Raw genomic sequence first — 144179 nt, 5'->3', positions numbered from 1 at the left:
AGAGATGGGGTAGAGAGAGAGGGGAGAGAAGAGCGGAGAGAAGGGGAGAGGAGAGAGGGGTTAGAGGGGGAGAGTGTGGGAGAGAGGGGAGAGTCGGGGGGGGGGGAGAGAGAGAGGAGAGAGAGGAGGAGAGAGGGAGGCGGCCAGAGGTAGGAGGACAGAGGGAGAGCAACAGAGGGAGGGGATCAGAGAATCGACAGAGAGAGAGAGAGGGGAGACGGGGGAGGGGGAGAGTGGGGGAGTGAGAGGGGAGAGTCGGGGTGAAGAGTGAGAGGAGAGAGTGGGTGCCAGAGGGAGGGGGACAGAGAATCGAGGGAGAGAGAGGGGGAGAGAGAGGGGGAGAGAGAGGGTAAAGAGAGAGGAGGAAGAGAGAGTGGGGGAGAGTGTGGTGGAGGGAGAGGGTTAGGGAGGAAGGGAGTGAGAGAGAGTGGAAGAGAACTAGATGACAGAGTGGGGGAGATTTAGTGAAGAGAGAGAGGGGGGGAGAGAGAGAGTGAGGGGTAGGGGGTGCGAGAGAGTGATGCCAAGAGAGGCGCTGAGAGAGACGGTAGAGAGAAGGGGAGAGAGGAGGGGAGAGAGGAGGGGAGAGAGAGGGAAGAGAGAGAGGTGGTAGAGAGAGATAGAGAGGGGAAAGAGAGACAGGGAGGGGGAGAGAGGGGAGAGAGAGGGAGAGAGAAGGGGGTGAGAGAGGGAGGGAGTGAAAGAGGGAGGGAGAGTGAGGCGACAGAGTGAGGGGAGACAAAGGGGCAGAGAGAGGGGCGAGAGAGGGAGGGCGAAAGGTGGAAGGAGAGGAGGCAAGGGAGAAGGGGCAAGGGGAGTGATAGTGAGGAGGAGAGAGATGGTGAGAGAGAGGCAAGAGAGAGGGGGAGAGACAGGGTGGGGGAGAGGGGGGAGAGAGGGGAGAGAGGGGGCTGAAACGTGGTGAGAAAGTGGGGGAAGAGAGATGGGGAGAGTGTGGGGGAGAGCGTTGGGGTGAGTGGGGCGTGATAGAGAGAGGGAGAGAGAGAGGGGAGGGAGTGGGGGGAGAGAAGGGGAGAGAGGGGAAGGGGGAGAGAGGGGGAGAGAGGGCGGGAAAGGGGGCAGAGAGCGGGGGGGAGAAAGTGTGGGAAGAGAGATGGGGAGAGTGCGGGTGTGAGTGAGGGGGTGAGAGAGAGAGGGGAGGGAGACGGAAGGGGAGAGAGGGGGTAGAAAGGGGAGAGAGGGCGGGAGAGATGGGGCAGAAGCATGTTGAGAAAGTGGGGGAAGACAGATGGGGAGAGTGTGGAGGTGAGTGAGGGGGTGAGAGAGAGAGGGAGAGAGAGGGGAGGGAGTGGTGGGGAGAGAGAGGGGAGAGAGGGGTGAGGGAAGGGGAGAGAGAGGTGGAGAGATAGAGGGGGAGAGATAGAGGGGGAGAGACAGGGCGAGAGAGACAAAGAGAGGGTGAGAGAGAGGAGAGAGGGAGGTGAGAGAGCGGTGGTGAGAGAGCGGGGTGTGAGAGTGAGGGGGCAGAGAATGGGGGAGAGAGTGGGGGGCGAGAGAGGGGCAGAGAGTGGGAAAGAGCGAGGGGGGGAGAGGGGGGAGAGACGGGGAGAGATGGGGGAGAGAGGGGGCGAGAGAGCAGTGAGAGAGGGGCGCGAGAGAGCGGGAGAGGGGGCAGAGAGAGAGAGGGTGGAGAGAAGGGGGGGAAGAGAAAGCGGGAGAGTGAGAGGGAGAGAGAGGGGGAGAGAGAGGGGAGAGAGTTTGGTGAGAGAGGGGGGATGAGAGAGGGGGGGCAAGAGGGAGTAGAGAGGGGGAGAAAGAGGGGTCAGAGACAGAGAGTGTGGAGAGAAAGGGGGAAGAGAAAGCGGGAGAGTGAGAGGGAGAGGGGGGAGAGAGATAGAGGGGGAGAGAGAGGGTGAGAGAGAGCGGGAGAGAGAGGGGAGGGAGGTTGGTGAGAGAGTGGGGGTGCGAAAGCGGGGGTGAGAGAGCGGGGGGTGAGAATGAGGGGGAAGACAGTGAGAGAGAGAGAGGGGAAGAGAGTGGGGGAGAGAGAGGGAGAGTGAGGGGAGAGGGAGGGGAGAGAGAGAGGGGAGAGAGAGTGGGGAGAGACAGGGAGAGCGACAGGGAGGGGGAAGAGATGGAAGGAAAGAGGGGGAGGGAGATGAAGGGGGCGAGGGAGGGGGTTAGAGAGGGGACAGAAAGGGGATGAGAGAGGGGGGAGAGAGCACGGGGAGAGAGAAGGGAGAGAGATGGGGATAGTGGGGGCGCGAGAGGAGGCGAGAGATGCGGGCGAGAGGGGGCGAGAGGGGGTAAGAGAGGGCCGAGAGAGGGGGAGAGAGAGAGGGTGCGAGAGAGAGAGGGTATAGAGAGGGGGGAGAGAGAGAAGGGTGGAGAGAGATGGGGCGAGAGAGGGGACGAGAGACGGTGGTGAGTGAGTGGGGCGAGACGGGGGGGTGAGAAAGCGGGTGAGAGAGGGGGCGAGAGAAAGTGGCGAGTGAGGGGGGCGAGACTGGGGTGTGAGAAAGCGGGCAAGAGAGGGGGAGAGAGAGGGGGAGTAGAGAGAGCAGGGAGAGAGAGGGGAGAGAGGGGGAGAAAGAGGGTGGAGAGCGAGAGTGGGGAGAGAGAGGGGGAGAGAGAAAGTGACGGGTAGAGAGAGGGAGTGAGAGAGAGAGACGGGTAGAGAGAGAGGGTGAGAGCGCGGGGAGAGCGAGAGAGTGAGAGGGAATGAGAGGGGGAGGGACAGTGAGGTGAGAGAGGGAGGGGCATAGAGAGAGGGGGTCGAGAGAGGGGTGCGAGAGAGGGAGGGGTGAGAGAGGGAGGGGAGAGAGAGGGAGGGGAGAGAACGAGGGGTAGTGAGGGAAGGTGGAGAGAGTGGGTTGAGAGAGGGGGAGAGAGAGGAGAAAGAGGGAGAGAGAGGGAGTGGGAAGGGAGAGGGGGTGAGAAAGAGAGAGGGGGAGAGAGAGATGGGAGAGAGGGGAGAGAGAGGGGGAGAGAGAGAAGGGTGGAGAGAGATGGGGCGAGAGAGGGGGCGAGAGACGGTGGCGAGTGAGTGGGGCGAGACCGGGGGGTGAGAAAGCGGGTGAGAGAAGGGGCGAGAGAGGGTGGCGAGTGAGGGGGGCGAGACGGGGGTGTGAGAAAGCGGGTGAGAGAGGGGGAGAGAGAGGGGGAGTAGAGAGAGCAGGGAGAGAGGGGGGAGAGAGAGTGGGAGAGGGGGCAAAAAGAGAGAGTGTGGAGAGAAAGGCGGGAAGAGAGAGCGGGAGAGTGAGGGGGAGAGAGAGGGGGAGAGGTAGAGGGAGAGAGAGGGAGAGAGAGTGTGGTGGGGGGGAGAGAGGGGGACAGTGAGAGCGGACGAGAGAGTGAGGGTGAGAGTGGGGGTGTTAGATCGGTGGGTGAGAGACCGGGCGAGAGAGGGGGCGAGAGAGGGGCGCAAGAGAGTGGAGGAGAGAGAAGGGGCGAGATAGAGAGGGGGAGAGTGAGAGGGGGAGAGAGTGGGGGAGAGAGTGGGGAGAGACTGGAGGAGAGTGTGGGGGGAGAGAATGGGGGAGTGAGTGGGGGAGAGAGTGAGGGAGAGAGGGGCAGAGAGAGAGGGACGAGGGGGAGAGAGAGGGGCTGGAGAGTGGGGGAAGTGAGTGGGGGAAGTGAGTGTGGGGAGAGAGTGCGGAGAGGGGGTAGAGAGTGAGGGAGAGAGTGGGGGATAGAGTGGGGGAGAGTGATAGTCTGAGAGAGGGAGGGAGTGAGAGAGGCAGAGAGAGGGGAGAAGGTTCGGTGACAGATTGGGGAGAGAGTTAGTGAAGAGAGAGGGGGAGAGAGAGAGTGACGGGTAGAGAGAGGGAGTGAGAGAGAGACGGGTAGAGAGAGAGGGTGAGAGCGCGGGGAGAGCGAGGGAGTGAGAGGGAATGAGAGGGGGCAGGACAGTGAGGTGACTGAGTGAGGGGAGAGAGGGAGGTGCACAGAGAGAGGGGTCGAGAGAGGGATGCGAGAGAGGGAGGGGAGAGAGAGGGAGGGGAGAGAGAGGGAGGGGAGAGAACGAGGGGAAGTGAGGGAAGGTGGAGAGAGTGGGTTGAGAGAGGGGGAGAGAGAGAGGAGAAAGAGAGGGAGTGGGAAGGGAGAGGGGGTGAGAAAGAGAGAGGGGGAGAGAGATGGGCGAGAGAGGGGAGAGAGCGAGGGGGGAAGAGAAAGAGAGGGGAGAGAGAGAGGGGAGAGAGGGAAGAGAGGGGAGAGAGGGGGGAGAGAAAGAGGGGGAGAGAGAGAGGGGGGAGAGAGTGGGGCGAGGGATTGGGGCGAGAGAGGGGGAAAGCGAGGGGAGAGAGGGAGGGGGAGAGAGAGAGAGGGAGAGAGGGGGAGAGAGGGGGAGAGAGGGGGGCGAGGGGGAAGAGAGGGGGAAGAGGTGGCAAGAGGCGGGTGAGAGAGTTTGGAGAGAGGGGAAAGTCAGAGAGCGGGGGAGAGAGTGGGGGAGAGAGGGGGGGAGATGGAGAGAGAGGAGACGGAGAGAGGGAAGACGAAGAGAGGGGAGAGAGAAGATGGAGAGGGGAGAGATAGAGGGGAGAGAGACGAGAGAGGGAGCAAGGATAGAGAGACGTGGGTAGAGAAGTGGAGTAGTGAAAAGGATAAAAAGAGAGGGGGAGAGAGAGGGGGGCGAGAGAGAGGGCGAGAGAGGGGGACAGAGAGAGTGGGAGAGAGAGAAGGGGAGAGAGGGAGGGCTGAGAGAGTGGGGGAGAGTGAGTAAGGGAGAGAGAGGGGGAAGAGAGAGGGGAGAGAGGGGAGAGAGAGAGGGGGTGGGAGAGAGGGGGAGAGAGAGGGGGAGAGAGAGTGGGGACGAGGGAGGGGGCGAGAGCGGGGAGAGAGAGAGATGGGAGAGAGAGAAGCGGGGTAGAGACATTGGTTGGGGGAGAGAGAGATGTCGGCGAGAGAGAGAGATGGGGACGAGAGAGGTGAGTGAGAGAGAGTTGGGGGAAGAGAGATGGGGGAAAGAGAGAGAGGGGAAGAGAGAGAGGGGAAGAGAGAGAAGGGCAGAGAGAGGGAAGGCGAAAGAGTGAAGGGGGACAAGGGAGAGGGGTCAAGGGAGAGGGCGGAGACAGGAGGGGGAGAGAGAGGGGGAAAGAGAGGGGAGGGATGGGGGTGAGAGCAACGGGGATGGGGAGACGGAGGAGAGAGAGGGGAGGCAGACGAAGCGGGTGAGGGGGGGTTAGAGAGGGGAACAGAATTGGGGTGAGAGAGGGGGGAGAGAGCGTGGGAAGAGAGAGGGGAGAGAGATGGGGAGAGAGATGGGAGAGAGATGGGGAGAGTGAGATGGAGGGAGAGGAGAGATAGGGGCGCGAGAGGGGGCGAGAGAGGCGGGCGAGAGGGGGTGAGGGGGGAGAGAAAGAGGAGGAGAGAGAGAGGGCAAAAGAGGGGAGGAGGGCCAAAGGAGCGGGGTCAAGGGAGAGGGCGGAGAGAGGAGGGGGAGAGAGAGGGTGGAGAGAGAGGGGGAGAGAGAGCGTGGATAGAAAGAGCGGGGAGAGAGAGCGGGGATAGAGAGAGGGGGGAGAGAGGGGGAAATAGAGATGGGGAGAGAGAGTGGGAGAGAGGGATAACAGATTGACGGGAAAGAGAGAGGGGCAGAGAGAGAAGGGCAGAGAGAAGGAGGGTGAAAAAGGGGAGTAGGGCCAATGGAGAGGGGTCAAGGGAGAGGGGGAGAGTGAGGGGGAGAAAGAGGGGAGAGAGAGAGGGGGAGAGGGAGCGGGGGAGAGAGAGCGGGGAGAGAGAGAGGGGAGCGAGAGGGGGCAAGGTAGGGGGGAGAGAGAGAGAGGTGAGTGAAACGGGCAGAGAGGGAAAGAAAGAGAGGGGAAGGGAGAGGGGGAGAGTGAGCGGGAAAGCGAGGGGTGAGAGAGGGGACGAGAGAGGCGGACGAGCGAGAGGGGGATGAGCGAGAGGGGGAGACAGAGAGGGTGTGAGAGAGAGGGTGTGAGAGAGGGGGAGGGAGAGGGGGAGAGAGAGAGGTTGGGGGAGTGAGTGGGGGAGTGAGTGGGGGTATTGAGTGGGGGAGAGAGTGGGTGTAGAGTGTGTGGGGAGGGGGGAGAGAGGGGGTAAAGAGTGGGAGAGAGAGAGGGAGGGAGTGAGGGGGAGGGAGAGTGAGGGGATTGAAAGAGGGGACGATAGAGGGGGAGAGAGGGAGGTGAGAGAGGCTGGGGGACAAAGGGATGCGGAGAGAGTGGGGAGAGAAGGAGGGGGAGAGAAGGGGAGAGAGAGAGGGGAGAGGGAGGGGGAGAGACAGAGGGCAGAGAGAGAGTGGAGAGAGAGGGGGAGAGAGGGGGAGAGAGAGGGGGAAAGAGAGAGAAAGGTGAGAGAGTGAGGCAAGAGAGGGGCAAGAGATGGGGAAAGAGAGAGGGGGAGAGAGAGAGGGAGAGAGCGAGGGGGAGCGAGAGAGAGACGGTGAGGAGGGAGAGGCGGGGAGAGAGGGTGGGGGGAGAGGGGTGGGAGATAGGGGGAGGTGAAGACAGAGAGCGGGGGAGAGAGTGGGGAAGAGAGCGGGGAGACGGAGATAGAACAGACGGAGAGAGTTGAGAGGGAAGATGGAAAGGGGAGAGATAGAGGGGAGAGAGAGTGGAGAGAGAGAGGAGAGAGACGGGGGTAGAGAGACAGGGGATAGAGAGACGAGAGTATTGAGAAGGATAAAGAGAGAGGTTGGAGAGAGAAGGGGGCGAGAGAGGGGGCGAGAGAGGGGGAGAGAGTGAGGGCGAGAGAGGGAGGGGGAGAGAGAGAGGAGAGTGAGAGGGAGAGAGGGGAGAGAGGGGGAGAGAGGGAGAGAGATGGGAGGGGGAGAGAGAGTGGGAGAGAGAGAGGATAGAGAGGGGAGTGAGAGAGAGGTGGGGAGAGAGAGAGCTGAGGGAGATAGAGAGGTAAGTGAGAGAGAGGTGGGGGAGAGAGAGGTGGGGGAAAGAGAGAGAGGGGAAGAGAGAGTGAGGGAAGCGAGAGGGGAAGGAGAGGGGAAAAGATAAGGGGAGAGATAAGGGGAGAGATTGGGGAGAGATTGGGGAGAGATTGGGGAGAGATTGGGGGAGATAGCGGGAGAAATAGGGGAGAGAGAAGGGGAAAGAGAAGGGGAAAGAAAGGGGAGAGAAAAGGGTTAGAGAGAGATGGATTAGAGAGAGAGAACGGGAGAGAAAGGGGTCAAGTACAGGGGTTGAGAGAGGGGGTCGAGGGTGGGGGTCAAGAGAGGGGGTCGAGAGAGGGGGTCGAGTGAGGGGGGTCGGATGAGAGGGGTCGTGAGAGGGTGGTCGAGAGAGGGGAGTTGAGTGAGGGCTTTCGAAGGGAGTGGTCGTGAGAAGGGTGTCGAGAGAGGGGGTCCAGTGAGGGGGTCGAGAGTGGGGTCGAGAGAAGGGGGTTGAGAGAGGGGGATCGAGAGATGGGGTCGATTGAGGGGTTCTAGAGAGTGGGTCAAGAGGGGGGAAAGTGAGGGGAGGTGGAGAGAGAGGGGTGAGAGAGCGGGGTGAGAGAGCGGGGTGAGAGCGCGGGGTGAGAGAGCGGGGAGAGAGAGAGGGGGGAGAGAGAGGAGGGAGAGAGTGGGGAGAGAGAGAGTGGGGGAGAGAGGGGGCAGAGATGGGGGTGAAAATGAGAGAAAGTGGAGAGAGAGAGTGAGGGGTGAGAGATGGGGAGAGCGAGGTGCGAACAAGAGAGACGGGCGAGAAGGGGGTGAGCGAGAGAGAGAGAGGTGCAAGTGTGAGTGAGAAGTGAGGGGACGGAAATGAGAGAGAGTCTGAGAGATCAAGAGAGAGTGCGATGAGTGGACAAGGGAGAGAAAGTGAGAGAGAGAGAGAAAGATAGAAAGAGGGGGAGAGCGAGATATGGAGAGATACAGGGCGAGCTAGAGAGAGAGGGACATGAGTGGGAGGCACGCGGGGGGAGAGAGAGAGAGTCAGGTGAGAGAGAGGGATGAGGTGGAGAGTGAGTGAGATTGTGAGAGAGAGTGAGTGAGAGGAAGAGAGATAGAGAGAGAAGGTGAGAGAGGGGCTGAGAGAGAATGAGAGTGAGAGGGTGAGAGATAGAGAGTGAGGGAGTGAGGGTGTGACAGAGGGGATCGAGAAAAAGAGACAGAGTCAGAGAGAGACAGAGAGAGATGTCTCGGTGAGGACCAGTACAGCAGAGGTGAGAGCAGGACCCTCACAGGATGGTTGGAATGTAGCCTAGAATGTTGCTGTTCCCTGCCCAGCTCTGTATCTGTGTCCTGTCTTCCAGGTCTGTATACAGAAGGCCACTAACCCCTCCCTGTGCTGTTTACTGTGAGTGCTCTTACCGGCTGCAGGATTTACTGAAGGTTCCAGACCTCCCTCTCCATTTCTCTCTGACTGACCAACCGTCTTTGATGCGGTTTTGGACGAGACAGGAGTTAGGAATTCGGCTGAGACAGGGACATCCTGATTACCTGCAGGAGATAGAGAAACAGACAGTGGGAAATTAGACTGATGCAGTGAGGGTTACACATGGAGAATGGCACTGAATCCCACAGAGATCTGAAAATTCCCAGTCACCATCCCTGGCCTGTGCTGCTGCGTCTCTCTGGAGTGGAGAATTCTGTTGGCTCAGGATCTGGAGGAGCTGCAAGAGTGAGAGAAGTTGACAGAGGCAGCAATTAGACCCACACAGTGAGGGATACCACATGGAGAGAGACCGAGTGATATCACCAGAGTGCAGGACGGTATCAAGATCACACAATGGTCATGATGAAAGGGTTGTGATTCATGATGCACGGGGATCAGTACTCACTGACGGTTGAGCTATGAGTAGGACAGGTGATGGCCTCGTGCTATTCTCCCCTGACTGTTCATCCAGATGTTAACGCCGGTGTCCAGTATAACCCATCTAACTACCTAATATCCTTTCGGGAGGGAAATCTGTTATAGGCAGCGGGTCTGGCCTACACATAATACAGACCCAGAGCGATGGGGTTGACTCTAAACTGCTCTCTGTAATGATCCAGCAAGGCACTCAGCTCAAGGGCAGCTCGGGGTGGGCATGCGATGCTGCCCAGCCACAGACAGCAACATCCCATGAGTGAATTAGACATAACATTGCTGGGACCAGTGTCCTGGCTAATCAGGTCAGTAGGCTTATGGACAGGACTTTACACTGACAGAGAGGATGCAGGGCCAGGGTTCAGGTGAAAGGAGCTTTCCAACTCCAAACAGAAATGGCAATGTAGCTGAAGACAAGCAGAAAGGAACAGGGAGAGACAGAGTTTAACTGAAACTGTACATCAGTGAATTGGACTGTGACAAGAAATTGTGGAAAGAGTCAGTCGTAATGTTCTTTTTTTTGGACTGGCTAAAGTCTCTGCAAAAAGGTGGATGGACTGTGGTACGGAGATAAATGGGATTTAGTGGTGACATGGTGAACAAAAGGTGGAACATGAATATTCTGTTGTACACCTCCTTGAGGGGTCTCAGGGAGAGCAGGATGGGTAACCCTGACAGTAATGGGTAACAAAGGCAGTACAGAGAAAGCATCTGGCCCCAGATTATGCAGCTGAATCAGCCTGAATGCAGATTCTGGGTAACACATGACAAAAACACAAGCTGGAGAACAGTTTTGAGGCTGCCTAACAGCATTTCATTGCTCAACCCTGTTACACATTCCAATGAATTCCTGTGTAATGCGAAGGCGCTGTGACCATTTTGGGAGATTTCAGTCGTTGTATAATCTGGGACAGTCACATCGGCAAAAGTGATGTTCTCCGAACTCCTCTTTGAATGTTTGTGTCAGTGTTTCTTTAAATAACACGTTGTGCAAACGGCCAGGGAGGTGACTATCTCAGATCGACCGTTGGGTGATGACGCTGAGTGAAGGAGTAATGTCACACTAAGATATCCTCTGGGAAATTGCAGTATAGTGGAATTCAGTGAGATGCTGGATTTTTAAAGTGACCATAAAGCACACCCTACAATCACAACCAAAGCCATTTACATGTTTTTGAGAGGAGAACTGACCAAGGTAAACAGGGGAAACAGTGAAGTATATGGCTGGTAATGGACAGTGGAAAACATTTACAGTCATAGGGATGTACAGCACAGAAACAGACCCTTCGTTGTCCAACTCATCCACGCCACCCACATATCCTAACATAATCTCGTCACATTTGCCAGCACTTGGCCCGAATCCCTCTCAACCCTTCCTGTTCGTATACCCATCCAGATGCCTTTCAAATGCAGTTACTCTACCAGTCTCCACCACTTCATCTGGCAGTTCATTCCATACACGCATCACCCTCCACATCAAAATGTTGTCCCTTATGTTCCTTTTATATCTTTACCCTCTCACCCTCAACCTCGGCCCTCCAGTTCTGGACCACCCCACCCCAAGGACAAGACCTTGTCTGTTAAACCTAACCATGCCTCTCATGGATTTATAAACCTCCATATGGGTTACCCCTCAGCCTCAGACATTCCAGGGAAAACAGACCCAGCCCATTTAACCTCTCCCTTTAGCTCAAATCCTCCAATCCTGTCAGCATCTTTGTAAATCTTTTCTGAACCCTTTCAATTTACACAATATCCTTCCGATAGGGAGGAGACAAGAATTGCACGCAATATTCCAAAACTGGCTTATCCAATGTCCTGTTTTGCCACAACATGACCTCCCAACTCGTCTACTCAATGCCCTGATCAGTAAATGCAAGCATACCAAACACATTCTTCACTATCCTATCGACCCACAATTCTCCTTTCAAGGAACAATGAACCTGCTCTCCAAGGTCTCTTTGTTCAGAAACACTCCCTGGGACCTTAACATTAAGTGTATAAATCCTGTGAAGAGTTGCTTTGCCAAAATGCAGCACCACCCATTTATCTGAATGAAGCTCCATCTGCCACTCCTCAGCCCATTAGCCCATCAGTTCACCATCCCGTTGTAATGTGAAGTAACATTCTTCACTGTCCACTACACCTCCAATTTTGGTGTCATCTGCAAACTTACTAACTATACCTGCTATGTTCACATCCAAATCATTTATATAATTAATGGAAAGTAGTGGACCCAGCACCGATCCTTGTGGCACTTCACTGGTCACAGGTCTCCAGTCTGAAAAAACAGCCCTCCACAACCATCCTCTGTCGTCTACCTTCGTGCCAGTTCTGTATCCAAATTGCTGTTTTCCCTGTATTCCATGAGATCTATCCTTGCTGTCCAAGCTCCCATGTGGAAACTTTTCGAATACATTACTGAAGTCCATATCACTCACATCCACCGCTCTGTCCTCATCAATCCTTTTGTTACTTCTTCAAAAAACTCAATAACTTGAAACATGATTTCCCACGTACAAAGCAATGCTGACTATCCCCAATTAGACATTGCCTTTCTAAACACATGTAAGTCCTGTCCCTCATGTATCCGGCTTTCAACGTGCCCACGACTGACGTTAGGCAAACGAGTCTGTAGTTCCCTGGCTTATCCTGAACACCCGTCAGGATGAGAGTATACCTGATAAGATCTTGGGGATTTATCCGCCTTTAACCATTTCAAGACATCCAACACCTCCTCCTCTGTAATGTGGATATTTTGCAAGATGACATCCTCTATTTCCCAAAGATATTTCCCCAACCATCATTCTATTCTATATCTTCCTGGTCCTTCTCCACAGGAAATACTTGTCAGTATCTCCACCATCTCCTGCAGCTCCACGTGCAGGCTGTCTTGATCTTTGAGGGACCTTATTCTCTCCTCAGTGACCCTTTTGTCCTTTATGGAATTGTAAAAACATTTTGGATTCTCCTTAAACTTATTTGCCAAAGCAATCTCATGTCCCCTTTTGCCCTCCTGATTTCCCTCTATCCCTAAACAACACTGTAATCTCCCCCTCCGTGACTGATCCCTACACAACACTGCACTCAAGCCCCTCCCTGACTGATCCCTACCCAACACTGCACTCACCCCCTCCCTGACTGATCCCTAAACAACACTGAAATCACCCCCTCCCTGATTAATCTCTACCCAACACTGCAATCTCCCCCTCCATGACTGATCCCGACCCAACATTGCAACCTCCCACTCCCTGACTGATCCCGACACAACACTGCACTCACCGCCTCCCTGACTGATCCCTATCAAACACAGCAATCTCCCCCATCCCTGACTGATCCCTACCCAACACAGCAACCTCCCCCTCCTTGACTGATCCCTACCCAACACAGCAACCTCCCACTTCCTGACTGATCCCTACCCAACACTGCACTCACCCCCTCCCTGACTGATCCCTACACAATACTGCAATCTCCCACTCCCTGACTGATCCCTACCCAACACTGTAATCACAACCACCTTGATTGATCCCTACCCAACACCGCAATCTCCCCCACCCAGGCTGATCCCTACCCAACACTGCATTCTACCCCCTCCCTGACTGATCCCTAAACAACACTGCACTCACCCCCTCCCTGACAGATCCCTACACAACACTGCAATCACCCCCACCCTGACTGATCCCTACCCAACACTGCACTCTCCCCCTCCCTGACTGATCCCTACCCAACACTGCAATCTCCCCCTTCCCGACTAATCCCTACCCACTTACTCACCCCCTCCCTGACTGATCCCTACCCAACACTGCAATCCCCCCATCCCTGACTGATCCCTAACCAACACTGCAATCTCCCCATCCCTGACTAATCCCTACCCACCACTGTAATCTCCCTCTCCCTGACTGACCCCTACCCAACACTGGAACCTCTCCTCCCTGACTGATTCCTACCCAACACTGTAATCACATCCTCCTTGACTGATCCCTAGCCATCACTGCACTCACCCCCTCCCTGACTGATCCCTACCCAACACTGCAATTTCACCCTCCCTGACTGATTCCTACCCAACACTGTAATCACATCCTCCTTGACTGATCCCGAGCCAACACTGCACTCACCCGCTCCTTGAATGATCCCTACCCAACACCGCAACCTCCCCCTTCCTGACTGATCCCTACCCAACACTGCAATCACCCCCTCCCTGACTGTTCCCTACCCAACACTGCACTCACCCCCTCCCTGACAGATCCCTACCCAACACTGCAACCACCCCCTCCCTGACAGATCCCTACCCAACACTGCAATCACCCCCTCCCTGACTGATCCCTACACAACAATGCAATCTCCCCCTCCCTGACTGATCCCTACCCAACACTGCAATCTCCCCCTCCTGACTGATCCCTATCCAACAATGCAATCTCCCCCTTCCTGACTGATCCCTACTCAACACTGCACTCTCCCCCTCCCTGACTGATCTCTACACACACTGCACTCTCACCCTCCCTGACTGATCCCTACCCAACACTGCAATCTCCCCCTTCCTGACTAATCCCTACCCACTGTACTCACCCCCTCCCTGACTGATCCCTACCCAACACTGCAATCCCCCCCTCACTGACTGATCCCTAACCAACACTGCAATCTTCCCCTCCCTGACTAATCCTACCCAACACTGTAATCTCCCTCTCCCTGACTGACCCCTACGCAACACTGGAACCTCTCCTCCCTGACTAATCCCTACCCAACATTGCAATCACCCCACTCCCTGACTGATCCCTACACAACACTGCAAACTCCCCCTCCCTGACACATCCCTACCCAACTCTGCAATCTCTCCCTCCCTGACTGATCCCTCCCCAACACTGCAACCTCCCCATCCCTGATTAATCCCTATACAACACTGCAATCTCCCCCTCCCTGAATGATCCCTGCACAACACTGCAACCTCCCCCTCCCTGACTAATCCCTACATAACACTGTAATCTCCCCCTCTCTGACTGATTACTTCACATCACTGCAACCTCTTCCTCCCTGTCTGTTTCCTACCCAACACTGCAATCTCCCCCTTCCTTGGTGATACCTACACAACTCTGCACTCGCCACTAACCCCCCCCCCCTCCCTCCGCCGGAAGGTTAGATCGCATGGAATCCAGGGGGCATTGGCAAACTGGGTACACAATTGGCTTGATGGTAGGAAGCAGAGGGTAATAGTCAGACTGAAGGCCTGTGACTAGTGGTGTGCCTCAGCGGTCATAGAATCATAGAATCCCTCCTCTGTGGAAACAGGCCCTTCAGCCCAACACGTCTCCTTGCCTTCTGAAGATTATTCCACCCTCACCCATTCCCCTACCCTGTTACTCTACTTTTACCCCTGACTAACGCAACTTACTTACACATCCATGAACACTATAGGCAATTGAGCATGGCTAATTTACCTGACCTGCACATCTTTGGATTGTGGGAGGAAACCGGAGCACCCAGAGGAAACCCACGCAGACATGGGGAGATGGTACAAACTCAGTTGGTGTGGCATAGTGGCTCAGTGGATGGCACTGCTGCCTCACAGTGCCAGGGACCCGGGTTCGACCCCAGCCCCCGGTGACTGTCTGTGTGGAGTTTGCACATTCTCCCTGTGTCTGCGTGGGTTTCCTCTGGGTGCTCCGGTTTCCTCTCACAATCCAAAATTGTACAGGTCAGGTGAATCGGCCAGGCTAAATTGCCCATTGTGGTAGTTGCATTCGTCCAGGGTAAATATTGGGCAGGGAGAATAGCTCTGGGTGGGTTACTCTTCGGCAGGTCGGTGTGGATTTGTTGGGCCAAATGGCCTGTTTCCATACTGTAGGAAATCTAACCCTAACAGGATCTAACCCACACAGAGTATCATGTGAGGTTGGAATTGAACCCAGATCCACGGTGCTGTGAGGTAGCAGTGCTAACCACTGAGCCACTGTGCCACTGAGTTGGTCAGAGCTCGGCCCATTGCAGTTTGTTATCGATATCAATGATCTGGATGAGGATGTTTAAGGCATGATTAGAAAGTTTGCAGGTTACACTAAAATAAGTGAGGAAGGTTCTCAGCAATTGCAACAGGGCCTTGATCAGCTGGGGAATTGGGCTGAGAAATGGCAAATGGAGCTTAAAATAGACAAGGGCGAGATCGAGCATTTTGGAAAGTCACATCAAGACAGGGGTTTCATGCTGAATGGTAGGGCCTGAAGGAGTGTAGTGGGACAGAGGGACCTTGGATTCCAGGAGCACGGCTCTCTGAACTCAGGGAGATGGGGCAGTGAAGAAGGCTTTTTTCACACTGGGCACTTCATCAGTCAGAGCATGGAATATCGAAGTTGGGCAGTTCTGTTGCAGTTGGACAGGATTCAGTTTTGGCCACCTTGCTATCGGAAGGATGTTATTAAACTGGAAAGAGTGCAGACGAAATTTACAAGGATGTTGCCAGAACTCAACTAGACAGTTATAGAGAGATGTTGGACAAGCTAAGGCATTGCCTTTAGTGCGCAGGAGACTGAGGGGTGTCCTTATAGAGGTGTATAAGATCATGGGAGGCATGGGAATGCACTCAGTCTTTATCCAAGGCTTGGGACATCGAGGACGAAAGGGCATCAGTTTAAGGTGAAAGGGAAAAGATTAAAAGTGAACCCGAGGGACAACCCTTTTCTCCAGAGGGTGATACATATACGGAATGAACTACCAGTGGAAGTAGTCAAGGAGGATACATTTAATAACATTTAAAAGGCACTTGGACAAATACATGTAGAGGAACATATTGGAAGGATATAGGTCAAGTGCAGGGAAACGGGGTTAGTGTGGATGGGCCAGTTTGGGCAAAAGAGCCAGTCTCCATGCTGTAGAACTCTATGACTCTATGAGTATGCCCAGGTGTCCCACAATACAGAAGCAGCTAAAGCAACACGAACACGAGCCGGCACAAATGTGAAACAGTCCGGCAGAATTTGGCAGGAAGCCAGCCTGGCCGTGCAGCGAAGGATTCCTGGTACAGGAGCTGTTGTTAGAAGCCCATAGAGAGCTGGGGAAGGAAGCTGGAAAGTTCACGCCACTGCCGGTAGCCTGGAGGACCCCCGGCTGGGATAAGGCAGCTGGGATTCGGTCACCCCAGGGAAAGAGACAGGCTAGGTCTCCGACACAATGAGCAGGGCAGAACATTGCAGGAAAATCTCACCCACATGGGACTACTCCAGTTACAATTGGGAAGAGCCCAATCCAGTGAAAGGAGGTTCTCTGGGGATGGGGAGGCAGCCTCAGGTTGCATTGACAATCTGGAAGGACAGTGTGTATGAGCTCCAATCAGCTGCATGGGTCCTGTACACCTGCAACACGGAGCAACACACATCATGCCCAAGTAGGAGGTGCCAGGAGCAAATACAATGCCAAGGGAACCCGGGCTCCTGATAGAATGGATAATGTGTGCCTTTGGGTTCTACCTCCCCAGGGAGATAATTACAGGCCCCACACTGACGCATCCATACCCGCCCACAGATGGGAACTCCCACTGCCTTTCTTCCAGGTAACTGTACCTTTTGCCCCCAGCTCTGACCCACAGCCGAACTCAGAATCCATGAATACTGTGGTTACCCAGTGTCAAACAGCTGATGGTCTCACTCCGTACACAACAGCCAGTCCAGGCATCCAGCTGGTGGGCAGCACCAAAAAGATCCCATCTCTGACCCCAGATACATGTTTGGATGAGATTGACCGACAGTCTGTCACACACAGAGTGGACGCTGAGGAGCAAACCAAATTAATCACCATGTGCCTTAGTCCAGCAGGCCATTCAGCCCTCCCTGAGGGCCAACAGCTAGGGAGGGGCATCCATGATGAGATGAAGGCAGCGGTCCTCACTGCTCGAGGGCAGGATAATGCAGACCCTGCAGAGGCGCTGCATAACTGCAGAACAACAACCAGGGGAATGACCCTCGCCTCACCCCGTCAGCTTCATCTGGAAACTCTGGGTCCAATTTGTCTGGAATTTTGGGGCTATGACCTGCACCTCTCTTAGCGATGAGAAACTTGCCCCAACCCTTTGTCTCCCATGTATCAGAAAGAAGGAGGGACACCTGGGATTCAAACCCTCAGACGCCCCCTGGAATGAGGCTTGGGCCCTCTGCTAATTAATTGCTGAATAGGAAATAGATTTTAGGGATTTCCACATTGTGGTACAGAGGCTCAGGGATCAAAGGCGATTAGTGCGGTTTCATCAAATACGGGTGTATGGTAGTGAGCTGTTGAGCACCAGCCCAGACAAGGGGTCAGAGTTCAAACAGTGATATCCCAGGAAGCCAACCAAGGAGAATTCCTCAAGAACAAAATTAAAAACAGACTGAGACCAGGAGTGAAGGCTCCTCTCCCATCTTGTCCCACACACACCAGACTCTCGCAATGGACTAGTCACTATACCCACAGGCAATACCTTGTTCACTAACATTTATCACAAACTAATGCCAATCATAATGAATGCATCAGAGATACAGTAACCAGAGTCGTGTCCTTCCCCATTAAAATGATTATGTTGCCACCTGACCCACAGGATAAGGGGGTGAGGGACAGGGACATATGAGGGAAAGCCCACAACAGCAAATTGCAGATGAAAGAAAAGGGAATTCCATGATGATTTAGCCACAGTATACAAGTCCACTCCCAAGGCAGGAATGTTACCGGTCAGTATGCTGACGTGGCTAATTTGGAGAATAAACTCAGGATCCTGATCCAACAACGCTCTAATGAGCCTGAGAAAGACTGAATACAGAAAACCCAGAAAAGACCATGGGACAACTAGTGGAGAATTAGGCTACCCATCACTTAGTGACCAGACGGGAGGGTCGTGCCAACGCGATTAGCCAGATCACCAACGGCCCAAAAAGAGATGACGGCGAGCAGTAAAACCATCTTCGGTAACGTGATGGTGGTACAGCTGAGGGAGGAGCTCAGGCAGGCCAGCCAAGGGAAAGTCTCATCCCGGGTGAGCGACAAACAGCGTAAATATTTGTTCCAGGAGAACACCCACACCAACATCTCTCACTGTTAGTGACAGCAGCTCACCAAGGGCTGGGTTAATGACAGCTGTAAGGACACTCTCATTGGGACACTCGGTTTGGTGCGAGGTGTGGGATATAGGTAAAGTAGTGTTATTTCTGCAATTATAATTATCTATGCAAGATACATGCACTCACACCAGTGCATAATTATTTCAACCAAGAGCTGAGGAAAAAGAATAAAAACTGTGTGGAGGAAATATATAATTGTTTTTGTATTAACTAAAATGTGCATACACGAATGAAATGTGCCTGCTAACAAATGTAGATAAATAGATAAGGTGCTGTGAGGATGTAGATTAAGCCAAATATGCTTGTACAAGCAGTAGTTATAAGCATCCGTTTCCCACTTTTGCAAAAACACAAAAACAAACCCCAATTAAACGGTCATCAGGATCAATATGGTTGGGGAAAGGGAGGAACTGTCACAAGTGGGGAAAGTAGATAATAGTGAAGGAGGATATACCTAACAATGGGCCACAGCAGGATGTGATGAAATGGCCAAGTAAAACTTGTACTTTGTTATGCACAAGGCCGGATAAGACAAGAGATAAACAATAGTAATGGGCACCGGGTTTGGAGAAGTGAATCCTACATAAGGTATGTACTTGCCTCTGCGTGCCCTGTTCCAGGCACCATGCTTGCAAGCGTCTAATAAACATACTGATTGCTTCAGATCTTGTCTCGGACTGAAATTATTGAAGTGAGTGATCTTTGTTTCTCACACCAAGTGACAAAGTTAGGATAAAGTCCAAATTATGGGAGTTGTACAAAACTGGTATTTGTTTGGGTTACCATGAATCCATCCCATATACTGTGGAGATAGAGGGAACAGGGACCACTCCTAAGTAAATGTGAAGGAACAGGCCATACTATCACATGCTCAGAGCCTGTCATCCATGAATTTGGCTCCTCTCCCATCAAGCTGTGGCCCTAACTGCACTCACCTTGATATATCTTGGGGTATTGGTGGTTATGATTGCAGGTTGCAACAGATGGGTACCATCATTATGCATAATGCCTGGACATACTCACAGGGGCTATAAGGCTGATAGAATTCTCAGGGAATTCTACTCAGGAGAGAATTCCAGGATTTTGCGCCATCAGTTCTCATTCCCTTGTATTAATTCTGATCACTGTCTATGCATAACAATTCTGTACATATTATTGGAATGCTTTATTTTTTGTAGAAGCAGTTAGGAGAGCCACAGTCGCTCACTGGTTAGCACTGTTGTCTCACAGCGCCAGAGATCTGGGTTTGTTTCCACCCTCGAGCGACTGTCTCTGTGGAGTTTGCACGTTCTCCTCGCATCTGCATGGGTTTCCTCCCACAGTCCAAAGATGCGCGTGTTAGACAAATTGGCCATGTAAAATTGCCCATAATTTCTAGGGATATTCAGGCAAGTTGAATAGCCATGGGAAATGCAGGGTTTCAGGGATATCATGGGGTGGTGGAATCTGATTTGGATTCTCTTCAGAGGGTAATTGTGGACTCGATGGGCTGATGGGCCTGTTTCTGCTGTGTAGGGATTCTATGATTCATTTCTTTCATATCACTTATCAGCCATATGATGATAGGTTTGACCAATGTACGTAATGGCTTTCGCTCCGACAGCTGGCTACTCTGACAACAAGCATACCCAGCGTTTAAACTCAGGTTTGCAATTCATTGTATAACCTTCTTTCCATCTAAACGGATGAGTTGGGGGAAATGTCACAACCTCCTGGCTAAAACACAGATAGACAGCCAGGGTATATTGGCCAAGTTAATCTCCCAAATCACAAAACCCACACACCGGGTACAGTGCAAACACAGCAGCCAAGTGGTAATGTCATCAGCATAATGTAAAAGGCAACAGTTCTCCAGGACAGATATATCCCTAACAACTTCTCCACCAAACAAAGGAGGGCCCAGACAGGCAGGTACCGGGTCCTGCTACACAAAGAAACTGACAGTAACAAGCCATCCAAATGGTTGTAAATATCTCAAACTATTAGCCAATTCTCCTAATTGGCCAGAACTACAGAAAGTTCCGGAAAACCATCTAGAAATGAACATAGAAAGGGTTCACCTGCAGGCTGATGTCTTGAATCTTCTGGAGGCCATCTGAGGAGACCAGCATGGCAAGAGACAGACACACAGACAGACACAGACAGAGAGAAAGCAGCTTCGCAGACCCAAAGACAGTACCAGAACCAGAGTGCTAGAGATAGAAAGACAGTTTAAAGCAAACCCCAGAAACATGGGAGAGAGGGAGTGTGCAAAACCATTGAGAGAGAGATAGAGCTGGAAACAACTGGAATAATGTGTGTCACTCCTTCAGTCTGTCCATGCTTTAACTCCTGTTTGTCTCAGTTTGACCGTCCTTCTCTGCCTCTCTCTGTCCTTCTCTCTCTGCCTCTCTCGATCTCTCTCTCACTCACTGCCTTTTTCTCACTCTCCCTTTCCCTGTCTCTCTCTGCCCATCTTACTCTCGTCTCTGTCCCCACTCTCTCGATCTCTCTCTCTCTTTTTCTTGCCCTCCCTTTCTCTCTTTCCTATTTCAGACCTGAAAGTGCTCACCCAATTTTGAACTCCCTCAAAAATATTTTGCCCCCATTTTCACTCTCCTCCAAAATGTAACCCCTTTCCCAAATATCTTCCCTCCCGAGTAATTGCCTCACCACATGTGCCCAACTCAAATATTTTGCTGCCTCCAACATTGCTGTGAGCCCCACTCCCTGGGGCAGAGGGAAATGAATGGAAAAGTGTGGAGCTGGAAAAACCCAGCAGGTCAGGCCTGAACCATCGATTCCCCTTCCTGACCTGCTGTGCTTCCCCAGCTCCACACTTTGTGACTCTGACTCTCCAGCAACTGCAAACCTCACTTTCTCACACCGGTAAATGAGTCAGTGTTGACTGACTGGCCTGTGACTGTTTTAATGCAAAGCAAGATCCCAGTCCCAGAATTACAGAAGATTTGCATCACAGATGGAATCCTTTCTGCCCATTATGCCCCCTCCCCCATTAAATGATCCTGGACTTGTTCACGATCCTCAGGATTGGCCCCTGAATGGCCTCATTGACTATCCTTCGTGTGGAGACCTCTTTTCTGCCCTGTCTCAGACTTTACATCACATGCTATCCTGCCCCCATCTCTCTCTGACAACAGCCACTCCTTTTTCCACCAACCCTAAAACCCCACCAAACCGTCCCCCTGTCTCTGGCTGTACCACACCCTCCTTGTCCCCACTTTCCCCCTTCCCATGAAGACTCACAGACCCTGGGCTGGAGGATATAGTGCAGAGACTAACTCACCTTTTGACTGACTACTGTAATGCACAGAAAGATCCCACTCTGAAACCATCGGCAATCACACACATATACTTCTCCCTCCATATACATCCTTCTCTCTCTCTCCATCTCTCTCACTCTGTCCTTCTCTCACTCTCTCTGTTTCCCTAACTCTCACTGCCCATCTCTCTCTCCACACTTTCTCCATCTCCACTCTCTCCATGTCTCTCTCGCTTTTTGTCACTCTCCCTTTCTCTTTTTCTCTATTTCAGACTCACTCCATGTTCCTTACACTCACCCCCTCCCCACAGTTGGGGTAAATCCTGGAAGAGACCAGGCACAGAGGCAAACTCTTCCCATTGCCCCTTCCCCAGTCACTGGGACAGAGCAGAGGGGTCCAGGGAAAAAAGAGCAAGAGAAACTACAGGAGAAAGAGAGATGGACAGACAGAGAGAGGGAGGGAGAGGACAAGTGAAAGACAGGCAGGCAGAGAGAGGGTGAGAAAGTGAGAAGAACTGAGAGAGCAGGAGAGAGACAGAGAGAGAGGGAGAGAGTGAAAGCCCAGAAAGAGAAATACAATATCAGACAGATACAACATGAAAATTGGGGAGAAAGACAGGAAGAGAAGGTCAGACAGACAGTAATACAGAAATTCCAGGGAGTGATATAGGACAGACAGAGTGAGAGGAGTTGCAACAGCAGAGAGATAGAGCTGAGAGAGTTGGTTGATGGTCGGGGGTCGGGGTGGGGGGAGGTGGGTTTAGAGTTGCTCCGATGCAGCGAGAATGATATACAGGCAAGAATAGCAAGATCCCATAGAACTGAGAGATAGATGCAGAGAGAGATGAGCAAGGTGTTGGTTTTGTGAAAGATTGAATGATTAAGCATTCCTGAAAAACCTGATGAGGTGACAAAGGGGGAAAAGGGAATCTACCGGGAAATGGAAACAGGGCAGAGATGTGAAGGATATTGAGAGATAGGGATTGAAGGAAAGATGTGGGAGAGAGAGCTGGGAACACAGAAATAGACAGGAGAGCTGCAGTGAGAGAGGGAAGCAGTGAGATCGGTGGGATCAGATCCCTCTCTAGGATTTTGCTCATTTGTCTCTCCCCAATCCAGAGCTCGCCCCTTGTAGCAAAATTCCCACAGACAGCCTGAATCCCACAATTCCTGTGTGTGTGTATGTGTGTGTGTATGTGTCTCTCTGTATGTGTTTGTGTGTCTTGGTGTCTCTTTGTATGTGTGTGTGTGTGTGCGTTCGCTCTCTCTGATTCCAGCTCCTGTCTGATGATTACTCATAGCAGAATAATTTGATTTTCTGTCTCTGTGTTGTCCTGGTTTCAGCTCCCAAATCAAATGTTGAATCATCCATGAGCCTATTGAATACCAGAGCAGACTCGAGGGGCTGGATGTTTTTTTTTTTAGATTAGATTACTTACAGTGTGGAAACAAGCCCTTCGGCCAAACAAGTCCACAGCGACCCGCCGAAGTGTATACCACCCAGACCCATACTCCTACATTTACCCCTTCACCTAACACTACGGACAATTTAGCATGGTCAATTCACCTAACCTGCACATTTTTGGATTGTGGGAGGAAACCCACGCAGACACGGGGAGAATGTGCAAACTCCATACAGAGAGTCGCCTGAGGCGAGAATTGAACCCTGGTCTCTGGCGCTGTGAGGCAGCAGTGCTAACCACCATGCCACCGTGGCACAGTGGTTTCCTCCTGTTCCTATTTCAGATGGTCTAATGTTCTTAACGCTACCTCCCAGCTCTTGATTCACCCACTGGAGGTTATGACTACACAAGTGCTGCACTCTTCCATGAGTCTCGGAGGGAACCAGCCTGATTTGGATTGGAGTTGCAGCCTCTCAGTGAGAAGTGAAATCTCCTCCCGGTTCTCACTGTAAGGTGGAGCAGGCCAGTCTCGGGGAAGCAAACAGCAGGTCGGGTCTGCTCTGTCCTTCAGCTCCATTTCAGAAGGCCACGTGGGCGGGGCTTGTTTCCTTCATCAGCTTCCCGTGCTCTCCCTTCTGCGTTAGGGTGGGGGTCGAGTGGCGTTGCTCCTGGCTCCTATTGAGGTGCAGGCTGGCTATGATTTGGTTATACAGGGCACGTCCCTGGAGTGAGGTCCGTTAGCTCAGTTGGCTGGGCAGTTAGCTTACCACACTAGCTAGACTTACTCTGAAGGACTTTCCTTCCAAACCTCCCCCCTCAGCTGGGCCATGATGACCCTCTGATTAAATCCCCACCAGACATCGCTCTCTAATGAGGAGCTGTCCCATGCTCTGGTAAGACTATGGTGACATTACATTGTTTTGCAGCTGAAGCACTGTGTGCAGGACGAGTCACTGTACAGCAAGAGGGATGTTAGTGTGTGTGGAAGGTTACTGGATGAATCCCCATTGGAATGAATAGCACTCTCTTTCCCCCAGTTAAGTCACTTACAGCTTTTGTGTTTTTGGAGACACAAGGAGCAATTCACCTGAAACAGCAGCTGGGCACACAATAAGACTGGATAGTTTACACACACAGACACACACACTCTCTCTCTCTCTCTCTTTTTCTCTCTCTCTCTCTCTCTCTCTCAGACACTCACTCTCTCAAACACACACGCACTCACTCCCTCAAACACATACACACACTCTCTCACACAAACACACATTCCTCTCTCTCTCACACACGCACGCAAACACACTCAGACAGACACATATACAAACACATACTCTCTCACACACACATGCAGAAACACATAGATACACACACATGCACTCTCTCTCACACACGGACACACACTTGCTCTCTGTCTCTCTCTCTCTCACACGCATACAACCACAATTACTGTACAAACATGGAGGAAGGTTCGATGGTGAGATTATTTCTCCTCGGACTGAACCCTGATCTCGCATGATGACTGCTCGAGGGAGACAGACAGCAACTGCAAATGACTTGTTGGATCTTCCTGTGCACCACTTCTTGCATCGACAGCGCTGTTCTGTTTGGGTGCCTGCTTTTCTAAAGTGTCTCCAAGCAACAAGTGACCATAGATTGACAACAGTTTTCCTCCAATCCATGTTTAAGACACATGGTGATTCTATTTTTCACTGTTTGTTTAAAAAGATCTGAATCTTCTAAAATTGAAGTGTCCCCCATCCCAAATTACCACACCAGTGTGCCTTGCGGATCCTGAGGAAATGATCAGGGAAATGTTCTGTACCTTCCTACCGCCTGCACCTTGTACCGCCAGATAGTGCTCCCTCATACCTCAGAAAGCACCACTCTATTGTGTTTAACCCCAACGTCCCTCAGACAGTACCTCTACAAAACATCCACACCCTCAACACCTCAGAACACAGCCCAGCCAACCTCTCACACTGCATTCATCCACAAACCCCTTCAAACTGTAAGGACCCACGTCCACCACAGTCCAAAGTTGCAGCCCTGGTTCTCAGAACATTATTGGGTCCCTGGATTAATCGTAGAATTCTTACAGTGTAAAATCAAGCCATTCGGCCCATCAGGTCCGCACCGACCGTCTGAAAAGCATCCCACCTACACTCACACTCTCTATTCTATTCCTGTAATTCTGCATTTCCCATGCTCACCCACCTAACCTGCACATCTTTGGACTGTGGGAGGAAACCGGAGCACCCGGAGGAAACCCAGAGATACAGGGAGAATGTGTAAACACCACACAGACAGTGGCCGGGAGCTGGAATCAAAGTTGCATCCTTCGTGCTGTGAGGAAGCACTGATAATCACTTAGGCACCGTGCTGTCTTCGCTCCTTGGATATCATGTCATCTAACCTTTTACTAAGCAGTCTCCCATGTGAAACCTTCTCATCTATCTTCTCGGTCAACACATCAAAAACTCAATCAAGTTGGACAAACCATTTCCACAAGCCATGCTGACCATGCCTAATCAATTCTTGCTTTTCCAAATGCATGTACATTGTCTCTCAGAATGCCCTCCAACTGCTTATCCACCACTGCCATCAGGGTCACAGCTCCATAGTTCGATGGCTGTGCATTGCAGCCTTACTTCAATAATAACACATTATCAATCACCCTCCAGTCTTCAGGCACCTCAACCGTTGTCACTGATTGGTCCAACTGACAAGGCCATCTCCATCCTTCTGTAACCTTAGGCTATCCTCCTCAGTATTTCTCACCCCACCAATCTTCATATCATTCATGAACCCATTGATTAACCCTCGACCATTCAAATCTAAATCTTTTCTAACAGCCACATCAGCAAGACCCCAACAGTGAGACATGAACGGACAGGGATTTCTAACTGGGCCGTCACTGTCTGCTTCCTGCCACTCAGCATTCTGCGCCAAATTCCTTGGATCTTGAGTTTTTATGTTCACTATCAGTTTCCAGCATGAGTCCTGATAAAAGCTTTACTGACCTCCAAGCAGACGACAGAAAGTATTGCCCTTATTTACACACCTGGTCACATCCTTAAAAAGTGCAATCCCATTGGTCAGACCTGAGCTCCCCTGAACAAAACCATTCTGACTGTTCTTTATGAACTCCAGTTTCTTTAAATGCTGATTAATTCTATCTCCAAAAATTGCTTCCAACAGACGCCGCACCCACGGTATTAGCCTGACTGGCCTGTAGCTGCCTGGTATATCCCATGTACCTTCTTGAATAACAGTACCACATGGTCAGTCCGACGACACCTCTCCTGTGGCCAGAGGGGATTTGAAAATATTTGCAAGTGTACCTGCTATTTCCTCTATCACCTCATTCGTTAAACTGAGATATATTTCCACCATCTTTGGAGATTTACTGGGTTGTAAGAAGGCCAGTAAGAAGACCACTCAGAACCATCTCTGTCCATATATATGCTAATTCATTTAATTGTATCACAGAGCATCTCCACGATTTCATATCAACCCTGTCCCAATGATTACTGACATCATGCATCCATTCACTACAGCCTCTGGGTCCATGCACAAATTCTCACTGTGTTCCCCAACCTACTCTTACTCTCATTATCAATTCACCCTTAATGCCAGTGTAAAGTCCTTTCAGATTTTTATTTCCTCTCTTAACACTCCTCTCTCCCAGGCAATTAGCCTGTGATATGATTTGGCGGAGTGTGGGATGTCATTTTGAGTGTGGATTAGCATTGGGAAGCTCAGATTTAAGGAACACACGACTGTGCTGAGTGTGGGGCAGTGGTATTCACTTGGGATGAGCACACAGAAGCTGATGAATAAACCTCAGACACGCAGCATGAACATTTCCCTTTGAGCTGACAGGTCAGTCACGTGAAACGAAAATTCGATCCCTGGAAAAAGAGGGTGGAACCTCTTCAGGTTCAAGAACCAAATGAAGATGGCCTATTTGAATATGGAATCTGGACGTGGGAATCATTCTGAGCAGGGTAAGAAGGACGCAGAGGCAGAAATGTACTGAACAATTTCAGATATTCCTCTTAGACCACAAAACATGGGAGCAGAAATTAGGCTATTCAGCCTATCTGATCGTGTGGCACTCACTTAGTACTGACTCTCTTACAGTGCAGGTATCTCCCAGACTGACGCGCTGACAGTGCAGCACTCCCTCAGTACTGACCATCTGACAGTGTGGCACTCCATCAGTACTGACCCTCTGACCGTGCAGCGCTCCCTCAGCACTGCTCCTTTGACACTGCAGCACACCCTCAGAAATGATATTCTGACACAACAGCATTCCCTCAGTACTGACCCTCTCACTCTGCAGCACTCTGTTTGTATTGACATTTCTCCTGTGTGGCATTCCCTCGGTAGTGACCCTCCGATAACGCGACATTCCCTCAGTATTGACCCTCCGACAGAGCAGAACTCCTTCAGTACTGATACTCTGACAGAGCGGCACTGCATCATTCCTGCACTTCTGATAGTCCAGCAATGCCTCAGTACTGACTCTTTGGCAGTGTAGCAGTCCCTCAGTACTGACCTTCTGAAACTACACTCCCTCAGAACTGGCACACTGACCGTGTAGCGCTCCCTCAGTAATGACCTTTTGACAGTACATCACTCTCTCAGTACTGACCATCTGGCAATGCAGCAGTCGCTCAGTACTGACTGTCCGACACATAGTGTTGTGCTCCCTCAGTACTGACCCCCTCACAGCTTGGTGATCCCTCAGTACTAATCCCCTCGGAGTGTGGTACTCCCTCAGTTCTAACTCTTTCACTGTGCAGCGCTCCCTCAGTAGCAACCCTCTCACAGTGCGACACTCTGACAGCATGGCCATCCATTAGTACTGACCCTCAGAGAGTGCGCACTTCATCATTACTGACCCTCTCATTGCACAGCAATCCCTCCGTCCTGACTCTCTGACAATGCTGCAATCCCTCCGTCCTGACCCTCTGACAATGCTGCACTCCCTCCACACTGACCCTCTGACAATGCTGCACACCCTCCACACTGACCCTCTGTGAATGCTGCACTCCCTCCACACTGATCCTCTGAAAACACAGCACACCCTCCACACTGATCATCTGACAATACAACATTCCCTCCACACTGCTCCTCTGATAGTGATGCACTCCCTCAGTACTGACTCTCTGACAGTGTGACCCAATCTCAGGACACATCCTCTGACAGTACATCATTCCATCAGAACTGACCCTCTGACAGTGCAGCACTCCCTCAGTACTGACTCATTGACAATGTAGCACTCCCTCAGTACTGACCCATTGACTGTTTAGCACTCCCCTTAGCACTGACCCATTGACAGTGTAGCACTCCCTCAGTACTAACCGTCTGTCTCGTCCTGCATCTCTGACAGTCCAGCAGTGCCTCAGTACTGACCCTCTGACAGTGCAGAACTCCCTCAGTACTGACCCTCTTTTTTCTATTTCTTAGAGTCTTGTGGAAATTTGGGGAAATATGGGTTTTCAGATTCTGAGGAAGCATGAGAGAGACACACAAACCAAACCCTGTCTGAAACTCTCTGCAATAGACTATTTAGAGGCACAGAGTCACAGAGGTGCACAGCTTGGAAATGGACCCTCCTGTCCAACTCGTCCATACCAACCAGGTATTCTCATCTCATTTTGTTCCATTTGCTAGCACTTGGCTGATGTCCTTCTAAACCCTTCCTGATTCCTTTTACATGTCGCCATCACTTCCTCTAGCAGCTACCTGCATGCCCTTGAATAAGTGCTCAAACATTCATACTGTCGATACAAACTCTAATAAACACCAACCTGCGAAATACTATCATTGTCATTTTCAACCCACCCTTTGATTCTCCATTATGCTGATTTCAACACAGGTAAAGAAACAGTCTTAGTGACCATCCAAAGTGACCCTGTAATAAAACTTATTTTCAAATTTGGCTTGCATGTGATTCCCACACCCTCTAATAGTTGCCTGGAAGATGGGGGTGAGCTGTACTCGCCTGCTGCAGTCCTTAGGTGTCCCGCAGTGATGTTAGGGAGGGAGCTCCAGGATTTTGACATGAACCATGTAAAGAGCTGTCTTACTGGAGTGCATTTTTTAAAATTGGGAATTTAATGTCGACCAGGAGGACCCGAGAGCTGCTGTCTTGTCAGAGAGAGAGGACTGGTCGGTCACACACCTCAGGTGAGGGGCGAGGTTGAGAAGCTGGGGGCTTCATTGTAATTTCAGACATGATAGAGATTGTGCCAACAATGTTGGCATCACGAACCTGTTAGCTGTGGTAACTGACCCCCATTTGTAGCAGAGGGATTCAATCTCTTGAACAAAGCAAGCTTGAGAATTTAACACTAAAATCAATCTGTATGCACGCGTTGGAGACCTGAAACATCAATACAGAGATTGCTGATGAAGCTAAGCATGTCCGGCAGCATCTCTGAAGGGAGAGGGAGAAAAAGACAGACAGAGTTCACCTTTCAATCCAGTGATTCCTGCGGGAAAGTTCCTTCAGAACAGACCGTTTTGAGGAATGGTCACTTGAAATGTGAATTGCTCGTCTCTCTCTTCACCATTGCTATTGAATATCCCCAGCCATCTGTTTGCTTGAGAATTTGATCTGACCTGATCCAAGTGTAATTGAGTAATTCAGTCTATGTTCAATGCCCTGAGGCTGCTTCTGCTGAAAGCTAACAAACAGGTTTAAGGCTGTGTAAGGTATTGTATTCGGAGGGGGGGGGGAGGGGGGGTACATGGGAGAACAGATACAGAACACAGGAATTTCACAAGGTCCTTCTCAATTTAACTTTGTGATGTTAATTCAGAAGGAACAGCTCAGACCTAACATTTCAGTTATTCAGCCAAGGGGAGTATATATGTCATGACAAAGACTTGTTGTAAAGACTGTACCGAACCGAACTTTAGTGACTATGTTTGCACGTAAAGTTTTTTTTGTGAATAAAGTCTCTTTTTTGATATTGATATAAATATTTTTTGAGGGGGATCAAGCATCTTGAACTTGTGGAGGCATTGCCCTTGTCCCTAATGTTTCTTAAATAAACGCTAGACAAGTTAGATATTCCCCGGGTACAAACATCAAACGGTCATCAATGGGGAGGAGATGGTGGGATTGTCACCGGGACTCAGTGTTGTCTCACCCCACCCGGGTTCGATTCCAGCCTCGGGCGACTATCTGTGTGGAGTTGGCACATTCTCCCCGTGTCAGCCTCTGGGTGCTCCAGTTCCCTCCCACTGTCCATAGATGTGCAGGTTAGGTGGATTCGCCAGAGGAAATGAAGGGATCCAGGGATGGGGGTAGGGTGGGGAATAGGATGCTCTGCCGAGGGTCAGTGTGAACCTGATAGGCCGAATGGCTGCTTCCACATCTTAGGGATTGTATGATCAATCCAGAGACTCAAATAATGTTCTGGGCCCTGGCCTCCAATCTTGGGGGTGGCTGTGGGTCATCACAGTGAGAACAGGTTTGGGGATGAACACGGTCCAAGGGGGCACCAGGTTTGCTTTCTGAAGTGTTGAGGGCATGAATGTTCTGTCGAGGTGCTTTTGGGGATAAACATACTGAGGGGAAGGTTTCTAAGGTATTGAGGGAACACTATCTGTCAGAACAGGGTGCAGATGGTCGAAAGGTACAGATACACTTCATAGAACATACAACATAGGACACAGAACAGTACAGCACAGAACAGGCCCTTCAGCCAAGATGTTGTGCTGGCAATTGATCCTCATGTAAGGTAAACCTAATGTATGAACCCTCAAATGTCTGTGACCATATGCATGTCCAGCAGTCTCTTAAATATCCCCAATGACCTTGCTTCCACAACTGCTGCTTGTAACGCATTCCATGCTCTCGCAACTCTCTGCGTATAGAACCCGCCTCTGACATCTCCTCTATACTTTCCGCCAAATAGCTTAAACCTATGACCCCTCGTGTTAACAATTTCTGCTCTGGGAAAAAAGTCTCTGGCTATCAACTCTATCTATGCCTCATTATCTTGTACACCCCAATTAGGTCCCCTGTCGTCCTTCTTTTTTCCACTGAAAGAAGTCCGAGCTCAGTCAACCTCTTTGTTAGATAAGCCCTCCATTTCAGGACGCATCCTGGTAAACCTCCTCCGAGCCCTCTCCAAAGCGTCCACATCTTTCCTATAATAGGGCGAACAGAACTGGACACAGTATTCCAAGTGCGTTCTAACCAAAGTTTTATAGAGCTGCATCAAGATCTCACGACTCTTAAACACAATACTCCTGTTAATGAAAGCCAAAACAACATATGCTTTCTTAAAAACCCTGTCCACTTGGGTAGCCATTTTAAAGGATCTATGTACCTTCACACCAAGATCCCTCTGTTCCTCCACACTGCTAAGAATCCTGTCTTTAATCATGTACTCAGCTTTCAACTTTGACCTTCCAAAATGCATCACCTCGCATTTATCTAGGTTGAACTCCATCTGCCACCTCTCAGCCCATCTTTCCATCCTTTCAATGTCCCGCTGCAGCCAACAACAGACCTCGATACTGTCAATGACATCTCCAACCTTTGTGTTGTCTGCACACTTGCTGACCCATCCTTCAATCCCCTCATCCAAGTCATTAATAAAATTTACAAACAGTAGAGGCCCAAGGACAGAGCCCTGTGGAATACCACTCACCACTGACTTCCAGGCAGAATATTTTCCTTCTACTTCCACTCGCTGTCTTTTGTTGGCCAGCCAATTCTGTATCCAGACAGCTAAGTTTCCCTGTATCCCATTTCTCCAAACCTTCTGCACGAGCCTACCATGGGGAACCTTATCAAATGACTTACTGAAGTCCACAGACACAACATCCACAGCTCGACCCTCATCAACTTGCCGAGTAACATCTTCAAATAACTCAGTAAGGTTTGCGAGGCATGACCTGCCCCTCACAAAGTCATGTTGTCTGCATTTAATCAAGCATCTTCCAGATGGTCATAAATCCGGTCCCTCAGAATCCTTTCTAACTCCTTATAGACGACAGGCGTGAGAGAGTCTGGTCTGTAATTGCCAGGGATTTCCCTATTTCCTTTCTTGAAGAGAGGAATTACATTTGCCTCCCTCCAGTCCTCAGGTACGACTCCAATGGAGAGCGAGGATGTAAGGATCTTCGCAAGCAGCGAAGCAATCACATGTCTCGCTTCCCAAAGCAGCCGCGGACAAATCTGGTCTGGCCCTGGCGACTTGTCAATCTTAATGTTTGTCAAAATGTTCAGCACATCAGCTTCCTCAATCTCTATCCGTTCCAGCAGGCTTACCTGCTCCTCAATGGTTTCATTCACTACAAGGCCCTTTTCTTGAGTAAAGACAGAAGCAAAAAACTCATTTAGGGGGTTCCCCTGCCTCCTCAGACTCTACATACAAGTTCCCTATGCTATCCCTGATCGGCCCTACTCTTTCTTTGATCATTGTCTTACTCCTCACATACGTGTAAAATGTCTTTGGATTCTCCCTAATCCTTCCTGTCAAGCCTTTTTCCTGCCCCATCCTGGCTCTCCTCAGACCATTTTTGAGATCCTTCCTCACCTGCCTGTAATCCTCTAGAGCTGAGCAAGGCCCTTGCTTCCTCCATCTAACGTAAGCTGCTTTCTTTCTTTCGAAAAGAAGCTCCTCCGCTCTTGACATCCAAGGTTCCTTTATCTTACACCTTCTTGCCTGTCTCAGAGGGACATATTTATGCATCACTCGCAACAACTATTCCTTAAACAGTCTCCACATGTCTATAGTGGCCTTTCCATGGAACAATTGCTCCCAGTCCATGGTTCTCAACTCTCGTCTGATAGTATCATAGTTTCCTTTACCCCAATTAAATATCCTCCCATTGTGCCTGCTTCTCTCCTTCTCCATTGCTATATAGAATGTGAGTCAGTTGTGGTTACTGTCACCAAAATGCTCTACCACCGCAAGATCTGACACCTGCCTCAGTTCATTGCCGAGCACCAAAATCAAAATGGCCTCTCCCCTCGTCGGCCGCTTCAATGTGCTGAGGTAGGAAACCCTCCTGAACACACCTTACAAAAATAGCTCCTTCCAAACCATCTGCTCGAAGGAGGTTCCAATCAATATTGGGAAAGTTAAAGTCACCCATTACAACAACCCTATTACATTCACTCTTTACCAAAATCTGCCGACCTAAGCTTTCTTCAATCTCCCTGCTGCTGTTGGGGGGCCTGTAGTAAACCCCTAATGAGGTGACTGCTCCCTTACTGTTTCTAATTTCCACCCATACTGACTCAGTAGGCAGACCCTCCTCCACAATGGTAACTTCTGTAGCTGTGATACACTCTCTGATTTCCTTTATGAATTCATTGCATGTGGTGTCCCTCAAGGGTTGGCCAGCACGGTGGCTCAATGGTGGGCACTGCTGTCTCACAGCACCAGGGAACCAGGTTCAATTCCAGACTCGGGCGATTGTCTGTGTGGAGTTTGCACATTCTCCCCGTATCTGCGTGGGTTTCTTCCGGGTGCTCTGGTTTCCTCCCATCATCCAAAGGTGTGCAGATCAGGTGAAATGGCCATGCTAAATTGCCGGTAGTGTTAGGTGTATTAATCAGTGGTAAACGTAGGGGAATGGGTCTGGATGGATTCCTCTTCCGAGAGTCGGTGTGGACTTGTTGGGCTGAAGGGACTGTTTCCACACTGTAGGGAATCTAAGGATCTAACCTTGGACCCTCCTTTTTCTCACCTACATCCTGCCAGGACGTGACATTGTCCAAAAGCACCGTGTTAGGTTTCAGATGTACACTGACACTGCCCAGCTCTCCCTCCCCATCATCCCTCTCCATTTCTCCACTTTTACTCAGTTAGCAAACTGCTTACCACGCTCCCACTACTCGATTCGCTGCAATCTTCTCCATTGAAACATTGTGATGGTTAAAACCATTGCCTTCAGTTGCTATTACAAATTACTTTCCCTTACTGCTGAGCCCCTCCCTCCCACAGGGAAATATCTGAGGTAGAACTACATTCTTTACAATATTGCTCTCATATCTGACCCCAAGGTGACCTTCTGATCAGACATCCACACAGTCACAAACACCAGGAATTCCATTCTCTTAAACGTTGCTTGTCTCCCTGTGAGAAACAAAGCTCACACACTTCAATCATTGCAGTCTGAGACAAGATCGGAATCAGTAGTGTCCTATACACCCACTTGCAATTGGGTGTGATGTCCCGTGCCAGGCAAGGCAGAGGACAGACACACACCAAATTCAACAAATTTTCGATATTTATATAATTTGGTTCCTACATAGTTTTTCATATTTCATTGTCCCCCCCCCCCCGTTTACATCCTCCACTTCCCGAAGACTGATCCCACCACTCCTGCTCATCCGGCCTTGTCTGTGACAAAATGCTTAGTACTGGCCTCACAAGGCCGTTTGACCTCATCCCACTGCAGGTCATTGTTAGGCATATTCTTTCTTCATCAGTATCTACTCTTTCCATCTGGGCATCTCCCGAGACCACTCTGATCTCTATGACCTATTTAATTAGGGTTTGTTCCTGTGTCTCTGTAAAAGTGGGAAACCTAAGGTTTATACAGTCTTTCTAGCTTGATTGCATCCCCTCACAACATCTTATCTATTTGCCCATAAAATCTACCATTGTTTTGCAATCACGTTTCATGCTGACTTACAATGTTAGCTAATACAAAAACAATTATATATTTCCTCCACATAGTTTCCATTCTTGATGACTCAGCTCTTGGCTGAAACAATTACACACTGGTGTGAGTTCATTTACCTTGTATCAGAAATTATAATTGCAGAAATAATATTAATTTACCTATATCCCACATCCACCTCACCCCAGCTCCATTGTTACTGAAACCCCTCACTCGTGTCGGTGTTGCCTTAAACTTGACGAATCTGAAGCAGAACCCTTGATTCCGTGACTGACCCAGAATCTGCTAGCTTTCTGTGTTTCCTGCACAATTACCCCTGGTCCCTTTGTGGTGCAGCTTTCTACAGTTTCCACCATTTAAATAGCACTCTGTTCTTTTATTATCTCCTCCAACATGACCAACTTCCAAATTTCCCAAATTATACTCCATCTGGCAACTTGTTGCCTCCTTCTCCTGTGCATCTCTCTCTCTTCACAACCCTCTTAGAACTTTCCTGACAGATTCCGAAAAGTTCTTCTAAACGCTTACTGGGAATCCTGGGCAGTGGGAAGCGTGCAGTGTTGCTCTGTTTTTCGTGAGACTCTATGGGATGACTAGGAGGAGCTTGCTGCCCATTGTTCAGATTGGAGGCAACTTGACCATCGCGCTGCATGAGCCTTTCACACCCCATTGATGAGGCACAGCGGCAACACGGAAGGAAAGAAAAGGAAGGAAATCCTGCTCTCCACATCTCACTGACTCTTGGATAATTCTGTCCCATCTATGAAAGATCTGCCCTGTTCAGTCACATGATCCCAGGTTGGAAACTCATAGAAACCCACATAGATTCCCCCCTGAACTAACTGCTGACCTCCACAAGGGGTAACGTGTACAGTCATCCTGGCCCAGGAGGAGGGAATGGTGTGAGTTTCTAACCTGATCTGACAGTGACAGATTTTATAACTTGTATTAGAGGATACTACAGGTGGGCATTCAGATGGCAATCTCAGTAACTGTAACGCCAAACCCTGACAGAATTACTCAATTCATCAGGACCTGGATATTCACATTGTGTGTGAGTATTGTGTTCCAGCTCAATCCCATTTACTGCAGAAAAGTTCTCCTTTAAATCATCCCATTCTCTCAATAGTTCTCCCCACACCTTCATTGTGTCCTGTAATCCTTGTATAATGAGCTGATGGGTGTAAGGTTTATTATTATAACGGGTAACTTTTGTAAACCCCTCTGTCACAGCTCCCCTCAATTTCCTTTGCTACAAGGAGAACAATCTCAGTTTCTCCAAACCCCTGATTTCCCAATGTCTGTTTGCTCTCTATAAGGTACACATCAGGATTGTGTTGGAACAAACTCCACTTGCCTGCATCAGTGCAGCTCCCAGCAATATTAAAGAATGTGAACATCCTCCAGGGCAAAGCATTGTGCCTGAGTGGTGTCCCATCCACCACCCTCAGCATTCCCTCTCACCACCCCCGCGGTACAGTGACATCACTGTGTCAAAGGTGAAGTCAGTATTGTCCTACCAGACCATAGGGGAGAAAGTGAGGACTGCAGATGCTGGAGATCAGAGCTGAAAATGTGTCGCTGGAAAAGCACAGCAGGTCAGGCAGTATCCAAAGAACAGGAGAATCTACGTTTCGGGCATAAGCCCTTTCTGATGAAGGGCTTATGCCCGAAACGTCGATTCCCCTGTTCCTTGGATGCTGCCTGACCTGCTTTGCTTTTCCAGCAACACATTTCCAGCTATCAGACCATAGGGCTGCTCTCTCATTAGGGAGAGATGACTGGTGGTAGTTTAACCTGAAGGTTACCCCAGCCCAGGCAAGGGGAGAGGTTGGGAAGGAGAGTCCATTTATTGTAGATCAATATTATCTACCCAATGTATCAGCAACAACTAGATCATACCAATGAATAATGTAAAAAATATCCAAAACACGCAACTAAAATCTCCCATTCCTTGAATCATCTTGGTAAATCCCCTGTGCCTCCTATCAGGGACACTGCCGTCCTTCCCAATGTATGGGCGATCTCTGGTTTAGAACATAGAGCATAGAACACAGAGGAATACAGTGCAGTACAGGCCCTTCGGCTCTCGATGTTGCGCCGATCCAAGCCCACCTAACCTACACTAGCCCACTATCCTCCATATGCCTATCCAATGCCCGCTTAAATGCCCATAATGAGGCAGAGTCCACCGCTGATACTGGCAGGGCATTCCATGAACTCACGACTCGCTAAGTAAAGAACCTACCCCTAACATCTGTCCTATACCTACCCCCCCCCTTAATTTAAAGCTATGCCCCCTGCTCTGTGTTCCTGCTCTGTGTTCCTGTGGGTGATGTCATCATCGAGCAACCGTTGCACGAAACCTCACTGTCTGGAAGGGTGGGAGACACAGAATTCCCAATAGCATTTAAGATATATTTAGGTGCACACTTGTGATACCAAGACAGATGGTGCAAATGACAGTGGATTGGAAAATGGATCAGGATACTTTGGTGATAGTTTTCTTCACTGGCACAGACTCAATGGCCCACAGAGCCTTTTTCTGTGCTGTAAACCTCAAGACACTTAATATAGGAATATGACCGGCCACCTTTGAAACCAGGTCAGAAAAAAATGATCGTAGAATAGATGACACATGATTGGTCAATGTGTTTGGGAGGAAAGCGAGATGGAGAGGTTTAGGAGGAAATTCTGGAGCTCGATGCAGGAATCTGAAAGGACCGTCATCAAGTGAGAAATACAAATGGGGTATCCTCAAGGCCGAAATCAAAGAAAGGCACATATAACACAGCTTTGAGAGACTGGAGGGGATTAGAGTTAGGGAGGGGTCTGAGGCTGGAGAGGGATTATTAGAGATAAGGAAGATGTTCGTCGAGCTGGAAATTTGTGTTGAAGACGTTTCGTCCCCTGTCCGTTGCAGCTGGAACTGAAAACTGGAAGCGGCAGATACAAATCACTACAAATGCTGGAGGAAACATCACAGAAGGGCTTCACAGGAGGCTCCCAAGCACTGACGATGTCACCTAGACAGCGGACGAAACGTCTGCAACACAAATTCCCAGCTCGGCGAACAGAACTACACCAACGAGCACCCGAGCTACAAATCTCATCCCAAACTTTGAAGATAAGGAAGAATTGTGAGGCTGGGTGATGTGACAGAGATAGGGAGAGATGTGAAGAGGGAGGAATGCAGAGATAGCAAGAATTAGAGTCGTAATATTATGTAGCATGGAAACAGACCCTGTGATCCAATCAATCCATGTCAAACATAATTCCAAACTGAGGTAGTCTCACCTGCCTCCCCTTGGTCCACATGTATCCAAACATTTCCTATTAGGTACCTGTCCAAATGGGTTTCCCGTAGAATCACTGCGGTGTGGAAACTGGCCATTTAGAGTCAGAGTCAGTGAGATGTACAACATGGAAACAGACCCTTCCATCCAACCCATCCATGCTGACCAGATATCCCAACCCAATCTAGTCCCACCCGCCAGCACCCAGCCCATATCCCTCCAAACCCTTCCTATTCATATATCCATCCAAATACGTCTTAAATGTTGCAATTGTACCAGCCTCCACCACTTCCTCTGGCAGCTCATTCCATGCACGTACCACACTCTGCATGAAAAAGTTGCCACTTTGGTCTTTTTTATATTTTTTCCCTGTCACCCTAAACCTATGCCCTCTAGTTCTGGACTAGTTTCTGGAAGACTGGTGCCCTTATTTGAGAAAGGTCGTAAGGAAAAGCCAGCGAACTATTGACTGGTGACCCTGAAGCCAGTAGAAGGCAAGTTGTTGGAAGGGCTTATAAGGGGCAGGATGTATATGTAATTGGAAAGACAAGAATGATTCGGGATAGTCAGCATGGCTTTGTGCATGGAAATCACTAACTTGGACTTCAGAAAGACGTTCAGCAAGGGTCCACATAACAGACGGGTTAGCAAGTTCATCATCATAGAATACAAGGAGATGGGGAGATTTGGATAAAAAATTGGCTGGAAGGTCATAGAGTCATAGAGATATACAGCACCAAAACAGATCCTTCGGTCCAACCAGTCCATGCCGACCAGGTATCCCAACCCATTCTAGTCCCACCTGCCAGCACCTGGCCTATATCCCTCTAAACCCTTCCAATTCATGTTCCCACTGATAGAGGAACCTCAATTATGTGAACGAGTTGGGTGGGCACTAATTCATTCGGACAATCAATGATTCGGTTAATCGATTAAATGCCTTTTCTCTGGGGCTTGGAGTTTTCAAAGTCTGCTCCCCATTCAGGAGACTGCAGCAGCACACAGGACGATCGCCCACCCACACACGGGCCCCAGCCTGACCCCTACCACCATCCAACTCCGCTCCCAGCCTGACCCTCACTGCCGTCCACACACCGCAACCAGCCTGACCCTCATCACCGTGCACTCACCGCCACAGGCTGACTCTCACCGCCGTTCAACGCCACCCCCAGTCTGACCATCATCTCCTCCAGCCTGACCATCACCACCCCCAGCCTGACTCCCTCCACGGTCCATACACTGCATCCAGCCTGATCACCTCTGCCATCCACACACCGCCCCCAGCCTGACCCTCACCGCCGTCCAACGCCACCCTCTGTCTGACCATCACCGCCCCAGCCTGACCACTTCCGCTGTCCACACACTGTCCCAGCCTGACCCCCTCCGCCATCCTCACACCACCCCCAGCCTGACACTCACCGCTGTCCAACGCCACCCCCAGTCTGACCATCACCAACCCCATCCTGATCCCCTCCACCATCCACACAACACCCCCACCCTGAACCACACTGCTGTCCCCACACCGCCACTAGCCTGACCCTTACCGCCGTCCAACGCCACCCCCAGCCTGACACCCTCCGCCATCCCCACACCGCCCCCAGTCTGACCCTCACCGCTGTCCAACGCCACCCCGAGTCTGACCATTAGAGCCCTCAGTCTGACCCCCTCCGCCGTCCTCACACCGCCCCCACCCTGAAACTCACTGCCGTCCCCACACCGCCCCCAGCTTGACCCTCACCGCCGTCCACCCACCACCCCCTGCCTAACCCTCAACACCTCGAAACACCGCCCCCAGCCTAACCCTCACTGCCACTCACACACCGAGCCAGCCTGACCCTCACCGCTGTGCACCCACCGCCCCCAGCCTGAACCTCACCACTGTCCACACCGCGCCCAGCCTGAACTTCACTGCTGTCCACACACCGCCCCCACCCTGAACATCACCACTGTCCACACACAGCCCCCAGCCTGACCCACACCATGGTCCAAGACCGCCCCAGCCTGACCCTCACCGCCGTCAACATCGCCCCAGCCTGTCTCACAATGCCACCTGCACACCGCCCCCAGACTGAACCTCACTGCCGTCTACACACTGCCCCAAGCTTGACCCTCACTGCTGTCCAACACTGCCCCAAGACTGACACTCATTGACGTCCAACACCGCCCCCAGCCTGACCCTCGCAGCCATACACACACCGCCTCAAGCCTGACCCTCGCCGGCGTCCACATACCGCCCCAAACCTGACGCTCACTGCCGTTAATTCACTGCCCCAACTCTGACCCTCACTGCCACCTACACATTGCCCCCAGCCTGACCCTCACCGGCATCCAGCCACCGCCCCCAGCCTGACCCTCACCGACGTCCACTCACCACTCTCAGCCTGACCCTCAACAACGTCTAACACCGCCCCCTATGTGACCCTCATCGATGTCCAACACTGCACCCTGCATGACCCTCATTGATGTCCAGCACTGTCCCCAGGCAGACCATCACCGCTGTCGACACACCGCCCCCAGCCTGACCATCACCGCTGTCGACACACGGCCCCCAGCTTGATCCTCACCGCTGTCAACACACTGCCTCCAGCCTGTCCCCCCTGCCATCCACACAATACCCCCACCTTGAACCTCACTGCTGTCCCCACACCGTCCGCAGTCTGACATCACCGCCATCCACCACATTCCCAGTCTGACCATCACCGCCCCCAGCCTGACCTCCTCCGCCATCCCCACACCGTCCCCAGCCTGACGCTCACCGCCGTCCACACACCACCCCCAGTCTGACTATCACCGACCCCAGCCTGACCCCATCTGCCGTCCACACACTGCCCCCAGCCTGACCCATTCTGCCATCCCCACACCGCCCCCAGCCTAACCCTCACCGCTGTCCAACGCCATCCCGAGTCTGACCATCACCGCCCCCAGCCTGACCCCCTCTGCTGTCCCCACACCGCTCCCAGCCTGACCCTCACTGCCATCCACACATCTCCCCAGCCTGACCCTCACTGCCACCCACACACCGAGCCAGCCTGACCCTCACCGACGTCCACCCACCGCCCCCAGCCTAAACCTCACCGCTGTCCACACACTGCCCCAAGCCTGAATCTCACCGCTGTCCATACACCGCCCCCAGCCTGACCCCCACCGCCGTCAAACACCGCCCCAACCTGACTCATAATGCCACCTGCACACCGCCCCCAGCCTGACCCTCACCACCGACAACACACAGCCCCAAGCCTGACCCTCAATGCTGTCCAACACTGCCCCAAGCATGACACTCGTTACCGTCCAACAGTGCCCCCAGCTTGATGCTCACCGCCATCCACACACCGCCCCAAGCCTGACGCACACCGCCGTCCACAAACCACCCCAATCCTGACACTCATTGCCGTCTACACACCGTCCCCAGCCTGACCCTGACCGCTGTCCAGCACTGCCCCCAACTGACCCTCACCTCCGTCCAACACGCCCCCAGGCTGTCCCACACCTCTGTCAAACAGCCCCCCAGCCTGACCCTCAATGCCACCCGCACACCGCCCCCAGCCTGATCCTCACTACCGTCTCCACACTGCCCCAAGCCTGACCCTCACTTCTGTCCAACACCGCCCCAAGCCTGACACTCATTGCCGTCGAACACCGCCCCCTGCCTGACCCTCACCGCCATACACTCATCGCCCCAAGCCTGACCCTCACCACCATACACACACCGCCTCAATCCTGACCCTCACCGCCGTCCACACACCGCCCCAAGCCTGACACTCATTGCCGTCTGCACACTGTCGCCAGCCTGACCCTCACCGCCGTCTACACACCGCACCAAGCCTGGCACTGATTGCCGTCTGCACACTGTCCCCAGCCTGACCATTGCCGCCATCTACACACCACCCCAAGCCTGACACTCATTGCCGCCATCTACACACCGCCCCAAGCCTGACACTTATTGCCGTCCGACACCGCCCCAGCTTGACCATTGCCGCCGTCCACACACCACCCCAAACCTCACACTCATCGCCTTCTACACACCTCCCCTAGCCTGACCCTCACCGCTGTCCAACACCACTCCCAGCCTGACCCTCACCTCTGTCCAACACGCCCCAGGCTGTCCATCACCTCTGTCAAACACCGCTCCAAGCCTGACCCTCACCGCCGTCCACACACCGCCCCCAGGCTGACCCCCACCGCTGTTTAAAAGCGCATCCAGCCTGTCCCTCAGCATCATCCACACTCCGCCCCAGCCTGACCCCCTCCGCCATCCACACACCACCCACACCCTGACCCTCTCTGCCATCCACACAATGCCCCAAACCTGACAATCACTGACCCAAAACACCGCCCCCAGCCTGACCCTCACTGCCGTCCACTCACCCCCCCCAGCCTGACCCTCACTGCCGTCCACTCACTGCCCCCAGCCTGACCCTCACTGCCACCTACACACCGCCCCCAGCCTGACAATCACCGCCATCCACCCATCTCCCCCAGCCTGAACCTCGCCGATGTCCACACACTACTCCTAGCCTGACCCTCACCAACGTCCAACACCGCCCCTATGTGATCCTCATCGACGTCCAACACTGCACCCTGCATGACCCTCATTGATGTCCAACACTGCCCCGAGGCAGACTCTCACCGCTGTCGACACACCGCCCCCAGCCTGACCATCACCGCGGTCGACACACCGCCCCCAGCCTGACCATCACCGATATCGACACACCGCCCCCAGCATGACCTTCACCGCCGTTTAGCATTGCCCCCAGCCTGACCCTCACCACAGTCCACACACCGCCCCAAGCCTGACACTCAATGTTGTCCACACACCGCACCAAGACTGACACTCACTGCTATTGGCACACCGCCACCAGCCTAACCCTCACCAACTTCCAACACTGCCCCCAGCCTGACCCTCACTGCTGTTCACACAGCGCCCCAAGTCTGACCCTCTTTGCCATCTATGCACTGCCCCCAGCCTGACACTCACCTCTGTCCAACCCCACCCCAACCTAACCCTCACCACTGTCCACACACCACCCTCAGCCTGACACTCACCACTGTCCAACACCGTCGCCAGACTGATCCTCATCTCCATCCATCACCACCCCCAGTCTGACCCTCACTGCTGTCCATACATGGTCCCCAGCCTGACCCTCACCTCTGTCCAATACCGCACCCAGCTTGAGCCACACTGCCACCCGCACACCGCCTGACCCTCACCGCCATTTATGCACCGCCCCCAGCCTGACTCTCATCTCAGTCCGCACAATGCCCCCAGCCTGACTCTCGCCGCCGTCCACACACCACCCCAAACCAGTCCCTCACCGCTGTCCACACACCATACCCAGCCTGACCGTCATCACCGTCCAACACCGAGCAAAGCCTGACACTCATTGCCGTCTACACACTGTATCTAGCCTGACCCTCACCACCGTCCACGCACCGCCCCCAGTCTGTCCCTCAGCACCGTGCACACACGACCCCAAGCCTGACCCTCACCACTGTCCACACAACGCTCCCTGTCTGACCCATACAGCCATTCAACACCGCACCCAGCCCGACACTCACTGCCGTCCACTCACCACCCCCACACTGACATCCACCACCTTCCAACACTGCCCCGAGCCTGACCCTCACCGCCCCCAGCTTGACCCTCACCGCCATTCACACACCATCCCCAGCCAGACCGTCACCTCCATCCACCCACCATCCCCAGCCTGACCCACACAGACATCCACACACCGCTCCCAGCCTGACCACCACCATCGTCCACGTCCCGCCCCCAGCATGACCCTCTCCGCCGCCCACTCCTGCCCCCAGCCTGATACTCACCGCCATCCAAACACGGCCCCGAGCCTGACCCTCACCTCCGTCTAACCGCGCCCCCGGGCTGATTCTCACCACCGTACACACACTACCCCAAGCATGTCCCTCACCGTCGTCCACACACCACCCAAAACCTGAACTTCACCGCCGTCTACATACCGCCTCCAGCCTGACCCTCACTAGAGGACTGGAGGGAGGCAAATGTAATTCCTCTCTTCAAGAAAGCAATTAGGGAAATTCCCGGCAATTACAGACCAGTCAGTCTTACGTCTGTTGTCTGCAAGGAGTTAGAAAGGATTCTGAGGGATAGGATTTATGACCATCTGGAAGAGCATGGCTTGATTAAAGGCAGTCAGCACGGCATTCTGAGGGGAGGTCATGCCTCACAAACCTTATTGAGTTCTTTGAGGATGTGACGAGGCAAGTTGATGAGGGTTGAGCTGAGGATGTTGTCTATCCTGACATCAGTAAGGCATTTGATAAGGTTCCCCATGGTAGGCTCCTTAAGAAGGTCAGAAGGAATGGGATAAATGGAAACTTAGCTGTCTGGATACAGAATTGGCTGGCCAACAGAAGACAGCGAGTGGTAGTGGAAGGAAAATATTCTGCCTGGAAGTCAGTGGTGAGTGGTGTTCCACAGGGCTCTGTCCTTGGGCCTCTACTGTTTGTAATTTTTATTAATGACTTGGATGAGGGGATTGAAGGAGGGGTCAGCAAGTTTGCAGATGACACAAAGGTTGGAGATGTCGTTGACAGTATAGAAGGCTGTTGTTGGCTGCAGAGATGGGCTGAGAGGTGGCAGATGGAGTTCAACCTGGATAAATGCGAAGTGATGCATTTTGAAAGGTCGAATTTGAAATCTGAGTACAGGATTAAAGACAGGATTCTTGGCAGTGTGGAGGAACAGAGGGATCTTGGTGTGCAGATATATTGATCCATTAAAATTTCTACCTAAGTGGGCAGGGTTGTTAAGAAAGCATATGGTTTCTTGGCTTTCATTAACTGGGGGATTGTGTTTCAGAGCCATGAGATCTTGTTGCAGCTCTATAAAACTTTGCTTAGACCGCACTTGGAATATTGTGTGCAGTTCTGGTCGCCCTATTATTGGAAAGATGTGGATGCTTTGGAGAGGCTTCAGAGGAGGTTTACCAGGATTCTGCCTGGAATAGGTGGCTTATCTAATGAAGATAGGTTGACTGAGCTCGGACTTTGTTCATTGGAAAAAAGAAGGAAGAGAGCGGACCTAATTGAGGTGCACAAGATAATGAGAGGCAGAGATAGAGTCGACAGCCAAAGACTTTTTCCCAGGGCAGAAATTGTTAACACGAGGGGTCATAGTTTTAAGCTGTTTGGAGGAAAGTATAGAGGGGATGTCAGAGGCGGGTTCCTTACGCAGAGAGTTGTGAGAGCATGGAATGCGTTGCTCGCAGCAGTTGTGGAAGCGAGGTCATTGGGGATATTTAAGAGACTACTGGACATGCATATGGTCACAGACATTTGAGGGTTCATACATTAGGTTTACCTTACATGAGGATCAATGGTCAGCACAACATCGTGGGCTGAAGGGCCTGTTCTGTGCTGTACTGTTTTATGTCCTATGTTGTATGTTCTATGAAGTGTATCTGTACCTTTCGACCATCTGCACACTGTATTGACAGATAGTGTTCCCTCAATACCTGAGAAACCATCCCCTCAGTATGTTTATCCCCAAAGCACCTCGACAGAACATTCATGCCCTCCACACCTCAGAAAGCAAACCTGTTACCCCCTTGGACCGTGTTCATCCCCAAACCTGTTCTCACTGTGATGACTCACAGCCACACCCAGGATTGGAGCCCAGGGCCCAGAACATTATTTGAGTCTCTGGATTGATCATACAATCCCAAAGATGTGGAAGCAGGCCATTCGGCCTATCAGGTTCACACTGACCCTCGGCAGAGCATCCCATCCCCCCCTCGATCCCCGGATCCCTTCATTTCCTCTGGCTAACCCACCCAGCCTGCACATCCTTGGACAGTGGGTGGGAACTGGAGCACCCGGAGGCAGACATGGGGAGTATGTGCCAACTCCACACAGACAGTCGCCCGAGGCTGGAATCGAACCCGGGTGGGGTGGGGCAACACTGAGCCCCCGTGACAATCCCACCATCTCCTCCACGTTGATGACCGTTTGATGTTTATACCCGGGGGGTATCGAACTTGTCTGGCGTTTATGTAAGAAAGATTAGGGAAAAGGGCAATGCCTCCACAAGCTCAAGATGCTTGGTCCCCCTCGAAAAAATATTTATATCAAAATCAAAAAGATACTTTATTCACGACAAAAACTTTACGTACAAACATAGTCACTAAAGTTCGGTTTGGTACAGTCTTTACAATAAGTCTTTGCCATTACATACATCCTCCCCTTGGCTGATTAACTTAAATGTTAGCTCTGAGCTATTCCTTCTGAATGAACATCACAAAGTTAAATTGAGAAGGATCTTTGTGAAGTGCCTGTGTTCTGTATCTGTTCTCCCATGTACCCCGCCCTCCGAATACAATACCTTACAAAGCCTTAAATCTGTTTGTCAACGTTCAGCAGAAGCAGCCTCAGGGCATTGAACACAGACTGAATTACTCAGTGACGCTTGGATCAGGTCAAATTCTCAAGCAAACAGATGGTTGGGGATATTCAGTAGCAATGGTGAAGAGAGAGAGGAATAATTCGCATTTCAAGTGACCCTTCCTCAAAACGGTCTGTTCTGAAGGAACATTCCTGCAATCACTGGATTGAAAGGTGAACTCTCTGTCTCTTTCTCCCTCTCCCTTCAGAGATGCTGCCGGACATGCTGAGTTTCTTCAGGTGTTGATGGTTCAGGTCTCCAGCGCGTCTGTACAGATTGATTTTAGGGTTGAATTCTCAAGCTGGCTCTATTAAGGGGATTGAATTCCTCGGCTACAAAAGAGGGTCAGTTACCACAGCTAACAGGTTCGTGATGCCAACACTGTTGGCTCAATCTCTATCATGTCTGAAATTACCATGAGGCCCCCAGCTTCTCAACCTCGCCTCTCACCTGAGGTGTGTGACCCATCAGGCAACTCTCTATGACAAGACAGCATCTCTCAGGTCCTCCTGGTCTGTACTAACTTCCCAACTTTAAAAGGGACCCTCCAGTAAGAGAGCTCTTTACATGGTTCAGGTTAAAATCCTGGAGCTCCCACCCTAACATCACTGCGGGACACCCAAGGACTGCAGCAGGAGAGTACAGCTCACCCCCATCGTCCAGGCAACTATTAGAGGGTGTGGGAATCACATGCAAGCCACACTTGAAAATAAATTTCATAACAGGGTCACGGTAGATGGTCACTAAGACTGCTTCTTTACCTCAGTTGAAATCAGCGTAATGGAGAATCAAAGGGTGGGTTGAAAATGACAATGATAGCCTTTCGTAGGTTGGTGTTTATTAGAGTTTGTATCGACAGTATGAATGTTTGAGCACTTATTCAAGGGCAAGCAGGTAGTTGCCAGAGGAAGTGATGGGGGCTGGTATAATTGCGACATTTAAAAGGCATCAGGACGAGTATGTGAATAGGAAGGATTTAGAGGGATATCAGCCAAGTGCTAGCAAATGGAATGAAATGAGATGAGAATATCTGGTTGGTATGGACGAGTTGGACAAGAGGGTCCATTTCCAAGCTGTGCACCTCTGTGACTATGTGCCTCCGAATAGTCTATTGCAGAGAGTTTCAGACAGGATTTGGTTTGTGTGTCTATCTCATGCTTCCTCAGAATCTACAGACCCAATGTCTCCAAATTTCCAAAAGACTCTAAGAAATAGTAAAAAGGGGGTCAGTACTGAGGGAGTACTGCATTGTCGGAGAGTCAGTACTGAGGGATTGGGGCACTGTCAGAGGATCAGTACTGACGGAGTGCTGCATTGTCGGAGGATCAACACTGAGGGAGTGCTGCAATGTCAGAGGGTCAGTATTGAGGGAGTGCTGCACTGTCAGAGGGTCAGTACTAGGGAGTGCTGCACTGTCAGAGGATCATAGAAGAATACAGCGCAGTACAGGCCCTTTGGCCCTCGATGTTGCGCCGATCCAAGCCCACCTAACCTATACTAACCCACTATCCTCCATATACCTATCCAATGCCCGCTTAAATGCCCATAAAGAGGGAGAGTCCACCACTGCTGCTGGCAGGGCATTCCATGAACTTACGACTCGCTGAGTGAAGAACCTACCCCTAACTTCAGTCCTATATCTACCCCCCCTTAATTTAAAGCTATGCCCCCTTGTAATACCCGACTCCATACGCGGGAAAAGGTTCACACTGTCAACCCTATCTAACCCCCTAATCATCTTGTACACCTCAATCAAGTCACCCCTAAACCTTCTTTTCACTAATGAAAACAGCCCCAAGTGTCTCAGTCTATCCTCATACGATCTTCCTTCCATACCAGGCAACATCCTGGTAAACCTCCTCTGCACCCGTTCCAGTGCCTCCACATCCTTCCTATAGTATGGCGACCAAAACTGCACACAATATTCCAGATGCGGCCGCACCAGAGTTTTATACAACTGCATCATGACCTCAGGACTCCGGAACTCAATTCCTCTACCAATAAAAGCCAGTACGCCATATGCCTTCCTCACCGCACTATTTACCTGGGTGGCAACTTTCAGAGATCTGTTTAAATGGACACCAAGATCTTTCTGCTCATCCACACTACCAAGTATCCGACCATTAGCCCAGTACCCCATCTTTTTGTTATTCTTCCCAAAGTGAATCACCTCACATTTAGCAACATTGAATTCCATTTGCCACCTTTCTGCCCAGCTCTGCAGCTTCTCTATATCCTGCTGTAACCTGCCACATCCTTCCTCACTGTCAACAACTCCTCCGACTTTCGTATCATCCGCAAACTTGCTCACCCAACCTTCTAACCCCTCTTCCAGGTCATTTATAAAAATGACAAACAGCAATGGTCCCAAAACAGATCCTTGCAGAACACCGCTAGTGACGGCACTCCATGAAGAAACTTTGCCATCAACTACTACCCTCTGTCTTCCATCCAGCCAATTCCTAATCCAAACCTCCAACTCACCCTCAATGCCATATCTCCGTATTTTCTGCAGTAGCCTACCATGGGGAACCTTATCAAACGCCTTACTAAAATCCATATATACCACATCTACCGCTTTCCCTTCATCAACCTCCTTCGTCACCTTTTCAAAGAATTCAATAAGGTTTGTGAGGCACGACCTGCCCTTCACAAAACCATGCTGACTATCCTTGATCACATTATTCCTATCCAGATGTGCATAAATCCTATCCCTTACAATTCTCTCTAAGACTTTGCCCACAACAGAAGTGAGACTCACCGGCCTATAGTTACTAGGGTTATCCCTACTCCCCTTTTTGAACAAGGGAACCACATTTGCTATCCTCCAGTCTTCTGGCACTACTCCTGTAGACAAAGAGGACATAAAAATCAAGGCCAATGGCTCTGCAATCTCCTCCCTTGCTTCCCAGAGAATCCTAGGATAAATGCCATCAGGCCCAGGGGACTTATCTATTTTCACCTTTTCCAGGATTTCCGACACCTCTTCTCTACATACCTCAAAGCCATCCATTCTACTTATTTGTGACTCAGTATTCACATCGACGACAATGCCCTGTTCCTGAGTAAATACTGAAGAAAAGTATTCATTCAGTGTCTCCCCAATCTCTTCCGCCTCCACACGCAACTTCCCACTACTATCCTTGACTGGACCTATTCCTACCCTAGTCATTCTTTTATTCCTAACATACCTATAGAAAGCCTTAGGGTTTTCCCTAATCCTACCGACTAAGGACCTTTCATGTCACCTCCTTGCTGCTCTTAACTCTCTCTTCAGGTCCTTCCTGGCTACCCTATAACTCTCAATCGCCCCAATTGAACCTTCACGTCTCATCTTGAGATAGGCCGCCCTCTTCCATTTAACAAGGGATTCCAATTCCTTATTAAACCACGGCTCCCTCGCACGACCCTTTCCTCCCTGCCTGACAGGTACATAATTATCAAGGACACTCAATAGTTGCTCCTTGAACAAGCTCCACATATCATTTACACTCTTGCCTTGGAGTCTACTTTTCCAGGCCACACATCCTAAGTCATGCCTCACCGCATCATAATTTCCCTGACCCCAGCTATAACTCTTGCCCTGTAGTACACACTTATCCCTCTCCATCACGAGAGTAAAAATCACCGAATTATGGTCACTATCCCCAAAGTGCTCACCTACCTCTAATTCTAACACCTGGCCTGGTTCGTTACCCAGAACCAAATCCAGTATGGCCTCACCTCTTGTTGGCCTGTCTACATATTGTGTCAGGAAACTCTCCTGCACACATTGAACAAACACTGACCCATCTAACGAACTTGAGCTATAGCTTTCCCAATCAATATCAGGAAAGTTAAAGCCCCCATAACCACCACCCTATTACTGTCACTCATCTCCTGAATCACCTTCCCTATCCTTTCTTCTACGTTTCTAGGACTATTGGGAGGCCTGTAAAAGACTCCTAACAGGGTGACCTCACCTTTCCTATTCCGAACCTCAGCCCAAACTACCTCAGATGGCAAGTCCTCATCCATCGTCCTTTCCACCACTGTAATACTATCTTTGACAAGCAATGCCACACCTCCCCCTCTTTTACTCCCACCTCTGACCCTACTAAAACATTTAAATCCTGGAACCTGCAACAGCCAATCCTGTCCCTGTTCTAGCCATGTCTCCGTAATAGCCACAACATCGAAGTCCCAGGTACCAACCCACGCTGCAAGTTCACCTACCTTATTTCGTATACTTCTTGCATTGAAGTATACACACTTCAAGCCACTTTCCTGTTTACAGACACCCTCCTTGGAAATTGATGCCATGTTCCTAACCTCCCTACACTCCTGGCCCTGCACCCTGAAGCTACAATCTGGGTTCCCATGCCCCTGCAGAGTTAGTTTAAACCCCCCCCCAAGAGCACTAGCAAACCTCCCCCCAAGGATACTGGTGCCCCTCAGGTTCAGGTGTAGACCATCCTGTTTATAGAGGTCCCACCGTCCCCAGAAAGAACCCCAGTTATCCAAAAACCGGAATCCCTCCCTCCTGCACCATCCCTGTAGCCACGCATTTAAGTGTTCTCTTTCCCTATTCCTCGAATCTCTATCACGTGGCACGGGTAACAAACCAGAGACAACAACTCTGTTCGTTCTAACTCTGAGCTTCCAACCTAGCTCCCTGAAAGCCTGTCTAACATCCTCGGCACTCCTCCTACCTATGTCGTTGGTGCCAATATGGACCACGACTTCGGGCTGCTCCCCCTCCCCCTCCAGGACCCGGAAAACACGATCAGAGACATCACGTACCCTTGCACCTGGGAGGCAACATACCAATCGTGAGTCTCTCTCGTTCCCACAAAACCGCCTATGTGTGCCCCTAACTATTGAGTCCCCAATTACTACTGCTCTGCTCTTCTTCACCCTTCCCTTCTGAGTAACGGGGCTAGGCTCCGTGCCAGAGACCTGAGCCCCGTTACTTACCCCTGGTAAGTCATCCCCCCCACAAGTATCCAAAACGGTATACTTGTTCTTGAGGGGAATGGCCGCAGGTGGTCCCTGCACTGGCTGCTTCCTCCCAGTCCCCCTCACTGTCACCCATCTATCTGCCATCTTTGGAGTTACTACTTCCCTATAACTCTGATCTATGAACCCCTCTGCCTCCCGAATGATCCGAAGTTCATCCAACTCCAGCTCCAGTTCCCTAACACGGTCTTGGAGGAGCTGGAGATGGGTGCACTTCCTGCAAGTGTAATCGGCAGGGACGTCGATTGCATCCCTCACCTCATACATGTTGCAGGAGGAACATTGCACTGCCTTCACTGCCATCCCTCTAAAGCTAACTTTTATTTAAAAAAAAAACTGGGTCTAAAGAATACAACAAGCAAAATTCAGCACTTACCTACTTACCACAACAGGTGTTATTATTAGGTTAGAGGATCAGTACTGACGGAGTGCTGCATTGTCGGAGAATCAACACTGAGGGAGTGCTGCAATGTGAGAGGGTCAGTATTGAGGGAGTGCTGCACTGTCAGAGTGTCAGTGCTGAGGGATTGTGGCACTGTCAGAGGGTCAGTACTGAGGGCGCGCTGCACGGTCAGACGGTCAGGACTGAGGGAGTGCTGCACTGTCCGAGGGTCAACATTGAGGGAGTGCTGCAATGTCAGAGGGTCAGTATTGAGGGAGCTCTGCACTGTCAGAGAGTTAGTACTGAGGAATTGCAGCACTGCCAGAGAGTCAGCACTGAGGGTGCGCTGCACTGTCAGCGGGTCAGTACTGAGGGAGTGCTACACTGTCAGAGGGTTAGGACTGAGTGAGTGCTGCACTGACAGAGTGTCAGTAATGAGGGATTGCGGCACTGTCAGACAGTCAGTACTGAGGGAGTGCTACACTGTCAGACAGTCAGTACTGAGGGAGTGCTGCACTGTCAATTTGTCAGTTCTGAGGGAGTGCTACACTGTCAATAAGTTAGTACTGAGTGAGTGTTGTACTGTCAGAAAATCATTCTGACGGAGTGCTGTACTGTCAGAGGATTTATACAGAGATTGGGCCACACTCTCAGAGGGCCAGGACTGAGAGAGTGCATTACTATCAGAGGATTAGTGTGGAGAGAGTGCTGCATTGTCAGAGGGTCAATATGGAGGGAGTGCAGCATTGTCAGAGGGTCAGAATGGAGTGAGTGCAGCATTGTCAGAGGGTCAGTATGGAGGGAGTGCAGCATTGTCAGAGGATCAGAGTGGAGGGAGTGCAGCATTGTCAGAGGGTCAGAATGGAGGGAGTGCAGCATTGTCAGAGGGTCAGTGTGGAGGGAGTGCAGCATTGTCAGAGGATCAGTGTGGAGGGAGTGCAGCATTGTCAGAGGATCAGTATAGAGGGAGTGCTGCATTGTCAGAGGGTCAGTGTGGAGGCAGTGCAGCATTGTCAGAGGGTCAGTATGGAGGGAGTGCAGCATTGTCAGAGGGTCAGTGTGGAGGGAGTGCAGCATTGTCAGAGGATCAGTGTGGAGGGAGTGCAGCATTGTCAGAGGATCAGTGTAGAGGGAGTGCAGCATTGTCAGAGGATCAGTATAGAGGGAGTGCAGCATTGTCAGAGGGTCAGTGTGGAGGGAATGCTGCATTGTCAGAGGGTCAGTATGGAGGGAGTGCTGCATTTTCAGAGGGTCAGTATGGAGGGAGTGCAGCATTGTCAGACGATCAGTATGGACGGACCGCAGCATTGTCACAGAGACAGGACGGAGGGATTGCTGTGCAGTGAGAGAGTCAGTAATGATGAAGTGCGCACTCTCTGAGGGTCAGTGCTAATGGATGGCCATGCTGTCAGAGTGTCACACTGTGAGAGGGTTACTACTGAGGGAGCGCTGCACTTTGAAAGGGTTAGAACCGAGGGAGCACGGCACTCTGAGGGGGTTAGTACTGAGGGATCACCGTGCTGTGAGGGGGCCAGTACTGAGGGAGCGTCGCGCTATGTGTCGGACAGTCAGTACTGGGGGACTGCTGCATTGCCAGAGGGTCAGTACTGCGAGAGTGATGGACTGCCAAAGGGTCAGTACTGACGGAGTGCTGGAGTACCAGAAGTGCAGGAATGAGGCAGTGCCGCACTGTCAGAGGGTTAGTACTAAGGGAGTGCTGCACTGCCAGAGGGTCAGTACTGAGGGAGTGCTGCGCTGTCAGAGGATGAGTACTGATGGAGTGCTGCACTGCCAGAAAATCAGTACTGAGGGAGTGCTGCGCTGTCAGAGGGTCAGTACTGAGGGAGTGCTGCGCTGTCAGTGGGTCAGTACTGAGGGAGTGCTGCACTGCCAGAGGGTCAGTACAAAGGGAGTGCCGGACTGTCAGAGGATCAGTACTGAGGGAGTGCTGCACTGTAGAAATATCAGTACAAAGAGAGTGCTGCAGAGTCAGAGAGTCAGTACTGAGGGAAATCTTGTGTCAGAGCATCATTTCTGAGGGAGTGCTGCACTGCCAGAGAGTCAGTACTGAGGGAGTGCTGCACTTTCAGAGGGCCAGTGCTGAGGGAGGGCTGCACTGTCAGAGGGTCAGTGCTGAGGGAGTGCAGCACTGTCAGAGGGTCAGTACTGAGGGAGTGCCGCATTGTCAGAGGGTCAGTGTGGAGGGAGTGCAGCATTGTCAGAGGGTCAGTGTGGAGAGAGTGTAGCATTGTCAGAGGATCAGGAAAGACGGAGTGCAGAATTGTCAGAGGGTCAGTGTGGAGGGAGTGCAGCATTGTCAGAGGGTCAGTGTGGAGGGAGTGCAGCATTGTCAGAGGATCAGTATAGAGGGATGGCAGCATTGTCAGAGGGTCAGTGTGGAGGGAGTGCTGCATTGCCAGAGGGTCAGTGTGGAGGGAGTGCTGCATTTTCAGAGGGTCAGTATGGAGGGAGTGCAGCATTGTCAGACGATCAGTATGGACGGACCGCAGCATTGTCAGAGAGACAGGACGGAGGGATTGCTGTGCAGTAAGAGAGTCAGTAATGATGAAGTGCGCACTCTCTGAGGGTCAGTGCTAATGGATGGCCATGCTGTCACACTGTGAGAGGGTTACTACTGAGCGAGCGCTGCACTGTGAAAGGGTTAGAACTGAGGGATCACGGCACCCTGAGGGGGTTAGTACTGAGGGATCACAGTGCTGTGAGGGGGCCAGTACTGTGGGAGCGTCGCGCTATGTGTCTGACAATCAGTACTGAGGGACTGCTACATTGCCAGAGGATCAGTACTGCGAGAGTGATGGACTGCCAAAGGGTCAGTACTGACGGAGTGCTGGAGTACCAGAAGTGCAGGAATGAGGCAGTGCCGCACTGTCAGAGGGTCAGTACTAAGGGAGCGCTACACTGTCAGATGGTCAGTAATGAGGGAGTGCTGCACTGTCAGAGGGCAGTACTGAGGGAGTGCTGCACTGTCAGAGGGTCAGTACTGATGGAGTGCTGCACTGCCAGAGTGTCAGTACTGAGGGAGTGCTGCGCTGTCAAAGGGTCAGTACTGAGGGATTGCTGCATTGTCGGAGGGTCAGTACTGAGGGAGTACTGCACTGTCGGAGGGACAGTAAAGAGGGAGTGCTGCACTGTCAGAGGGTCAGTACTGATGGAGTGCTGCACTGCCAGAGAGTCAGTACTGAGGGAGTGCTGCGCTATCAGAGGGTCAGTACTGAGGGAGTGCTGCATTGTCGGAGGGTCAGTACTGAGGGAGTGCTGCGCTGTCAGAGGGTCAGGACTGAGGGAGTGCCGGACTGTCAGAGGGTCAGTACTGAGGGAGTGCTGCACTGTCGGAGGGTCAGTACTGAGGGAGTGCTGCACTGTCGGAGGGTCAGTACTGAGGCTGTGCTGCACTGTCGGAGGGTCAGTACTGAGGGAGTGCTGCACTGTAGAAATATCAGTACAAAGAGAGTGCTGCACTGCCAGAGAGTCAGTGCTGAGGGGGTGCTGCACATTCAGAGGGCCAGTACTGAGGGAGGGCTGCACTGTCAGAGGGTCAGTGCTGAGGGAGTGCAGCACTGTCAGAGGGTCAGTACTGAGGGAGTGCTGCACTGTCAGAGGGTCAGTACTGACGGAGTGCCGCACTGTCAGAGGGTCAGTACTGAGGGAGTGCTGCACTGCCAGAGGGTCAGTACTGACTGAGAGCTGCACTGTCAGAGGGTCAATACTGAGGCATTGCTGCACTATCAGAGGTGCAGAATCGAAACAGTGCCACGCATCGATGGAGTTCTGCTCGGTCGGAGCGTCAGTACTGAGGGAATGCTGCAGTATCAGAGGGCCAGTACTAAGGGAGTGTGCATTGTCGAGGGGCAGGCCCGACGAAATACAGCCCTGTCAGAGTGTCAGGGACGTGCCACACTGTCGGAGGGTCACTGCTGAGGGAGTGCTGCCCTGTTGTGTTGGTCAGTGCTGAGGGAAAGCTGCACTGTTGGAGCATCAGTACAGTCTGAGTTCAGGGTCGCACTGTGAGGAAGTGTCGCACTGTGAGAGGTTCAGTCCTCAGGGAATGCAAAACTTTCAGAGAGTCAGTACTGGGGAACGCTGTACTGTCAGAGGGTCAGTACTGAGGGAGCAGTGTACTGTCAGACGGTCAGTGCTGAGGGAGTGCTGCACTGTCAGAAGGTCAGTACTGAGGGAGTGCTGCACTGCCAGAAGGTCAGTACTGAGGGACTGCTGCACTGTCAGAGGGTCAGTACTGAGGGGGTGCTGCACTGTCTTAGGGTCAATACTGAGGGAGTACTGCACTGTCAGAGGATCAGTACAAAAGATGTACTGCAATGTCAGAAGGTCAGTATTGAGGGAGTGCTGCACTGTCAGAGTTTAAGTACAGAGGGAGAGCCACACTGTCAGTTGGTCAGTATTGAGGGAGTGCTGCACTGTCAGAGTGTCAGTACTGAGGGAGTGCCATACTGTCAGATGGTCAGTACTGAGCGAGTGCTGCACTGTCAGATGGTCAGTACTGAGGGAATGCTGCACTTTCAGGGGGTCATTACTGAGAGAGTGCTGCACTGTCAGAGGTCCGTACTGAGGGAGTGCCACACTGTCGGAATTTCATAACTGAAGGCCTCCTGCATTGCCAGAGGATCAGTACTGAGAGAGTGCTGCACTGTTAGAGGGTCAGTATTCGGGGACTGCTGCACTGTCAAGGGTGCAGGACCAAAGGAGTACTGCACTGTCAGAGTGTCAGAACTGAGGGAGTGCAGCACTGTCAGTTGATCAGTATGGAGGGAGTGCAGCATTGTTTGAGGGTCAGGACGGAGGAAGCACTGCAGTGTCAGACGGTCAATACTGGCGGAGTGTCGCACTGTCAAATGGACAGTGCTGAGGTAGTGTTGTACTCTCAGTACAGAGAGAGTGCTGCACTGTCAGAGTGTCAGTTTGAGGGAGGGATGCACTGTCAGAGGTTTAGGACAGAGGATGCATTGCAATGTCAGAGGGTCAGTACTGAAGCGGTGTCGCACTGTCAGAGGGTCAGTTCTGAGTGTGTGCTGGACTGCCAGCGGCTCAGTTTGAGGGAGGGATGCACTGTCAGAGTGTCAGCACTGCGGGAGTGCCGCACTGTCAGAGGATCAGTACTGTGGAAATGCTGCACTGTCAGAGGGTCATTACTGAGGGAGAGCAGCACTGTCAGAGGGTCAGTACTGAGGGAGTGCTGCACTGTCAGAGGGTGACTACTGAGGAAGTGCTGCGCTGTCAGGGGGTCAGTAATGAGGAATTGCCGCAATGTCAGAGGGTCAATATGGGAGTCGTGCTGCACTGTCAGAGTGTCATTACTGAGGGAGCGCTGCACTGTCAGTGCATCAGTCTGGGGGATACCTGCATTGTAAGAGAGTCAGTCCTGATTGAGTGGCACACTAGCGGATGGGCTGAATGGCCAAATTTCTGCTCCCATGTCTTGTGGTCTAAGAGGAATGTGTGAAATTGTTCAGTACATTTCTGCCTCTTCGACCTTCATACCCTGCTCAGCAGTGATTCCCACGTCCAGATTCCAGAGACTGTGCTCAAACAGACCGTCTTCATTTAGTTATTGAACCTGAAGAGGTTCCACCCTCTTTTCCCAGGGATCGAGTTTTCGTGTCACGTCACTGACCTGCCAGCTCAAAGGGATATTTTCATGCTGCAGGGCTGAGGTTTATTCCGCAGCTTCCGTGTGCTCATCCCAAATGAATCCCACTGCCCCAAACTCAGAACAGTTGTATGTTCCTTAAATCTGAGCTTCCCAATGCTAATCCACATGCAGAATGACATCCCACACTCCTCCAAATCGTATCACAGGCTATTTGTCTGGGAGCGATGAGTGTTAAGAGAGGAAATAAAAATCTGAAAGGGCTTTACAGTGACATTAAGGGTGAATTGATAATGAGAGAAAGAGTGGGTTGTGGAACACAGTGAGAATTTGTGCATGGACCCAGAGGCTACAGTGAATGGATGCATTTTGTCAATGCTCATTGGGACAGGGTTGGTATGAAATCATGGAGATGCTCTGTGATACAATTAAATGAATTAGCATATATATAGAGAGAGATGGTTCTGAGTGGCCTGACCTTCTTACAACCCAATAAATCTCCAAAGACGGTGGAAATGTATCTCAGTTTACCGAATGTGATAATGGAGGAAGTAACAGGTACACTTGCAAACATTTTCAAATCCCCTCTGGCCACAGGAGAGGTGTCGTCGGACTGACCATGTGGTACTGTTATTCAAGAAGGAACATGGGATATACCAGGCAGCTGCAGGCCAGGCAGGCTAATATCGTGGGTGGGACGTCTGTTGGAAGCAATTATGGGAGATAGAATTAATCAGCATTTAAAGAGACTGGAGTTCATGAAGAACAGTCAGAATGGTTGTGTTAAGGGGAGCTCAGGTCTGACCAATGGGATTGCACTTTTTAAGGAGGTGACCAGGTCTGTAAATAAGGGCAATACTTTTCTGTCGCCTGCTTGGAGGTCAGTCAGGCTTTTATCAGGACCCATACTGGAAACTGATAGTGAACATAAAAACTCAAGATCCAAGGAATTTGGCGCAGAATGCTGAGTGGGAGGAAGCAGACAGTGATGGCCCAATTAAAAATCTCTGTCTGTTCATGTCTCACTGTTGGGGTCTTGCTGATGTGGTTGTTAGAAAAGATTTAGATTTGAATGGTGGAGGGTTAATCATTGGGTTCATGAATGATATGAAGTTTCGTTGGGTGATAAATACTGAGGATGATAGCCTTAGATTACAGAGGGATGTAGATGGCCTTGTCAGATGGACCGATCAGGGACAACGGGTGAGGTGCCTGAAGACTGGAGGGTGATTAATGATGTGCCATTATTGACGTAAGGCTGCAAGGAACAGCCATTGAACTATGGAGCTGTGAGCCTGGTGGCAGTGGTGGGTAAACTGTTGGAGGGCATTCTGAGAGACAACTTACATGCATTTGGAAAAGCAAGAATTGGTTAGGGATGGTCAGCTTGGCTTTGTTTGTGGAAATGATGTGTCCAACTTGATAGAGCTTTTGAAGGGATGACCAAGAAGACAGATGAGAAGGTTTCACATGGGAGACTGCTTAGTAAAGGTTTAGATGAGATGGCATCCAAGGAGAGAGTGCAGCACGGTGCCTCAGTGGTTTGATTCTAACTCCCAGTGGCTGTCTATGTGGAGTTTACACATTCTCTCTGTATCTGTGCGGGTTCCCTCCGGGTGCTCCAGTTTCCTCCCACTGCCCAAAGATGCCTTGGGAATGCAGCATCACAGGGATAGGGTCGAGGGTGTGAGTCTGGGTGGGATGCTGTTCAGAAAGTCAGTGTGGAGCCAATGGACAGAATGGCTTGCTACTACACTGCAGTAATTCTAAAATTAATCCAGAGAGACATGTAATGTTCTGGGGATCTGGGCTCCAATCTTGGACAGGGGTGGATGTGGGTCCTTATAGTCTGAAAGGGTTTGAACACAGTCTGAGGGGGGAGCTGGGCTCAGCCCTGAAGTGTTGAGGATGTGAATGCTTTGTCGAACTACTGTCTGAAGGGCTTTGGGGGTTAAACACAACAAAGTGATGCTTTCTTTGGAAATGAGGGAGCACTTTCTGCGGTATTGAGGGAGCACGTTCTCAGGTATTCAGGAAGCACTTTCTGAGGTATTGAGGGTGCACTTTCTGAGGTATTGAGGGAGCACTTTCTGAGGTATTGAGGAAGCACTCTCTGAGGTACTGAGGGAGCACTTTCTGATGTACTGAGGAAGCACTATCTGAGGTACTGAAGAAGCACTTTCTGAGGTATTAAGGGAGTAGTATTTGAGGTACTGAGGGAGAACTATCTGAGGTATTGAAGGAGCAGTGTCTGAGGTAGTGAGGGATCTTTTTCTGATTACTGAGGAAGCACTATATGCGGTATTGAGGGAGCATTTTCTGAGGTACTGAGTGAGCACATTCTGAGCTACTGAGGATGCACTTTCTGTGGTATTGAGGATGCAGCTTCTGAGGTACTGAGGGAGCACTTTCTGGGGTACTGAGGGAGCACTTTCTGAGGTACTGAGGGAGCACTTTCTGAGGTTTTGAGGAAGCACTTTCTGAGGTATTGAGGGAGCACTATCTGAGGAATTAAGGGAGCATTATCTGAGGTACTGAGGGAGAATTATCTGAGCTATTGAGGGAGCACTTTCTGAGGAATTGAGGAAGCACTATCTGAGGTACTGAGGGAGCACTATCTGAGGTACTGAGGAAGCACTATCTGAGGTATTGAGGGAGCACTTTCTGAGGTACTGCGGGAGCACTTTCTAAGGTATTGAGGAAGCACTTTCTAACGTATTGAGGGAGCACTATCTGAGGGATTCAGGGAGCATTATCTGAGTTACTGAGGGAGAAATATCTGAGCTATTGAGGGAGCACTTTCTGAGGTATTAAGGGAGTAGTATCTAAGGTACTGAGGGAGAACTATCTGAGGTATTGAAGGAGCACTGTCTGAGGTAGTGAGGGATCATTTTCTGAGGTACTGAGGAAGCACTATATGAGGTATTGAGGGAGCACTTTCTGAGGTACTCAGGGAGAACTGTCTGAGGTACTGATGGAGCACTTTCTTAGGTAGTGTGGTGAGAGACAGACGGATGAGTGCGAGAGAAAGAGGGTGAGAGAGAGAGAGAGGTGAGAGAGACGGTTGAGAGATAGAGGAGGGTGTGAGAGAGAGAGGGTGAGAGAGAGGGGTGAGGGAGAGATGGGTGAGAGAGAGGGGTGAGAGAGGGAGAGGGGTGAGAAAGAGAGGTGTTGAGTGAGAGAGGGTTTGAGAGAGGCGGTGAGAGAGAGAGGGAGTGAGAGAGAGGAGGTGAGACAGACAGGAGTTGAGAGAGAAGGGGTGAGAGAGAGGGGGTTGAGAGACAGGGGTTGGGAGAGAGAGGAGGTGAGACAGATACAGGGTGAGAGAGAGTGGGTGTGAGAGGGAGAGGTAAGAAAGAGAGAGGTGAGAGACAGGGGTGAGAGAAGGCTAAGAGAGAGATGGGTGAGAGAGAGGGGTGAGAGAGAGTGGTGACAGAGAGAGATGGCAGAGAGAGAGGGTAAGAGAGAGCAGGGTGAGAGAGAGAGGGTTGAGAGAGAGAGAGGGGTGAGAGGGATTGGTGTGTGAGAGAGAGAGGGGTGAGAGAGAGGGGAGAGATGTGTGAAAGAGAGGGGGTTGAGAGAGGGGTGAGAGATCGGGGTGTAAGAGAGAGGGGTGAGAGATTTGGTTGAGAGAGAGGGGTAGAGAGAGAAGTGGAGAGAGAGAGTGGTGTAAGAGAGAGAGGTGAGATTATAAGAGAGCTGAGAGAGTGGTGAGAGAGAGGGAGGAGTGTAAGAAAGAGAGTGGTTAAACATTAGGGATGAATGAGAGGGAGAGAGAGTGGTGTGAGAGAGAGAGCTGTGAGAGAGGGGGGAAGAGAAAGATGGGGTGAGAGAGGGGGGTGCGAGAGAGATGGAGCGTGTGAGAGGGGTGGTGAAAGAGAGAGTGTGGTGAGAGAGAGGGGTGAGAGAGAGAGAGGTGAGAGAGAGAGGGGTGAGAGGGAGATGGGTGAGAGAGAAGGGGCGTGTGAGAGAGAGACGGGTGAGAGACAGAGAGGGGTGAGAGACAGAGAGGGCGGAGAGAGAGTGGGTGAGAGAGAGGTGTGAAAGAGAGAGGGGTGAGAGAGAGGGGCGTGAGACTGAGAGAAAGGAGGCGAGAGAGAATGTGGGCGAGAGAGTGTGTGGGCGAGAGAGAGTGGGCGAGAGAGAGAGTGGGCGAGAGATGGAGGGAGTGAGGCAGAGAGGGGGTGAGAGCGAGATGGGTGTGACAGGGAGAGGTTATTAGAGTGGGTGTGAGAGATAGGGGTAAGAGAGAGAGACGCTGTGAGAGACTAAGAGCGTGAGAGAGAGTGGGTGAGAGACAGTGGGTGAGAGAGAGAGGGCAGAGAGAGGGGTGAGAGAGAGGGGGAGATAGAGGTGTGTGAGAGACAGGTGAGAGAGCGAGGTGATGAGTGAGAGAGTGTGTTGAGAAAGAGGCGGTGAAAGAGAGAGAGGGGTGAGAAAGAGAGAGGGGGTGAGACAGATAGGGGTTGAGAGAGAGGGGTTGAGAGAGAGAGGGGGTGTGAGAGAGAGGAGGTGAGAGACAAGGGGAGAAATAGAGGGGAGACAGAGTGTGGAGAGAGTGAGGGGGAGAGAGAGGAGCAAGAAAGAGAGGGTGCGAGACAGATTGGGGTGAGAGAGAGGGAGTGTGTGAGAGAAGAAGGTGAAAGAGAGAGAGGGCGAGAGAGGGGAGAGCGGGAGCATGGGGTGAGAGAGAAAGTTGTGGAGAGGGAGTGTTTGAGAGAGGGGAGTGAAAGAGAGAGAGGGTAAGTGAGAGAGGGTGAGAGAGAGAGGGGGTGAGATAGAGAGGGGTGAGAGAATGAGGGGGTGAGAGACAGTGGGGTGGGAGAGAGAGGGGTGAGAGAGAGAGAGGGTGAGTGAGAGAGGGGTGAGAGAGAGAGAGGGGTGAGATAGAGAGGGGTGAGAGAGGGAGGGGTGAGAGAGAATGGGGTGGGAGAGAGAGGGGGTGAGAGAGAGAGAGGAGTGAGTGAGAGAGAGCTGAGAGAGAGGGGGAAAGAGAGAGAGATGGGGTGAGACAGCGAGGGGGTGAGAGCGAGGGAGAGTGTGAGAGGTGGGTTGAAAGAGAGAGAGGGTGAGAGAGAGAGAGAGGGGTGAGGGAGAGTGAGGTGGGAGAGAGAGGGATGAGAGAGAGAGGGTGTGAGAGAGGGGTGAGAGAGAGGGGGTGAGAGCGCGGGGAGAGAGAGAGGTGTGTGAGAGAGAAGGACGAGAGACAGAGAGGGAGTGAGAGAGAGAGTCGGGTGAAAGAGAGAGAGGGTTGATAGAGAGAGACGGGGAGAGAGAGAGAGAGGGTGAGAGGGAGAGATAGATGGATGAGAGAGAGGGTTGAGAGAGAGAGAGGGTGAGTGAGATAGTGAAGTGAGATAGAGAGAACGGGAGAGAGAGAGGTGTGAGAGAGGGGGTGAGAGTGAGAGGGGGTGAGTGAGAGAGGGTGTTGCGAGAGAGGCAGTGAGAGAGGGGTATGAGGGAGAGAGGAGATGAGACAGACAGGGGTGAGAGAGAGGGGGTGAGAGATAGAAAGGGGTGGGAGAGAGAGGAGGTGAGACAGACAGGTGGTGAGAGAGACGGGGTGAGAGAGAGGGGGTGAGAGAGAGGAGGTGAGAGAGAGGGTGAGAGATGGAGAGGGGTGAGAGAGAGGGGGATGATTGAGAGAGTGTGTTAAGAGCGAGGCGGTGAGAGAGAGAGGGTGAGAGACAGTAACGGGGTGAGGTAGTGAGGGGGTGAGAGAGAGAGGGGCTGAGAGATAGGGGAGAGATAGAGGGGGAGAGAGAGGAGGGAGAGAGTGAGGGGGGAAAGAGGGGGCGAGAGAGGGGGGTGAGAGAGAGACGGCGAGAGAGACAGGGGGCGAGAGAGAGGGAGTGTGTGAAAGACGGGGTGAAAGAGAGAGAGGGTGAGGGAGAGGGGGGAGAGAGAGGATGGGGTGAGAGAAAGAGAGGGTGAGAGACAGAGAGGTGAGAGAGAGGGATGAGAGAGTGGGGGTGAGAGAGAGAGAGAGTGGTGAGGGAGAGAGGGGATGATTGATTGATGCAGTGAGAGAGTCAGGGGGTGAGAGACATGGGGAGAGATAGAGGGGGAGAGAGAGGGGAGAGAGAGAGGGTTGAGAGTGTGAGGGGGTGAGAGAGAGGGGCGAGAGAGAGAGGAGGCGAGAGAGAAAGGGGGAGAAAGAGACAGGGGCGAGAGAGAGGGAGTGTGTGAGAGACGGGGTGAAAGAGAGAGAGGGAGTGAGAGAGAGAGGGGTGAGAGAGAGAGGGGTGAGAGAGAGCATGGGGAGAGAGAGGGGTCAGAGAGAGAGTGGTGAGAGAGAGACGGGACGAGAGAGAGAGAGGAGTGAGAGAGAGGGGGCGAGAGTGAGGGAGTGTGTGTGAGAGAGGGGGGTGAAAGAGAGAGGGTGAGAGAGAGAGGGGTGAGAGAGAGGGGTGAGAGAGATAGCGTGATGAGAGCGAGGGGGTGAGAGAGAGGGAGTGTGTGAGAGAATGGGATGAAAGAGAGAGCGGTTGAGAGGGAAAGGGGTGAGAGAGGGGTGAAAGAGAGGGGAATGAGAAAGGCGGGGTGAGAGCGAGAGAGAGAGGCGGTGAGAGAGCGAGGGGAGAGAGAGTGACAGTTGAGTGAGGGGGTTAGAGAGAAAGGGTTTGAGAGAATGGGGAGAGAGAAAGGGGTGAGAGAGATAGGTGAGAGAGAGAGGTGAGAGGGAGATGGGTGAGAGAGAAGGGGCGTCAGAGAGAGAGAGGGGGCTGAGAGAGAGTGTGTGGGCAAGAGAGAGTGTGGGCGAGAGAGAGAGTGGGCGAGAGAGAGAGTGGGCAAGAGACGGAGGGAGTGAGGAAGAGAGGGGATGAGAGAGAGAGAGGGATGTGACAGGGAGAGGTTCTGAGAGTGAGGGTGAGAGAGAGACGCTGTGAGAGACTAAGCGCGTGAGAGAGTGAGAGACATTGGGTGAGAGAGAGAGGGCAGAGAGAGAGAGGGGTGAGAGAGAGACGTCGAGAGAGACAGGGGGTGAGAAAGAGGGAGTGTGTGAGAGAAGGGTGAAAGAGAGAGGGGTGAGAGAGAGAGGGGATGAGTGAGAGAGGGTGTTGAGAGAGAGGCGGTGAAAGAGAGAGAGGGGGTGAGAGATGAGGAGGTGAGACAGATAGGGGGTGAGAGAGGGGTTGAGAGAGAGAGGGGGTGGGAGAGAGAGAAGGTGAGAGACAGGGGGAGAGATAAAGGGGGAAGAGAGAGAGAGAGTGTAGAGAGTGATGGGGAGAGAGAGGGGCTAGAAAGAGAGGGGGCGAGAGAGGGGGCGACAGAGACGGGGGTGAGAGAGAGGGAGTGTGTGAGAGAGGAGGGTGAAATAGAGAGAGGCCGAGCGAGGGGTGAGAGGGAGGCATAAGAGAGAGAGGGTGAGAGAGAGGGGTGAGCGAGAGCATGGGGTGAGAGAACGAGAGGGGTGAGAGAGAGGGGGTGAGAGAGAGAGGGGCTGAGAGAGAGAGGGTGTGAGAGAGGGGTGAGAGAGTGAAGGGGTGAGAGAGCAGGTGAGAGAGAGTGGTGAGAGAGAGAGAGGGGTGAGAGAGAGAAGGGTGAGAGCGAGATAGAGAGGGTGAGCGAGAGACGGGTGAGAGAGAGAGGGGGAGAGAGAGAGAGGCGGGATGAGAGAGGGGTGAGAGAAATTCAGAGGGGAGTAAGAGAGAACAGTGAGAGAGTGGGATGAGGAGGGGAGAGCGGTGTAAGAGAAAGAGGGGTGAGAATATGGGAGGGCTGAGAGGGGGTGTGAGAGAGAGGGAGGAGTGTAAGAGAGAGAGAGGGTAAGAGAGGGATGAGAGTGAGGGGTAGAGAGCCAAGGGGAGAGAGAGAGGTGAGTGAGAGAGAGGGCTGAGAGAGAAAGGGGGAGAGAGAGAGAGAGAGACGTGGTGTGAGCGAGATCAGTGAGAGAGAGAGGAGGTGAGACAGACAGGGGGTGAGAGAGGGGTGAGAGAGAGGGTGGCAGAGACGGGTGAGAGAGGGAGATGGGTAAAAGAGAGAGGGTTTGAGTGAGAGAGGGTGTTGAGAGCGAGGCGGTGAGAGAGAGAGGGGGTGAGAGAGAGGAGGTAAGACAGACAGGGGTTGAGAGAGAGGGGGTGAGAGAGAGAGGGGGGTTGGGGGAGAGAGATGGTGAGACAGACACGGGGTGAGAGAGGGGGGTGAGAGAGTGTGAGAGAGTGTGGTGAGAGAGGGAGAGGTAAGAGAGAGAGCGGGGTGAGAGACAGGGGTGACACAAGGCTAAGAGAGAGATCGGTGAGAGAGGGGGGTGAGAGCGAGAGAGAGAGAGATGTGAGAAAGAGAGGGGGGTGAGAGAGGGGTGAGAGATAGGGGTGTAAGAGAGACGGGTGAGAGAGTTGGTTGAGAGAGAGGGGTAGAGACAGAGGGGGAGAGAGAGTGGTGTAAGAGAGAGAGGGGTGTGAGAGAGGGGGAAGAGAAAGACGGGGAGAGGAAGGGTGCGAGAGAGAGGGAGCTTGTGAGGGGGGTGAAACAGAGAGAGTGATGAGAGAGAGAGGGGTGTGAGAGAGAGAGGTGAGATGAGAGGGCTGAGAGAGAGGGTTGAGAGAGAGGGGGGTGAGACAGAGAGGGGAAGAGAGAGGGGTGAGAGGGAGATGGGTGAGAGAGAAAGGGCGTGAGAGAGAGAGGGGTGAGAGAGAGTGAGTGGTGAGGGAGTGAGGGAGAGAGAGTGTGACGCAGTGAGAGAGTCAGCGGGAGAGTTAGAGGGGGAGAGAGAGAGGGAAAAGAGAGGGTGGAGGCGAGAGAGAAAGTGGGCAACAGAGACAGGGGGCGAGAGAGAGGAAGTGTGTGAGAGACGGGGTGAAAGAGAAAGAGGGTGAGAGAGGGGTGAGAGAAAGAGGGGTGAGCGAGAGCATGGGGTGAGAGAGAGGGGTCAGAGAGAGAGGATGAGAGAGACAGGGCGAGCGAGAGAGAGAGGGGAGAGAGAGAGAGGGGTCGAGAGTGAGGGAGTGTGAGAGAAAGGGGTGAGAGAGAGGGCGATGAGTGAGAGAGGGTGTTGAGAGCGAGGTGGTGAGAGAGAGGGGGGAGAGACAGTGAGGGGGTGAGATAGTGAGGGGATGAGAGAGACGGGGCTGAGAGACAGGGAGAGAGCTAGAGGGGAGAGAGAGGAGGGAGAGAGTTAGGGGGAGAGAGAGAGGGGCGAGAGGGGGGCGAGAGACACGGTGTGAGCGAGAGGGGGGCGAGAGACACGGTGTGAGAGAGGGGGGTGAGAGAGAGGGTGAGAGAGAGTGGTGAGAGAAGGAGAGGTAAGAGAGAGAGAGGGGTGAGAGAGGGCTGAGAGAAAGATGGGTGAGAGAGAGGGATGAGAGAGAGAGGTAAGAGAGAGAGGGGTGAGAGCGAGAGACAGGGAGAGTGGGTGAGAGAGAGAGATGTGTGAGAGAGGGGCGTGAGACAGAGAGAGAGGGTGAGAGAGAGTGTGGGCAAAAGAGTGTGTGGGCAAGAGGGAGAGAGTGGACGAGAGAGAGTGGGCGAGAGAGTGTGGGCGAGAGAGCGAGTGGGAAAGAGACGGAGGTAGTGAGGAAGAGAGGGGGTGAGAGAGAGAGACGGTGTGACAGGGAGAGGTTCAGAGAGTGGGGGTGAGAGAGAGAGGGGGTGAGAGAGAGGCGGGAAGGAGAGGGGGTGGGAGAGGGGGAGAGAGGGGGAGAAAGAGGGGGTTGAGAGGGGTGAGAGAGAGCGGGAGAGAGAGAGAGTGGATGGGATGGGGAGAGAGAGGGGGAGAGTGAGGGGTGAGAGTGCGGTGAGAGAGGGGGGATTGAGAGAGGGGGAGCGACAAGGGGGAGAGAGGAGTGTGAGAGAAATGGGGTGCGATGGGTGGAGAGAGGGGAGAGGGGGGAAGAGAGGGGAGAGGTGTGGGGCAGAGAGAGAGGGGGAGAGAGGGAGGGGTGAGGGACGGGGAGAGTTGTGAGCAAGAGAGAGTGGGGAGAGAGGAGGGAGAGAGAAGGGGAGAGAAAGGGGTGGGAGAGAGGAATGATAGAGGGGTAAGAGAGGGGGGAGAGGGGGAGGAGGGGGTGCGAGAGGGGGAGAGAGTGGGGAGAGAGAAAGGGGGAGAGCGGGGGCAGAGAGAGGGGGGAGAGGGGAGAGAGACGGGTGGAGAGAGGAGGGTGAGAGAAGGGGTAGAGAGAGTGGGAGGGGAGAGAGAGTGTGAGAGAAATGGGGTGAGATGGGTGGAGAGAGAGGGGAAAGAGAGGAGGGAGAGAGGGGAGTGGTGGGGGAGAGAGAGAGGGGGAGAGAGAGGTGGAGAGAGGGGGAGAGCGGGGGGCAGACAGAGGGGCAGAGAGAGGGGGTGAGAGAGAGCGGGAGAGAGAGAGGGTGGGTGGGATGGGGAGAGAGAGGGGGAGAGAAGGGGGAGAGAGAGGGGTGAGAGAGCGGTGAGAGAGGGGGGAGTGAGAGAGGGGAGAGACAAGAGGGAGGAGTGTGAGAGAAATGGGGTGCGATAGGTGGAGAGAGAGGGGAGAGAGGGAGGGAAAGAGAGGGGGAGAGAGGGGAGAGGTGGGGAGAAAGATGAGGAGAGAGAGCGAGAGAGAGAGGGAGAGAGGGGGGAGACAGAGAGGGAGAGCGGGGGGCAGAGAGAGAGGGGGAGAGAGGGAGGGGTGAGAGATGTGAGCGAGAGAGAGTGGAGAGAGAGAGGGGGAGTGAAAGGGGGTGGGAGGGCTGAGAGAGAGGAATGATAGAGGGGTGAGAGAGGGGGGAGAGAGAGGGGGGAGAGCTGGGGTAGAGGAGAAAGAGAGGAGGGAGAGAGGGGAGTGGTTGGGGAGAGAGAGAGGGGGAGAGAGAGGTGGAGAGAGGGGGAGAGAGCGGGGGGGGAGAGGGGGAGATGGGGAGAGCGGGGGCAGAGAAAGGGGGAGAGAGAGGGGGTGAGAGAGAGCGGTGAGAGAGGGGGGAGAGATGTGAGCAAGAGAGAGTGGAGAGAGAGGGGGGAGAGAGGGGGAGAGAGAGGGGAGAGAGGGGTGAGAGAGAGGAATGAGAGATGGGTGAGAGAGAGGGGAGAAGGGGAGTGAGGTGGGCGAGAGAGATGGGGGAGTGTGAGGGGTGAGAGAGTGGTGTGTGAGAGAGGGGTGAGACAGAGGGGTGAGAGAGGGGTGTGGCAGAGGGGTGAGACAGAGGGGTGAGACAGAGGGGAGGGGTGAGAGTGGCGAGCGAGAGAGAGGGGTGAGAGAGAGGGAGTGGGAGGGGAGACAGGGTGTAGAGGTGTGAACGGGGAGAGAGGGGGAGAGAGGGAGAGAGAGGGGGAGTGAGAGAGGTGGAGTGAGAGATAGGGAAGAGAGCACAAGAGGGTCAGAGAGAGAGGCCTTAAGAGAGAGAGAGGGTGAGAGAGAGATGGGTTGAGAGTGAGAGGGGGTGTGAGTGAGGGGTGAAAGGGAGGGGTGAGAGAAAGGGGTGAGGGGGAGGGGTGAGAGAAAGGGGTGATAGAGGGGAGAGAGAGAGAGGAGAGAGGGAGGGGAGGGGGAGTGGAGAGGGAGGAGAGAGAGGGGAGAGAGGGGGAGAGAGGGGGGAGTGAGAGAGGTGGAGTAAGAGAGGAGTAGAGAGCACAAGAGGGGCAGAGAGAGAGGCGGGTAGAGAGGGTGAGAGAGAGATGGGTTGAGAGTGAGAGAGGGTGTGAGCGAGAGGGGGCGAGAGTGTGAGGGAGTGAGAGAGAGTGGTGAGAGAGAGAGAGGTGCAAGTGAGCGGGAGGGAGGGGACGGAAATGAGAGAGATAGTCTGAGAGAGCGAAAGAGCGCACGAGAAGGAGAGAGAGAGAGAGAGAGAGAGAGAGAGAGAGAGAGAGAGAGAGAGAGAGAGAGAGAGAGAGAGAGAGAGAAAGATAGATAGATAGAGAGGGGGCAGAGCGTGATAGGGAGAGAAAGAAGGCGAGCAAAAGACAGAGGGATGAGGGAGAGAGGGATGCGAGGGAGACAGAGAGTCGGGTGAGAGAGAGGGTTTGGGTGGAGAATGAGTGAGGGGGAGAGAGAGAGAGAGAGAGAGAGAGAGGGTGAGAAAGAGAGAATAGGAATGAGGGTGTGAGAGCGAGGGAGAGAGAGAGAGAGATGTCTCAGTGAGGACCAGTACAGAAGAGGTGAAAGCAGGACCCTCACAAGATGGTGGGAATGAAGCCTAGAATGTTGCTGTTCCTTGCCCAGCTCTGTATCTATGTCCTGTCTTCCGGGTCTGAATACTGAAGGCCACTAACCCCTCCCTGTGCTGTTTACTGTGAGTGATCTTATCGGCTGCAGGGTTTACTGAAGGCTCCAGACCTCCCTCTGCATCTCTCTCTGGCTGTCCAGCAATCTTTGATGTTGTTATGGATGAGACAGGAGTTAGGAATTCGGCTGAGACAAGAACATCCTGAGTACCTACAGGAGATAGGGAAGCAGACAGAATGGGAAATTAGACTAATGCAGTCAGGGTTACACATGGAGAATGACACTGAGTCCCACAGAGATCTGGAAAATCCCAGTCTCCATCCCTGGCCTGTGCTGCTGCGTCTCTCTGGAGTGGAGAATTCTGTTGGCTCAGGATCTGGAGTAGCTGTAAGAGCGAGAGGCGTTGACAGAGGCAGCAATTAGACCCGCACAGTGAGTGATACCACATGGAGAGAGATTGAGTGATATCACCAGAGTGCAGGAAGGTATCAGGATCACACAATGGACATGATGAAAGGGTTGTGATTCATGGTGCACTGGGATGAGTACTCACTGACGGGTGAACTCCGAGTGGGACAGGTGATGGCCTCGTGCTATTGTCCCCTGAATGTTCATCCAGATGTTAATGCCGGTGTCCAGTATAACCAATCTAACTACCTAATATCCTTTCAGGAGGGAAATCTGTTATAGGCAGCGGGTCTGGCCTACACATGATCCAGACCCAGAGCGATGGGGTTGACTCTAAACTGCTCTCTGTAATGATCCAGCAAGGCACTCAGCTCAAGGGCAGCTCGGGGTGGGCATGCGATGCTGCCCAGCCAGAGACAGCAACATCCCATGAGTGAATTAGACATAACATTGCTGGGACCAGTGTCCTGGCCAATCATGCCGGTAGGCTTATGGACAGGAGTTTAAACTGACAGAGAGGATGCAGAGAGTTCAGGTGAAAGGATCTTTCCAAATCCAAACACAAATGGCAATGTAGCTGAAGACAAGCAGAAAGGAACAGGAAGAGACAGAGTTTAACTGAAACTGTACATCAGTGAATTGGACTGTGACAAGAAATTGTGGAAAGAGTCAGTCGTAATGTACTTTTTTTGGACTGGATAACGTCTCTGCAATAAGGTGGATGGACTGTGGCACAGAAATAAATGTTATTTAGTGGTGAATAAAAGGTGGAATACGAATATTCCATTGTATACCTTCTTGAGGGGTCTCAGGGAGTGCAGGATGGGTAACCCTGACAGTAATGAGTAACAAAGGCAGTACAGAGAAAGCATTTGGCCTCAGATGATGCAGCTGAATCAGCCTGAATGCAGATTCTGGGTAACACGTGTCAAAAACACAAACAGGAGAACAGTTTTGAGGCTGTCTGACACCATTTCATTGCTCAACACTGTAACACGTTCCAATGAATTCCTGTGTACTGCAAAGGCACTGTGACCATTTTGGGAGACTTCAGTCTTTGTATAAACTGGGACAGTCGCATTGGCAAAAGTGATGTTCTCCGCACTCCTCTTTGAATGTTTGTGTCAGTGTTTCTTTGAATAACACGTTGTGCAAACGGCCAGGGAGGTGACTATCTCAGATCGACCGTTGGGTGATGACGCTGAGTGAAGGAGTAATGTCACACTGAGATATCCTCGGGGAAATTGTGGTGTAGTGGAATTGAGCGAGATGATGGATTTTTAAAGTGACCATAAAGCACACCCTACAATCACCAAAGCCATTTACATGGGTTTGAGAGGAGAACTGACCAAAGTAAACAGGGGAAACAGTGAAGTGCATGGCTGGAAATGGACAGTGGAAAACATTTACAGTCATAGAGATGTACAGCACAGAAACAGGGCCTTCAGTCCAACTCATCCATGCCACCCACATATCCTAACATAATCTCGTCACATTTGCCAGCACTTGGCCCAAATCCCTCTCAACCCTTCCTGTTCGTATACCCATCCAGATGCCTTTCAAATGCAGTAATTGCACCAGTCTCCACCACTTCACCTGGCAGTTAATTCCATACACGCAACACCCTCTACATCAAAACGTTGTCCCTTACGTTCCTTTTATATCTTTCCCCTCTCATCCAGAACCTGAGCCCTCCAGTTCTGGACAACCCACCCCAGGGAAAAGATCTTGTCTGTTAATCCTAACCATGCCTCTCATGGTTTTATAAACCTCCATATGGGTTACCCCTCAGCCTCAGACATTCCAGGGAAACAGCCCCAGCCCATTTAACCTCTCCCTTTAGCTCAAATCCTCCAATCCTGTCAGCGTCTTTGCAAATCTTTTCTGAACCCTTTCAATTAACACATCATTCCGATAGGGAGGAGACAAGAATTGCACGCAATATTCCAAAACTGGCTTATCCAATGTCCTGTATAGCCACAACATGACCTCCCAACTCCTCTACTCAATGCCCTGATCAGTAAATGCAAGCATACCAAACACCTTCTTCACTATCCTATCGACACACAATTCTCCTTTCAAGGAACAATGAACCTGCCCTCCAAGGTCTCTTTGTTCAGAAACACTCCCTGTGACCTTAACAATAAGTGTATAAATCCTGCGAAGAGTTGCATTCCCAAAATGCAGCACCACCCATTTATCCAAATGAAGCTCCATCTGCCACTCCTCAGCCCATTGGCCCACCAGTTCTCCCTGACTGATCCCTACCCAACACTGCACTCACCCCCTCCCTGACTGATCCCTAGCCAACACTGCACTTACCCCCTCCCTGACTGATCCCTCCCCAAAACTGCAATCTCAGTGAAGGAACATTCTTCACTGTCCACTACACCTCCAATTTTGGTGTTACCTGCAAACATACTAACTACACCTGCTATGTTCACATCCAAATCATTTATATAATTAATGGAAAGTAGTGGACGCAGCACCGATCCTTGTGGCACTCCACTGGTCACAGGTCTCCAGTCTTAAAAACAACCCTCGACAACCACCATCTGTCTTCTCCCTTCGTGCCAGTTCTGTATCCAAATGGCTGGTTTTCCCTGTATTCCATGAGATCTATCCTTGTTCTCAAATCTCCCATGTGGAAACTTTTCGAATTCCTCACTGAAGTCCATATCACTCACACCCACCGCGCTGCCCTCATCAATCCTTTTGTTACTTCATCAAAAAACTCAATAACTTGAGACATGATTTCCCACGCACAAAGCAATGCTGACTATCCCCAATTAGACATTGCCTTTCCAAATACTTGTAATTCCTGTCCCTCATGTATTCATCTTTCAACATGCCCACGACTGACGTCAGGCGAACCAATCTGTAGTTCCCTGGCTTGCCCTTACCTCCCGTCTTAAACAGTGGCACCACGTTAGCCCAACCTGCAGTCATCTGGTACCTCACCTTTGTCGATCGATGACATAAATATTTCAGCACGGGGCCCAGCAATCACTTCTCTAGCTTCCCACAGAGATCGAGAGTACACTTGATAGGTCCTGGGGATTTATGCACTTTTATGCGTTTCAAGACATCCAGCACCTCCTCCTCTGTAATGTGGACAATTTGCAAGATGACATCATCTATTTCCCAAACCATCATCCTGTTCTATATCTTCCATGTCCTTCTCTACAGGAAATACTTGTCCAGTTTCTCCCCCATCTCTTGCAGCTCCACGTGCATACTGTCTTGAACTTTGAGGGGCCCGATTCACTCCCCAGTGACCCTTTGGCCTTTATACATTTGCAAAAGCCCTTGGGATTCTCCTTAGCGCTATATCTCAAAGTAAACTCATGTCCACTTTTTTCCCTCCTGATTTCCTTCTCTCCCTACACAACACTTCAATCTCGCCCTCCCTGACAGATCCCAACCCAACACTGCAATTTCCCCCTCCCTCATTGATCTCTAGCCAACACTGCACTAACCCACACCCTGACTGATCCCTACCCAACACAACAATCGCCCTCTCCCTGACTGATCCCGATTCAACACTGCAATCACCCCCATCCCAGACTGATCCCTACCTAACTCTGCAATATCACCCTCCCTGACTGATCCCAACCCAACACTGTAAACTCCCCTCCCTGACTGATCCACACCCAACACTGCAATCTCCCCCTCCCTGACTGATCCCTACCCAACCCTGCACTCACCCCCTCCCTGACTGATCCCTACCCAACACTGCACTCACCCCCTCCCTGACTGATCCCTACACAACACTGCACTCACCCCCTCCCTGACTGATCCCTACCTAACACTGCAATCTCCCCCTCCCTGATTGATCCCTACCTAACACTGCAATCTCCCCCTCCCGGACTAATCCCTTCCCAACACTGCAATCACCCCCTCCCTGACTGATCCCTATTCAACACTGCAATCTCCCCCTCCATGACTGATCCCAACCCAACACTGCAATCTCCCCCTCCCTGGCTCATCTCTTTCCAACACTGTAGTCCCCCCCTCCCTGACTGACACCCACCCAACAAAGCAATCTCCCCCTCCCTGACTCATCTCTTTCCAGCACTGTATTCCACCCCTCCCTGACTGATCTGTACACAACACTGCACTCACCCCCTCCCTGACTGATCCCGACACAACACTGCAATCTCCCCCTCCATGACTGATCCCTACCCAACACTGCAATCTCCCCCTCCCTGGCTCATCTCTTTCCAACACTGTAGTCCCCCCCTCCCTGACTGACACCCACCCAACAAAGCAATCTCCCCCTCCCTGACTCATCTCTTTCCAGCACTGTATTCCACCCCTCCCTGACTGATCTGTACACAACACTGCACTCACCCCCTCCCTGACTGATCCCTACACAACAGTGCAATCTCCCCCTCCATGACTGATCCCTACCCAACACTGCAATCTCCCCCTCCCTGACTCATCTCTTTCTAACACTGTAGTCCCCCCTCCCTGACTGATCTGTACACAACACTGCACTCACCCCCTCCCTGACTGATCCCTACACACCACTGCAATCTCCCCCTCCATGACTGATCCCTGCCCAACACTGCAATCACCCCCTCCCTGCCTGAAACCTACCCAACAGTGCACTCGCCCCCTTCCTGACAGATCCCTACACAACACTGCAATCTCCCCCATTCCCTGACTAGTCTCTATCCAACACTGCTCTCACCCCCTCCCTGGCTGATGCCTACCCAACACTGCAATCTCCCCCTCCCTGACTGATCTCTTCACAACACTGCAATCTCCCCCTCCCTGACTGATCCCTACCCAACACTGCAATCTCCCCCTCCGTGACTGATCCCTACCCAACACTGCAATCTCCCCTTCCCTGACTGATCCCTACACAACAAAGCAATCTCCCCCGTCCCTGACCCATCTCTCCCAGATCAGGTCAGTGAGATGGAGGCATTAATAATTAATCTTGTGCTTTGTGTATTTGACTGTGACAACACTGAGAGAACACTATGTGCTGTCAATCTCCAGAGTGTTCGATGGGGGCACTTCGAGGAAGCTTTCCTCCAGATCTGATGGTGTTGTCCAGTTACTGCTAAAAACAAGGTAAACAACCCAACCAGAATGTTTGGAGTGAGGTGACAGTGGGGGAGCATTTTGGAACCAGTGACATTAATTCTATTAATATTGTAATCATTGTGGTGTGAGACAAAATGTTCTCAAGGTGCGAGTTCTACATTGGGGCATAGCTCATTCTGACGGAATTAGACAGCAGCTTGCAGGGGTTGGTTTGAGAAGTTTGTTTGCAGGCAAAGGGTCCTCTGGCAAGTGGAAGCTCTTTAAAAGTTCTTTAATTACTCTCCATTTATCCCTGACTAATGCAACTTACTTAGACATTGATGAACACTACAGGCAATTGAGCATGGCCAATTTACCTGACCTGCACATCTTTGGACTGTGGGAGGAAACCGGAGCACCCGGAGGAAACCCACGCAGACACGGGGAGAACAAACAAACTCAGTTGGGGTGGCATAGTGGCTCTGTGGTTGGCACTGCTGCCTCACAGCGCCAGGGACCCGGGGTTCACCCCACCCCAGTGACTATCTGTGTGGAGTTTGCACATTCTCCCGGAGTCTGCGTGGCTTTCCTCCGGGTTCTCCGGTTTCCTCCCACAACCCAAAAATGTACAGGTCAGCTGAATTGGCCGTGCTAAATTGCCCATAGTGCTAGGAGCATTCGTCCAGGGTAAATATTGGGCAGGGAGAATGACTCTGGGTGGGTTACTCTTCGGCAAGTCGGTGTGGACTTATTGGGCCAATGGCCTGTTTCCATACTGTAGGAAATCTAACCCTAACATGATTAAACCCACACAGAGTATCCTGTGAGGTTGGAATTGAACCCAGATCCACGGTGCTGTGAGGCAGCAGTGCTAACCACTGAGCCGGTCAGTGCTAGGCCCATTGCTGTTTGTTATCGATATCAATGATTTGGACGAGGATGTTTAAGGCATGATTAGAAAGTTTACAGATTACACTAAAATAAGTGAGGAAGATTCTCAGCAATTGCAACAGGGCCTTGATCAGCTGGGGAATTGGGCTGAGAAATGGGAAATGGAGTTTAATATAGACAAGGGCGAGATCGAGCATTTTGGAAAGTCACATCAAGACAGGGGTTACATGGTGAATGGTAGGGACTGAAGGAGTGTAGTGGGACAGAGCGCCCTTGGATTCCAGGTACACGGTTCTCTGAGAGTGGAGTCACAGGGAGACAGGGCAGTGAAGAAGGCTTTTGGCACTATGAGCCCTTCATCAGTCAGGGCATGGAATATCGAAGTTGGGAGGTTATGTTTTCGTTGTGCAGGATGTTGGTGAGGCCGCACTTGGAATATTGTGTTCAGTTTTGTCCACCTTGCTATACAAAGGATGTTATTAAACTGAAAAGAGTGCAGAAGGAATTTACAAGGATATTGCCAGAACTCAAGTAGACGGTTATAGAGAGAGGTTGGACAAGCTAGGACATTTTCTTTAGTGTGTAGGAGACTGAGGGGTGTCCTTATAGAGGTGCATAAGATCATGGGAGGCATGTATAGGGTGAATGCACTCAGTCTTTATCCAAGGCTTGGGGAATCGAGGACGAAAGGGCATCAGTTTAAGGTGAAAGGGGCAAGATTAAAAGGGTACCTGGGGGACAACGTTTTTACCCAGAGTGTATACGCATACGGAATGAACTACCCGCGCGAGTGGTCAAGGAGTATACATTTAATAACATTTAAAAGGCACTTGGACAAATACATGGAGAGGAAAGTATTGGAAGGATATGGGCCAAGTGCAGGGAAACGGGGTTCGTGTGGATGGACCAGTTTGGGCCATAGAGCCTGTCTTCGTGCTGTCGAACTCTATGACTCTATGAGTATACACAGGTATCCCATAATACAGAAGCAGCCAAAGCAATAGGAACACGAGCCGGTACAAATGTGAAACAGTACTGCAGAATTGGGCAGGAAGCCAGCCTGGCCTTGCTGCGAAGGATTCCTGGTACAGGAGCTGTGGTGAGAAGCCCATAGAGAACTGGAGAAGGAAGCTGGAAAGCTCACTCCACTGCCGATAGCCTGGAGGATCCCCGGCTGGGATAAGGCAGCTGGGATCCGGTCACCCCAGGAAAACCTACAGACTGTGACAGAGCTAGGTCTCCTACACAATGAGCAGGACAGAAGGTTGCAGGAAAATCTCACCCACATGGGACTACTCCAGTTACAATTGGGAAGAGCCCAATCCAGTGAAAGGAGGTTCTCTGGGGATGGGGAAGCAGCCTCAGGTTACATTGACAATCTGGAAGGACAGTGTAGGGCGCTCCAAGCAGCTGCATGGGTCCTCTACACCTGCAACACGGAGCAACATACATCAGGCCCTAGCAGGAGGTACCAGGAGCAAATACAATCCCTAGGGAACCAGGGCTCCTTCCAGAGTGGGATAATGTGTGCCTTTGGTGTTCTACCCCCCCAGGGAGGTAATGACAAGCTCCACACTGACACATCCACACCCGCGCACAGATGGGCACGCCACTGCCTTTCTCCCAGGTAACTGCACCTTTTGCCCCCAGCGCTGACCCACAGCCGAACTCAGATTCCATGAATCCTCTGGTTACACAGTGTCAGACAGCTGATGGTCTCACTCCGTACACAATAGCCATTCCAGCCACCCAGCTGGTGGGCAGCACCAAAAAGGCCACTCTGTTTGACCCTGTCTCAAACCCAGATGCATTTTTGGATGAGACAGACCGAAAGTCTGTCATACACGGACTGGATGCTGACAAACAAACTAAATTAATCACCATGTGACTTTGTTAACCAGGCCATTCAGCCCTCCCTGAGGGACAACAGTGAGGGAGGGGCATCCATGATGAAATGAAGGCAGCGGTCCTCATCCTCGAGAAAAGTCCCATCCCGGATTAGTGACAAACAGCGGAAATCTTTGTTCCAGGAGAACACCCACACTAACATGTCTCACTGTCAGTTACAGCAGCTCACCAAAGGCTGGGTTAATGACAGCTGTAAGGACACTTTCGGTGGGACACTGGGCTTGGTGCGAGGAATTCCAATTATCCCAAGTGACAAAGTTAGGCTGGGGATCTTTGAAGTCGAAAGTATCAGAATTATATTAAAAAAGGTATTTGGATGGGTTATCATGATAGAGGGGACATTGACAGGGACCACACGTACGTAAATGTGAAGGAACAGGCCATACCACATCATTCCTACCGCCTGTCATTAACGAATTCGGCTCCTCTCACACCGGCTGTGGCCCTAACCGCACTCACCATGATATATCTCGGGATACCGGTGGTTAGGATTGCAGGCTACAACAGATGGGTACGATCATGGTAAATAATGCCTGGATACACCCCCAGGGGCTGGAAGGTAGATGGAACTTCCCGGGTGATCACCTTAGTTTCATTCATTTGCAGCGTTTGAGTGTTCCTGGCTGGGCCCAGTATTGATTGCCTGTCCGGAGCTGCTCGGGAGCTGGTTTTGGTGTTGAGCTGCCTCCTTGCACTGTTGCAGGTGGTGGACCCACAATGCCCTTCGGGAGGGAATTCCTGGAGTTTGAGTCAGCAGGTCTCATTCCCTTGCATTTATTCTGCTCACTGGATGTTGGCTATGCATCCCAATTCTTTATGGATTCTCAGAACGGAATATATTTTGTCGAAACAGTTAGGAGTACCACAGTCACTCAATGGTTAGCACTGTTTCCTCACAGCGCCAGAGACCTGGGCTTGATTCCACTATTGAGCGACTGTCTGTGTGGAGTTTATATATTCTCCCTGCAACTGCATGGGTTTTCTCCCACTGTTCAATGGTGCACATTTTTGACAGATTGCCCGTAGTGTCGAGGGATATTCAGGTTAGCTGGAATAGTCATGGGAAATGCAGGGTTTCAGGGATTTCATCAGGGGATGGATCTGAGTTGGATACTCTTCAGAGGGTCATTGTGGACTCGATGGGCTGAAGGGCCTGTTTCTGCTCTGTAGGGATTCTATGATATCACTTATCAGCCATATGACAATCGGTTTGACCAATGTACAAAATAGCTTTCGCTCAAACAGCAGGCTACTCTGACAACAAACATAACCAGCTTTTAAAATTAGGTTTGTAATTCATTGTATAAGCTTCTTTCAATTCAAAAGACTGGGTGGGGGAGGGGGAATGGGTGAAATGTTGCGGCCTCCTTGCTAAAACACAGATAGACAGCCAAGAGATGCTGGGTATATTGGACAAGTTATACTCCCAAATCACTAAAGCCAGACAGCAGCCAGATGGTTATCCCATCAGCATAATGCAAAAGGCAACAGGTCCCCTGGGCAGACATATCCCTAACAACGTCTCACCAAACAAAGGAGGGCCCAGATAGGAAGGCACCAGGTCCTGCTACACAAAGAAACTAACAGGAACAAGCCATCCAAATGATTAGCAACGCTTCAAACTATTAACTGATTCTCCGAATTGGCCAGAAGTATAGAAAGTTCTGGGAAACCATCCAGAAATGAACCAAACCAGGGTTCACCTGCAGACTGATCTCTTGAGTTTTCTGGAGGCTTTCTGAGGTGACCAACATGGCAAGGGACAGAGACCAGCTCACCATCCAGAGAGAGGGAGAGAGAGAGGAAGGGAGACAAGCTGAAGGAAACCTCAGGAGCATGGGAGAGAGGGAGTGTGAAAAACCATTGAGAGAGAGGGAGCTGGAACCAACTGGAATACTGAGTGTCCCCCCTTCAGTCTGTCCATGCTTCAACGCCTGTTTGTCTCAGTCTGACTTCCCGCTTCTCTCTTTGTCCTTCTCTCTCCCTGTCTGTCTCTTTCTCTCAATCTGCCTTTCTCTCACACCCTCCCTCTAACTGTCTGTCTCTGCCCATCCTTCTCTCATCCCCATTCTCCATCCCCACTCTCTCTACCTCTCTCTCTTTTTCTCACCCTCCCTTTCACTTTTTCTTTATTTCAAACCTGAAAGTGCTCACCTAATTTTGAACCCCGTAAAAACATTTGCCCCTTTTTCACTCTTCTCCCAAACTTATCCCCTTCCCCAAATACCTTCCCTCCCAAATACCTACCTGACCAACTGTGCCCCCCTCAAATATTTTTCTGCCCCCCCAACATTGCTGTCAGCCCCACTCCCTGGGGCAGAGGGCGTTGAGTAGAAAAGTGAAGAGCTGGAAACGCCCAGCAGGTCAGGCATGAACCATTGACTCTCCTGCCTGACCTGCTGTGCTTCTCCAGCTCCACACTTCGTAACTCTGACTCTCCAGCGTTTGCAGTCCTCACTTTCTCACACCGGTAAATGAGTCTGGGTTGACTGACTCGCATGGGACTATTTTAATGTACAGTAAGATCCCAGTCCGAGAATTAGACGGTTTGCATCACAGATGGAGTCCTTTCTGCCCATCATCCCCCCTCCCCCATTAAATGATCCTGGTCCGGTTCAGGATCCTCAGGATTGGCCCCTGAATGACCTCATTGACTATCCTTCCCGTGGAGACCTGTTCTCCACCCTGTCTCAGATTTTGCATCACATGCTATCCCTCCGTCTATCTCTCTCTGACAACAGCCCCTCCTTTCTCCACCAACCCCAAAACCCCATCAAACTCTCCCCCTGTCTCTGGCTGTCCCACTCTCTCCTTGTCTCCCACTCTCCCCCTTCCCATGCAGACTCACACTCCCTGGGCTGGAGGACATAGTGTAGAGACTAACTCTCCTTTTGACTCACTGCTGTAATGCACACCAAGATCCCACTCTGAAACCATCGCCAAGTACACACACTGTCCTTCTCCCTCCATATATGTCCTTCTCAATCACTCTCTCTCTCCCTGTCTCTCTCACTCTGCCCTTTTCTCACTCCACCTTCTTGACTCTTATTGCCCATTTCTCTCTCTCCACTTTCTCCATTTCCACTCTCTCCATGTCTCTTTCTCTTTTTGTCACTCTCCCTGTGTCTTTCTCTTTTTCTCTATTTCAGACTCACTCAGAAAAGTACTTCATGTTCCTTCCACTTACCCCTCCCCACAGTGGGGGTAAAACCTGGGAGAGACCAGCCACTGAGGCAAACTCTTCCCATTGCCCCTTCGCCAGTCACTGGGATAGAGCAGAGGGGTCCAGGGAGAAAGAGGGAGAGAAACTACAGGAGAGAAAGAGAGATGGACGGACAGACAGTGAGAGGGAGGGTGAGAACAAGAGAAAGACAGACAGGCGGGGGGGGGGGGGGGGCGGGGTGGTAGAGGAAGTGAGAAGAACTGAGAGAGAGGAGGACAGAGAGAGAGAGAGAGTGAAACTCCAGGAAGAGAAATACAATGTCAGACAGATACAACATGAAAATGGGAGAGAAAGACAGGAAGAGAAGATCAGACAGACAGCAAGACAGAAATCCCAGGGAGTGATGTAGGACAGAGAGAGAGAGAGAGAGAGGAGTTGCAACAGCAGAGAGACAGAGCTGAGAGAGTGGGGTGATGGTGGGGATGTGGGGGCGGCGCGCTGCTGCGATGCAGTGAGAATGATGTACAGGCAAGAATAACAAGATCCCACAGAACTGAGAGATAGTTGCAGAGAGAGATGAGCAAGGGGTTGGTTTTGTGAAAGATTGAATAAATAAACATTCCTAAAAAACTTGGCGAGGTGACAAAGGGGAAAAGGCAATCAACTGGGAAATGTAAACAGGACAGAGATGTGAAGGATGTTGAGAGATAGGGATTTAAGGAAAGATATGGGAGAGAGAACTGGGAACACAAAAATAGACATGAGAGCTGCAGAGAGAGAGGGAAGCAGTGAAATCTGTGGGATCAGATCCCTCTCTAGCATTTTGGTCCTTTGTCTCTCCCCATTCCCACAGACAACCTGAATCCCACAATGTGTGTGTGTGTGTGTGTGTGTGTGTGTGTGTGTGTGTGTGTGTGTGTGTGTGTGTGTGTGTGTGTGTGTGTGTGTGTGTGTGTGTGTGTGTGTGTGTGTGTGTGTGTGTGTGTGTGTGTGTGTGTGTGTGTGTGTGTTTTTGCTGTCTCTGATTCCAGCTACTGTCTGATGATTCCTCATGGCAGAATAATATGATTCTCTGTCTCTGTATTGTCCTGGTATCTGCTCCCAAATCAAATGTTAATTCATCCCTGATCCGATTGAATAGCAGAGCAGGCTCGAGGGCTGAATGGTCTCCTGTTCCTATTTCGGATGGTCTTATGTTCTTAATGCTATCTCCCAGCTCTTGGCCCCCACACTGGAGGTTATGACTGCACAAGGGCCTGATCTGTAGAGTGCTGCCCTCTTCCGTGAGTCTCGGAGGGAACCAGCCTGATTTGGATTGGAGTTGCAGCCTCTCAGTGAGAAGTGAAATCTCCTCGAGATTCCCCTCAGTCTCTCACTGTAAGGTGGAGCAGGCCAGTCACGGGGAAGCAAACAGCAGGCCAGATGTGCTCTGTCCTCCATCTGCATTTCAGAAGGCCACATGGGAGGGGCTTGTTTCCTTCATCAGCTTCCCGTTATCTCCATTCTGGGGTAGAGTGAGGGCCGAATGGCCTTGCTTCTGGCTCCTATTGAGGTGCAGGCTGGCTATGATTGGGTTATACAGGTCACGTCCCTGGAGTGAGGTTGGTAAGCTCAGTTGGCTGGGCAGTTAGCTTAACACACTAGCTCGAGTTACTCAGAAGGACTCTGCTTCCCAACCTCTCCCCACCAGACACCGCTCTCTAATGAGGAGCTGTCCCATGCTCTGGTAAGGCTATGGTGACATTACATTGGTTTGTACCTGGAGCACTACGTGCAGGACTAGTCACTGCATTGCCAGAGGGATGTTAGTGTGTGGGGAAGGTTTACTGGATGAATCCCCACTGCAATGAACAGACTTTCTTTCCCCCAGTTAAGTCACTCTTACAGCTTTTGTGTCTTTGGAGGCACAAGGACCAATTCATCTGAAACAGCAGCTGGATTTTATACTCATGGGCACCCAATAAGATTGGCTCGAATACATACATACACACACACACACACACACATACACACACACACACTCCCGCAAACACAAACACAGACACACTCTCACAAACACATACACACAGGCACAACTCTCTCTCACACACACATACACACACAAGCACACACTTTCTCTCTCACACACATGCATGCACAGACATACGCTCCCTCAAATACACACATGGACACGCTCTCTCACACATACACGCAGACACACTCTCTCTCTCACACTCACAGACACTCTCTCTCATGCACACACAGACACACACTCTCACTCACACAAACACACACGCTCTCTCATTTACACACGCACTCTCACACACACATTCTTATTCTCTCACACACCGACTCACTCTCACGCACATAGACACACTCTCTCACACACACACTCTCTGTCTCTCACACACACAGACACTCTCTCTCACACACATACACACAGACAGACATACGATCCCTCAAACACACACAGAGAGACTCACACACAAACATAAACACAGTTACTCTCTCTCTCACACACATACACACAGACAGACATACGATCCCTCAAACACAGACAGACACACTCACACAGAAACATAAACACACAGTTACTCTCTCTCTCACACACATACACACGCACCCTCAAACACTCACAGACACACTCTCTATCTCACACACATAAACACACAGTTACTCTCTCTTGCACACACATACACACATAGACACTCTCTCTCACACACGCACATGGACACACTCTCTCTCTCACACACACACTGACAGACTCTCTCATACACACAGCCATTCTTTCTCACACACACAAAAACACACAGTTACACTCTCTCTCACACACACATACACACGCAGACACACACTCCCTCAAATACACATAGACACACTCTCTCACACACACACATGGACACACACTCTCTCTCTCACACACAGGCACACTCACTCTCACACACATGCACACACACACTCTCTCACACACACATACACACTCTCTCTCACACAAGACACAATGTCATACACACACATAGACACACAGACACATACACACATAGACACACAGACACACACACATAGATACATTCTCTCACACACAGACACACTCTCACACACACAGACACACTCTCACACACACACATACACACAGACACACTCTCTCTCACACACATACACACACATACACACTCTCTCACACACACCCTCACTCACACACATGCACACAGAGACACACACACCGTCAAATACACACACAGCCACTCACTCTCACATGAATATGCACTTTCTCTCTCACGCACACATATACAGATACACAGTGATACACATGCATCCACTCTTTCACACACACAAACACGGATAGACTCTCTCTCTCTCTCTCTCTGACAGTTTCTCTCTCGCACACACATACACACACACAGGGCTGTAAAGGCATTGTCGAGGTTTTGATGGAGAAATGATTTCTCCGAGGACTGATCCATGATCTCAAATGATGACTGCTCCAGGGAGATAGACAGCAGCTGCAGAAAACGGTTGGATCTTCCTGTGCACCACCTCTTGCATCGACAGCATTAGTCTGTTTGGGTGCCTGCTTTTCTAACACGTCTCCAAGCAACAAGTAACAATAGATTGATGAAAGTTTTCCTCCAAAACATGTTTCAGACACATGCTGCTGTTATTTTTCACTGATTGTTGAAAATGATCTGATTCTTCTGAAACGGGGAGTGGCTTCCATTTCAAACTATGAGACCAGAGTGCCTCAGGGACAATGAGGAAATGATCAGGAAATTGCATCTGTTGCTTTCTACCCTCTGCACTCTGTACCACCAGATAGTGCATTCTCAGTACCTCAGATAGTTCTCACACTGTACCTCAGATAGTGCTCCCTCAATACCTAAGAAAGTGCTTCCTCAGTACCTCAGAGAGTACACCCTCAGGACGTCCGAAAGTGCTCCCTCAATACCTCAGAAAGTGCTCCCTCAGTATCTCAGATAGTTCTCCCTCAGTACCTCAGAGCGTGCTCCCTCAATACCTCAGAAAGTGCTCCCTCAGTACCTCAGATAGTTCTCCCTCAGTACCTCAGATAGTGCTCCCACAATACCTCAGAAAGTGCACCCACAGTACCTCAGATAGTTCCCCCTCAGTACCTCAGAGAGTGCTCCCTCAGTATCTCAGATAGTTCTCCCTCAGTACCTCAGAGAGTGCTCCCTCAGTACCACAGAAAATGCCCCCTCAATACCTAAGATAGTTCTCCCTCAGTACCTCAGATAGTGCTCCCTCATTACTTCAGAAAGTGGTCCCTCAGTGCCTCAGATAATTCTCCCTCAGTACCTCAGATAGTTCTCACTCAGTACCTAGATAGTGATTCCTCAGTACCTCAGAAAGTGCTCCATCAATACCTCAGATAGTTCTCCCTCAGTACCTCAGATAGTGCTTCCTCAGTACTTCAGAAAGTGCTCCCTCAATATCTCAGAAAGTGCTCCATCAATACCTCAGATAGTGCTCCTTCAACACTTCAGATAGTGCTCCCTCAAAACCTCTGAAAGTGCTCCATAAATACCTCAGATAGTTCTCCCTCAATACCTCAGATAGTGCTCCCTCAATACCTCAGCAAGTGCTCCCTCAATACCTCAGATAGTTCTCCATCAATGCCTCAGATAGTGCTCCCTCAGTACCTCAGAAAGTGCTGCCTCAGTAACTCAGATAGTGCTCCCTCAATAACCCAGATAGTGCTCCCTCAATACCTTAGAAAGTGGTTGCTCAGTACCCCAGAAAGTGCTCCCTCAATACCTCAGAAAGTGCTCCCTGAAAACCTCAGAAAGTGCTTCCTCAATACCTAAGAAAGTGCTTCCTCAATACCTCAGAAAATGCTCCCTCAATACCTCAGATAGTGCTCCCTCAATACCTCAGAAAGTGCTCCCTCAATACCTCAGAAAGTGCTTCCTCAAAACCTGAAATACAGCTAGCTCAGTACCTCAGAGAGTGCTCCCTCAATACCTCAGAAAGTGCTCCTCAGTACCTCAGATAGTTCTCCATCAGTACCTCAGATAGTGCTCCCTCAGTACATCAGATAGTGCTCCCTGAATACCTCAGAAAGTGCTCCCTCACAACCTCAGATAGTTCTTCCTCAGTACCTCAGATAGTGCTCCCTCAATACCTCAGAAGGTGCTCCCTCAGTACCTCAGATAGTTCTCCCTCAGTACCTCAGATAGTGCTACCTCAGTACCTCAGAAAGTGCTCCCTCAATACCTAAGATAGTTCTCCGTCAGTACCTCAGATAGTGCTCCCTCAGTACATCAGATAGTGCTCCCTGAATACCTCAGAAAGTGCTCCCTCACAACCTCAGATAGTTCTTCCTCAGTACCTCAGATAGTGCTCCCTCAATACCTCAGAAAGTGCTCCCTCAGTACCTCAGATATTTCCCCCTCAGTACCTCAGATAGTGCTCCTTCAATACCTCAGAAAGTGCTCCCTCAATGCAACAGATAGTGCTCCCTCAGTACCTCCCAAAGTGCTCCCTCAGTACTTCAGAAAGTGCTCCCTCAGTACCTCAGATAGTTCTCCCTCAGTAACTCAGAAAATGGTCCCTCAAAACTTCAGGAAGTGGTCCCTCAGTACTACAGGTAGTTCTTCCTCAGTACCTCAGATAGTTCTCCCTCAGTACCTCAGATAGTGCTTCCTCTGTACCTCAGAAAGTGCTCCCTCAGTACCTCAGAGAGTGCTCCCTCAATACCTCAGATAGTGCTCCCTCAGTACATCAGATAGTGCTCCCTGAATACCTCAGAAAGTGCTCCCTCACAACCTCAGATAGTTCTTCCTCAGTACCTCAGATAGTGCTCCCTCAATACCTCAGAAGGTGCTCCCTCAGTGCCTCAGATAGTTCTCCCTCAGTACCTCAGAGAGTGCTCCCTCAATAACCCAGAAAGTGCTCCCTCAGTTCCTCAGATAGTTCTCCCTCAGTACCTCAGATAGTGCTCCCTCATTAACTCAGAAAGTGCTCCCTCAGTACCTCAGATAGTTCTTCCTCAGTACCTCAGATAGTGCTCCCTCAATACCTCAGAAAGTGCTCCCTCAGTACCTCAGATATTTCCCCCTCAGTACCTCAGATAGTGCTCCTTCAATACCTCAGAAAGTGCTCCCTCAATGCAACAGATAGTGCTCCCTCAGTACCTCCCAAAGTGCTCCCTCAGTACTTCAGAAAGTGCTCCCTCAGTACCTCAGATAGTTCTCCCTCAGTAACTCAGAAAATGGTCCCTCAAAACTTCAGGAAGTGGTCCCTCAGTACTACAGGTAGTTCTTCCTCAGTACCTCAGATAGTTCTCCCTCAGTACCTCAGATAGTGCTTCCTCTGTACCTCAGAAAGTGCTCCCTCAGTACCTCAGAGAGTGCTCCCTCAATACCTCAGATAGTGCTCCCTCAGTACATCAGATAGTGCTCCCTGAATACCTCAGAAAGTGCTCCCTCACAACCTCAGATAGTTCTTCCTCAGTACCTCAGATAGTGCTCCCTCAATACCTCAGAAGGTGCTCCCTCAGTGCCTCAGATAGTTCTCCCTCAGTAACTCAGAAAATGGTCCCTCAAAACTTCAGGAAGTGGTCCCTCAGTACTACAGGTAGTTCTTCCTCAGTACCTCAGATAGTTCTCCCTCAGTACCTCAGATAGTGCTTCCTCTGTACCTCAGAAAGTGCTCCCTCAGTACCTCAGAGAGTGCTCCCTCAATACCTCAGATAGTGCTCCCTCAGTACATCAGATAGTGCTCCCTGAATACCTCAGAAAGTGCTCCCTCACAACCTCAGATAGTTCTTCCTCAGTACCTCAGATAGTGCTCCCTCAATACCTCAGAAGGTGCTCCCTCAGTGCCTCAGATAGTTCTCCCTCAGTACCTCAGAGAGTGCTCCCTCAATAACCCAGAAAGTGCTCCCTCAGTTCCTCAGATAGTTCTCCCTCAGTACCTCAGATAGTGCTCCCTCATTAACTCAGAAAGTGCTCCCTCAGTACCTCAGATAGTTCTCCGTCAGTGCCTCAGATAGTGCTCCCTCAATACCTCAGAAAGTGCTCCCTCAGTACCTCAGATAGTTTTCCCTCAGTACCACAGGTAGTGCTCCTTCAGTACCTCAGAATGTACTCCCTCAGTGCCTAAGATAGTTCTCCCTCAGTACCTCAGATAGTGCTTCCTCAGTACGTCAGAAAGTGCACCCTCAATACCTCAGAGATTTGCTCCCTCAGTATCTCAGATAGTTCTCCCTCAGTACCTGAGAAAGTGCTCCCTCAATAAATCAGAAAGTGCTCCCTCAGTACCTCAGATAGTGCTCCCTCAATGCCTCAGATAGTGCTCCCTCAATACATCAGAAAGTGCTCCCTCAGTACCGCAGATAGTTCTCCCTCAGTCCCTCAGATAGTCTCCCTCAGTACCTCAGAAAGTGCTCCATCAATACCTCAGATAGTTCTCCCTCAGTACCTCAGAGAGTGCTTCCTCAGTACCTCAGAAAGTGCTCCCTCAGTACCTCAGATAGTGCTCCCTCAATACCTCAGAAAGTGCTCTCTCAGTACCTCAGAAAGTGCTTCCTCAATACCTCAGAAAGTGCTTCCTCAATACCGCAGAGAGTGCTTCCTCAATACCTGAGAAAGTGCACCCTCGGTACCTCAGATAGTTCTCCCTCAATACCTCAGATAGTGCTCCTCAATACCTCTTAAAGTGCTCCCTCATTACCTCAAATAGTTTTCCCTCAATGCCTCAGATAGTGCTCCCTCAATACCTCAGATAGTTCTTCTACAATACCTCAGATAGTGCTCCCTCAATACCTCAGATAGTGCTCCCTCAATACCTCAGATAGTTCCCTCTCAATACATCTGAAATTGCTCCCACAGTACCTCAGAAAGTGCTCCCTCAATACATCAGAAAGTGATCCCTCAGTACCTCAGATAGCACTCCCTCAGTACCTCAGATAGTTCTTCCTCAGTACGTCAGAAAGTGCTCGCTGAATACCTAAGAAAGTGCTCCCTCAGTACCTCTGATAGTTCTCCGTCAGTGCCTCAGATAGTGCTCCCTCAATACCTCAGAAAGTGCTCCCTCAGTACCACAGATAGTTTTCCCTCAGTACCTCAGGCAGTGCTCCCTCAGTACCTCAGAAAGTGCTCCCTCAGTGCCTAAGATAGGTCTCCCTCAGTACCTCAGATAGTGTAGGGGGTGGTGTAATTTTTAAATCATTAACTGTTGTAGTAAGCACATAGTAAGTACAAAGCCACCATTTTAGTCTTCTCTACCTTGCAGTAAGCACGAGCAGACACTCCCCCAGATTTTCATGAATGGAACAATGGAAACAGCTTTCCTCGTGGCTGAGGGTCCGCCCACAACCACGGCTGTACGTCATCATCCATATAAGGGAGAAGCGGGGAACTCGAACACTGATTGGCTGGGTGAATAACCAAATAATCTCATCCATCAGGAGGACAGAGGGGAACTTTAACACTCATTGGCTGAGACAGTAGAAGGCCCAGCCCACTCCTACATGTATATAACGTGCGGGGATTACAATCTGTGTGTGTGCCTCGTGGGAAGCCATTGAGGTAACACCCGGTTCTGCAGAATTGAATAAATAGTTTTGGACGAACTCCTCCGTGTCTTTGTTCTTGGGAAGGGAAGCAGAGTGCCTGATGGGGGGTCGCAGAGTCCCCTATCTTGCACAATTGGGGGCTCTTCCGGGATGCAATAATTATTGCCGGGGCTCTCTTCGGTTCGTGGATCAAGTCTGATACAAAAAGACGCGTCTGGTATATATTTATACTGCTCACTGGATCGGCTAGGTCCGTCAGCCGTCGGCCAAGAGAGTGACCCGGCTCATTAAAATAATTTTGGATCCCGAGAAAAGGAACACACGGACGAGTGCTGGGACGACCGGTTAGTGACTATACGCGGGGGTACACACATTTAAAAAGGCCAGACAACTTCGTGCACGAATCAAGGTGAGAGAGTTTCTTTTTTTTCTTCCTTGTTGGCCGCGTGGTTTTGACGGTCATCTGTGAGAACGCTTTAAGCGTTTAAGACCAGGCCCGAAGATCGACCATGGGAAATTGTGGTTTTGACGGTTATCTGTGAAAATGCTTTAGGCGTTTAAGACCAGGACCGAAGATAGACCATGGGAAATCAGACTTCTAGGTCCACTAAGGACAAGTCAGGGAGGACTGTAAATGGAAAAGAAATACCCCCCCCGATAGTCCACTAGATCGGAAATTGAGTTTATGGACGGAAAGCAGTAGGACAAAGGACTTAAAGAAAGAGACCATGATAAAATATTGTTGTTTTATATGGACCAAAGAACCTATCCACGCCCCCTCGGTAGTTTGGCCCGAGTATGGGTCTGATGAAGACTGGGTGTGTCAACTCCTAAATATATATGTTAACAGAAAACAACCGTTTGACCCAGAAGAGAGCAAATACGCCGCCGCCTGTTTGGCGAGTGACTGCGGGGACCCCACGAGTCTCTATCCTCTGATTCCCCAAACAGACCCGAGAAAGCCCCAGAAGTCTTGGGACGTCCTCACCGACGGTTTGCCCCCTTCTGCCCCGCCCCCGTATGTACAACCCGCGCACGGCCAGGCGTCCAGCGCGGACCTCCCTCCTGCGTCGGATAATCCCGGTTCCCGGCAGGTCATGCTCAGTGATGGAGAGCCTGCTGGGGGGGACACAGGAAGGGAAGAAGAGCCCACCCCAGGCATCAGGAGATCAGCCTGAATTGAGATGCGGAGAGATCAAGAAGAGAGATTGGGTGCTGAGAGGGTTAACAATGTTGAACAGATGAACCCTTTACGAGAGGTGCCGTTTGGGAACGAATGGACCGGATTCGTTGTACAACCTTTAAATTCTGGGGATATCCGACAACTCCGTAATGAACTACCCCGTCTACTGGACGACCCCGTCAGTGTGGGAACACAATTAGATCAATTTCTAATAGGCAAGGGCATGCTTAAGGTGCACTTTGTGACTAAGTCATGGCCTGACATTCAGAAGAAATTACAGAAAGTGGAGGATTGGGCTGAAAAAGATGTTGCAGAATTATTACGGGAAGCACAGAAGGTGTACGTTCAGAGGGATGTAATAAGGGAGAAACAGAAGACAAAAATGATGGTGGCAGCCGTACGGGAAGCTTGTAAATCCACCGGAATGGGGGAAGAAGGTTATGGGATGGAAAGAGGAAGGTCGAGGGAAAGTTGGAGAGGGAGAGGAGCGAGACGGGGCAGAAGTGGGAGAGGAGGATCTTATGGAATCGAACGGCCTCAGGCGGCCGGATGTTACCATTGCGGGAAACTGGGACACTTCAAGAGGGATTGTCCCGATTTTAAAAGGGAGCGAGAAGGGATGTATGAAATGGAGCGCGAACAAATGGATTAGGGAAGTCAGGGGAGGATCGGAACACGGGCCTACCAAGAACCCCTGGTAAATTTACGGGTGGGCCCATTTAGACAAGATGTTACTTTCTTAGTTGACACAGGCGCCGGCAGGTCCTCAATCCCCCTCCATCCTAGGGGGGTTGGCTTCCAGGCTAAAACATTAAACATTTCAGTAGTAAAGGGTGGGGTTTTCAGTGCAAGAATATTTGAACCACAACCCTTGCGGCTGGAGGAGGAGGAGCTCCAAGTGGAACTCCTTCACCTCCCGCACCTTCCCTATGGGTTGTTGGGACGGGATTTAATAGTCCGTTTCGGACTACGAATAGAAGTGGGAGAAGAGGAAGAATTAGCCATTACCATGTCATACCTTAGTGAGTCCCGATTGACAGAGATAGACCCTAGGGTTTGGGTCGCCAAAGGGAACCGGGGGGGGCTCGCAATTCGACCTGTGGAGGTAAAATTAAAGCCCCAGAGCCCCGACGTCAGAGTGCGCCAATACCCCATCTCTTGGGAAGGGAGGCAGGGCCTGAAGACAGTTACCAAATGCCTACCCCTCGCCCTGTTGCAAATTCGCACCCAGCCAAGACGGGATTTGGGCGTCTCCCCTTACGAAATGCTGTTTGGCCTCCCGTTCCATGGGCCGAAGGGAGAACCTCCCTTATTCGAGTCTCGGGACATGTTTGTGCAAAAATATGTGGTGGCTCTGGGGTCTGCTCTATCTCGTTTACGCCAACAGGGACTTTTGGCACAGACGCCGCCCCTCGAGTTTGCGGTGCACACCATCAAGCCGGGTCAGTGGGTCCTGATTAAAAGCTGGAAGCAACGCACCCTCGAACCAACTTGGGACGGTCCCTTCCTAGTACTTTTGACTACCGAAACGGCTGTCCACACAGCCGAAAAGGGCTGGACACATTATACTTGGATCAAGGGACCGGTGCCACAACCGACGGAGGACGAACAAACCTCTCTGACAGAGGCATCTAAGGAACAGAGACCCTGAGAACAGACTAATTGGACTTTGGCGAGTTTAAAGGACTGTGTCCTCCGGCCGGACACGAGTGTTGCAACTAAATGCAGTCAATCGTATTGTTAACTTGCTTTGCCATTATCCTTCGGCTGGGTCATAGTGTGCGTGTTACCCAATTCGGCCTCTGGGAAAAAACAGGCAGAGGACCGTCGGTGGCTCTCCATCTCCGTTCCCGCCAACAAGCCAACACAGACACTTAGTTTAGACCTATGTGGGTTGGTGCCCTGTGCGACTAAAAGTGAACTGAATCAGACTAAGCGTAACCTAGAGAGAGAAAGGGGATTCCAGGGTCAGACGTTAGGATTACAGTTGCATGACAAAGAAGGCATCAATAGGCCTCCGGCCCCCGGGGTCCAGGCTATGGTGTCAATTGTCCGTGATCCCATCACCCCTAGGCGGAATTGTGAGCAGAATCAGTGCAATCCGCTCTATCTGACCATCAAGACCTTGGGGAACAACGGGACGAGCCTTAATGGAACGATCCTGGGTATTAGGGTTGGGGGCCAGGCAGGACAGAAGGGGTTGCAGCTGTGCTGCACAACCATCACGGTCATTGAAGCTGAGTCTGGGGCCTCATCCACGCCCGATGAGCAGGAAAAGGTTAGGATAATTGAGGTGATGGACTTGGAAAGGACCTTTGAAATAGAAACGGGATACGGGGAGGCGAATGCCTGGATGGAATGGGTCAAATATACGGTAAGGAGCATGAAAAAGATGGCATCAAGTGGGCGGCACGGTGGCACAGTGGTTAGCACTGCTGCCTCACAGCGCCAGAGACCCGGGTTCAATTCCCGCCTCAGGCGACTGACTGTGTGGAGTTTGCACGTTCTCCCCGTGTCTGCGTGGGTTTCCTCCGGGTGCTCCGGTTTCCTCCCACAGTCCAAAGATGTGCAGGGTCAGGTGAATTGGCCATACTAAATTGCCCATAGTGTTAGGTAAGGGGTAAATGTCGGGGTATGGGTGGGTTTCGCTTCGGCGGGTCGGTGTGGACTTGTTGGGCCGAAGGGCCTGTTTCCACACTGTAATCTAATCTAATCTAAAAAAAAGAGTGATTGCTACGCATGCACGGGTGCCCGTCCTAACCCTCAGGTGGTCCCATTCCCGCTGGGATGGGAGAAACATCCACAAGCCTTGGACTGCATGGTAAGGCTGTACCAGGACCGAGAGGCCTGGAACGACCCCACTTGTCGACCCTTAAGTTTGAAGTTTCCTCCCGTCAGGTCTAAAGGAGCGCCCCGCCCTCCGTCATTCACAGGGGTAACGGGTACGCACCAAGCCTGCGTCTCTCGGACGGGACCGCAATGGGACAATGATTTGGGGACATTTGACAAGTGCAGCGGATCAATTCGGCGGGTCAACGAAACTACCGGGGGCAGGAATTACTCCCACATTCATGTGCCTAGGGCAGACCTCTGGTGGTACTGTGGTGGGAGGATTCTGCGACCGACCCTGCCCCAAAAATGGGCGGGCACTTGTGCAATCGTTCAATTGGCCATCCCATTCACCGTGGCATTCGAAAAACAAGAGCAACCCCGTTCCAGTGGAAGAACTGAGAGAGCTTTGGAGACCTCTTTTGATGATAATATATATTTAGATGTCATAGGGGTCCCCAGGGGTGTTCCTGATGAATACAAGGCTAGGAACCAGATAGCGGCGGGTTTTGAGTCGTCACTGTTCTGGTGGGTTACCATCAATAAGAACGTGGATTGGATTAATTATATTTACTACAATCAGCAGAGGTTCATTAATTATACTCGGGATGCAGTGAAGGGAATAGCAGAACAACTAGACGCCACTAGCAGAATGGCGTGGGAAAATAGGTTGGCCCTGGACATGATGTTAGCAGAGAAGGGGGGTGTTTGTGTCATGATAGGCACTCAGTGCTGCACTTTCATCCCCAACAACACAGCCCCTGATGGGTCCATCACCCGCACCCTGGATGGGCTCACCACATTGGCGGATGAACTCGCCGAAAACTCGGGCATCGATTCTGGCCTCACGGGTTGGTTGGAAGCTTGGTTCGGTAAATGGAAGGGGGTGGTCGTTTCCTTTCTCGTCTCATGTATAGTGGTGGCAGGGGTACGAACTGCCCTCGGGTGTTGCATCATTCCCTGCGCCAGGGGGTTAACTCAGCGACTGATCGAAACCGCCCTTACTAAGAGGGATGTTCCTTATGGGCAGGTCGAAAGGATGAACCTCGAGATAGAACAGTCTGAATCCCTCTTGGGCGGGGGTAGCATTAGAGACGGGCAGCTTGATAAACAAGCTCGGGAGCTATTGGACGCCCTGGAGAAGAAACTCCCAGTTTAAAAATTACAAACCGTAAGAAAAGACACGGGGGATTTGTAGGGGGTGGTGTAATTTTTAAATCATTAACTGTTGTAGTAAGCACATAGTAAGTACAAAGCCACCATTTTAGTCTTCTCTACCTTGTAGTAAGCACGAGCAGACACTCCCCCAGATTTTCATGAATGGAACAATGGAAACAGCTTTCCTCGTGGCTGAGGGACCGCCCACAACCACGGCTGTACGTCATCATCCAAATAAGGGAGAAGCGGGGAACTCGAACACTGATTGGCTGGGTGAATAACCAAATAATCTCATCCATCAGGAGGACAGAGGGGAACTTTAACACTCATTGGCTGAGACAGTAGAAGGCCCAGCCCACTCCTACATGGATATAACGTGCGGGGATTACAATCTGTGTGTGTGCCTCGTGGGAAGCCATTGAGGTAACACCCGGTTCTGCAGAATTGAATAAATAGTTTTGGACGAACTCCTCCGTGTCTTTGTTCTTGGGAAGGGAAGCAGAGTGCCTGATGGGGGGTCGCAGAGTCCCCTATCTTGCACAATAGTGCTTCCTCAGTACCTCAGAAAGTGCTCCCTCAATACCTCAGGTAGTTCTCCCTCAGTACGTCAGAAAGTGCTTCCTCATTACCTCAGATAGTGCTCAATCTTTACCTCAGATAGTGCTCCCTCAATACCTCTGAAAGAGCTCCCTAAATACCACAGATAGTTCTCCCTCAATACCTCAGATCGTGCTCCCTCAAAACCTCTGAATGTGCTCCATAAATACCTCAGATAGTTGTCCCTCAATACCTAAGATAGTGCTCCCTCAATAACTCAGCAAGTGCTCCCTCAATACCTCAGAAAGTGCTCCATCAATACCTCAGATAGTGCTCCTTCAACACCTCAGATAGTGCTCCCTCAAAACCTCTGAATGTGCTCCATAAATACCTCAGATAGTTGTCCCTCAATACCTCAGATAGTGCTCCCTCAATACCTCAGCAAGTGCTCCCTCAATACCTCAGATAGTTCTCCATCAATGCCTCAGATAGTGCTCCCTCAGTACCTCAGAGAGTGCTTCCTCAATACCTCAGAAAGTGCTGCCTCAGTAACTCAGATAGTGCTCCCTCAATAACTCAGATACTGCTCCCTCAATACCTTAGAAAGTGGTTGCTCAGTACCCCAGAAAGTGCTCCCTCAATACCTCAGAAAGTGCTCCCTGAAAACCTCAGAAAGTGCTTCCTCAATACCTAAGAAAGTGCTTCCTCAATACCTCAGATAGTGCTCCCTCAATACCTCAGAAAGTGCTCCCTAAATACCTCAGAAAGTGCTTCCTCAAAACCTGAAATAGAGCTAGCTCAGTACCTCAGAGAGTGCTCCCTCAATACCTCAGAAAGTGCTGCTCAGTACCTCAGATAGTTCTCCATCTGTACATCAGATAGTGCTCCCTGAATACCTCAGAAAGTGCTCCCTCACAACCTCAGATAGTTCTTCCTCAGAACCTCAGATAGTGCTCCCTCAATACCTCAGAAAGTGCTCCCTCAGTACCTCAGATAATTCTCCCTCAGTACCTCAGATAGTGCTACCTCAGTACCTCAGAAAGTGCTCCCTCAGTACCTAAGATAGTTCTCCCTCAGTAACTCAGAAAGTGGTCCCTCAAAACTTCAGGAAGTGGTCCCTCAGTACTACAGGTAGTTCTTCCTCAGTACCTCAGATAGTTCTCCCTCAGTACCTCAGATAGTGCTTCCTCTGTACCTCAGAAAGTGCTCCCTCAGTACCTCAGAGAGTGCTCCCTCAATACCTCAGATAGTGCTCCCTCAGTACATCAGGTAGTGCTCCCTGAATACCTCAGAAAGTGCTCCCTCACAACCTCAGATAGTTCTTCCTCAGTACCTCAGATAGTGCTCCCTCAATACCTCAGAAAGTGCTCCCTCAGTGCCTCAGATAGATCTCCCTCAGTACCTCAGATAGTGCTCCCACAGTACCACAGAAAGTGGTCCCTCAGTACCTCAGATAGTTCCCCCTCAGTAACTCAGAAAGTGCTCCACCAATACTTCAGAAAGTAGTCCCTCAGTACTTGAGATAGTTCTCCCTCAGTACCTCAGATAGTGCTCCCTCCGTACCTCAGATAGTGCTCCCTGAATACCTCAGAAAGTGCACCCTCACAACCTCAGATAGTTCCCCCTCAGTACCTCAGATAGTGCTCCCTCAATACCTCGGATAGTGCTCCATCAAAACCTCAGATAGTTCTTCCACAGTACCTCAGAGAGTGCTCCCTCAATAACCCAGAAAGTGCTCCCTCAGTTCCTCAGATAGTTCTCCCTCAATACCTCAGATAGTGCTCCCTCATTAACTCAGAATGTGCTCCCTCAGTACCTCAGATAGTTCTCCGTCAGTGCCTCAGATAGTGCTCCCTCAATACCTCAGAAAGTGCTCCCTCAGTACCTCAGATAGGTTTCCCTCAGTACCTCAGGTAGTGCTCCTTCAGTCCCTCAGAATGTACTCCCTCAGTGCCTCAGATAGTTCTCCCTCAGTACCTCAGATAGTGCTTCCTCAGTACGTCTGAAAGTGCTCCCACAGTACCACAGAAAGTGCTCCCTCAATGCATCAGACTGTGCTCCCTCAGCACCTCAGATAGCACTCCCTCAGTACCTCAGATAGTGCTTCCTCAGTACGTCAGAAAGTGCACCCTCAATACCACAGAAATTTGCTCCCTCAGTATCTCGAGTTAGTTCTCCCTCAGTACCTGAGAAAGTGCTCCCTCAATAAATCAGAAAGTGCTCCCTCAGTACCGCAGATAGTTCTCCCTCAGTCCCTCAGATAGTCTCCCTCAGTACCTCAGAAAGTGCTCCATCAATACCTCAGATAGTTCTCCCTCAGTACCTCAGAGAGTGCTTCCTCAATACCTCAGAAAGTGCTCCCTCAGAACCTCAGATAGTGCTCCCTCAATACCTCAGAAAGTGCTCTCTCAGTACCTCAGATAGTGCTTCCTCAATACCTCAGAAAGTGCTTCCTCAATACCTCAGAGAGTGCTTCCTCAATACCTGAGAAAGTGCTCCCTCAGTACCTCAGATAGTTCTCCCTCAATACCTCATATAGTGCTCCTGAATACCTCTGAAGGTACTCCCTCAATACCTCAAATAGTTCTCCCTCAATGCCTCAGAGAGTGCTCCCTCAATACCTCAGATAGTTCTCCCACAATACCTCACATAGTGCTCCCTCAATACCTCAGATAGTGCTCCCTCAATACCTCAGATAGTTCCCTCTCAATACATCTGAAATTGCTCCCACTGTACCACAGAAAGTGCTCCCTCAATACATCAGAAAGTGATCCCTCAGTACCTCAGATAGCACTCCCTCAGTACCTCAGATATTTCTTCCTCAGTACATCAGAAAGTGCTCCCTGAATACCTCTGATATTTGCTCCCTCAGTACCTCTGATAGTTCTCCGTCAGTGCCTCAGATAGTGCTCCCTCAATACCTCAGAAAGTGCTCCCTCAGTACCACAGATAGTTTTCCCTCAGTACCTCAGGCAGTGCTCCCTCAGTACCTCAGAAAGTGCTCCCTCAGTGCCTAAGATAGGTCTCCCTCAGTACCTCAGATAGTGCTTCCTCAGTACCTTAGAAAGTGATTCCTCAATACCTCAGAAAGTGCTCCATCAATACCTCAGGTAGTTCTCCCTCAGTACGTCAGAAAGTGCTTCCTGATTACCTCAGATAGTGCTCCATCATTACCTCAGATAGTGCTCCCTCAATACCTCTGAAAGAGCTCCCTAAATACCACAGATAGTTCTCCCTCAATACCTCAGATGGTGCTCCTCAATACCTCTGAAAGTGATCCCTCAATACCTCAAATATTTCTCCCTCAGTGCCTCTGATAGTGCTCCCTCAATACCTCAGATAGTTCTCCCTCAATACCTCAGATAGTGCTCCCACAATATCTCAGATAGTTCTGCCTCAATACCTCAGATAGTGCTCCCTCAAGACCTCAGAAAGTGCTCCCTCAATACATCAGAAAGTGATCCCTCAGTACCTCAGATAGTGCTACCTCAATGCCTCAGATAGTGCTCCCTCAAGACCTCAGAAAGTGCTCCCTCAATACATCAGAAAGTGATCCCTCAGTACCTCAGATAGTGCTACCTCAATGCCTCAGATAGTGCTCCCTCAAGACCTCAGAAAGTGCTCCCTCAATACATCAGAAAGTGATCCCTCAGTACCTCAGATAGTGCTACCTCAATGCCTCAGATAGTGCTCCATCAATACCTCAGATAGTTCTCCCACAGTACCGCAGAGAGTGCTTCCTCAATACCTCAGAAAATGCTCGTTCAGTACCTCAGATAGTGCTCCCTCAATACCTCAGAAAGTGCTCCCTCAATACCTCAGAAAGTGCTTCCTCAATACCTTAGAAAGTGCTTACTCAATACCTCAGAAAGTGCTCCCTCAGTACCTCAGATAGTTCTCCCTCAATACATCAGATAGTGCTCCTCAAGACCCCATGGAAATGCTCCCTCAATACCTCAAATAGGTCTCCCTCAATGCCTCAGATAGTGCTCCATCAAGACCTCAGATAGTTCTCCCACAATACCTCAGATCGTGCTCCCTCAATACCTCAGATAGTGCTCCCTTAATACCTCAGATAGTACTCGCTCAAGACATCTGAAATTCTTCCCACAGTACCTCAGAAAGTGCTCCCTCAATACATCAGAAAGTGCTCCCTCAGTACCTCAGATAGCACCATCAGTACCTCAGATAGTGCTTCCTCAGTACGTCAGAAAGTGCTCCCTGAATACGTCAGACATTTGTTCCCTCAGTACCTCAGATAGTTCTCCCTCAGTACCTCAGACAGTGCTGACTCAATACCTCAGAAAGTGCTCCCTCAGTACCTCAGATAGTGCTACCTCAATGCATCCGCTGGTGCTCCCTCAATACCTCAGAAATTGCTCCCTAGGTACCTCAGATACTTCTCCCTCAGTCCCTCAGATAGCACTCCATCAGTACCTCAGATAGTGCTTCCTCAGTAAGTCAGAAAGTGCTCCCTGATTACCTCAGAAATTTGCTCCCTCAGTACCTCAGATAGTTCTTCCTCATTACCTCAGATAGTGCTCCTCAATACCTCTGAAAATGTTCTCTCAATACCTCAAATAGTTCTCCCTCAATGCCTCAGATAGTGCTCCATCAATACCTCAGATAGTTCTCCCACAATACCTCAGATAGTGCTCCCTCAATAACTCAGATAGTGCTCCCTTAATACCTCAGATAGTTCTCCCTCAATACATCTGAAATTGTTCCCACAGTACCTCAGAAAGTGCTCCCTCAATACATCAGAAAGTGCTCCCTCAGTACCTCAGAAATTGCTTCCTCAATACCTCAGAAAGTGCTTCCTCAATACCTCAGAAAGTGCTTCCTCAATACCTCAAAAGGTGCTCCCACAGTACCTCAGATATTTCTCCCTCAGTACCTCAGATAGTGCTCTCTCAATACATGAGAAAATGCTCCCTCAGCACCTCAGATAGCACTCCCTCAATACCTCAGATAGTGCTTCCTCAGTATGTCAGAAAGTGCAACATCAATACCTCAGAAATTTGCTCCCTCAGTATCTCAGATAGTTCTCACTCAGTAGTGAGAAAGTGCTCCCTTAATAAATCAGAAAGTGCTCCCTCAATACCTCAGATAGTTCTCCCTCAATGCCTCAGTTAGTGCTCCCTCAATACTTCAGAAAGTGCTCCCTCAGTACCTCAGAAAGTGCTCCCTCAGTCCCTCAGATAGTCTCCCTCAGTAACTCAGAAAGTGCTCCATCATTACATCAGATAGTTCTCCCTCAGTACCGCAGAGAGTTCTTCCTCAATACCTCAGAAAGTGCTCCCTCAGTACCTCAGATAGTGCATCCTCAATACCTCAGAAAGTACTCCCTCAGTACCTCAGATAGTCCTCCCTCAATACCTCAGATAGTGCTCCTCAATACCTCTGAAAGTGCTCCCTCAATACCTCAAGTAGTTCTCCCTTAATGCCTCAGATAGTGCTCCCTCAATACCTCAGATAATTCTCCCACAATACCTCAGATAGTGGTCCCTCAATACCTCAGATATTTCTCCCTCAATACCTCAGGTAGGTCTCCCTCAATACACCTGAAATTGCTCCCACAGTACCTTAGAAAGTGCTCCCTCAATACATCAGAAAGTGATCCCTCAGTACCTCAGATAGCACTCCCTCAGTACCTCAGATAGTGCTTCCTCAGTACGTCAGAAAGTGCTCCCTGAATACCTCAGAAAGTGCTCCATCAATACCTCAGATAGTGCTCCATCAATAACACGGATATTGCTCCCTCAATACCTCTGAATGTGCTCCCTCAATACCTCAGATAGTTCTCCCTCAATACATTAGACAGTGCTCCCTCAATACCTCAGACAGTTCTCCCTCAATACCTCAGATAGTGCTCCCTCAATACCTCAGATAGTTCTCCCTCAGTACCTCAGAGAGTTCTCCCACAATACCCCATAAAGTGCTCCCTCAGTACCTCAGATAGTTCTCCCTCAGTACCTCAGATAGTGCTCACTCATTACCTCAGAAAGTGCCCCAACAATACCTCTGGTAGTTCTCCCTCAGTACCTCAGAAAGTCCTTCCTCAATAACTCAGGTAGTGCTCCAACATTACCTCAGAAAGTGCTCCCTCAGTACCTCAGATAGTGCTCACTCAATACCTCAGAAAGTGCTCACTCAGTACCTCAGAAAGTGATTCCTCAATACCTCAGAAAGTGCTTCCGCAATACCTCAGAAAGTGCTTCCTCAATACCTCAAAAAGTTCTCCCTCATTACCTCGAGAGTGCTCCCTCAATACCTCAGAAAGTGCTCGCTCAGTACCTCAGATAGTTCTCTATTAGTACCTCAGATAGTGCTCCCTCAGTACAGCAGATTGTGCTCCCTGAATACCTCAGAAAGTGCTCCCTCACAACATCAGATAGTTCTTCCTTAGTACCTCAGAAAGTGCTCCCTGAATACCTCAGAAAGTGCACCCTAACAACCTCAGATAATTCCCCCTCAGTACCTCAGATAGTGCACCGTCAGTACCTCAGAAAGTGCTCCCTCAGTACCTCAGGTAGTTCTCCCTCAGTACCTCAGATAGTGCCCCCTCAGTACCTCAGAAAGTGATCCCTCAGTACCTAAGATAGTTCTGCCTCAGGAACTAAGAAAGTGCTCTCTCAATACCTCAGAAGGTGCTCCATCAATGCCTCAGATAGTTCTCCCTCAATACCTCTGAAAGTGCTGCCTGAATACCAAAAAAAATGTTCCCTCAGTACCTCAGAAAGTGCTCCATCAATACATCAGATAGTTCTCCCTCTGTACCTCAGAGAGTGCTTCCTCAATACCTCAGAAAGTGCTCGTTCAGTACCTCAGAAAGTGCTCACTCAATACCTCAGATAGTGCTCCCTCAGTACCTCAGAATGTGCTCTCTCAATGCATCAGCTGGTGCTCCCTCAATACCTCAGAAATTGCTTCCTAGGTACCTCAGATACTTCTCCCTCAGTCCCTCAGATAGTTCTCCCTCAGTACCTCAGAAAGTGCTCCATCAATACCTCAGATAGTTCTCCCTCAGCACCTCAGAGAGTGCTTCCTCAATACCTCAGAAAGTGCTCCCTCAGTACCTCAGATAGTGCTCCCTCAATACCTCAGAAAGTGCTCACTCAGTACCTCAGAAAGTGCCTCCTCAATACCTCTGAAAGTGTTTCCTCAATACCTCAGAAAGTGCTTCCTCAATAACTCAAAACGTGCTCACTCAGTACCTCAGAGAGTGCTCCCTCAATACCTCAGAAAGTGCTCGCTCAATACCTCAGATAGTTCTCAATCAGTACCTCAGAAAGTGCTCCCTCAGTACCTCAGAGAGTGCTCCCTCAATACCCCAGAAAGGGCTCACTCAGTACATCAGATAGTTCTCCCTCAATGCCTCATTTAGTGCTCCCTCAATACCTCAGAATGTGCTCCCTCAGTACCGCAGATAGTTCTCCCTCAGTCCCTCAGATAGTCTCCCTCAGTACCTCAGAATGTGCTCCATCAATACATCAGATAGTTCTCCCTCAGTACCGCAGAGAGTGCTTCCTCAATACCTCAGAAAGTGCTCCCTCAGTACCTCAGATAGTGCTCCCTCAATACCTCAGAAAGTGCTTCCTCAGTACCTCAGAAAGTGCTTCCTCAATACCTCAGAACGTGTTTCCTCAATACCTCAGAAACTGCTTCCTCAATACCTCAGAAAGTGCTCCCTCAGTACCTCCGATAGTTCTCCCTCAATACCTCAGATAGTGCTCCTGAATACCTCTGAATGTGCTCCCTCAATACCTCAAATAGTTCTCCCTTAATGCCTCAGATAGTGCTCCCTCAATACCTCAGATAATTCTCCCACAATACCTCAGATAGTGGTCCCTCAAAACCTCAGATATTTCTCCCTCAATACCTCAGATAGTTCTCCCTCAATACATCTGAAATTGCTCCCACAGTACCTTAGAAAGTGTTCCCTCAATACATCAGAAAGTGATCCCTCAGTACCTCAGATAGCACTCCCTCAGTACCTCAGATAGTGCTTCCTCAGTACGTCAGAAAGTGCTTCCTGAATACCTCAGAAATTTGCTCCCTCAGTACCTCTGATAGTTCTCCGTCAGTGCCTCAGATAGTGCTCACTCAATACCTCAGAAAGTGCTCCCTCAGTACCTCAGAATGTGCTCCCTCAATGCATCAGCTGGTGCTCCCTCAGTAATTCAGAAAGTGCTCCCTCAGTGCCTAAGATAGTTCTCCCTCAGTACCCCAGATAGTGCTTCCTCAGTACCTCAGAAAGTGCTCCCTCAGTACCTCAGGTAGTTCTCCCTCAGTACCTCAGATAGTGCCCCCTCAGTACCTCAGAAAGTGCTCCATCAATGCCTCAGATAGTTCTCCCTCAATACCTCTGAAAGTGCTACCTGAATACCAAAGAAAGTGTTCCCTCAGTACCTCAGAAAGTGCTACATCAATACCTCAGATAGTTCTCCCTCTGTACCTCAGAGAGTGCTTCCTCAATACCACAGAAAGTGCTCGTTCAGTACCTCAGATAGTGCACCCTCAATACCTCAGAAAGTGCTCCCTCAGTACCACAGATAGCACTCCATCAGTACCTCAGATAGTTCTCCCTCAATACATCTGAAATTGTTCCCACAGTACCTCAGAAAGTGCTCACTCAATACCTCAGAAAGTGCTCCCTCAGTACCTCAGAATGTGCTCTCTCAATGCATCATCTGGTGCTCCCTCAATACCTCAGAAATTGCTCCCTAGGTACCTCAGATACTTCTCCCTCAGTCCCTCAGATAGTTCTCCCTCAGTACCTCAGAAAGTGCTCCATCAATACCTCAGATAGTTCTCCCTCAGCACCTCAGAGAGTGCTTCCTCAATACCTCAGAAAGTGCTCCCTCAGTACCTCAGATAGTGCTCCCTCAATACATCAGAAAGTGCTCACTCAGTACCTCAGAAAGTGCCTCCTCAATACCTCTGAAAGTGCTTCCTCAATACCTCAGAAAGTGCTTCCTCAATAACTCAAAACGTGCTCACTCAGTACCTCAGAGAGTGCTCCCTCAATACCTCAGAAAGTGCTCGCTCAATACCTCAGATAGTTCTCAATCAGTACCTCAGAAAGTGCTCCCTCAGTACCTCAGAGAGTGCTCCTTCAATACCCCAGAAAGGGCTCACTCAGTACCTCAGATAGTTCTCCCTCAATGCCTCATTTAGTGCTCCCTCAATACCACAGAAAGTGCTCCCTCAGTACCGCAGATAATTTTCCCTCAGTCCCTCAGATAGTCTCCCTCAGTACCTCAGAAAGTGCTCCATCAATACATCAGATAGTTCTCCCTCAGTACCGCAGAGAGTGCTTCCTCAATACCTCAGAAAGTGCTCCCTCAGTACCTCAGATAGTGCTCCCTCAATACCTCAGAAAGTGCTTCCTCAGTACCTCAGAAAGTGCTTCCTCAATACCTCAGAACGTGTTTCCTCAATAGCTCAGAAACTGCTTCCTCAATACCTCAGAAAGTGCTCCCTCAGTACCTCCGATAGTTCTCCCTCAATACCTCAGATAGTGCTCCTGAATACCTCTGAATGTGCTCCCTCAATACCTCAAGTAGTTCTCCCTTAATGCCTCAGATAGTGCTCCCTCAATACCTCAGATAATTCTCCCACAATACCTCAGATAGTGGTCCCTCAATACCTCAGATATTTCTCCCTCAATACCTCAGATAGTTCTCCCTCAATACATCTGAAATTGCTCCCACAGTACCTTAGAAAGTGTTCCCTCAATACATCAGAAAGTGATCCCTCAGTACCTCAGATAGCACTCCCTCAGTACCTCAGATAGTGCTTCCTCAGTACGTCAGAAAGTGCTTCCTGAATACCTCAGAAATTTGCTCCCTCAGTACCTCTGATAGTTCTCCGTCAGTGCCTCAGATAGTGCTCACTCAATACCTCAGAAAGTGCTCCCTCAGTACCTCAGAATGTGCTCCCTCAATGCATCAGCTGGTGCTCCCTCAGTAATTCAGAAAGTGCTCCCTCAGTGCCTAAGATAGTTCTCCCTCAGTACCCCAGATAGTGCTTCCTCAGTACCTCAGAAAGTGCTCCCTCAATACCTCAGAAAGTGCTCCATCAATACCTCAGGTTGTTCTCCCTCAGTACGTCAGAAAGTGCTTCCTCAACACCTCAGATAGTGCTCCATCATTACATCAGATAGTGCTCCCTCAATACTTCTGAAAGAGCTCCCTAAATACCACAGATAGTTCTCCCTCAATACCTCAGATAGTGCTCCTCAATACCTCTGAAAGTGCTCCCTCAATACCTCAAATAGTTCTCCCTCAATGCCTCAGATAGTGCTCCCTCAATACATCAGATAGTTCTCCCTCAATATCTCAGATAGTGCTCCCTAAATACCTCAGATAGTTCTCCCTCAATCCCACAGATAGTGCTCCCTCAATACCTCAGATAGTTCTCCCTCAATACCTCTGAAAGTGCTCTCTCAATACCTCAAATAGTTCTCCCTCCATGCCTCAGATAGTGCTCCCTCAATACCTCAGATAATTCTCCCTCAATACCTCAGGTAGTTCTCCCTCAATAACTCCGATCGTGCTCCCTCAATACCTCAGATAGTTCTCCCTCAGTACCTCAGATAGTGCTCTCTCAATACATCAGAAAATGCTCCCTCAGCACCTCAGATCGAACTCCCTCAATACCTCAGATATTGCTTCCTCAGTACGTCAGAAAGTGCACCATCAATACCTCAGAAATTTGCTCGCTCAGTATCTCAGATAGTTCTTCCTCATTACCTCAGATAGTGCTCCATCAATACCTCTGAAAATGTTCCCTCAATACCTCAAATAGTTCTCCCTCAATGCCTCAGATAGTGCTCCATCAATACCTCAGATAGTTCTCCCACAATACCTCAGATAATGCTCCCTCAATAACTCAGATAGTGCTCCCTTAATACCTCAGATAGTTCTCCCTCAATACATCTGAAATTGTTCCCACAGTACCTCAGAAAGTGCTCCCTCAATACATCAGAAAGTGCTCCCTCAGTACCTCAGATAGCACTCCCTCAGTACCTCAGATAGTGCTTCCTCAGTACGTCAGAAAGTGCTTCCTGAATACCTCAGAAATTTGCTCCCTCAGTACCTCTGATAGTTCTCCGTCAGTGCCACAGATAGTGCTCACTCAATACCTCAGAAAATGCTCCCTCAGAACTTCAGATACCACTCCCTCAATACCTCAGATAGTGCTTCCTCAGTCCGTCAGAAAGTGCACCATCAATACCTCAGAAATTTGCTCGCTCAGTATCTCAGATAGTTCTTCCTCATTACCTCAGATAGTGCTCCTCAATACCTCTGAAAATGTTCCCTCAATACCTCAAATAGTTCTCCATCAATGCCTCAGATAGTGCTCCATCAATACCTCAGATAGTTCTCCCACAATACCTCAGATAGTGCTCCCTCAATAACTCAGATAGTGCTCACTTAATACCTCAGAATGTTCTCCCTCAATACATCTGAAATTGTTCCCACAGTACCTCAGAAAGTGCTCCCTCAATACATCAGAAAGTGCTCCCTCAGTACCTCAGACATTGCTTCCTCAATACCTCAGAAAGTGCTTCCTCAATACCTCAGAAAGTGCTCCATCATTACATCAGATAGTTCTCCCTCAGTACCGCAGAGAGCGCTTCCTCAATACCTCAAAAAGTGCTCCCACAGTACCTCAGATATTTCTCCATCAGTACCTCAGATAGTGCTCTCTCAATACATGAGAAAATGCTCCCTCAGCACCTCAGATAGCACTCACTCAATACCTCAGATAGTGCTTCCTCTGTACGTGAGAAAGTGCAACATCAATACCTCAGAAATTTGCACCCTCAGTATCTCAGATAGTTCTCCCTCAGTAGTGAGAAAGTGCTCCCTCAATAAGTCAGAAAGTGCTCCCTCATTACCTCAGATAGTTCTCCCTCAGCCCCTCAGATAGTCTCCCTCAGTACCTTAGAAAGTGCTCTATCATTACATCAGATAGTTCTCCCTCAGTACCGCAGAGTGCTTCCTCAATACCTCAGAAAGTGCTCCCTCAGTACCTCAGATAGTGCTCCCTCAATACCTCAGAAAGTGCTCCCTCAGTACCTCAGATAGTTCTCCCTCAATACCTCAGATAGTGCTCCTCAATACCTCTGAAAGTGCTCCCTCAATACCTCAAGTAGTTCTCCCTTAATGCCTCAGATAGTGCTCCCTAAATACCTCAGATAATTCTCCCACAATACCTCAGATAGTGGTCCCTCAATACCTCAGATATTTCTCCCTCAATACCTCAGATAGTTCTCCCTCAATACATCTGAAATTGCTCCCACAGTACCTTAGAAAGTGCTCCCTCAATACATCAGAAAGTGATCCATCAGTACCTCAGATAGTGCTTCCTCAGTACGTCAGAAAGTGCACCATCAATACCTCAGAAATTTGCTCCCTCAGTACCTCTGATAGTTCCCCCTTTGTGCCACAGATAGTGCTCCCTCAATACATCAGAAAGTGCTCCCTCACTACCTCAGATAGCACTCCCTCAATACCTCAGATAGTGCTTCCTCAGCACCGCAGAGAGTGCTTCCTCAATACCTCAAAAAGTGCTCCCACAGTACCTCAGATATTTCTCCCTCAGTACCTCAGATAGTGCTTCCTCAGTCCGTCAGAAAGTGCACCATCAATACCTCAGAAATTTGCTCGCTCAGTATCTCAGATAGTTCTTCCTCATTACCTCAGATAGTGCTCCTCAATACCTCTGAAAATGTTCCCTCAATACCTCAAATAGTTCTCCATCAATGCCTCAGATAGTGCTCCATCAATACCTCAGATAGTTCTCCCACAATACCTCAGATAGTGCTCCCTCAATAACTCAGATAGTGCTCACTTAATACCTCAGATTGTTCTCCCTCAATACATCTGAAATTGTTCCCACAGTACCTCAGAAAGTGCTCCCTCAATACATCAGAAAGTGCTCCCTCAGTACCTCAGACATTGCTTCCTCAATACCTCAGAAAGTGCTTCCTCAATACCTCAGAAAGTGCTCCATCATTACATCAGATAGTTCTCCCTCAGTACCGCAGAGAGCGCTTCCTCAATACCTCAAAAAGTGCTCCCACAGTACCTCAGATATTTCTCCATCAGTACCTCAGATAGTGCTCTCTCAATACATGAGAAAATGCTCCCTCAGCACCTCAGATAGCACTCACTCAATACCTCAGATAGTGCTTCCTCTGTACGTGAGAAAGTGCAACATCAATACCTCAGAAATTTGCACCCTCAGTATCTCAGATAGTTCTCCCTCAGTAGTGAGAAAGTGCTCCCTCAATAAGTCAGAAAGTGCTCCCTCATTACCTCAGATAGTTCTCCCTCAGCCCCTCAGATAGTCTCCCTCAGTACCTTAGAAAGTGCTCTATCATTACATCAGATAGTTCTCCCTCAGTACCGCAGAGAGTGCTTCCTCAATACCTCAGAAAGTGCTCCCTCAGTACCTCAGATAGTGCTCCCTCAATACCTCAGAAAGTGCTCCCTCAGTACCTCAGATAGTTCTCCCTCAATACCTCAGATAGTGCTCCTCAATACCTCTGAAAGTGCTCCCTCAATACCTCAAGTAGTTCTCCCTTAATGCCTCAGATAGTGCTCCCTAAATACCTCAGATAATTCTCCCACAATACCTCAGATAGTGGTCCCTCAATACCTCAGATATTTCTCCCTCAATACCTCAGATAGTTCTCCTTCAATACATCTGAAATTGCTCCCACAGTACCTTAGAAAGTGCTCCCTCAATACATCAGAAAGTGATCCATCAGTACCTCAGATAGTGCTTCCTCAGTACGTCAGAAAGTGCACCATCAATACCTCAGAAATTTGCTCGCTCAGTATCTCAGATAGTTCTTCCTCATTACCTCAGATAGTGCTCCTCAATACCTCTGAAAATGTTCCCTCAATACCTCAAATAGTTCTCCATCAATGCCTCAGATAGTGCTCCATCAATACCTCAGATAGTTCTCCCACAATACCTCAGATAGTGCTCCCTCAATAACTCAGATAGTGCTCACTTAATACCTCAGATTGTTCTCCCTCAATACATCTGAAATTGTTCCCACAGTACCTCAGAAAGTGCTCCCTCAATACATCAGAAAGTGCTCCCTCAGTACCTCAGACATTGCTTCCTCAATACCTCAGAAAGTGCTTCCTCAATACCTCAGAAAGTGCTCCATCATTACATCAGATAGTTCTCCCTCAGTACCGCAGAGAGCGCTTCCTCAATACCTCAAAAAGTGCTCCCACAGTACCTCAGATATTTCTCCATCAGTACCTCAGATAGTGCTCTCTCAATACATGAGAAAATGCTCCCTCAGCACCTCAGATAGCACTCACTCAATACCTCAGATAGTGCTTCCTCTGTACGTGAGAAAGTGCAACATCAATACCTCAGAAATTTGCACCCTCAGTATCTCAGATAGTTCTCCCTCAGTAGTGAGAAAGTGCTCCCTCAATAAGTCAGAAAGTGCTCCCTCATTACCTCAGATAGTTCTCCCTCAGCCCCTCAGATAGTCTCCCTCAGTACCTTAGAAAGTGCTCTATCATTACATCAGATAGTTCTCCCTCAGTACCGCAGAGAGTGCTTCCTCAATACCTCAGAAAGTGCTCCCTCAGTACCTCAGATAGTGCTCCCTCAATACCTCAGAAAGTGCTCCCTCAGTACCTCAGATAGTTCTCCCTCAATACCTCAGATAGTGCTCCTCAATACCTCTGAAAGTGCTCCCTCAATACCTCAAGTAGTTCTCCCTTAATGCCTCAGATAGTGCTCCCTAAATACCTCAGATAATTCTCCCACAATACCTCAGATAGTGGTCCCTCAATACCTCAGATATTTCTCCCTCAATACCTCAGATAGTTCTCCTTCAATACATCTGAAATTGCTCCCACAGTACCTTAGAAAGTGCTCCCTCAATACATCAGAAAGTGATCCATCAGTACCTCAGATAGTGCTTCCTCAGTACGTCAGAAAGTGCACCATCAATACCTCAGAAATTTGCTCCCTCAGTACCTCTGATCGTTCCCCCTTTGTGCCACAGATAGTGCTCCCTCAATACATCAGAAAGTGCTCCCTCACTACCTCAGATAGCACTCCCTCAATACCTCAGATAGTGCTTCCTCAGTACCGCAGAGAGTGCTTCCTCAATACCTCAAAAAGTGCTCCCACAGTACCTCAGATATTTCTCCCTCAGTACCTCAGATAGTGCTCTCTCAATACATGAGAAAATGCTCCCTCAGCACCTCAGATAGCACTCACTCAATACCTCAGATAGTGCTTCCTCTGTACGTCAGAACGTGCACCATCAATACCTCAGAAATTTGCTCGCTCAGTATCTCAGATAGTTCTTCCTCATTACCTCAGATAGTGCTCCTCAATACCTCTGAAAATGTTCCCTCAGTACCTCAGAATGTGCTCCCTCAATGCATCAGCTGGTGCTCCCTCAATACCTCAGAAATTGCTCCCTAGGTACCTCATATACTTCTCCCTCAGTCCCTCAGATAGTTCTCCCTCAGTACCTCAGAAAGTGCTCCATCAATACCTCAGATAGTTCCCCCTCAGCTCCTCAGAGAGTGCTTCCTCAATACTTCAGAAAGTGCTCCCTCAGTACCTCAGATAGTGCTCCCTCAATACCTCAGAAAGTGCTCACTCAGTACCTCAGAAAGTGCCTCCTCAATACCTCAGAAAGTGCTTCCTCAATACCTCAGAAAGTGCTTCCTCAATACCTCAAAACGTGCTCCCTCAGTACCTCAGAGAGTGCTCCCTCAATACCTCAGAAAGTGCTTCCTCAATACCTCAGAAAGTGCTTCCTCAATACCTCAAAAAGTGCTCCCACAGTACCTCAGATATTTCTCCCTCAGCACCTCAGATAGCACTCCCTCAATACCTCAGATAGTGCTTCCTCAGTACGTCAGAAAGTGCAACATCAATACCTCAGAAATTTGCTCCCTCAGTATCTCAGATAGTTCTCCCTCAGTAGTGAGAAAGTGCTCCCTCAATAAATCAGAAAGTGCTCCCTCAGTACCTCAGATAGTTCTCCCTCAATGCCTCAGTTAGTGCTCCCTCAATACCTCAGAAAGTGCTCCCTCAGTACCGCAGATAGTTCTCCCTCAGTCCCTCAGATAGTCTCCCTCAGTACCTCAGAAAGTGCTCCATCAATACATCAGATAGTTCGCCCTCAGTACCGCAGAGAGTGCTTCCTCAATACCTCAGATAGTGCTCCCTCAAAACCTCAGAAAGTGCTCCCTCAGTACCTCAGATAGTTCTCCCTCAATACCTCAGATAGTGCTCCTCAATACCTCTGAAAGTGCTCCCTCAATAACTCAAGTAGTTCTCCCTTAATGCCTCAGATAGTGCTCCCTCAATACCTCAGATAATTCTACCACAATACCTCCGATAGTGGTCCCTCAATACCTCAGATATTTCTCCCTCAATACCTCAGATAGTTCTCCCTCAATACATCTGAAATTGCTCCCATAGTACCTTAGAAAGTGCTCCCCCAATAAATCAGAAACTGCTCCCTCAGTACCTCAGATAGTGCTCCCTCAATGCCTCAGGTAGTGCTCCCTCAATACCTCAGAAAGTGTTCCCTCAGTACCGCAGATAGTTCTCCCTCAGTCCCTCAGATTGTCTCACTCAGTACCTCAGAAAGTGCTCACTCAATACCTCAGATTGTTCTCCCTCAGTACCTCAGAGAGTGCTCCCTCAATACCTCAGAAAGTGCTCCCTCAGTATCTCAGATAGTGCTCCCTCAATACCTCAGAAAGTTCTCCCTCAGTACCTCAGAAAGTGCTTCCTCTATACCTCAGAAAGTGCTCCCTTAATACCTCAGAAAGTGCTTCCTCAATACCTCACAAAGCGCTCCCTCAGTACCTCAGATAGTTCTCCCTCAATACCTCAGAAAATGCTCCTCAATACCTCTGAAAGTGCTCCCTCAATACCTCAAATAGCTCTCCCTCAATGCCTCGGATAGTGCTCCATCAATACCTCAGATAGTTCTCCCTCAATACCTCAGATAGTGCTACCTCAATGCCTCAGATAGTGCTCCCTCAATACCTCAGATAGTTCTCCCTCAATCCATCTGAAATTGCTCCCACAGTTCCTTAGAATTTGCTCCCTCAATACATCAGAAATTGCTCCCTCAGTACCTCAGATAGCACTCCCTCAGTACCTAAGATAGTGCTCCCTCAGTACGTCAGAAAGTGCTCCCTGAATACCTCAGAAATTTGGTCCCTCAGTACCTCAGATAGTTCTCCCTCAGTACCTCAGAAAGTGTTCCCTCAATGCATCAGATAGTGCTCCCTCAATTCCTCAGAAAGTGCTCCCTCAGTACCTCAGATAGTTCTCCCTCAGTACCTCAGAAAGTGCTTCCTCAATACCTCAGAAAGTGCTCCCTCAGTACCTCAGATAGTGCTCCCGCAATACCTCAGAAAGTGCTCCCTCAATACCTCAGAAAGTGCTTCCTCAATACCTCAGAAAGTGCTTCCGCAATACCTCAGAAAGTGCTTCCTCAATACCTCAAAAAGTGCTCCCTCAGTACCTCGAGAGTGCTCCCTCAATACCTCAGATAGTGCTCCCTCAGTACATGAGATAATGCTCCCTGAATACGTCAGAAAGTTCTCCCTCACAACATCAGATAGTTCTTCCTCAGTACCTCACATAGTGCTCTCTCAATACCTCAGAAAGTGCTCCCTCACAACCTTAGATAGTTCTTCCTTAGTACCTCAGAAAGTGCTCCCTGAATACCTCAGAAAGTGCATCCTCACAACCTAAGATAATTCCCCCTCAGTACCTCAGATAGTGCACCCTCAATACCTCAGAAAGTGCTCCCTCAGTACCTCAGGTAGTTCTCCCTCAGTTCCTCCGATAGTGCTCCCTCAGTACCTCAGAATGTGCTCCCTCAGTACCTAAGATAGTTCTCCCTCAGGCACTAAGAAAGTGCTCTCTCAAAACTTCAGAAAGTGGTCCCTCAGTACTTCAGATAGTTCTTCCTCAGTACCTCAGATAGTTCTCCCTCAGTACCTCAGATAGTGCTTACTCTGTACCTTAGAAAGTGCTCCCTCAATACCTCAGAAAGTGCTCCATCAATACCTCAGATATTTCTCCCTCAATACCTCTGACAATGCTCCCTGAATACCTCAGAAAGTTTTCCCTCAGTACCTCAGAAGGTGCTCACTCAATACCTCAGAAAGTGCTCCATCAATACCTTAGGTAGTTCTCCCTCAGTGCCTCATATAGTGCTTCCTCAGTACGTCAGATAGTGCTCCCTCAATACCTCAGAAAGTGCTCCATCAATACCTCAGATAGTGCTCCATCAATACCTCGGATATTGCTCCCTCAATACCTCTGAATGTGCTCCCTCAATACCCCAGATAGTTCTCCCTCAATACCTCAGATAGTGCTCCCTCAATACCTCAGATAGTTCTCCCTCAATACCTCAGATAGTGCTCCATCAATACCTCAGATAGTTCTCCCTCAGGACCTCAGATAGTGCTCCCTCATTACCTCAGAAAGTGCTCCATCAATACCTCTGGTAGTACTCCCTCAGTACCCCAGAAAGTCTTCCCTCAATACCTCAGATAGTGCTCCATCATTACCTCAGAAAGTTCTCCCTCAATACATCTGAAAGAGCTCCCTAAATACCACAGATAATTCTCCCTCAATACCTCAGAAAATGCTCCATCAATACCACTGGTAGTTCTCCCTCAGTACCTCAGAAAGTCCTTCCTGAATACCTCAGATAGTGCTCCATCATGACCACAGATAGTGCTCCCTCAATACATCTGAAAGAGCTCCCTAAATACCACAGATAGTTCTCCCTCAATACCTCAGAAAGTGCTCCCTCAGTACCTCAGATATTTTTCCCTCGGTACCTCAGGTAGTGCTCCCTCAGTAGCTCAGAAAGTGCTCCCTCAGTGTCTAAGATAGTTCTCCCTCAGTACCTCAGATAGTGCTTCCTCAGTACCTCAGAAGGTGCTCCCTCAATACTTCAGAATGTGCTCCCTCAATACCTCAGATAGTTCTCCCTCAATACTTCTGAAAGTACTCCTTCAATACCTCAGAAAGTGCTCCATCAATACCTCAGGTAGTTCTCCCTCAGTACCTCAGAAAGTGCTTCCTCAATACCTCAGATAGTGCTCCATTTATATCTCAGATAGTGATCCCTCAATACCTCTGAAAGAGCTCCCGAAATACCACAGATAGTTCTCCCTCAAGACATCAGAGAGTGCTCTCTCAATTCATCAGAAAATGCTCCCTCAGCACCTCAGATAGCACTCCCTCAATACCTCAGATAGTACTTCCTCAGTACGTCAGAAAGTGCACCATCAATATCTCAGAAATTTGCTCGCTCATTATCTCAGATAGTTCTTCCTCAGTACCTGAGAAAGTGCTCCCTCAATAAATCAGAAAGAGCTCCCTCAGTACCTCAGATAGTGCTCCCTCAATGCCTCAGGTAGTGCTCCCTCAATACCTCAGAAAGTGTTCCCACAGTACCGCAGATAGTTCTCCCTGAGTCCCTCGGATAGTTCTCCCTCAGTACCTCAGAGAGTGCTCCTTCAATACCTCAGAAAGTGCTCCCTCAGTACCTCAGTTAGTGATCCCTCAATACCTCAGAAAGTGCTCCCTCAGTACCTCAGAAAGTGCTTCCTCTATACCTCAGAAAGTGTTTCCTTAATACCTCAGAAAGTGCTTCCTCAATACCTCACAAAGTGCTCCCTCAGTACGTCAGATAGTTCTCCCTCAATACCTCAGAGAATGCTCCTCAATACCTCTGAAAGTGCTCCCTCAATACCTCAAATAGCTCTCCCTCAATGCCTCAGATAGTGCTCCATCAATACCTCAGATAGTTCTCTCTCAATACCTCAGATAGTGCTCCCTCAATACCTCAGATACTTCTCCCTCAATCCATCTGAAATTGCTCCCACAGTACCTTAGAAAGTGCTCCCTCAATACATCAGAAATCGCTCCCTCAGTATCTCAGATAGCACTCCCTCAGTACCTCAGATAGTGCTTCCTCAGTACGTCAGAAAGTGCTCCGTGAATACCTCAGAAATTTGCTCCCTCAGTACCTCAGATAGTTCTCCCTCAGTACCTCAGAAAGTCCTTCCTCAATACCTCAGAAAGTGCTCCCTCAGTACCTCAGATAGTTCTCCCTCTGTACCTCAGATAGTGCTCCCTCAATACCTCAGAAAGTGCTCCCTCAGTACCTCAGATAGTTCTCCCTCAGTCCCTCCGATAGAGCTCCCTCAGTACCTCAGAAAGTGCTCCCTCAGTACCAAAGATAGTTCTCCATCAGGAACTAAGAAAGTGCTCTCTCAAAACTTCAGAAAGTGGTCCCTCTGTACTTCAGATAGTTCTTCCTCAGTACCTCAGATAGTTCTCCCTCAGTACCTCAGATAGTGCTTTCTCTGTACCTCAGAAAGTGCTCCCTCAATACCTCAGAAAGTGCTCCATCAATACCTCAGATAGTTCTCCCTCAATACCTCTGAAAGTGCTCCCTGAATACCTCAGAAAATGTTCCCTCAATACCTCAGAAAGTGCTCCCTCAATACCTCAGAAAGTGCTCCATCAACACCTTAGATAGTTCTCCCTCAGTGCCTCATATAGTGCTTCCTCAGTACGTCAGAAAGTGTTCCCTCAATACCTCAGAAAGTGCTCCATCAATACCTCAGATAGTGCTCCATCAATACCTCGGATATTGCTCCCTCAATACCTCTGAATGTGCTCCCTCAATACCTCAAATATGTCTCCCTCAATGCCTCAGATAGTCCTCCCTCAATACGTCAGATCGTTCTCCCTCAATACCTCAGATAGTGCTCCCTCAATACCTCAGATAGTTCTCCCTCAATACCTAAGATAGTGCTCCATCAATACCTCAGATAGTGCTCCATCATAACCTCAGATAGTGCTTCCTCAATGCCTCTGCAAGTGCTCCCCTAAATACCACAGATAGTTCTCCCTCAATACCTCAGATAGTGCTCCCTCAATACTTCTGAAAGTGCTCCCTAAATACCTCAGACAGTTCTCCCTCAATACCTCTGAATGTGCTCCCTCAATACCTCAAATAGTTCTCCCTCAATGCCTCAGATAGGCCTCCCTCAATACCTCAGATAGTTTCCATCAATACCTCAGATAGTGCTCCATCAATCCCTCAGATAGTTGTCCCTCAGTACCTCAGAGATTGCTCCCACAATACGCCAGAAAGTGCTCCCTCAGTACCCCAGATAGTTCTCCCTCAGTACCTCAGATAGTGCTCCCTCATTACCTCAGAAAGTGCTCCATCAATACCTCTGGTAGTTCTCCCTCAGTACCTCAGAAAGTCCTTCCTCAATACCTCAGATAGTGCTCCATCATTACCTCAGATAGTGCTCCCTCAATACATCTGAAAGAGCTCCCTAAATACCATAGATAGTTTTCCCTCAATACCTCAGATAGTGCTCCATCAATACCTCAGAAAGTGCTCCCTCAGTAGCGCAGATAGTTTTCCCTCATTACCTCAGGTAGTGCTCCCTCAGTAGCTCAGAAAGTGCTCCCTCAGTGCCTAAGATAGTTCTCCCTCAGTACCTCAGATAGTGCCTCCTCAGCACCTCAGAAGGTGCTCCCTCAATACCTCAGAATGTGCTCCCTCAATACCTCAGATAGTTCTCCCTCAATACTTCTGGAAGTGCTCTTTCAATACATAAGTAAGTGTTCCCGCAGTACATCAGAAAGTGCTCCCTCAATAAATCAGAAAGTGCTCCCTCAGTACCTCAGATAGTGCTCCCTCAATGCCTCAGATAGTGCTCCCTCAATACCTCAGAAAGTATTCCCTTACTACCGCCGATAGTTCTCCCTCAGTACCTCAGATAGTCTCCCTCAGTACCTCAGAAACTGCTCCATCAATACCTCCGATAGTTCTCCCTCAGTACCTCAGAGACTGCTTCCTCAATACCTCAGAATGTGGTCCCTCAGTACCTCAGATAGTGCTCCCTCAATACCTCAGAAAGTGCTCCCTCAGTACCTCAGAAAGTGCTTCTTCAATACCTCAGAAATTGCTTCCTCAATACCTCTGAAAGTGCTCCCACAGGGCCTCAGAAAGTGCTCCCTCAATACATCAGAAAGTGCTCCCTCAGTACCTCACTTTACACTCCCTCAGTAACTCAGATAGTGCTGCCTCAGTACGTCAGAAAGTGCTCCTTCAATACCTCAGAAATTTGCTCCCTCAGGCCCTCAGATAGTTCGCCCTCAGTACCTCAGAAAGTGCTCACTCAATACCTCAGAAAGTGCTCCCTCAGTACCTCAGATAGTTCTCCCTCAGTCCCTCAGATAGTTCTCCCTCAGTACCTCAGAGAGTGCTTCCTCAATACCTCAGAAAGTGCTCCCTCAGTACCTCAGATAGTGCTCCCTCAATACCTCAGAAAGTGCTCCCTCATTACCTCAGATAGTGCTCCTCAATACCTCAGAAAGTGCTCCCTCAGTACCTCAGAAAGTGCTCCCTCAATACCTCAGGAAGTGCTTCCTCAATACCTCAGACAGTGCTCCCTCAATACCACAGAAAGTGCTTCCTCAATACCTCAGGAAGTGCTTCCTCAATACCTCAGAAAGTGCTCCCTCAGTACCTCAGATAGTGCTCCCTCAATACCTCAGATAGTGCTCCCTCAATACCTCAGAAAGTGCCTCCTCAATACCTCAGAAATTGACCCTCAGTACCTCAGATAGTGCTCCCTCAGTACCTCAGAAAGTGCTCACTCAGTACCTAAGATAGTTCTCCCTCAGTACCTCAGAAAGTGCTCCCACAATACATCCGAAAGTGCTTCCTCATTACCTCAGGAAGTGCTCCCTCAATACCTCAGAAAGTGCTCCCTCAATACCACAGAGAGTTATCCCTCAATACCACAGAAAGTGCTCCCTCAATGTCTCAGAAAGCGCTCCATCAATACCTCAGATAGTGGTCCATCAATACCTCAGATAGTGCTCCTTCAATAACTCAGATAGTGCTCCCACAATACCTCAGAAAGTGCTCCCTCAATACCACAGACAGTTATCCCTCAATACCTCAGAAAGTGCTCCCTCAATAACTCAGAAAGTGCTCCATTAATACCTCAGATAGTTCTCCCTCAGTACCTCAGATAGTGCTTCCTCAGTACTTCAGAAAGTGCTCCTACAATATCTCAGAAAGTGCTCCATCAATGCCTCAGATTGTGCTCCCTCAATACCTCAGATAGTTCTCCCTCAATACGTCAGATATTGCTCCCTAAATACCTCAGATAGTTCTCCCTCAGTAAATCAGAATGTGCTCCAACAGTACCTCAGAAAGTGCTCCCTCAATACCTCAGAAAGTGCTCCCTCAGTACCTCAGATAGTTCTCCCTCAAAACCTCAGATAGTGCTCCTCAATACCTCTAAAAGTGCTCCCTCAATACCTCAAATAGTTCACCGTCAATGCCTCAGATAGTGCTCCCTCAATACCTCTGATAGTTCTTCCTCAATACCTCAGATAGAGCAACCTCAATACCTCAGATAATGCTCCCTCAATACCTCAGATAGTTCTCCTTCAATACATATGAAATTGCTCCCACAATACCTCAGAAAGTGCTCCCTCAATACATCAGAAAGTGCTCCCTCAGTACGTCAGAAAGTGCTCCCTCAATGCCTCAGAAATTTGCTCCCTCAGTACCCCAAGATAGTTCTCCCTCAGTCCCTCAGATAATTCTCCCTCAATACCTCAGATAGTGCTCCTCAATACCTCTAAAAGTGCTCCCTCAATACCTCAAATCGTTCACCGTCAATGCCTCAGATAGTGCTCCCTCAATACCTTTGATAGTTCTCCCTCAATACCTCAGATAGTGCAACCTCAATACCTCAGATAATGCTCCCTCAATACCTCAGATAGTTCTCCTTCAATACATATGAAATTGCTCCCACAATACCTCAGATAGTGCTCCCTCAATGCCTCAGATAGTGCACCCTCAATACATCAGAAAGTGCTCCCTCAGTACCTCAGATAATTTTCCCTCAGTCCCTCAGATAGTTGTCCCTCAGTACCTCAGAAAGTGCTGCATCAATACCTCAGATATTTCTCCCTCGGTTCCTCAGACAGTGCTTCCTCAGTACCTCAGTAAGTGCTCCCTCAATACCTCAGATAGTGATCCCACAGTACCTCAGAAAGTGCTCCCTCAATACCTCACAACGTGCTCCCACAGTACCTCAGATAGTGCTCGTTCAATACCTCAGATAGTGCTCCCTCAATACCTCAGAAGGTGCTTCCTCAATACCTCAGATAGTGTTCCCTCAATACCTCGGAAAGTGCTTCCTCAATACCTCAGAAAGTGCTCCCTCACTACCTCAGAAAGTGCTCCCACAGTACCTCAGATAGTGCTCGTTCAATACCTCAGATAGTGCTCCCTCAATACCTCAGAAGGTGCTTCCTCAATACCTCAGATAGTGTTCCCTCAATACCTCGGAAAGTGCTTCCTCAATACCTCAGAAAGTGCTCCCTCACTACCTCAGAAAGTGCTCCCTCAATACCTCAGAAAGTGCTCCCTAAATACCTCAGATAGTTCTCCCTCAGTACCTCAGAAAGTGCTTACTCAATACGTCAGAAAGTGCTCCAAAATTACCTCAGATAGTGCTCCCTCAATACCACAGAAAGTGCTCCCTCAGTAACTCAGAAAGTGATCCCCTAATACCTCAGAAAGTGCTTCCTCAATACCTCAGATAGTGCTCGCTCAATACCACAGAAAGTGCTTCCTCAATACCTCTGAAAGTGATTCCTGAATACCTCAGAAAGTGCTCCCTCAGTACCTCAGATAGTGCTCCCTCAATACCTCAGATAGTGCTCCCTCAATACCTCAGAAAGTGCCTCCTCAATACCTCAGAAAGTGCTCCCTCAGTGCCGCAGATAGTGCTCCCTCAGTACCTCAGAAAGTGTTCCCTCAGTACCTAAGAGAGTTCTCCCTCAGTACCTCAGAAAGTGCTCACTCAATACTTCAGAAAGTGGTCCCTCAGTGCCTCAGATAGTTCTCCCTCAGTACCTCAGATAGTACTCCGTCAGTACCTCAGATAGTGCTTACTCAGTACCTCAGATAGTGCTCCCTCAATACCTCACAAAGTGCTCCCTCAATACCTCAGAAAGTGCTCCCTCAATACCTCAGCAAGTGCTCCATCAATACCTCAGACAGTTCTCCCTCAGTACCTCAGATAGCGCTTCCTCAGTACCTCAGAATGTGCTCCTTCAATATCTGAGAAAGTGCTCCATCAATCCCTCAGATACTGCTCCATCAATACCTCAGAAAGTGCTCCCTCAATACCTCTGAAAGTGCTCCCCTAATACCTCAGATAGTTCTCCCTCAATACCTCAGATAGTGCTCCCTCAATACCTCTGAAAGTGCTCCCTCAATATCTCAGAGTTCTCCATCAATGCCTCAGATAGTGCTCCCTCAATACCTCAGATAGTTCTCCCTCAATACCTCAGATAGTGGTCCCTCAATACCTCCGATAGTCCTCCATCAATACCTCAGATAGTACTCCCTCAATACCTCAGATAGTTCTCCCTCACAAAATCTGAATTTGCTCCAACAGTACCTCAGAAAGTGCTCCCTCAATACCTCAGAAAGTGCTGTCCCAGTACCTGAGATGGCACTCCCTCAGTACCTCAGATAGTGCTTCCTCAGTACGTCAGAAAGTGCTCCCTCAGTACCTCAGAAATTGCTCCCTCAGTACCTCAGATAGTTCTCCCTCAGTACCTCAGAGAGTTTTCCCTCAGTACCTCAGAAAGTGCTCCCTAAATACCTCAGAAAGTGCTCTCTCAGTACCTCAGATAGTGCTACCTCAATGCCTCACGTAGTGCCCCCTCAATACTTCAGAAAGTGGTCCCTCAGTACCTCAGATAGTTCTCCCTCTGTACCTCAGATAGTTCTCCCTCAGTACCTCAGTAAGTGCTCCCTCAATACCTCAGAATGTGCTCCATCAATACCTCAGATAGGTCTCCCTCAGTACCTCAGATAGTGCTTCCTCAATACCTCAGGAAGTGCTCCCTCAGTAACTCAGATAGTGCACCCTCAATACCTCAGATAGTGCTCACTCAATACCTCAGAAAGTGCTTCCTCAGTACCCCAGAAAGTGCTCCCTCAATACCTCAGAAAGTGCTCCCTCAATACCTCAGAAAGTGCTTCCTCAATTCCTAAGAAAGTGCTCCCTCAATACCTCAGAAAACACTCCCTCACTACCTGCGATAGTGCTCCCTCAATACCTCAAAAAGTACTCCCTCAATACCTCAGAAAGTGCGACCGCAATGCCTCAAATAGTGCTCCCTCAGTACCTCAGAGAGTGCTCCCTCACTACCTCAGAAAGTGCTCCCTCAGTACCTCAGATAGTTCTCCATCAGTACCTCAGTTAGTGCTCCCTCAGTACCTCAGATAGTGCTCCCTGAATACCTCAGAAAGTGCTCCCTCACAACCTCAAATAGTTCTCCCTCAGTACCTCTGATAGTGCTCCCTCAGTAACTCAGAACGTGCTCCCTCAGTACCGAAGATCGTTCTCCTTCAGTAACTCAGAAAGTGCTCCCTCAATACAACAGAAAGTGGTCCCTCAGTACATCAGATAGTTCTCCCTCAGTACCTCAGAAAGTGCTCCCTCGGTACCTCAGATAGTGCTTCCTCAGTACCCCAGAAAGTGAACCCTCACAACCTCAGATAGTTCTCCCACAGTACCTCTGATAGTGCTCCCTCAATACCTCAGAAAGTGCTCCCTCAGTACCTCAGATAGTTCTCCCTGAATACCTCAGAAAGTGCTCCCTGAATACCTCAGAAAGTATTCTCTCATTACCTCAGAAAGTGCTCCCTCAATACCTCAGGTAGTTCCCCCTCAGTACCTCATATAGTGCTTTCTCAGTACGTCAGAAAGTGCTCCCTCAATATCTCAGAAAGTGCTCCATCAATACCTCAGATAGTTCTCCACCAATACCTCAGATAGTTCTACCTCAATACCTCTGAAAGTGCTCCCGGATTACCTCAGAAAGTGTTCCCTCAGTACGTCAGAAAGTGCTCCCTCAGTTCCTCAGAAACTGCTCCCTCAATACCTCAGGTAGTTCTACCTCAGTACCTCACATAGTGCTTTCTCAGTACGTCAGAAAGTGTTCCCTCAATATCTCAGATAGTGCTCCATCAATACCTCAGATAGTGCTCCATCAATGCCTCAGATAGTGCTCCCTCAATACCTCAGATTGTTCTCCCTCAATACCTCAGAGAGTGCTCCCACAATACCTCAGATAGTTCTCCCTCAATACCTCAGATAGTGCTGCATCAATACCTCAGATAGTTCTTCCTCAGTCCCTCAGAAAGTGCTCCCTCAATACCACAGAAAGTGCTCCCTCAGTACCTCAGATAGTTCTCCCTCAAAACTTCAGATAGTGCTCCCTCAGTACCTCAGATAGTGCGCCCTCAGTACCTAAGATAGTTCTGCCTCAGTAACTCAGAAAGTGCTCCCTCAATACTTCAGAAAGTAGTCCCTCAGTACTTCAGATAGTTTTTCCGCAGTACCTCAGATAGTGCTTTCTCTGTACCTCAGAAAGTGCTCCCTCAATTCCTCAGAAAGTGCTCCATCAATACCTCAGATAATTCTCCCTCAACACCTCTGAAAGTTCTCCCTGATTACCTCAGAAAGTTATCCCTCAGTACCTCAGAAAGTGCTCCCTCAATATCTCAGAAAGTGCTCCATCAATACCTCAGAAAGCGCTCCCTAAATACCCCAGACAGTTCTCCCTCAATGCCTCAGATAGTGCTCCCTCAATACCTCTGAAAGTGCTTCCTCAATACCTCAAATAGCTCTTCCTCAATGCCTCAGATAGTGCTCCCTCAATACCTCAGATAGTTCTCCCTCAATAACTCAGATAGTGCTCCCTCAATACCTCAGATAGTTCTCCCTCAATACTTCAGATAGTGCTCCCTCAATACCTCAGATAGTTCTCCCTCAGTACCTCAGAGAGTGCTCCCTCAATACTCCAGAAAGTGCTCCATCAATACCTCAGATAGTTCTCCCTCAGTACCGCAGAGAGTGCTCCCTGAATAACTCAGAAAGTGCTCCCTCAGTACCACAGATAGTTCTTCCTTAGTACCTCAGATAGTTCTCCTACAGTACCTCAGATAGTTCTCCCTCAGTACCTCAGAGAGTCCTCCCTCAATACCCCAGAAAGTGCTCCCTCAGCACCTCAGACAGTTCTCCGTCAGTGACTCAGATCGTGCTCCCTCAACACATCAGAAAGCGCTTCCTCAGTACCTAAGATAGTTCCCCCTCAGTACCTCAGATAGTTCTCCCTCAATACCTCAGATAGTGCTCCCTCAATACCTCAGATAGTTCACCCTCAATACATCTGAAAGTGCTCGCACAGTACCTCAGAAAGTGCTCACTCAATACATCAGAAGGTGCTCCCTCAGTACCACAGATAACTCTCCCTCAGGACCTCAGATAGTGCTTCCTCAGTATGTCAGAAAGTGCTCCCTCAATACCTCAGAAATTTGCTCCTTCAGTACCTCAGATAGTTCTCCCTCAGTTCCTCAGAAAGTGCTCCCTCAATACCTCAGAAAGTGCTCCCTCAGTACCTCAGATAGTGCTCACTCAATGCCTCAGATAGTGCTCCCTCAGTACCTCAGAAAGTGCTCCCTCAGTACCTCAGATAGTTCTCCCTCAGTTGCTCAGGTAGTTATTGCTCAGTACCTCAGAAAGTGCTCCAGCAATAACTCAGATAGTTCTCCCTCAGAACCTCAGAGAGTGCTTCCTCAATACCTCAGAATGTGCTCCCTCAGTACGGCAGATAGTGCTCACTCAATACCTCAGAAAATTCTCCCTCAGTATCTCTGAAAGTGCTTCCTCAATATCTCAGAAAGTGCTTCATCAATACTTCAGAAAGTGCTTCCTCAATACCTCAGAAAGTGCTCCCTCAGTACCTCAGATACTGCTCCCTCAATACCTCAGTTAGTGCTCCCCAATAACTCAGAGAGTTCTCCTCAGTACCTCAGAAAGTGCTTCATCAATACCTCAGATAGTGTTTCCTCAATACCTCAGAAAGTGCTTCCTCAATACCTCAGAAAGAGCTCCCACACTACCTCAGATAGTGCTCCCTCAATTCCTCAGATAGTGCTCCATCAATAACTCAGAGAGTTCTCCTCAGTACCTCAGAAAGTGCTTCTTCATTACCTCATAAAGTGCTCCAACATTACCTCAGATATTGCTCCCTCAATACCTCAGAAAGTGCTCCATCAGTACCTCAGAAAGTGCTCCCTCAATACCTCAGAAAGTGCTCCCTCAGTACCTCAGATAGTGATCCCTCAATACCTCAGAAAGTGCTCCCTCAATACCACAGAAAATGCTTCCTCAAGACCTCAGAAAGTGCTTCCTCAATACCTCAGAAAGTGCTCCCTCAGTACCTCTGATAGTGCTCCCTCAATAGCTCCAATACTGCTCCCTCAATACATCAGAAAGTGCCTGCTCAATACCTCAGAACGTGCTCCCTCAATATCTCAGAAAGTGCTTCCTCAAGACCTCAGACAGTGCTCCCCCAATACCTCAGAAAGTGCTCCAACAATACCTCAGATAGTTCTCCCTCAGTACCTCATATAGTGCTCCCTCAATACCTCAGAAATTGCTTCCTCAATACCTCAGAAAGTGCTTCCTCAATACCTCAGAAAGTGCGCCCTCAGTACCTCAGATAGTGCTCCCTCAATACCTCAGAAAGTGCTCCCTCAATACCTCAGAAAGTGCTTCCTCAATACCTCAGATAGTGCTCCCTCAATACCTCAGAAAGTGCTTCCTCAGTACCCCAGCGAGTGCTCCGTCAATACCTCTGAAAGTGCTTCCTCAATACCTCAGAAAGTGCTCCCTCTGTACCTCAGATAGTGCTCCCTCAATACCTCAGAAACTGCTCCCTCAATACCTCAGAAAGTGCTTCCTCAATACCTCAGATAGTGTTCCCTCAATACCTCAGAAAGTGCTTCCTCAGTACCTCAGACAGTCCTCCCTCAATAACTCAGAAAGTGCTCCCTCAGTAACTCAGATAGTTCTCCCTCAGTACCTCACATAATGCTCCGCCATTACCTCAGAAAGTGCTCCCTCAGTACCTCAGATAGTTCTCCGTCAGTACCTCAGATAGTGCTCCCTCAATACCTCAGAAAGTGCTCCCTCAGTACCTCAGATAGTGCTTCCTCAATACCTCAGAAAGAGTTCACTCAGTACCTCAGATAGTGCTCCCTCAATACCTCAGAAAGTGCTTCCTCAATACATCAGATAGTGCTCCCACAATACCACAGAAAATGCTTCCTCAATACCTCAGAAAGTGCTCCCTCAGCACCTCTGATAATGCTCCCTCAATAGCTCCAATACTGCTCCCTCAATACATCAGAAAGTGCCTGCTCAATACCTCAGAACGTGCTCCCTCAGTATGTCAGAAAGTGCTCCCTCAGTACCTCAGACAGTGCTCCCTCAATACCTCAGAAAGTGCTCCATCAATACCTCAGATAGTTCTCCCTCAGTACCTCAGATAGTGCTCCATCAATACCTCAGAAATTGCTTCCTCAATACCTCAGAATGTGCTTCCTCAATACCTCAGAAAGTGTGCCCTCAGTACCTCAGATAGTGCTCCCTCAATACCTCAGAAAGTGCTCCCACAATACGTCAGAAAGTGTTCCCTCAGTACCTCTGATAGTGCTCCCTCAATAGCTCCAATACTGCTCCCTCAATACATCAGAAAGTGCCTGCTCAACACCTCAGAACGTGCTCCCTCAATATCTCAGAAAGTGCTACCTCAGTACCTCAGACAGTGCTCCATTAATACCTCAGATAGTGCTCCCACAATACCTCAGAAAGTGCTCCACCAATGCCTCAGATAGTTCTCCCTCAGTACCTCAGATAGTGCTCCTTCAATACCTCAGAAATTGCTTCCTCAATACCTCAGAATGTGCTTCCTCAATACCTCAGATAGTGCTCCCTTAATACCTCAGAAAATGCTTCCTCAGTACCTCAGCGTGTGCTCCCTCAATACCTCAGAAAGTGCTTCCTCAATACCTCAGAAAGTGCTCCTCAGTTCCTCAGATAGTGCTCCCTCAATACCTCAGAAAGTGCTTCCTCAGTACCTCATGAGACCTCCCTCAATAACTCAGAAAGTGCTCCCTCAGTACCTCAGATAGGTCTCCCTCAGTACCTCAGATAGTGCTCCGCCATTACCTCAGAAAGTGCTCCCTCAGTACCTCAGATAGTTCTCCGTCAGTACCTCAGATAGTGCTCCCTCAATACCTCAGATATTGCTCCCTAGGTACCTCAGATAGATTTCCCTCTTTACTTCAGATAGTGCCCCTCATTACCTAAGAAATTGCTCCCTCAGTGCCTAAGATAGTACTCCCTCAGTACCTCAGATAGTGCTTCCTCAGTACCTCCGAAAGTGCTTCCTCAATACCTCAGAAAGTTCTCCCTCAATACCTCTGAAAGTGCTCCATCAATACCTCAGTAAGTGTTCCTTCAGTACCTCAAAAAGTGCTCCCTCAATACCTCAGAAAGTGCTCTATCAAAACCTCAGGTAGTTCTGCCTCAGTACCTCAGAAAGTGTTTCTCTGTTCGTCAGAAAGTGCTCCAACAATACCTCAGAAAGTGCTCCATCAATACCTCAGAAGGTGCTCCATCAATACCTCAGATAGTGCTCCCTCCATTCCTCTGAAAGAGCTCCCTAAATACCTCAGATAGTTCTGCCTCAATACCTCGGATCGTGCTCCCTCAATGCCTCAAATAGTTCTCCCTCAATGCCTCAGATTTTGCTCCCTCAATACCTCAGATAGCCTTCCCTCAATTTCTCAGATAATGCTCCCTCAATACCTCAGATAGTTCTCCCTCAATACCTCAGATAGTTCTCCCTCAATACATCAGAATGTGCTCCCTCAGTACCTCAGACAGCACTCCCTCAGTCCCTCAGATAGTGCTTCCTCAGTACGTCAGAATGTGCACCCTCAATACCTCAGAAATTTGCTCTCTCAATACCTCAGAAGGTTCTTCCTCAATACCTCAGACAGTGTTCCCTCAATACCTCAGAAAGTGCTTCCTCAATACCTCAGATAGAGCTCCGTCACTACCTCAGAAAGTGCTCCCTCAATACCTCAGAAATTGCTTGCTCAATACCTCAGAAAGTGCTTCCTCAATACCTCAGAAAGTGCTCGCTCGGTACCTCAGATAGTGCACCCTCAATACTTCAGAAAGTGCTCCCTCAATACCTCAGAAAGTGCTCCCTCAATACCTCAGATAGTGCTCGCTCAATATCTCAGAAAGTGCGTCGTCAGTACCTCAGAAAGTACTCGCTCAGTACCTCAGATTGTGCACCCTCAATACCTCAGAAAGTGCTTCCTCAATACCTCAGAAAGTGCGCCCTCAATATCTCAGAAAGTGCTCCCTCAATACCTCAGAAAGAGCTTCCTCAATACCTCAGAATGTGCTTCCTCAGTACCTCAGAGAGTGCTTCCTCAAAACTCAGAATGTGCACCCTCAATACCTCCGAAAGTACTTTCTCAATACCTCAGATATTGCTCCCTGAATACCACAGAAAGTGTGTCCTCAGTACCTCAGAGAGTCCTCCCTCTATACCTCAGAAAGTGCTCCCTCAGTACCTCAGATAGTTCTCCCTCAGTACCTCAGATAGTGCTCCCTCAATACCTCAGAAAGTGGTTCCTCAGTACCTCAGATAGTGCTCCCTCAAAAACTCAGAAAGTGCTCCCTCAGTACCTCAGATAGTTCTCACTCAGTACCTCAGATAATGCTCTCTCAATACCTCAGAAAGTGCTCCCTCAGTACCTCAGATATTTTTCCCTCGGGACCTCAGATAGTGCTCCCTCAGTACCTCAGAAAGTGCTCCCTCAGTGCCTAAGATATTTCTCCCTCAGTACCTCAGATAGTGCTTGTTCAGTACCTCAGAATGTGCTCACTCAATACCTCAGAATGTGCTCCCTCAATACCTCAGATAGTACTCCCTCAATACCTCAGAAAGTGCTTCCTCTGTATGTCAGAAACTGCTCCCTCAATACCTCAGTAAGTGTTCCTTCAGTACCTCAGAAAGTGCTCCCTCAGTATCTCAGAAAGTGCTCCATCAATACCTCAGGTAGTTCTCCCTCAGTACCTCAGAAAGTGCCTCCTCTGTACGTCAGAAAGTGCTCCCTCAATACCTCAGAAAGTGCTCCCTCAATACCTCTGAAAGAGCTCCCTAAATACCACAGATAGTTCTCCCTCAATGCCTCAGATAGTGCTCCCTCCATAGCTCAGATATTTCTCCCTCAATACCTCAGATAGTTCTCCCACAATACCTCTGAAAGTGCTCCCTCAATACCTCAAATAGTTCTCCCTAAATGCCGCAGATAGTGCTCCCTCCATACCTCAGATAGTTCTCCCTCAATACCTCAGATAGTGCTCCCACAATACATCAGAAAGTGCGTCCTCAGTACCTCAGAGAGTGCTCCCTCAATACCTCAGAAAGTGCTTCCTCAATACCTCAGAAAGTGCTTCCTCAGTACCTCAGAGAGTGCTCCCTCAATACCACAGAAAGTGCTCCCTCAATACCTCAGAAAGTGCTTCCTCAATACCTCAGATTATGCTCCCTCAATACCTCAGAAAGTGATTCCGCAGTACCTCAGAGAGTCCTCCCTCAATACCTCAGATAGTTCTCTCAGTACCTCAGATAGTGCTCCCTTAAAAACTCAGAAAGTGCTCCCTCAGAACCTCAGAGAGTTCTCCCTCATTACCTCAGATAGAGCTCCTTCAATACCTCAGAAAGTGCTCTCTCAGTACCTCAGATAGTTTTCCCTCGGTACCTCAGATAGTGCTCCCTCAGTACGTCAAAAAGTGCTCCCTCAATACCTCAGAAATTTGCTCCCACATTACCTCAGATAGTTCTCCCTCAGTACCTCAGAAAGTGCTCCCGCAATACCTCAGAAAGTGCTCCCTCAGTACCTCAGAAAGTGCTCGCTCAGTACCTCAGACAGTTCTCCTTCAGTACCTCAGAAAGTGCTCCATCAATACTCAGATAGTTTTCCCTCAGTACCTCAGAGAGTGCTTCCACAATACCATAGAAAGTGCTCCATAAATACCTCAGATAGTTCTCCCTCAGTACCTCAGAAAGTGCTTCCTCAATACCTCATAAAGTGCTCCAAAATTTCCTAAGTTAGTGCTCCCTCAATACCTCAGAAAGTGCTCCCTCAGTACCTCAGATAGTGCTCCCTCAATACCACAGAAAATGCTTCCTCAATACCTCAGAAAGTGCTTCCTCAATACCTCAGATAGTGCTCCCTCAGTACCTCAGATAGTGCTCCCTCAATAGCTCCAATACTGCTCACTCAATACATCAGAAAGTGCCTCCTCAATACCTCAGAAAGTGCTCCCTCAATATCTCAGAAAGTGCTTCCTCAATACCTCAGTTAGTGCTCCCTCAATACCTAAGAAAGTGCTTCCTCAATACCTCAGAAAGTGCTCCATCAATACCTCAGATAGTTCTCCCTCAGTAGCTCAGATAGTCCTCCCTCAATACCTCAGGAAGTGCTTCCTCAATACCTCAGAAAGGGCTTCCTCAATACCTCAGAAAGTGCGCACTCAGTACGTGAGAGAGTGCTCCCTCAATACCTCAGAAAGTGCTCTCTCAATAGCTCAGTAAGTGCTTCCTCAATACCTCAGATAGTGCTCCCTCAATACCTCAGAAAGTGCTTCCTCAGTACCTCATAGAGTCCTCCCTCAATAACTCAGAAAGTGCTCCCTCAGGACCTCAGATAGTTCTCCCTCAGTACCTCAGATAGTGCTCTGTCATTACCTCAGAAAGTGCTCCCTCAGTACCTCAGATAGTTCTCCGTCAGTACCTCAGATAGTGCTCCCTCAATACCTCAGAAAGTGCTCCCTAGGTACCTCAGATAGTTTTCCCTCTTAACCTCAGATAGTGCTCCCTCATTACCTCAGAAAGTGCTCCCTCAGTGCCTAAGATAGTACACCCTCAGTACCTCAGATAGTGCTTCCTCAGTACCTCTGAAAGTGCTCCCTCAACACCTCCGAATGTGCTCCCTCAATACCTCAGAAAGATCTCCCTCAATACTTCTGAAAGTGCACCCTCAATACCTCAGTAAGTGTGGCTTCAGTACCTCAAAAAGTGCTCCCGCAATACCTCAGAAAGTGCTCCCTCAGTACCTCAGAAAGTGCTCGCTCAGTACCTCAGATAGTTCTCCTTCAGTACCTCAGAAAGTGCTCCATCAATACTCAGATAGTTCTCCCTCAGTACCTCAGAGAGTGCTTCCTCAATACCACAGAAAGTGCTCCATCAATACCTCAGGTAGTTCTCCCTCAGTACCTCAGAAAGTGCTTCCTCTGTACGTCAGAAAGTGCTCCATGAATACCTCAGAAAGTGCTCGCTCAATACCTCAGATAGTGCTCCATCAATACCTCAGATAGTACTCCCTCAAAACCTCTGAAAGAGCTCCCTAAATACCTCAGATAGTTCTCCCTCAATAACTCGAATCGTGCTCCCTCAATCCCTCTGAAAGTGCTCTCTCAATACCTCAAATAGTTCTCCCTCAATGCCTCAGATTTTGCTCCCTCAATACCTCAGATAGTTTCCCTCAATTCCTCAGATAGTGCTCCCTCAATATCTCAGATAGTTCTGCTTCAATACCTCAGATAGTGCTCCCTCAATACCTCAGATAGTTCTCCCTCAATACATCAGAAAGTTCTCCCTCAGTACCTCAGATAGCACTCCCTCAGTACCTCAGACAGTGCTCTCTCAATACCTCAGAAAGAGCTCCATCAATACCTCAGATAATTTTCCCTCAGTTCCTCAGATAGTGCTCCCTCAATACCTCAGAAATTGTTTCCTCAATACCTCAGAAAGCGCTTCCTCAATACCTCAGAAAGTGCTCGCTCGGTACCTCAGATAGTGCACCCTCAATACCTCAGAAAGTGCTCCCTCAATACCTCAGAAAGTGCTCCCTCAATACCTCAGATAGTGCTCCCTCAATATCTCAGAAAGTGCATCGTCAGTACCTCAGAAATTACTCGCTCAGTACCTCAGATAGTGCACCCTCAATAACTCAGAAAGTGCTCCCTCAGTTCCTCAGGTACTTCTCCCTCAGTATCTCAGAAAGTGCTTCCTCTGTACGTCAGAAAGTGCTTCCTCAATACCTCAGAATGTGCTTCCTCAGTACCTCAGAGAGTGCTTCCTCAATACCTCAGAAAGTGCTCCCTCAATACCTCTGAAAGTGCTTCCTCAATACCTCAGATATTGCTCCCTGAATACCACAGAAAGTGCGTCCTCAGTACCTCAGAGAGTCCTCCCTCTATACCTCAGAAAGTGCTCCCTCAGTACCTCAGATAGTTCTCACTCAGTACCTCAGATAGTGCTCTCTCAATACCTCAGAAAGTGCTCCCTCAGTACCTCAGATATTTTTCCCTCGGTACCTCAGATAGTGCTCCCTCAGTACATCAGAAAGTGCTCCCTCAGTGCCTAAGATATTTCTCCCTCAGGACCTCAGATAGTGCTTCCTCAGTACCTCAGAAAGTGCTCCCTCAATACCTCAGAATGTGCTACCTCAATACCTCAGATAGTACTCCCTCAATACCTCAGAAAGTGCTTCCACTGTACGTCAGAAACTGCTCCCTCAATACCTCAGTAAGTGTTCCTTCAGTACCTCAGAAAGTGCTCCCTCAGTATCTCAGAAAGTGCTCCATCAATACCTCAGATAGTGCTCCATCAATAACTCAGATAGTGCTCCCTCAATACCTCTGAAAAAGATCCCTAAATACCTTCGATATTTCTCCCTCAATACCTCAGATAGTGCTCCTCAATACCTCTGAAAGTGCTCCCTCAATACCTCAAATAGTTCTCCCTCAATGCCTCAGATAGTGCTCTCTCCATACCTCAGATAGTTCTCCCTCAACACCTCAGATAGTGCTCCCACAATACCTCAGAAAGTGCATCCTCAGTACTTCAGAGAGTGCTCCCTCAATACCTCAGAAAGTGCTTCCTTTATACCTCAGAAAGTGCTTCCTCAGTACCTCAGAGAGTGCTCCCTCAATACCACAGAAAGTGCTCCCTCAATACGTCAGAAAGTGCTTCCTGAATACCTCAGATAATGCTCCCTCAATACCTCAGAAAGTGATTCATCAGTACCTCAGAGAGTCCTCCCTCAATACCTCAGATAGTTCTCTCTCAGTACCTCAGATAGTGCTCCTTTAAAAACTCAGAAAGTGCTCCCTCAGTACCTCAGATAGTTCTCCCTCACTACCTCAGATAGAGCTCCCTCAATACCTCAGAAAGTGCTCTCTCAGTACCTCAGATAGTTTTCCCTCGGTACCTCAGATAGTGCTCCCTCAGTACCTCAGAAAGCGCTCCCTCAATACCTCAGAATGTGCTCCCTTAATACCTCAGATAGTTCTCCCTCAATACTTCTGAAAGCGCTCGCTCAATACCTCAGTCAGTGTTCCTTCAGTACCTCAGATAGTGCTCCCTCAGTACCTCAGAAAGCGCTCCCTCAATACCTCAGAATGTGCTCCCTTAATACCTCAGATAGTTCTCCCTCAATACTTCTGAAAGCGCTCCCACAATACCTCAGTCAGTGTTCCTTCAGTACCTCAGAAAGTGCTCCCTCAGTTCCTCAGGTACTTCTCCCTCAGTATCTCAGAAAGTGCTTCCTCTGTACGTCAGAAAGTGCTCCCTCAATACCTCAGAAAGTGCTCCATCAGTACCTCAGATAGTGCTCCAACAATAACACAGATAGTGCTCCCTCAATACCTCTGAATGAGCTCCCTAAATACCTCAGATAGTTCTCCATCAAACCTCAGACAGTGCTTCCTCAATACCTCTGAAAGTGCTCCCTCAATACCTCAAATAGTGCTCCCTCAATACCTCAGATAGTTCTACCTCAATACCTCAGATAGTGCTCCCTCAATACCTCAGATAGTTCTCCCTCAATACCTCAGATAGTACTCCCTCAATACATCTGAAAGTGCTTCCACAGTACCTCAGAAATGCTCCCACAATACATCAGAAAGTGCTCCCTCAGTACCTCAGTTAGCACTCCCTCAGTACCTCAGATAGTGCTTCCTCAGTACGTCAAAAAGTGCTCCCTCAATACCTCAGAAATTTGCTCCCACAGTACCTCAGATAGTTCTCCTTCAGTACCTCAGAACGTGCTCCATCAATACTCAGATAGTTCTCCCTCAGTACCTCAGAGAGTGCTTCCTCAATACCACAGAAAGTGCTCCATAAATACCTCAGATAGTTCTCCCTCAGTACCTCAGAAAGTGCTTCCTCAATACCTCATAAAGTGCTTCAAAATTACCTCAGATAGTGCTCCCTCAATAACTCAGAAAGTGCTCCCTCAGTACCTCAGAACGTGCTCCCTCAATACCTCAGAAAGTGCTTCCTCAACACCGCAGATAGTGCTCCCTCAGTACCTCAGACAGTGCTCCCTCAATAGCTCCAATACTGCTCCCTCAATACATCAGAAAGTGCCTCCTCAATACCTCAGAAAGTGCTCCCTCAATATCTCAGAAAGTGCTTCCTCAATACCTCAGTTAGTGTTCCCTCAATACCTAAGAAAGTGCTTCCTCAATACCTCAGAACGTGCTCCCTCAATACCTCAGAAAGTGCTCCCTCAGTACCTCAGATAGTCCTCCCTCAATACCTCAGAAAGGGCTTCCTCAATACCTCAGAAAGTGCGCCCTCAGTACCTGAGAGAATGCACTCTCAATACCTCAGAAAGTGCTCCCTCAATAGCTCAGTAAGTGCTTCCTCAATACCTCAGATAGTGCTCCCTCAATACCTCAGAAAGTGCTTCCTCAATACCTCAGAGAGTCCTCCCTCAATAACTCAGAAAGTTCTCCCTCAATTGCTCAGTAAGTGCTTCCTCAATACCTCAGATAGTGCTCCCTCAATACCTCAGAAAGTGCTTCCTCAGTACCTCAGAGAGTCCTCCCTCAATAACTCAGAAAGTCCTACCTCAGGACCTCAGATAGTTCTCCCTCAGTCCCTTAGATAGTGCTCTGTCATTACCTCAGAAAGCGCTCCCTCAATAGCTCAGTAAGTGCTTCCTCAATACCTCAGATAGTGCTCCCTCAATACCTCAGAAAGTGCTTCCTCAGTACCTCAGAGAGTCCTCCCTCAATAACTCAGAAAGTGCTCCCTCAGGATCTCAGATAGTTTTCCCTCTTAACCTCAGATAGTGCTCCCTCATTACCTCAGAAAGTGCTCCCTCAATACCTCAGAAAGTGCTCCATCAATACCTCAGGTAGTTCTCCCTCAGTACCTCAGAAAGTGCTTCCTCTGTACGTCAGAAAGTGCTCCCTCAATACCTCTGAAAGTGCTCCCTAAATACCTCAGATAGTGCTCCATCAATACCTCAGATAGTGCTCCCTCAATACCTCTGAAAGTGCTCCCTAAATACCTCAGATAGTTCTCCCTCAATAACTCGGACCGTGCTCCCTCAATACCTCTGAAAGTGCTCTCTCAATACCTCAAATAGTTCTCCCTCAATGCCTCAGATTTTGCTCCCTCAATACCTCAGATAGTTTTCCCTCAATTCCTCAGATAGTGCACCCTCAATATCTCAGATAGTTCTGCTTCAATACCTCAGATAGTGCTCCCTCAATACCTCAGATAGTTCTCCCTCAATACATCAGAAAGTTCTCCCTCAGTACCTCAGATAGCACTCCCACAGTACCTCAGATAATGCTTCCTCAGTACGTCAGAATGTGCTCCCTCAAAACCTCAGAAATTTGCTCCCTCAATACCTCAGAAAGTTCTTCCTCAATACCTCAGATAGTGTTCCCTCAATACCTCAGAAAGTGCTACCTCAATACCTCAGAAAGTGCTCCCTCACTCCCTCAGATAGCGCTCCCTCAATACCTCAGAAAGTGCTCAATCAATACCTCAGGTAGTTCTCCCTAAGTGCCTCAGAAAATTCTTCCTCAATACCTCTGAAAATGCTCCCTCATTACCTCAGATAGTGTTCCCTCAATACCTCAGAAAGTGCTCCCACAGTACCTCAGAAAGTGCTCCCTCAATACCTCAGAAAGTGCTTCCTCAATACCTCAGATAGTGCTCCCTAAATACCACATAAATGTGCTTCATCAGTACTTCAGAAAGAGCTCCCTCAATACCACAGAAAGTGCTTCCTCAGTACCTCAGATAGTGCTCCCTCAATACATCAGATAGTGCTCCCTCAATTCCTCAGAAAGTGCTTCCTCAATACCTCAGAAAGTGCTCCCACAATACCTCAGAAAGTCAATCATCAATACCTCAGATATTGCTCCCTCAATACCGAAGAAAGTGTTTCCTAAATATGTCAGACCGTGCTCGCTCAATAACTCAGATATTGCTCCCTCAATACCTCAGACAGTGCTCCCTCAATACCTCAGAAAGTGCTCCATCAATACCTCAGATAATTTTCCCACAGTACCTCAGAAAGTGCTCCCTCAATACCTCAGAAATTGCTTCCTCAATACCTCAGAAAGTGTTTCCTCAATACCTCAGATAGTGCTCCCTCAATATCTCAGAAAGTGCGTCCTCAGTACCTCAGAGAGTGCTCCCTCAGTACCTCAGAAAGTGCTTCCTCAATACCTCAGAAAGTGCTCCCTCAGTACCTCAGATAGTGCTCCCTCAATACCTCAGAAATTGCTTCCTCAATACCTCAGAAAGTGGTTCCTCAATACCTCAGAAAGTGCTCCCTCAATACCTCAGAAATTGCTTCCTCAATACCTCAGAAAGTGTTTCCTCAATACCTCAGATAGTGCTCCCTCAATATCTCAGAAAGTGCGTCCTCAGTACCTCAGAGAGTGCTCCCTCAGTACCTCAGAAAGTGCTTCCTCAATACCTCAGAAAGTGCTCCCTCAGTACCTCAGATAGTGCTCCCTCAATACCTCAGAAAGTGCTCCCTCAATACCTCAGAAATTGCTTCCTCAATACCTCAGATAGTGCTCCCTCAATACCTCCGAAAGTGCTTCCTCAGTACCTCAGAGAGTCCTCCCTCAATACCTCAGAAAGTGCTCCCTCAGTACCTCAGATAGATCTCCCTCAGTACCTCAGATAGTGCTCCCGTAAAAACTCAGAAAGTGCTCCCCCAGTACCTCAGATAGTTCTCCCTCAGTACCTCAGATAGTGCTCCCTCAGTACCTCAGAAAGTGCTCCCTCAGTACCTAAGATATTTCTCCCTCAGTGCCTCAGATAGTGCTTCCTCATTACCTCAGAAAGTACTCCCTCAATACCTCAGAATGTGCTCCCTCAATACCTCAGATAGTTCTCCCTCAATACTTCTGAAAGTGCTCCCTCAATACCTCAGTAAGTGTTCCATCAGTACCTCAGAAAGTGCTCCCTCAATACCTCAGAAAGTTCTCCATCAATACCTCAGATAGTGCTCCCTCAATAACTGAGATAGTTCTCCCACAATACCTCTGAAAGAGCTCCCTAAATACCTTCGATAGTTCTCCCTCAATCCCTCAGATAGTGCTCCCTCAATACATCTGAAAGTGCTCCCTCAATACCTCAAATAGTTCTCCCTCAATGCCTCAGAAAGTGCTCCCTCAATACCTCAGATAGTTCTCCCTCAATACCTCAGATAGTGCACCATCAATACCTCAGAAATTGCGTCCTCAGTACCTCAGAGAGTGCACCCTCAATACCTCAGAAAGTGCTTCCTCAATACCCCAGAAAGTACTTCCTCAGTACCTCAGATAGTGCTCCCTCAATACCTCAGAAAATGCTCCCTCAATACCTCAGAAAGTGCTTCCTCAATACCTCAGATAGTGCTACCTCAATATCTCAGAAAGTGCTCCCTCAATACCTCAGAAAGTGCTCCCTCCATACCTCAGATAGTGCTTCCTCAATATCTCAGAAAGTGCTTCCTCAATACCTCAGAAAGTGCTTCCTCAGTACCTCAGATAGTGCTCCCTCAATTCCTCAGAAACTGCTCCCTCAATACCTCAGAAAGTGCTTCATCAATACCTCAGATAGTGCTCCCTCAATACCTTCGAAAATGCTTCCTCAGTACCTCAGATAGTCCTCCCTCAATACCTCAGATAGTGCACCATCAATACCTCAGCTAGATCTCCCTCAGTACCTCAGATAGTGCTCCCTCAAAAACTCGGAAAGTGCTCCCTCAGTACCTCAGATAGTTCTCCCTCAGTACCTCAATAGTGCACCATCAATACCTCAGAAATTGCGTCCTCAATATCTCAGAATGTGCGTCCTCAGTACCTCAGAGAGTGCTTCCTCAGTACCCTCAGATAGTGCTCCCTCAATACCTCAGAAAGTGCTTCCTCAATACCTCAGAAAGTGCTCCCTCAGTACCCCAGATAGTGCTCCCTCAATATCTCAGAAAGTGCTGCCCAATACCTCAGAAAGTGCTCCCTCCATACCTCAGATAGTGCTTCCTCAATATCTCAGAAAGTGCGTCCTCAGTACCTCAAAGAGTGCTCCCTCAATACCTCAGAAAGTGCTTCCTCAATACCTCAGAAAGTGCTTCCTCAGTACCTCAGATAGTGCTCCCTGAATTCCTCAGAAAGTGCTCCCTCAATACCTCAGAAAGTGCTTCATCAATACCTCAGATAGTTCTCACTCAATACGTCAGATAGTGCTCGCTCAATACCTCAGGAAGTGCATCCTCAGTACTTCAGAGAGTGCTCCCTCAATACCTCAGAAAGTGCTTCCTCAATACCTCAGAAAGTGCTTCCTCAGTACCTCAGATAGTGCTCCCTCAATTCCTCAGAAAGTGCTCCCTCAATACCTCAGAAAGTGCTTCATCAATACCTCAGATAGTGCTCCCTCAATACCTTCGAAAATGCTTCCTCAGTACCTCAGATAGTCCTCCCTCAATACCTCAGAAAGTGCTCCCTCAGTACCTCAGCTAGATCTCCCTCAGTACCTCAGATAGTGCTCCCTCAAAAACTCGGAAAGTGCTCCCTCAGTACCTCAGATAGTTCTCCCTCAGTACCTCAGATAGTGCTCCCTCAATACCTCAGAAAGTGCTCCCTCAATACCTCAGATAGTGCTACCTCAGTACCTCAGAAAGTGGTCCCTCAGTGCCTAAGATATTACTCCATCAGTGCCTCAGATAGTGCTTCCTCAGTACCTCAGAAAGTGCTCCCTCACTACCTCACAATGCGCTCCCTCAATACCTCAGATAGTTCTCCCTCAATACTTCTGAAAGTGCTCCCTCAATACCTCAGTAAGTGTTCCTTCAGTACCTCAGAAAGTGCTCCCTCAGTCCCTCAGAAAGTACTCCATTAGTACCTCAGTTAGTTCTCCCTCAGTACCTCAGGAATTGCTTCCTCTGTACGTCAGAAAGTGCTCCCTCAATACTTCAGAAAGTGCTCCATCAATACCTCAGATAGTGCTCCATCAAATCCCAGATAGTGCTCCCTCAATACCTCTGAAAGAGCTCCCTAAATACCCTCGATAGTTCTCCCACAATACCTCAGATAGTGCTCCCTCAATACCTCGGAAAGTGCTCCCTCAATACCTCAAATAGTTCTCCCTCAATGCCTCAGAAAGTGCAACCTCAATACCTCAGATAGTTCTCCCTCAATACCTCAGATAGTGCTCCCTCAATACCTCAGAAAGTGCGTCCTCAGTACTTCAGAGAGTGCTCCCTCAATACCTCAGAAAGTGCTTCCTCAATACCTCTGAAAGAGCTCCCTAAATACCCTCGATAGTTCTCCCACAATACCTCAGATAGTGCTCCCTCAATACCTCGGAAAGTGCTTCCTCAGTACCTCAGATAGTGCTCCCTCAATACCTCAGAAAGTGCTCCCTCAATACCTCAGAAAGTGCTTCCTCAATACCTCAGATAGTGCTCCCTCAATACCTCAGATAGTTCTCCCTCTATACCACAGATAGTTCTCACTCAATACATCTAAAAGTGCTCCCACAGTACCTCAGAAAGTGCTCCCTCAATACATCAGAAATGCTCCCTCAGTACCTCAGATATTGCTTCCTCAGTACGTCAAAGAGTGCTCCCTCAATACATAAGAAATACGCTCCCTCAGTACCTCAGATAGTTCTCCCTCAGTACCTCAGAAAGTGCTCCCGCAATGCCTCAGAAAGTGCTCCCTCAATACGTAAGAATGTGCTCCCTCAGGATCTCAGAGAGTTTTCCCTCAGTCCCTCAGATAGTTCTCCTTCAGTACCTCAGAAAGTGCTTCCTCAATACCTCACAAACTGCTCCACCAATACCTCAGATAGTTCTCCCTCAGTACCTCAGATGTTGCTTCCTCAATACCTCAGAAAGTACTCTCTCATTACCACAGCTAGTGCTCCCTCATTACCTCAGATAGTGTTCCCTCAATACCTCAGAAAGTGCTCCCACAGTACCTCAGAAAGTGCTCCCTCAATACCTCAGAAAGTGCTTCCTCAATACCTCAGATAGTGCTCCCTCAATACCACATAAATGTGCTTCATCAATACCTCTGAAAGAGCTCCCTCAATACCACAGAAAGTGCTTCCTCAGTACCTCAGATAGTGCTCCCTCAATACATCAGATAGTGCTCCCTCAATTCCTCAGAAAGTGCTTCATCAATACCTCAGAAAGTGCTCCCACAATACCTCAGAAAGTCAATCCTCAATACCTCAGATATTGCTCCCTCAATACCTAAGAAAGTGTTTCCTAAATATGTCAGACCGTGCTCGCTCAATAACTCAGATATTGCTCCCTCAATACCTCAGACAGTGCTCCCTCAGTACCTCAGAAAGTGCTCCATCAATACCTCAGATAATTTTCCCACAGTACCTCAGAAAGTGCTCCCTCAATACCTCAGAAATTGCTTCCTCAATACCTCAGAAAGTGTTTCCTCAATACCTCAGAAAGTTCTCCCTTAGTACCTCAGATAGTGCTCCCTCAATACCTCAGAAAGTGCTCCCTCAGTACCTCAGATAGATCTCCCTCAGTTCCTCAGATAGTGCTCCCGTAAAAACTCAGAAAGTGCTCCCCCAGTACCTCAGATAGTTCTCCCTCAGTACCTCAGATAGTGCACCCTCAATACCTCGGAAAGTGCTCCCCCAGTACCTCAGTTAGTTTTCCCTCTGTACCTCAGATAGTGCTCCCTCAGTACCTCAGAAAGTGCTCCCTCAGTACCTAAGATATTTCTCCCTCAGTGCCTCAGATAGTGCTTCCTCATTACCTCAGAAAGTACTCCCTCAATACCTCAAAATGTGCTCCCTCAATACCTCAGATAGTTCTCCCTCAATACTTCTGAAAGTGCTCCCTCAATACCTCAGTAAGTGTTCCATCAGTACCTCAGAAAGTGCTCCCTCAATACCTCAGAAAGTGCTCCATCAATACCTCAGATAGTGCTCCCTCAATAACTGAGATAGTTCTCCCACAATACCTCTGAAAGAGCTCCCTAAATACCTTCGATAGTTCTCCCTCAATCCCTCAGATGGTGCTCCCTCAATACCTCTGAAAGTGCTCCCTCAATACGTCAAATAGTTCTCCCTCAATGCCTCAGAAAGTGCTCCCTCAATACCTCAGATAGTTCTCCCTCAATACCTCAGATAGTGCACCATCAATACCTCAGAAATTGCGTCCTCAGTACCTCAGAGAGTGCACCCTCAATACCTCAGAAAGTGCTTCCTCAATACCCCAGAAAGTGCTTCCTCAGTACCTCAGATAGTGCTCCCTCAATACCTCAGAAAATGCTCCCTCAATACCTCAGAAAGTGCTTCCTCAATACCTCAGATAGTGCTACCTCAATACCTCAGAAAGTGCTCCCTCCATACCTCAGATCGTGCTCCCTCAATATCTCAGAATGTGCGTCCTCAGTACCTCAGAGAGTGCTTCCTCAGTACCTCAGATAGTGCTCCCTCAGTACCCCAGATAGTGCTCCCTCAATATCTCAGAAAGTGCTCCCCCAATACCTCAGAAAGTGCTTCCTCAATACCTCAGAAAGTGCTCCCTCAGTACCCCAGATAGTGCTCCCTCAATATCTCAGAAAGTGCTCCCCCAATACCTCAGAAAGTGCTCCCTCCATACCTCAGATAGTGCTTCCTCAATATCTCAGAAAGTGCGTCCTCATTACCTCAAAGAGTGCTCCCTCAATACCTCAGAAAGTGCTTCCTCAGTACCTCAGAAAGTGCTTCCTCAGTACCTCAGATAGTGCTCCCTCAATTCCTCAGAAAGTGCTCCCTCAATACCTCAGAAAGTGCTTCATCAATACCTCAGATAGTTCTCACTCAATACGTCAGATAGTGCTCGCTCAATACCTCAGGAAGTGCATCCTCAGTACTTCAGAGAGTGCTCCCTCAATACCTCAGAAAGTGCTTCCTCAATACCTCAGAAAGTGCTTCCTCAGTACCTCAGATAGTGCTCCCTCAATTCCTCAGAAAGTGCTCCCTCAATACCTCAGAAAGTGCTTCATCAATACCTCAGATAGTGCTCCCTCAATACCTTCGAAAATGCTTCCTCAGTACCTCAGATAGTCCTCCCTCAATACCTCAGAAAGTGCTCCCTCAGTACCTCAGCTAGATCTCCCTCAATACCTCAGAAAGTGCTTCATCAATACCTCAGATAGTGCTCCCTCAATACCTTCGAAAATGCTTCCTCAGTACCTCAGATAGTCCTCCCTCAATACCTCAGAAAGTGCTCCCTCAGTACCTCAGATAGTTCTCCCTCAGTACCTCAGATAGTGCTCCCTCAATACCTCAGAAAGTGCTCCCTCAATACCTCAGATAGTGCTACCTCAGTACCTCAGAAAGTGGTCCCTCAGTGCCTAAGATATTACTCCATCAGTGCCTCAGATAGTGCTTCCTCAGTACCTCAGAAAGTGCTCCCTCACTACCTCACAATGCGCTCCCTCAATACCTCAGATAGTTCTCCCTCAATACTTCTGAAAGTGCTCCCTCAATACCTCAGTAAGTGTTCCTTCAGTACCTCAGAAAGTGCTCCCTCAGTCCCTCAGAAAGTACTCCATTAGTACCTCAGTTAGTTCTCCCTCAGTACCTCAGGAATTGCTTCCTCTGTACGTCAGAAAGTGCTCCCTCAATACTTCAGAAAGTGCTCCATCAATACCTCAGATAGTGCTCCATCAAATCCCAGATAGTGCTCCCTCAATACCTCTGAAAGAGCTCCCTAAATACCCTCGATAGTTCTCCCACAATACCTCAGATAGTGCTCCCTCAATACCTCGGAAAGTGCTCCCTCAATACCTCAAATAGTTCTCCCTCAATGCCTCAGAAAGTGCAACCTTAATACCTCAGATAGTTCTCCCTCAATACCTCAGATAGTGCTCCCTCAATACCTCAGAAAGTGCGTCCTCAGTACTTCAGAGAGTGCTCCCTCAATACCTCAGAAAGTGCTTCCTCAATACCTCAGAAAGTGCTTCCTCAGTACCTCAGATAGTGCTCCCTCAATACCTCAGAAAGTGCTCCCTCAATACCTCAGAAAGTGCTTCCTCAATACCTCAGATAGTGCTCCCTCAATACCTCAGATAGTTCTCCCTCTATACCACAGATAGTTCTCACTCAATACATCTGAAAGTGCTCCCACAGTACCTCAGAAAGTGCTCCCTCAATACATCAGAAATGCTCCCTCTGTACCTCAGATATTGCTTCCTCAGTACGTCAAAGAGTGCTCCCTCAATACATAAGAAATACGCTCCCTCAGTACCTCAGATAGTTCTCCCTCAGTACCTCAGAAAGTGCTCCCGCAATGCCTCAGAAAGTGCTCCCTCAATACGTAAGAATGTGCTCCCTCAGGATCTCAGAGAGTTTTCCCTCAGTCCCTCAGATAGTTCTCCTTCAGTACCTCAGAAAGTGCTCCATCAATACTCAGATAGTTCTCCCTCGGTACCTCAGAGAGTGCTTCCTCAATACCTTACAAACTGCTCCACCAATACCTCAGATAGTTCTCCCTCAGTACCTCAGATGTTCCTTCCTCAATACCTCAGAAAGTACTCCCTCATTACCACAGCTAGTGCTCCCTCAATACCTCAGAAAGTGCTCCCTCAGTACCTCAGAAAGTGCTTCCTCAGTACCTCAGATAATGCTCTCTCAACACCTCAGATAGTGCGTCCTCAGTACCTCAGAGGGTGCTCCCTCAATACCTCAGAAAGTGCTTCATCAATACCTCAGAAAGTGTTTCCTCAGTTCCTCAGATAATGCTCCCTCAATACCTCAGAAAGTGCTCCCTCATTACCTCAGAAAGTGCTCCCTCAACACCTCAGAATGTGCTCCCTCAATACCTCAGAAAGTTCTCCCCCAATACTTCTGAAAGTGCACCCTCAATACCTCAGTAATTGTTCCTTCAGTTCCTCAAAAAGTGCTCCCTCAATACCTCAGAAAGTGCTCCATCAATACCTCAGGTAGTTCTCCCTCAGTACCTCAGAAAGTGCTTCCTCTGTACGTCAGAAAGTGCTCCATGAATACCTCAGAAAGTGCTCCATCAATACCTCAGATAGTGCTCCCTCAATACCTCTGAAAGTGCTCCCTAAATACCTCAGATAGTTCTCCCTCAATAACTCGGACCGTGCTCCCTCAATACCTCTGAAAGTGCTCTCTCAATACCTCAAATAGTTCTCCCTCAATGTCTCAGATTTTGCTCCCTCAATACCTCAGATAGTTTTCCCTCAATTCCTCAGATAGTGCTCCCTCAATATCTCAGATAGTTCTGCTTCAATACCTCAGATAGTGCTCCCTCAATACCTCAGATAGTTCTCCCTCAATACATCAGAAAGTTCTCCCTCAGTACCTCAGATAGCACTCCCACAGTACCTCAGATAATGCTTCCTCAGTACGTCAGAATGTGCTCCCTCAAAACCTCAGAAATTTGCTCCCTCAATACCTCAGAAGGTTCTTCCTCAATACCTCAGATAGTGTTCCCTCAATACCTCAGAAAGTGCTACCTCAATACCTCAGAAAGTGCTCCCTCACTCCCTCAGATAGCGCTCCCTCAATACCTCAGAAAGTGCTCAATCAATACCTCAGATAGTTCTCCCTAAGTGCCTCAGAAAATTCTTCCTCAATACCTCTGAAAGTGCTCCCTCATTACCTCAGATAGTGTTCCCTCAATACCTCAGAAAGTGCTCCCACAGTACCTCAGAAAGTGCTCCCTCAATACCTCAGAAAGTGCTTCCTCAATACCTCAGATAGTGCTCCCTAAATACCACATAAATGTGCTTCATCAGTACTTCAGAAAGAGCTCCCTCAATACCACAGAAAGTGCTTCCTCAGTACCTCAGATAGTACTCCCTCAATACATCAGATAGTGCTCCCTCAATTCCTCAGAAAGTGCTTCCTCAATACCTCAGAAAGTGCTCCCACAATACCTCAGAAAGTCAATCCTCAATACCTCAGATATTGCTCCCTCAATACCGAAGAAAGTGTTTCCTAAATATGTCAGACCGTGCTCGCTCAATAACTCAGATATTGCTCCCTCAATACCTCAGACAGTGCTCCCTCAATACCTCAGAAAGTGCTCCATCAATACCTCAGATAATTTTCCCACAGTACCTCAGAAAGTGCTCCCTCAATACCTCAGAAATTGCTTCCTCAATACCTCAGAAATTGCTTCCTCAATACCTCAGATAGTGCTCCCTCAATACC

The sequence above is a fragment of the Chiloscyllium plagiosum genome, unplaced genomic scaffold (assembly GCF_037043375.1).
Source record: "Chiloscyllium plagiosum isolate Xiang-an unplaced genomic scaffold, Cpla_swu_hap1 HiC_scaffold_37, whole genome shotgun sequence".
Classification (NCBI taxonomy): domain Eukaryota; kingdom Metazoa; phylum Chordata; class Chondrichthyes; order Orectolobiformes; family Hemiscylliidae; genus Chiloscyllium; species Chiloscyllium plagiosum.
Note: the sequence above shows the minus strand (reverse complement) of the source record.